Below are 144,179 nucleotides of genomic sequence, written 5' to 3'. Positions count from 1 at the left end.
AGTTTCATAGGGTCATCTGACCCCTTTTGTTGCCTTTTTCCATGAGATTTGTTTTTGTTTTTTGGTGATTTCGTTGGTTGGGTGTTGTTGAAAGTAGTTTGTGTCGATGCCGTGTTTTCTGTGCTTGGTAATGGCGGGTATTAGAGATTGGTGTTGAATCGGGTAGATCTGTCTGTGTTTGAGCGTCCGTCGTTGTTTTAGGATAGTTCTTCACTACAGTGGAGAAGGATGGGCCAGGATGGGCTTTTTTGGCCTATACAACTTTTATGGCTTCTGGATAGGAAATGTCAGTTGTGTATTTTACCCTCTGAATTTCCTTCTCCTGTTTCCAGGTATCGCAATCCTTGGAATCGGCATGGTGCTTCTTTCTACAGCTGACACAATGCGGAGATGCACGACAATCAGATTCCTGATGAGAATGGTCTCCGCATCGGCCACATATTTGGCTTTTTGAGCAGCGGTCTTCGTGATGGCCGTATGTTTGACACTTATAGTATCGAAAGGGGTTTGGAATGTATATCTCAACCTTCACTTGCAATAAGTCAACTTTGACCACTTTGGGTACTGTTGGTTTGTTAAAGGTGATTACAGTGGTGTTGGTGTCCTGCAGGTTGTTATTACGTTTAATACGTATTCTACGTACTGCAGTGACACCTTCCGTTTTCATTCCTTCAATGATATATGTGTCGATGACTCCAGCCAAGTCGCGACAACAAATTAGGACTTTGGATGTATTGCGTGTAGTGTGAGCGAATGAGGTTACTGGAATATCGAAGAAAGTTTTCATTTTCTTGATATTTTCTGTCTGACCTCGTCGCTCTCATTCCACAAGAAGGCAACCCGATTTCATTTTTTTGGCGCTCTTTGGTGTACCGATCGATACTGTGATTGTTTTCTCGATCAAAAACGGAGAGAATGAGGCAAGCGGTTTTGTGGCATCTTTAGACTGTATGACCATGAAGCGTGGAAATGACTCCACACTACATGGTTCGTATCAGATTCAGATAAAGTTTTGGATCCTTTATTTTGATATTTTTTGGAAATATCCATGTTGGCTAAAATAAAATTTAGCACACGTGCTCCCCGACAACCAAGGAGCCCAACAAGGGGACATTTTGCAAGTGCCAGGGATACACATATGCCATACTCAGTTCCTAAAATTACCTTTGATTGACCCGTGAAGTCGCCAGTTTATAGGGTCGGTAAAATTACCTCCCGACCGACCCGTTAAGCCACCGCCTTCTAGGAAGTCTTCTAAGACTTGGGAGAGGGAAAGATAAAGGGATAGACTATAGGGACAACGTTGTTTTCAAGAGAGATACAAGGAGAAAGATAAAGAACGTGAGAGAGTAAATAAAGACCTCCAAGGGTTCGGCGTGACCAGCCGATTTGTCGGGACCGGGCCCATCCCGACAAAACGTCTAGCAGAAGTAGAGGCCAAAGTAGTGTATTGTATGAAAAGCCTCTGCTCAAGTACCAGGATCCTTTCCTCCCCCGACACGGGACGCAACCCACAGCAAACAGGTTGCCTCTACGTAGTCGTCTTTTACGACACGTAGCGAGGCACGTCGGACCAATTCTACAACCCCAGACCCGCAGAGGGAAAATATCACAGGAAAAGAATCTAAAATAGCAATAACCGCTCATGAATCAACGCTGTCTTCTGCAATCGAGATAAACTCTCCTGACTACGCCGTGGATATATATATCAATCTTCGATCAGAACAGTGTTAGGATGGCCTGAAATTCCACCACCGACACTACCAATACCACCTGAACCAAAAAAGTCTGATTGTACCACGGACAATAAATCATACCACGATGTTACCCCACGTTACGAACAGCATTTACTTGATATAGCAAGTGCAACGTTGGGTATTCAGCTTGTATCCGACATGTAGTATATTAGCGAGCAATTCAGGCAACAATTGCTTTCCATGATGATTTAGATGGCAACAAACAGCGATTTTTAACTGCATACTCGTTAACATAAGCTTCATTTCATTTCTGAACAACCAGTGCTGGCTGCACGTCATTTGTTTTTAAGTTACGTTGTCAGTGGCCATGTAAAGGAAGTGTATTACCATTCTATTGAAGAGAACAGCCCTGTCTGCTTCCTTTCTGCTAAGCTGACACCGCCTCAGAGAATGAAAGATAACCCACACCATCCTTGGGTGTGTCCACGAAAGAAAGAAGCTACAGTACATTGTGTACATTGCACTTGCATGGCTTGGTAATCAGTCGCTGCTTCATGCTTAGTAAATTATTGTTAAATTTGTATATAGGCATCTGGTGATCGAAATATTACATTCCAGACCATATTATACTTAAATTTCAAGTGGGAAAGAATAATTTAAAAGTATGATATTTGGAAACATAACATTGTTATTTTTAAATGCTCACATAAACTGCATATATAAGTAAATATTAATGTTTCTAATGCATTGATATCCCAGCACTTATTTGTTATGAAATCGTTTTATTTACAACATTTGGACAATGTGGGATTCAGAATTAATGATTAAATACACTAAAGTCCAACTAATTGAGCGTAATAATTAAAAAAAATTGAGAGAACTATTTAAATTAGAAAACATTTAACAATGCTTTCTTACTTGGAGGTAACATTAACATGTTAATAATTTTTGGATTACAAAATTGTCTGAAAGCATGGGTTTCTGTTGTAGGCTTGGAGAGGTATGCAGCAATGTGGCCGCTGTTCTTTTCAAGGTGGAAATTCGAGTTCGACTTGGCATGACACAAATATCATTCACTAGTCAAGCGTGCTAGTGGAACAACAGTTTTCGTGATCAGGTAATTAATATTGTTCAAGTGTTTCCAGCAAAATTCCAGCCAACAGAAATTTGTTTATTTAACAAAAAAAAAAAAATCGGATTACGGCAAAATACGTCTATATTCCATCCCAACCAATGAATCAGTTCATTTTGGTACAAATTACGAACAGCAAGGAATTGTATTGGGTACCTTTTTAACACTTTATATATATATATATATATATATATATATATATATATATATATATATATATATATATATATATATATATATATATATATATATATATATATATATATATATATATATATATATATATATATATATATATATATATATATATATATATATATATATATATATATATATATATACATATATATATACATATATATATGTATACATATATACATATATATATACATATATATATACATATATATATATATACATATATATACATACATATATATATACATATATGTATATATATATATATATATATATATATATATATATATATATATATATATATATATATATGTATATATATATACATATATATATATATTTATAAATATATTTATATATATATATATATACATATATATAGATATAGATATCTGTGCTGCTACTTTAAAAGAATGACAGTTGATGAGTCCCAAACTTTGTCTGGTTATAGGACGAAATACGTTGACTCCGTTATACCAAGTGTTATTAACCAGCTGACCTCAATAGAGACATTAAAACCACTCAAGGATGCATATCCAGATGCAACATTTGTATTCCTGTATCCCACCCCTAGATGGAGAACTGGACACATACTCTGTAGTTGGGACGAAGCAAGCATTTCCACCACTTTTAACTTCACTGACTGACGAGACATTTGCAGGCCTTCCAGCAGAGGATAAACGACTGCTATTTTACATGATTCGGATTAATTACTCATGTTCAGAAGTGCAAATATTAACTTTGGAAAATATGACAACATCACAATCAGTGTGTCCACTGTGGCATAGACAAAGGCAAGGTCGGATTACGGAAACAAAACCCACAACGTCCTAGTCAGAAGAGCTTGAAACTTTGCCAGACACCCTAATTCAAAATATAATGGGTTATTCTACATTTGACATTTGCAGAAAGCCGGCTGTACAATGAGGAATAAGTAATGAAGAAAAGGCAAGGAATTTGATCATCAGTACCACGAGTAGTCAACATATAGAGTTTGAGGCCCGATTGACATGGTTCTTGATTAGCGCAGAGAATTCATTTTTGGGTGTCTCAAGCGATGGCCGTACCAAATGTAAATGTTGAAAGAGGGTCATTGAAATTAAGTGCCCCTACAAACACATGGAGTCATCAGTGTCAGATGCGTGCACAAAGTGATAAAGAGTATTGCTTGACAGAGGACTTGACACTAAAAACAACATAGGCATTTCACACAAGTGCAACTCCAGATGAATATCCACGAAGTACAACATTGTGACTTTGTTGTGTTTACCAGCAAAGAACTTTATATCACTAAAGTATGACAATGCATTCAGCCAGAAGTTGGTGATGGCATGCAGACATTATGTTTTTTGGTGTCATTTGTTCCAAAATAAATTGTGACTGGGGGAACTTAAAAATGACATTATTCATGCCGCTGACTATGATAATGTGACCACATATTGCATATTTGATCAGCAGGCTATGGTTAAATGATACAATGTGACAACGATGACTGCGTATTCCAGTGGTTCCATTATGCATGTGTAAATGTGCGCCAAGCACCAAGGGGAAAATGGCATTGTCCCCGCTAGAAGGAAAGTTAGTTCTTAACATCTTCATATAGTGAATTGTACACGTGGCAGAGAGGGAGAGAAAATGAGAGCTGGTAACATGGATATAGCGTTTGTGCACAATATTAATAATAATAATAATAATAATAATAATAATAATAATAATAATAATAATGCTTTATGTAAAGAGGGTGAATCATTAGTCAAGGACTATTCTCCCTTGAGGCCCTCTTAACGGGAGTATAACAATGCACATTATATGAAGATAGCAATAATTACTCTTCATTTTAACATATTTAGTGTTAAAGTACTAAATTCCATTATATATTAGAAGCACATATATACTCATGATATCTCTTCTTAAATACTCTAATATTTGCAGCAGATTTTACATGTAGTGGAAGCTTATTCCACATAACTGTACCCGAGTATTGGAAGCTCTTTCTAAATTGTTATGTTCTTGGTTTTCTTGGTAGGTTTCCATGCGATATTGATTTCAACTGGTATTGTGTTGAAAAAGACCTGAATATGTCATGAAGATAAATTGGTGCATTTCCATGTAGACATTTATATAAAAGAACTGTCTTGTGAAAATCTATCCTGACATATATTGTGAACTATTTGCGTTCTGTAAAAAATACTTTTATGTGATGATAGTTGCATCTAACATTAAACGTGCTGCTCGTTTCTGAAGTTTATAAATCCTGCCAAGCTGAAATTTAGCAGAGTTTCCCCATACATTTGAACAATAATCCATTGTTGGAAGAATATATGACTTGTAGCATATATTTCGAGTTTCCATAGGTAAATATTTCTTGATTCTACTGAGTAGGGCAATTTTGGATGACAGTGTTTTACAAAGCTTATCAATATGGTCATTCCTTAATAAATTATTATCTACGGTCACATCTACAAGCTTTTCATGTTTGACATTTTCCAATGGATGATTATTTATTGCAAAATATAATTCTGGGTTCTCTGACTTGTGCAGTTTTTGTGATGTCCCCAAAACCATACATTTTGTTTTACCTTCATTAATTGCCATCATATTTTGTTGTGCCCAGTTTTGGGCTCTAATCAGGTCCGAGTATAATCTTATTTAGATAACTTCAGTATCAGAACTATAATGTTCAAAATTGTAATTGGAGAAAGAGAGTCCATGAAAAATGAAAAACCAATCGTGGGGATCAGTTATACAGTGTGCATTTAATACGAAACATGTCTGGTCCTCAAATTTCACAGGTCAGTAGTGAATCTCATCATTATTTTATTTTCAAAAGATTCATAGTACAGGTCATGATATGAACGTGATCTTGGAAATATATATTCTCTTGAAATACAAAATATCTTCTTTATTTATGTCAATATTCATGAAATCATGGCTTTAAAGTGATTGATACTTAATTAATCAGCTTGGGGCGTAGGTTACTTAATGATGCACAGATGGTCATGATATTATTTGAATGAGGTACAAGCCTCAAGCTAATTGTAGAACTTAATATTTAAAGTTTGTTTATTCTCTCAATTGCCCACTCAACATGGATGCGCACGCGTGCAATCCTTCTCCTTTTCTCAACCTCCCTAGCAAATATTTGAATCTTTCCTTTTGTAAATGCAGCCATGATCAAGTGAGTATTTCGGGATGCAACTTCTTCTGCTATTAGGAAACCTCTATCGGCCAGAACCTGATCATCACACTCAAGTAGACCCAGGAATCCAGACCACAAAGTGATCACTTAGCCTGAGGTCCTGCCACCAAATGTTATTTTTTTGTGTTGCTATTCAAACTATAATCAATACGACAGGCAAAAGTATTACTCTAAAAGCTAAGTATGTATTTTCTTATATTACATTAACTTGTTTTTATTATAAGTTATTCTTAAATATTACCTGCATGATTGTAACAGCTTTGTAAATTGTTATCACTGGGTGGAATCAAGTTCTCATTGTTGGTATTGCTCAAATCAAGAAGGGCTCTTGCAACAAATTATATTTTCTATGTGCCTCTAATGTGGTAATTTGCCAGACATTAAACTAACGTTTCATGAAAGCTAAATTTGCTGTTTGCACCTTTCAGCAACATATACACCCAATTGAAAAAGACATATATAAATTATGCACACCACCTTTACCACCCGTTTCACCAGTCACATATAATAAAATGGTTTGTAATCATAGGAATAACTTGTTTGTTGATCACTTTTAAGATGTTAGCAAATATTTTAGTAAAGCAGGATTTTGTGAAAATGTTTCCCGGAAAAGTGGTGTCTACTTTAACATGTGTCCCCACAAACTTGTCTTAAAATCTAGTACAAATAATAATTGTTCACTTAATTTATCATTCATGCAGATCGATATTGTGCAAGAAGAAGTGAGCATACCGATTTAAATTAAATTACTGGATTCATCGTTTAGATATTTTGTGTTGAAAATGGCCATAAGAATAAACATATACAATTGTGTATAATTAACTTGCCCGAATTGATATATTGTATACAGATATATCAATTAGAAATATAAAATTGTATGAACGGCTGACTTGTCTCTATATTATTATTGCAGATTAGCTTATTAGGTATTCAGATATCTCTAATACAGCTATATATATATATATATATATATATATATATATATATATATATATATATATATATATATATATATATATATATATATATATATATATTCTTATAATAGTGCATAGCATTTAAGGTCGTCATGTAAATAACCTAATTAGTTAAAAATCTGTAATCGTCCTCCGTTTGTTTAAAAATATTTGTGCATTTAGAAGCAAATACGAGATGCACCAATGTATTTTTAAAATATTTGTTCATCTTAATCACATGTAACCCATCCATTTCATACAGAATATTGTTTCTGTATCCTGCAATATATTACTAATTTGAAGCAGTATGCTTTCCACGTCTAAGCCAGATATGAATCAAGCGATGATGTGTTAAAGGATTACTAAATACATGATTAATGGAACCAGCATAGTGATTCTTTTATAACAGCAGGCATACTATGTAATATCGTATCGTCGGCTAGATGACTGGGATGCACACATGTGTTCTCAACAGCTACATGTCGCTTGAAAATGAAATAATATTTCACTCATATTACTGATATAGGCGGGACGTGCAATATACTGATACAAAGTTTAAGAAATAATTATTAGTTATTATTGGATCTATGATTCATTCGAGAAAAAAATTCGTAACAGGCAATTTAATATTAACAAAAGATCGTTTCTATACGGTGGTCAAGTAACACAACAAACAACAGTAATTTTAATGTTCCGTCTTTTGATGTTTTGATTTTGTTCATTTTCCTGCTTTTTAAATCACGGACCTACCATTTCCTTCCAGAAACATGTTTGCAATAATAATTTTGATTGGTCGAGTTGCAAATATATTAGTTTCAAAGTAAAGTTATGCTTTTCTCTGGAATCGTCTTAAGAGAGCCAATTGCCATTGTTGAAATAAAATATATGTATTTTGATAACATGTTTTAAGATAGAGGGTTTTGTGTTCATTCTATTCTGCATATAGCAAATACTCGTTCTTTACCTTTACCGTATGATATTTTGGCATCATTGCAATACAGCAAATAATTTCTGCATTCAGGAGCTCGTGATTTAAATTAAAATGTTTGCGATAAAACATAATCACATGTGTAACATTATCTAAGTTACTTAGCAACTATTGATGCGTAAGTATGTCAGATGAAACGCATGTTACTTTGATTGAAATGAAACAGCCCTGTGTGTAAAAGTATTTGTTTAATAATCGCTGAGTGATTTTCAAAAGTTTAGATAACCTGTAAATAGTTTAGAAATCTATTTATTTAGATCGGTTCCATGGCACTCCTGAAATTAAAACCTTAATGTCTTTGCGTTGTAGAGTTAGCCACCTTTAGTTTTTTTTACTAAGTTTGTCTTCACTACGTTTTGTTATGAAGACACACACACACACACACACACACACACACACACACACACTATGCTATAACTCGATAGCACTTAGCGCAAACTTTTTATTTTAAATAATAAACGAATGAACTAATTACACATGACGTTTTAGCCATTGTTGTAAATTTTGAAAATTAAATCTCACTTTTAAAGGCTTTATTTTTGTAAATAAAGCATCTGTCCTTCAATTTAACATTCCTTATTCAGCCTTATCCATTTATATACGTTAGGATAGAAGTAGCTTAAATGTGTTAAAATTACGAAGTAATCGTCTCCTACTGAAAGGAGATTGACATATAGGATGCAAGAATTTAATCAAATGTCACAGATTGGTCATTTCAAGATACATGCATGCATAACCACTTATACTCGTTAAAATTGTGCTAGCTTCTTCAAATATATTTTAAATCTGTTCTTATTTTGAACATATATGCTATTTTCATCCAACATTTTGTTTTGTTCATTTAAGGATTTGTTCTGGAATCATTAAGGAAAAAAAATAATTTACTGCTCACATGATCAAGTTACATAGTGCCCAGTTACCACTATTTCTCTGAGCTTAGTTCAAATGAAGCATATTATCTTTCACAACAGCCATCACTAAAATACAAAACAGGATTATCAGACACAAAGTGTTCGAGTGGTAAATATTTTCTATTTCTCCTACCAGAAATAGCAAAAATCAAATAAGGGATGATTTAAGCCACCACAGGGATTCCTAAAATGAATACGATAACACAGGGTTTTTCTCGGCATCGCTTAAATAATTGGGAAACAAACGTGCAGTCCCAAAAACATGAATACACAAATACGTGGAACATTTCATACATATAGATACAGTTTGTAAAACAATTATGTTACGTCTATGTCTATAATTCATTCGTAAAAATTATTACTAATAGATTCGTTACTTCTGATAATGCAGCATGATTTGATATTCTTACGAAGTAGCGCAAAATATATGCAGGGAGGTCAAGTAGCAAAAAAAACTAAAGAATAAAACAAAAACCTGTCCCCATCCAATAATGAGACAGAACAAACAAGCAGCAAACAAGAGACAAAAAACCCCCAACAATAAATGAGAATAGAAATTTTGTATCTTGCTATTGCTGTTGTTGTTGTTCAAATCTGGAACCTACTTAGTTTATTACTCATCAATAATTCTGGTACTGACATTTTAAACAATCAAGTCCCAGGTTTGTTTGGTTCAAAACGATTTTTCCACATTCGATCAAAATCTTTTTAAGATGACAGATAGCACACATTATAGCATACTTTAGTCGAAGTCGATATACAGAATCTTCGAATGATTTTCTATTTAGCATGTATGCGATTGATCACGAAATACTAGCCAATTTAGTCGCATGTTCAAACAGAATATAGAATGCACGAATACATAATATATATTTGCTGTTTTTTATGAGAAGCAATTGTTTTCTTTAAAATTATTTCTTATGCATATGACAAATGTTCATGTTTTACCTTTATTGTACTTGAATGTAACACAGAAACGGCAAAACATTATTGTATTCAAAAGTTCTTGTTTCACATTATACGTTGTTAGGTTGAAATATACATGATATTTAATGGTATTGAAGTTATGTAGCCGCCTTTGAAGATCACACCAGTTGTTGTAAACTACATTTGTCTATAATCTGGCATCCATCTGTCCTTCCCAACTCCTGTCATAAGTGGAAAAGAAACATAGTATTGTTTTAAGAAATAAAATAACATAAACATTTAATGCTCTAATAATTCACCATGCATATTTAATATACCTAGAGCACATTAGAATACCCCAAAATATTGCCGCTATAGGTCAAGCTGGATATAATAGAAAACAAACATCCCGAACCCCCAATATAACACAAAAAATCCCACGAACAAATAAGAACTTGATGACACATCCCTACATTTACAATGAGCTTAATTTGAAAAAGTTTAACATTACTCTATATCAGGGGTGAATACGGACGGATACGTTCACCGACGCCAACGTGATGGTTATGTAGATCTTCCAAGTCGGCCTCGACCACAGAGCTGTTTCTATCAGTACCAGCTAAACTGTTCATCTCTTAATATCTCTTAATAATTTCTATAAACATATTGATTCACCTGCTACTAATCAATAATATCACCCACCCACCACCACCAATCTATTTATCTATAGCAAATCAAAATCTGTATAAGAGTAGAACTTTCCATTATTCAAAAACGTTGATAATATAAACAAGAGGAAATCAGGCGCCTAAGTTTTTTGCTTGGATTATAAGAGTCATGATTCATATGGGTAAGATAAGAGTTTCTTCTTATCCATAAATAAAATAATGCCATGTAATGAAACTAATTCTTCCATGATATGACAAATGTGATTGGGCTTGGTTAGAAAATAAGGAATTTTCCATCTATAATTCGGCCTATCTTTGTACACCTGCTGAAGCTCCGGAAAGTTAGTATAAACAATTGATTGGCAAGGACATAATACATTTTTCACTGTTGCGTTGTGTATTGTTTGAGATTCTAAGAATTTTGCATTTTTTACACAAGGTATGTAATGAAGAGTACTGTTTTCAATGATTCCCAGTTTGTAGGATAAAGATATCTTACCGCAGGGTAAAATGAAATTAAAATAACTTGTTTGTAAAATAAAAAGTTTTGGTCTTTAGGAGAGGATGGATGTAGTTGGTCGATTTTTATGTTCATTTGTTAAGACAACTGGTTTACTGTAAATAACTAATTCGTCAAAATGTTTAACAATCCTACGCTATATTACATTAACTGTTATTTTCCTGCAACATGTATTTTTCTTTTTTAAGTGTAAACTAAATTACTAATTTTTATTGTCCTTGTTGTATTTTATCTTAGTTTTATCTTATTCACAGCTTTGAACAAACAGATTTGCAAGACAATCGATTCGTAAACATCGACTTCAGAGGTTTGTCACAACTAAGTTGTAACAAAACTGCGTCTTTATGTTCACATCTGTATTTATTTTCATTTTACTTAACTTTAAAAACATTAGGGGAGTGGTTATGATATCCACATGATAAGTTTGAACATTTTCAGGTAAAACTAAATTAAAAAGAAAAATGTAAATACATTACAATCATTTTACCTTCACTGCATCTGACCTGAAATATAATTTGAAAATGTATCTTATTTGAAAGTTTCCTTGCAAATGTCTCTTTCATATCTTTTATAAAATCAGCAAGAAAAAAAAAACGCTTTTTTGTATAATGTCCAAACACTCAAAAATAAATATTTCATACGCATTATCTATATTAGAAATGAAAAAAATATATACGTGTTTATGTATGCAGAGCAACCAGATGAAATATAGAAGTCTAAATAATTATTTATAATATCGATCTCTACGAACTAATTTTACACTAATAAAACGTACGATTATATTAGATACAATCCTGGATCTCAGTTATTACTTTGATATGACTATAAATTTATCATATTGAATAGGTCCATATAGTAAGTTCATCCATTGGAAACATAGCACAAGAATGGCTATGATGCAGAACACGAATCAGCATACCACAGTATAATACCCCAGTCTGGTGGGGTGACTGTCAATGAACTATAGCGTACCACAAATGTCTATGGTCCACGCAACTGGGTGTACTCTGACCAGATATATGGTTAGACTCATCATCACTCTGGTGTTTTAATGGCCTTTTCCTATACATCAATCCGTTTTCTGTAATTGTAACCAAGGCCGGCAATAAAAAGAAATACCAACTTAACATTGAAACAGTTTTCTGGTTGGCAAAACAAACCATATTATAATCATTCAAAAAGGTTTAAATTTTTACCTCGCTGCATTTATGTCATGTTCTCTTTCGAATAAAGAGGTCACTTAGAGCCCATATGGTTACCTATGTATATTGTACTATATATACAATTTCAAATCTCTGTAAATTGAATAGTTCTTATCGAATGGTCGCTAAATATTGACCATACACGCATAAATGGCCCGTTAATCACCATTAGGTTTTAAGGAGAAAACTCAGACCTCTGAGAAATATTTATGTGAATTAGGGGGTGGAGCATTCTCTGTTAATCTGAGAGGTCATTTATTAGGTGTACCTATATCCACTGTGTAATTATGCTATATATTTTGGGGTTGAAAACGAAAATAAAATTCTTTTTACTATAGTGAAATATTAGTTTTGGATAATCATGTTGTATAATAGCAAAGCCTAATGGAACGTAAATACGGATTGTCAGATGAACACATACGTTATTTTTCATTAACAAAACATCGAAAGACAAAAAAATCTACTATTGATTAAAAACGCTCAATTTTGAACACAGTCCATTCCCTTCCCTTCTGCATCATAGATAGAAAGCTTAACATTACAAAACATACAAGGGACAGTGAGACGATTTTATCAGTATCATAAGCTATGATGTAAGCAGTGGATGTGACATTGCATGTGCTTTGGATACTTGAGCAACTTCATCTGTATTTTATTATCCAAGATCTTGGTGTAAATGCGTAATTAGGTAACTATGCTTAGATTAATATCATGAAAATATTCTAAATTTTATTTAGAATATTAAACAATGGATACAGCAAATAAATGTCGACATATTCATAATCTTGTTTCAAAACTTTTAAAATCTAATGATTGAATCAGTTCTTTGCCATTGAAATGAGCTTCCTTTTTCTACTTTTATGTTACATTATTTTCGGTAGCAAACACATGTACAAGTATATAGACGTTTCTTTTTACCTACCGTGAAGAACACGAAAAAGTGAGGAGCAAGTAACCTAGAAGGCCCATGAGTTCAGATTGCGATATAATCGCTCAAGCGGCCTCGATCTTTATACTTTGAGAGATTAGGGTTAATCGTTTTTATGTTAATGCAGCTGAAGGCCGTAATCACCCATTTTGATGTTTTTCATTTATAGCCTTATCAAGGGTAAAATTACCTCATCAGCTACATTGAATCTATACATGGACTTGTGCACTGGCATCATCTTGCACTAGGGATGGGAAAACATAACGAATTATAGATCCTAGAATATTGATTGCCGCTTTGCATCAAAGAGTCCAAGATAAAACTGACTGAGGTAAGGTGGGTTTAATAGTCACACTAACAAATACATGACAAGTGACATTCTTGCCCAGATAAGATCAGCGATAGTTACTAACCCTTGTGGAGTTGCAGTTGATTTATATGCATTAACGTCAAGACTTATTCTTCGCACACTAAATGAACTCTAAAATAAATCTCAACTAGTGTTTGCTTTGCGGCTTTCTGGACTTGTATTTGCACTGACAAAAGTGATGAATACATTTTCCAAAAACATCTGCTGGTCGACGTATATTTGTTAAGGACCTAGTTTCAGTTTTTATTTTCGTAAATGAAATGCTCAGGAAGCTTCATTTCCAATAAGTGAGATAAGAATTAGCAATAGATCACAATTACTAAACCATATGCGTGCATTTTTGACTGCAAGAGATAAATACACTCTCTATAGCGTAATATTTTGATAGATGCTAATTTAAAAGCCTGATCTTTTAAAATACGAAAGCTCTCAATCGGCGTCCGTTTACAATATTACATAATTTCACAGTAAGTCATTTAAATAGTATTTCCATACCTTAGGTAGATATAATTTACAATATTCTCGATCTTTAGTATGCAATAAATAGCCAATTTATGATATTTAAACACATGAGGACATTTCCAGTGCATACATACATTTGTGCTAACCGTATTCATTACGTGTCAGCAATAATAAATTTGACTGGATGATTATTTTCACCTGATTTGTTTTTGTTCAGTTGCTTTTTCTTTCTGTGTAGAGAGTGGATCATTAAACATCGAATTTAGCTTGATTTAGATATCATGTAGATAATGATTTGCTAAATTTCAAAGAACAGTTCTTTATTGCAATTATTGCGGCATATAAACATTCATGCGTTGTGAGAAGATATGTTGTTTTTTTGTTATGCATATTTGATTTAATTTATGTCTGATTTAATTTAATTGTTTGTAAGTTTTAACATCTTTTCATTTTAAATTTCATTATATGTCAAAGTAATGTAATTTTATTTACTAGGAATATGATATTTTCCAGAAATTATTTTACCCTGACTGTTCAGTCGTAAACACCGAATTTGGTATCTTATGCTGACCTATTTCGTGGCATTTATTGAGGGTCAAGTAAACAACTTCTTTTTATAATTCATGTTTAATGTGTGAATGATCGAGGTTGTACTGGACTACGTGGCATTAGACTTCTAAACCATTATAGAACGTAATCACGTGACCCTCATCCAGGAATCTGTTTTGCATTTCAAGTTACTGTACAACCTTTGTGTATAGAGAAACTAGGCAGTTGTACTTCTAAACACTGAGACGTAAAGATGTTCCTTTTATTGTGACAGTTTGGAGTTGTATTTTAGGTTTTATTAGAATAATTTGGATTCTAAAAGATTAATTCTTTTTCCTGGAAATATTTGAATGCACATACAGAATTCTTGGCACAACGTTTGCTTTTAATGTCTTTGGAAACAATTAGAAATAAGCTCCGGTAGCCCATGATGATCAATTTAAACTTGCAAACTAACATGAAACTGTTTCTACGTTCCGTTTCAAAATACGACAGTCACTGATAAAATAAAAAAGCCGTGTTGAAACATTGTGTAAGAATCTTGGCTGATATATATTAATAAGGGACCTTTCTAGAAGCTTTTGAGTTTACTTTTTCACCGAAAATATTGGGATTGGTCCACACGTTTTGGAAATGAATGATGTTCCTTTTACAACTTTTGTTCTTAATTTTGTGGCACGAGTCACACATACACACTCGGTAGCCATTAAAACATGGCTGCACCAGGTGGATGAGTGACGTTTGCGTATTAATGAAGCAATATCATCTGATACTCTGCATCGCATATAATTTCTGCCCTTATAAAAGTGGTCGCACAAGAAGAATGAAAAGAAAGAAGTGCTAGCTTTACCTTAAGCATTCAATGCATATTTACTTTTAAATACATAGGGTCGCAATAAGGGGTAGGTAATAAAAGGTTTCCTTTAGGCTCAAAATTTCAAACATTTTCAAAAACCTCAGCTGGTCTGATATTACGATGGCAAAAATTACCAACATTAGAAAAACTAAAAATTGGAGTTTTTAAAACCATTATTTGATGCAAAGTCATATAAACATGCTCATGACGTAATATTTGGCTATACAATAGCTATTTTGTGCTAAGATTTGAGCTAGTTAAAAATAATAATGTGGTTCGCATGCGACAACCAAACTTATATTTATACAGAATATTAAGGAAAGCGAGATAAACAATTTCCTAAAATATTGATTTGATTTTTGTATGTGGATCATGGAAAAAATGCAAGAAAAAAGAAGTCTGGCAGCGGTATTTGGTACTTTGCATCTCTACAACGGTCAAATATTAACTATATATAAACAGATGTTTCTGCTATAATGAATACATACAATATTTTGTGATATACCACAATGAATATATGTCCACCGTAACATGTATACATATGCTATAGTAACATTCTGAATATTGGGATGAGTATTAAATGGTGAAGACACGCATGAAGAAAAACGATTTTAAGGAATCTAAGTGGTGCAGAAATAAAGTACATGATTGTTTCCAACCACCACGCTATACTAAATCGGCATTGTCAGTTTGAGCCTCATATATATATATATATATATATATATATATATATATATATATATATATATATATATATATATATATATATATAGATATATATATATATATATATATATATATATATATATATATATATATATATATATATATATATATATATATATATATATATATATATATATACATACATACATACATACATATATATATATATATATATATATATATATATATATATATATATATATATATATATATATATATATATATATATATATATATATATATATATATATATATATATATATATAACTTTCATTTCACCTACAGTGATTTTAGTCTGTTCGTCTTGGGCTATTTTATTATTTAGATCTTTCTTTCTTGTGTTATCTCTCTAAATATTTGAATTAGCTGAAAACTAACCTTGAAAGATATTTGTTTCTAAATACTACTATTTCAACTGATTTCTTATACATTTCATTATTTAGCTCATCTAGCTCATTATTTTTTTATCATTCCACTGTTTCTTGAAGCTGATTAGTACAAATGTTTTGCTCGAGACCGATCGCGCGCGCGTGTGAGAGAGAGAGAGAGAGAGAGAAAGAGAGAAAGAGAAACAGTAAGATTATCCATATCAAAAATGTAGAAGTAGCCTTTTTGGGTCTATCTTTAGCATCTTCAGTTGCTGGATTTTGAATGTTATGTCTTGAAATGTGCTTGTGGATTATCAAAATCGTTCATTATTTTTTCAAATAAAATTAGAAACGTTTAGTTCGATTGAGGGCCTCAACACCAGTAAAAAGTCTCCTTGTCCTTGAGTAAACAGCCAATTTCAAACGCCTCGATGTCCCCGAATTTTGTGTGCGTAAGTGTGTGTGTATGTGCGCTCAGCCCGGTACATGTACACGTGAATTTATATATTTTCTTCTTATGCATAAACTCGATGCACATGTAAAATAATTAGGTCATGTTTCAGTCAAGATAATTTGCTAATTACCGCTTAATTGTGCATTCTAACATTAATATAAACGTGGTGTACGTCTTTTTGAGGGTTATTTCTAGGTTTACATACTAAAAGAAGTAGAGAACAATAATACTTGGTTTTTCATTTCATCAATTTTGGAGACCCATTTGATATATAATAAGAAACCGTTGCCTGTTCTCACATCGGTTTGAGAATAATTGTATCAAAACTCATATCCTCGATCGGTGAAGTAATACAATCTTGCTATATAAGTTGAAGACGTTCGTCACACTTCGTTAGTTTACAGTTATTGTTGTCTCTCCCTCTCATATAAAATTTATAGACCGCTCCGGTGGCTTAGCGGTTAGAGCATCCGCCTCGGATGATCGAGGTCAGCATTAAGAGGTTAGTGTTAGGACTGGTCGGCCTGGTGTCAGGATAATGTGACTGGGTGGGACATCATGCTACATGTCTGCGGCATGATGCCCAAGTGCTAGACATCACTGTAAAGTGTCACATTGCAGATATCGTAGCGATATGACTGACAAAATGTTAAAGCTTCGTTTAAAATCTAAATCACACCCACACACATATAGAATTTATTGAAATATATCAAATATTTGGATCAAATCATTGTCATGAGGAATACTTTGTTCGAATTATTATTTGTATATACTAAGCTTTTACCCCCGAACGATGCATGCACAAAACATATTTCGTGCTGACATCTTGTGCGTTTTTAATTCATCTCAATATACACTATCAACATTTGACTTACATTAATGTACAAATTGTATGTACTGCAAAAAAAAAAAAAAAAAAAAAACATGATCAAGAAATATGCAAATGGCCTTTTCTGGAGCGATTAGGGTAAGATTTTTACAGCAAGTCAGCAATAAACATATACATGCACGAAACGTTTTAAGTAAAAGCAAAAGTAGGTGACAGAGACAATCGCCCTAAACTTTCGGAAATATACACATCATTTACACATTCTTTCAAAGTACACCTGAAGTTTAAAAGCCATATCATTGAATTGTATGCACATTGCGTGCAAATGCACATGTCAGGATATATCTATGTTGACAATAAAATATAAGTACCACCACAGAGAAGAAAAACTCAGGCTTTGAACAGTTAATTTCATCTAGGATAAACGGTCCTTAATAAAAATAGAATACATATTTAAAGAAGAGAGAGGGGCACATTATGCCTTTATAAGTTTCATCTGGATCTGATTATGGGTCGAAAGTGACTTTTACAATACCTGTCCCTTTACAATGTTATAAACTGCATCTCCAGCAACTTTGTTTTGTGGAACAGTCGAACATATTTCAAATGCTTATTGATGTAACTAGAAGACGCAATATCAAACGATGCATGGTTCAACCATGATTTATAATAGCTGCTGACATAGAGTCGAAATTGATTTGTGTCTGTTTGTACGTTGAAACTGCAAACATGGAGGGATTAGGCGCAGTTCAAGGATTTTGTAGCAGGTTAATATGATAACATTGAACAACAATAAGTAATTCAATTTTGAGGCTTTTGAACAAGATATATCAAAGATTTATATACCACCTTGCAAAAAGATGATTGCAAATATTGCATACATATATTCTGGTCCATTATTCTTGAAACGTTTTAAGCAAAGCTAAAGCTCAGTCTCAAAGTTCAGAATACGTAGAAGTATTATAAACTTTACATGAAGGTAGACTCGAGGAATTTTCAAGGATCTTCTAAACTTTGTTTTCTCTGTTGCGTTTCTTGCTTACCAAGTTTAAAAAATGAAGGGACTAGTCTTCTTTGCTTTTTTCAGAAAAAACGAAACAAATTCAAACCAAAATAATAATAATAATAATAATAATAATAATAATAATAATAGTAATGTTATTACTACCACTAATAATAATAATAAACACTCCATACAACTCCCAAACCATTATGATGTATGTTTAATGTAGGGCATTACAAATTGGATTAGTTGGATCAATATAATAAAATGAAACAAGTACTAGTATCTGAATTATTTGTTGTTTTATCAACCCATGTTCTCATACCTGCCAGGTGACAAAGTAATGCAACGGTTCAAGAAAAATAGATAGTTGACTAAAGAAATGAATTATGTAATTTATATCACTTGAGAGATATCTTTGTACAGTAAGGATCTGATTTTAATCTTTCCTTTGCATGTAGTACTGGTTTCCAGGAAGCAGGTCCGTTTGAGGTCTGATTATAACTAAATATGTCTAAACCTTCATTCTCGCTTGAAAGTTGCAAACTATGACCTATATCCAGCCTAACACATATTTCATGGTAACCACGCTACTAAAATATTCTTAATTGATTTGCGTAGCCTGTGAACTTGTCCAGTAAAAAATTACTTTCATTTTTGACACCGTGACTACACATTTAAAACTAAACCGTTGCAAGATGAGGTACTAAAAAGAACATATCATTTTGTTTTATTTCCACCCATCGTTTGTTCTTTCGTTTGTTCGTGAGAGAGAGATTTATCGGGGAAAAAGACCAATCAGTGGACATAAAGAACTTTGCTTCTATGATTAGAGGGGCGTAACATGCACTTAAAGTTATGTTTTGTAATAGATATCGTAGTTTCTTTCAGTAATGGTGTAGAGTTTAAATTATGATATTTATTAACAATGCATATTTAATGCATGCAGATAACCGAAATGCAAATTATGACAGATCTGCTGGTTCTAATTTTGTGCCAAAGAAATATATCCCCTATAAGGTACAGGGATTCATGCCAAGTAAAGGATTACCGTTGTATTAAAGATACTTTTAGCGGCACGTTTAACACGTTATTGGCTATACCACTGCGCGATAAAATGGGAGTAAAATGTATTTCCCAAATATTCACCGAGGCAGACGACCCACATTTGGCATATTTCATAGATTTTAAAAATATCGGTTTCTTTCTGCACAAAATATAATTAAGGTACCTAATTAGTCCATTTGTTTCCCGTAAAGTTAAAATAGTTGTAACTGGAAATAGAACTGGTTGAATAAAATGTCCTTAAATGTATTTTGTCTTTGGCTTTGCTATGTGGGTAATACCAATCTGTATTTAAAGATGCACGTGTGGAAACATTCACAAGGGAAGAGTCAAGCATATGTTGCCTAATTTTTCTTCCTGAAGCACTGTCTCATAACTTAACAGAATATAACACGTTCAATTCCAAAAGCTGAGCTTTGTGCACAAGGAAAATACAATACTGGTTGGAATATAATAAAATGCGGTAGTAGCTGCAGTTCTATTTACAAACTCGTAGTTGAGGCTAAGGTACCAACAGTGCGACAATATCAAAATGGTAAAAATACTAATTCCGTAAAATAGTCCGAACCATTAGTTTTAGGTATCCACACAACGATGATATTTTGAATACAAAGTTGCTAATCAGACATATGCAGTCTGCTACAATGTCTTCGCGGAGCATGCCTATCAAATTTGGATTATGAAATTGCTAAATGTATTATCTGTTGCGTAATTTATAACACCATTTCATGTTGAAAGGCTATATTTTGGTATGAAATAGAAATTTATAATCATACTACGTGTTGAAGAGTTTGGTTTGTACCTTAAAACACAAATAGACAAAAAGTTATGAAATTTAACAAGACAATTTTTTAAAAATGAAAATGGTGGAAACCCATCCGCTGTTCAATAAAGGTCTTTTGCTGACAATACTGCATCAGGCAAAGTATATATTAAGGATGCTCAGCCCCTTTGATCAAACATGAATGCATAAATTCCAAAACTTGCATAATATCTATAAAGAGTGTCTTTGTTCTTAACACGTTACGAGTACACATATTGCAATCCAGTAGCAAGGAAATCATTCATGAAAATCGCTCGATTTATGTGAATGCGCAGTCTTGAAAACATTTCTTCAGAGTAGTCTCTTTGAGTTAGTTTTCTGATTTAGGTAGCAATTTCTTGAATATTACACAAAATAGATTTCAAGAATCTCGAAAACTCCATATATTTATGTTCTGTGTCTAAACTATTTCTTCACTCTTACATCTTTATATTTATTATGTGGAATAACTTTAAATGTGTTCAAGTTTCTGAAATATTTTCTTTCTTATTACTGGATGCATTTGCTCTTTATTTCATTAAGAAAAAGATTCAGATACACAATACAAACCTTTTTTAATTAAACTCTTTTTCAGGTACTTTTGTAAACAAAATATTAAGCTTGTTAACATTAATCATTGCAAACGATTATATTTTATTTCAATGCGTCAAGATGTACCTAAATTGTGAAACCTTTTTAGTTGTTCGCGAAAGTAAGAGGACAGAAAAAAGATGGCACCAAAAGTGAGGTGTGTAAGCACACTTACATATTTTCATGTTAATGAGAAGTTCTCCAAGCAAACGCTTGTGATGGATAATCAATGTGTACGTTACCTTTCGAACATTTATGTTGGTAACAATTCAGTGAATTGTATCAGTAATCCCAATGTTGCGAATATATACATGAATGTTTCTTTAAAGTCTTAGCTAAGCCACATGTCTTCCTGATGTATCTGTTGTTCTATTCTTTGGATGAAAAATAATACAAGAACTAATACAAAATCCTTTTCCGTTCCTTGATGGCATTTCTGTGTACATTATCAATCCATGGCTCACACACACACACACACACACACACACACACACACACACACACACACACACACACATACACACACGAATCCATGAATAAACCAGTCATGTAACTATCATTTCATTGAAGTAGTATCACATAATTCTGTTACGACAGATGGTCATAAACATAGTAACATATAAAAAAAGACCTAATAAAACCAACAGGTTTCGGAAAACTTAAAAAATACTTTAATTAATTAGTTATAAAAGGAAAGGTTAGGATTAATTTACAGTATTATGATTTAAATCCAAAAGAATCATAAAGCTAAAGTCCAAACGAATGTTCCAACTAAATTCCGGATCCTCTAATATGCTGATCTGCCAATAATCCAGATGTATCTAAATCGCATTGTCGAAAATTCCTTTGAATAAATACACAATAGTCTCAGAATAATATTTTTTGTTTGATGAGTACATTGTAATTCGAATGAATAGGCCAAAAACGTTTAGTCTCTAATGATATTTCAATAGAACATTAAACACAAACCGATGCTAAAATAGAACATAGGAAATAAAAATGAAGTAATTGTCAAGCACTATTACGTATCTACACCCTTATAGTAATAAACGTAATTTGTTTCCTACTCTCTACGTGACGGTTCACACTATTCCACATCGTTAGAGAACCACCCTGACCTACCCATCCAATGGGATATGATTTAATTATTTTGAGAACCAGCCTAACCCTACTAGCCATACTCCAAACTTGTTTTCAGGTTAAATATATAGGCTGAATTTCACTTGTAAACACCTGTTTATAGCTCAATATCTAGAAATTAGAATCTACACCAGTGGACAAAAATTTAGTTACGTAATATCTTGTTTATACGGTCATGAACCAACGATCACAAACACTATATATATATATATATATATATATATATATATATATATATATATATATATATATATATATATATATATATATATATATATATATATATAGATAGATATATATATATATATATATATATATATATATATATATATATATATATATATATATATATATATATATATATATATATATATATATATATATATATATATATATATATATATATATTCAACAATGCACAGAACAGCTACATATTTGGACGACTTAACAAGACAAGGAATCATTGTCATTGTCTGATACATAATTGCTACGAATGACTGTGCATGGGTATTTACACAAAGATTTGCTCGTTTTACTATATACCTCCTTCAGCACGTTCCACTGGGTTCCTTTCCAAAATGTTTTGAGTTTTGTGTCGAGACAGTGACCAAACAACGTTAACGAGTGGTTAGTGCCTAAACCTAAAATATCATTTTGACGTGTGTGACCAGGATGATGATTGATAACCATATGTTAGTGTCATTTGTTTAAAATTAATGAGTACTATAAATAAAATGACTGACAATGAATGCAACATATCAAAATCAAAATCAAGTAATGTAGTAGCAGCCATTTTGAGTCTTCCAATAGTAGGCAATTCAAAATTACACGAGTAGTTTATACACATTTGACATAACATTGTACAAATTCATATATTTAAAACCTGTATTATTTTGCTAGTAATGTTTCAAGTTTTAATATTTTGTCTTCGTTTCATTAAAAATGTTTCGATAAACTGCATTCTCATTTTATTTAATTTAATTGGCAAAGTTCTCAAAAATGCGCTCTGGCTAAGAAAGTAGTTAAGCTAAGCTAAGCTAAAGTAGAATATATTTAATTCATTGAGTGACATCGTTGTTCACTATCTCTGTAAGAAGTTTAGAGTATTACAAACTCTAAATGTTTGGATACTCTGTAATACTGAAAACATTGTTTTTGCAAATAGGATGTAAATATCTTTCATCCAAAAACGACTAGTACGTTAGATGTAGGATTACAATTTGATTCTTTCAAAAACATTCTTATGACAATTATACATATATTTATGTGGATATAACAAAATGCAATTGAGAAAGTAAGAGCAGAGAAAACTGTTGCATGAGAGTGTGACAATTTGCCTGCTATATCAAAATTAACTCTTAATAACATATCTATATATGTAGTACTACTAGGTCTAAATTAAATGTTATTCTATCCAATCAGATTACAAATGTCATGCTAACGTGATATTTTCTTTGTAAAAACTCTATCAACAAACATATTACAGCACCACCCACAAGTAACGCCCTTGTTGATAATACTGTTTTTGTTATGATACCAACATGTAAAATTATATGTATCTATTACTTCATTATAAGGCAATCTCATTATACGGTGGTACACTCTGAAGATAAATTATCCGGTGTTATACCAAAGTAGTACGATAAATATATATCAATTTATAAAATATTGTTAAAATAGTGTTGAACAGAATAAAATGTACCATATGTTATATTTACTTATATACTCTTTATTCAAATTGATCATATAGCCGCTGTTAGAAAAATTATATGAAAACTAAAAATGGACTCCGTGTAGAAAAATTATATTGGACAATTAGAATAAAATGATGTCAAGAGTTCATATGAAGAGAATACACATTTCATGATATTGCTGAAAATCATTCTGTAGTCATGATTAGAGACATCCAATATTTCATAGTAGCACACTTATATCTGGCGTCACTAAAGAAGATTAAGATTACCTGCAATGTAATGAAGGAATATAAAAGTGGAGATAATGTGGTAAGAGAGAAAAAAGTCAAGGGAAACTGGAAAAGATGATCTTATAGAATAAATAATAATGATGAGGCATATAACGTTAAGGAGAGTACATTGTTGGTTCATCAGGAGAAAACTTACCACAATAAATGTCTAGACAAGTTGCTATCCCAATAGGCAAGAGGGTCACATAAGGAAGTTAGAAATGCTGAGTAAAAGAGAATCATTTTCGCAACAGCAAATCCATGCTTATCACAACAATGTCTGCAATAGTATTGAATGGCTCCTCAAACACGGAAATATCGATGAAGTGCAAACAAAAGGTAAAGTTATAAAAGTAAAATGACTTTCACAAAAGAAGATAAATCTTTCCAAATAAATGTAACAAATAAGTACAGGATAAATTATAAAACATGAAGATGTTAAAATTCTGTAAACTGTACATTAAAACAACAAATAAATGTAAGGCATGTCAAATCCGCAAAGCGTGATTACAATGTTTTATGTAAATCGCATGTCATTGAAACGTCCAAGATCTTTCCGGGTCTTTTGTCTTCATACAGTTACGTCAAGCATTACGGTAAAATATAAACCTAAAAGTATTTGGTCTCCCCTACAACAAAGATAAGACAATCATCAGCCATCAGAACTGAGCTTAGGGTCATCATGAATGCAATATAATTGGCATATATTCAATTTGAACCCGATTTCTTCTGCCAAGTTTCGAATTATTTCTATTTAAGTTTATCTGTATTTAAGGTTGTATAGTATGACCTATACCAGATGAAATGATCGGCATCATATTAAAAGCAGTCAGTCCCTGAATTAAGGCATTTCACAGTGCTTTTTTCTGATGTTGTATAGTGTGACGTAATATATTGCCCTGAGGTAGAGTCATATCCTGTGTATAGTTTATAGAAAGGATGATACCAACTTAACTCGAATTATCTGTCTTTCCAAAATGAGAGATAAAGACAGCCAGAATAGGCATATTAGATCTTGGATGAATAGCTCTTCATTATGCTGTTTTTACCTATAGTGGTATAAACTTTCTCCGAGTCCAAAAGACATCAACTGTGCGTTCTTTCTTTAAGAAAGCTTCTCTTATACGGATTTGTTCGTTCGACTTTTTGAAATCTTTAATACAGCTTCTTTTAGTTTTGCCAGTGATTTGTTTCACAATATTCTACATAAATTAAATAGAGGACTGAGAGCTTAACCTACAGACATAGTATGTTCAATGTTTTTCCCCTTCTATTGCTAATGACATGACAATGTTTAGCTCGGAAGATACGGTATGAATTCAGATTGACACCTGCAAGGAATGGTATTGACATGTTGAAAGACCTTGTTACGTTTTCTGATGATATTTGCATGGATCATCAAAACTTGTTTTTGCACACGTTGAGGCATCTCTGAAGATTTTGGGTATATTATTCTAAGCAGCTCCTTGAATTATCTTCAGAATTATAGGTTTAAATCTCCTAGGTTTTCAAACTATCAGTTGTAGGATTTGATGCTCAGAGGGAATGAAACGTTTCGCAAACTGCCTTTTTGAAATTCCTTCTGATGCATTGAGGTTTGGAACTATTACTTCTTATATATATTGGAAAGTGACAAATACCACATAAGTAGTCACACAAACCAACAGGAGTTACGTAAAAATATATGCATTGCATCTGGTTGAATGTAAATAGGATGCTCAGGCAGGACACAGGTGGGTATACAACTTGAAACGTAAAAGGCAACGATTGTGCTTTTAAAATAAAGTCTGATACCTTCACCCTCTCTCAGTGGTATGTTTATAGCCCCAAAGTTTGTATTGGCCATTACAGTTGCTGAGTATAGTCAACCGTATTGGTAACTGATGAGTAAGATGATCAAGATCTGAATGACTGATTAGAGCTCTAAAAGGGAGAGACACCGAAAAAAATATGAGTTCCATCTACAGACATACGATTGACAAGAGCTAGTAAAATGATATTTTGATTAATTTGCCTGTAAGCAGCTCTGTTATTTATGTTGATGTCCTAAACGTATGCCGAGAGTGGTAAATATTTCAAGATTAACTGGATTATTAACATTAACATAGAACTCTTAAAGACAGATAGCTATTGGTTCACACTCCTTAAATAGTATAATAATGTAAACGTCGACAATTCTTTGATGTAATAGTGTCACAGTCATTTATGAAAGTCGTGCAAGTAAGGACTTCCAGAAGCATTCCCTGTTGCTGTCATTGGGGCTCTCCAGTGGCCACTCTCTCTAGAGTCCCAAAGATCTTGCAAAGACATTAATATGATCACCAGCGCTTTTGTGACATAATAGTATATTATTCAATCCTCTCTATATTTCTTCTGGTGCCAGCTGTCTGCAGCTCTTTATGGGAGCCGGATTAAACGAGTTGCTCGTGATTCGAGCTCTGGCTCTTTTTTGATAGAATATATCTTTGACCGCTGGGGCCATCTTTATTAGCTGCTCTCTCCGTGTGATGGATTTAGGTGGCGTGCTACTTTGTGATTATTTGGTTCTTACTTGCTACACATTTACACGTATTATTGAATAGCACTGGTCAACAGTGAAATCATTACTGACTTGAAAAGGCCCTAATCTGTAGTATTATGGTGTGCCGAACACGAATATAACCGTGAAAAATTTGTATTGGCTCTCGTTTTGAAGATATTCATATACCTCATTTTCTATGTTTCACTGTGTAAATTTCTCCAGTAGGACTGCAGCAACATCCGGAATAATGATGTAACATTGCATAATACCATCATGCTCACATCATCCACAGTTGATTGCATCATTTTCTGATGCAATGCAATACTAATGCCATGCGGCTGCTGAAGTAAGTTGACGTCAGCAGTGTACTATACATGTGTAGGCCTATTATACTAATGCCAGGCGGCTGCTGAAGCTGACGTAAGCAGTGTACTATATAAAGCCCAATCAGATAGGTTCAGCATTTAAAATATTTTAGACGTTGTGCGAGACAGTTCAAGCTACTGTTACATAAAACTTATTATTTTATCCATTTACGTACAATAAAGAACAGTAATGCCTCGAAAGTGTGTTAATACCGCGGACAATTTTTGCTATTTTTGTGGGGAAGTGACATTTGCCAACCAGAAGAAAAATATCAATTCTCAAGTGAAGAAGGCATATCATCTTTACTTCGGATGCAAGGTTGGTGACCAAGACAAGCCTTGGGCTCCGCATATATGCTGTGCTACATGTACAACACAGCTTTCACAGTGGTTGAATTGCAAAAGGTCATCAATGCCGTTTGCAGTCCCAATGGTGTGGAGAGAGCCAAGCAACCACCTAAATGACTGTTACTTCTGCTTGGTTCCTCCTCTTTCCGGCGGAATAACGAAGCGAAAGAAGTCGAGAATAGTCTACCCAAACATTCCGTCTGCATTGAGACCAGTTCCACATGGTGAGGGACTTCCTATTCCAGAACCTCCAGCAGAATATTCTCTTGATTCATCTGACGAAGACAAAGGTGAGTCGACCTGTTCTTCTCCTGGTCCATCAGCATGCAGTGATCCAGATTTTCACTGTGGTGCATCATCAACCCCACACAGAATAACACAGGAAGAACTAAATGACCTGATTCGTGATTTGGACTTATCAAAGAACAAGGCAGAATTGCTAGGATCAAGACTCCAACAATGGAATCTTCTAGAAGAAGATGTCACAATTACTGCATATCGAAAGCGCCACCAGCAATTGGAGCCTTTCTTCAGAAAGGAAAGTAATCTGATATTCTGTTCCGATATTGAGGGCCTCATGAATGCTTTAAAAATCACTCATGACCCACAAGAATGGAGACTATTTGTGGACTCTTCGAAACTGAGTCTCAAGGCTGTGCTTTTGCACAATGGAAACATTCTTCCATCTATTCCAGTAGCGTATGCTGTCCACATGAAAGAGACATACGATAACTTAAGGCAGCTACTGAATTCCATTGAGTATAACAAGTACAGCTGGCACCTCTGTGGTGATTTGAAGGTAGTTGCCCTTTTAATGGGACTGCAGCAAGGATATACAAAATACATGTGTTTCTTATGCGAGTGGGATAGCCGAGCAAGGGAAATGCACTACATGAGGAAGGAATGGACTCACAGGCAGAATGTAGCCATTGGAGAGAAGAATATCCAACACCCAGCTCTGGTTGAGGCTCAGAAAATCTTGCTACCACCCCTTCACATCAAACTAGGTTTGATGAAGAACTTCGTGAAAGCCATTGACGGGACTTTGCCAGCATTCCGATACCTGCATGAAAAATTCCCTCGACTCAGCGAAGCAAAGATTAAAGAGGGAGTTTTTGTGGGTCCTCAGATTCGAGAGCTTTTCAAAGATGACCGGTTCAACAACTTGCTGGAAGGTGACGCGAAACAAGCATGGAATGCTTTTCGCCTAGTTTCTACAAACTATCTCGGAAATGTTAGGGCAGAAAACTATAAGGAACTAGTAGAAGACATGTTGATGAAGTATAAGAAACTTGGCTGCAATATGTCTCTAAAGATTCACTTCCTTCATTCCCATTTGGATTTCTTTCCTAGCAACTGTGGTATTGTTAGTGATGAACACGGCGAACGTTTTCATCAAGATATCGCAACAATGGAACAAAGATACCAGGGAAAATGGTCCACTACAATGCTGGCTGACTACTGCTGGACACTCCTCAGAGATGCTCCCGAACAGCTGTACAAGAGACAGGCGAAGAAATCTAAGATGTAGTCAATGACTTGATTTTTTATAGGTAGGCTATTACAGTTGACCTTTTACTATTGGAATGCATTTCGTTATGTAAACATTAATTTCTTGCAGATTACAAAAAACCTAGAGCCAATTTTGCAATTTGACTGTCATATTCGTGTTCAGCACATAAAAATTGATAAGAATTGACTAATTTTATTTCAGTAACATGACTTTTGTAAAAATTTGTTGTCCAGTGTAGTCTATTGGATTTCAACGTGCCATATCATATCTATCTGGTCACAGACATTATTTGTGGATGGTTGCGTCTCCTCTCTACCGGCGCATGTGCAGATTTCTGGTTTGTGCTAAAAAGATTCTGTCTCTTCCAGAAATTTCATGGCCTCAGGAAAACCGATGCAGTTTCTTGTTTCATGTATTTTCTCTTCAAGTTTCCTCTCAAGGCTGTCTCTATATTACACAAAATATTTGGTCTAGCAATTAGCAAAAGATTAGTAATTAAAGGAATGATCAAACACCCAGCTTGGCTCGATGTAGGGAATATAGCCAAGAAATATTGTTAGTGGAAGTGGGAATCATTTTGTCTTTAGGGGATATTGATTCGCTTCACTTGTAGAATGTTATCAGAGCTGTTAGTTCTTTTCTAAAACCTCATTATCGTCTAATTATTCTGTAGACTTTCGAAGATTAAAAAGTCGAATAGAAACAATACAGTTAAAATTCTCATCAAATAACTCCGAAAGTTATAATCAAACGTTTCCACTTTTGGAGCTATTGGACGCTTTTAACAAAGCCTACGATACATTTATTTTCTGGGCCTGTCGAAACACATTTTAATTTTTGAAACACTAACAGGGCCATCCCTAATCTCTCTCGTGGACATTTTCGATCATTTATGGATCACTGGTAATGTAACAACATTTGAAAAGAAGCAACTGGAATACCCTCTTTCTAAACCAGGTTACGGTAGCAAAGATCCTACCAACTACCGTCCCATTGCCGCGATGAGCTGTGTGTGTAAAACAATGGAATGAATTAATAATTCTCGGCTTGCATAGCAGTTAGAGACTAATAATTTAATATCTCCTTTCCAAAGTGGGTTTCCATATGGTCTAAGTACCATTGATCATCTGGTTAGATGGGAAATGTTTATTCGTGATTCTTTTACCAAAAAGGAACATTTAATTGATGTTTATATTCGATTAGAAAAGGTCCATGATACAGCATGGAAGTACGGCATAATGAATGACCTGCCCAGTCTGGGTCTAAAGGGCAGTCTGCCATTTTTATATTGAACTTTGTTTAAAACAGAGAATTCAGGCTACGATAAAGAACAAGCGATGGGTGTGTCCAATGGCAATATTTGATCTGTAACGCTTTTCAAAATTGACAGCATTGTCAAGTGTTTGGCTCCTGGTATAGTTTGCTACATATATGTTGACGATTTACTAGTGTGCTATTGATCAATAGCGTGTGCATATAACTGAAAGACAACTGCAACTAAATATCAACAAAATTCAAAATTTTGCCAATCTCAACGGTTTCAAATTCTCAAAATCTAAAATATTATGAATGCATTCCTGTCAGGTACTAAAACATCATGATGAACCTAGACTCACGCTATACGGAACACCTAAACAAGTTGTTCAGGAAACAAAGTTTGTAGGTAATGTTCTCGACAGACAACTCTCTTATTCCAAATAAGAGCTTGAAAGCTAAATTCTTTAAATATCTAGATTTTCTTACAGTATTTGAAAACTGACTGGGGTGCTGATCAAAAAGACTGGACAAACTATTATTTCTACGAGTTAAAGAACGCAATTTGAAAACGGGGCAACAATGGACATACAAGGTCTAGAATGATAAATCAAGGCGTCTAACGCAGGTCATACAAGGTCTAGAATGATAAATCAAGGCGTCTAACGCGTCCGGAGGCTCGTAGACATCCACCGCTGTCGCTCCCTGCTGTTGTAGATGATTGGGGAACGACCGGTGGTAGATCTTTGTTGATTGTCAGCGCCATTGTTTACAGTCGGTGCTGGAACACGAGCGAGAAACAATATCCGCGGTAGTTACATGTCTCTCAACGAAAACTTTCATCGAGACTACTGCGATATTGTGACCGAGGATCATGTAGATTGATTGTAATAAATCCATGTGGCCACCATGTGCAAAGAAATGTTTAAAATCTAACCACATCATATCGTCGGAACAGCAAGTCTTATGAATATTTCGCAGCGTGTGTGTATCAACACCACTGAAGACAACCAAAAGATTGCAGTTATCTCTGATTACTTTAGGAATCTGAGTGCATAGTTGTGTGACAAAGATCGCGTCGGTGTTGTTATGTCTAGCTCGTGAAAATATCCGTACGAGATTCTTAATTCAACATCTTTATGGGACATTATTGATGTCGGTGATAAAGACAATAACATCATCGCCGTTCTCCTCCAGTGACTTTGCACTTTCATTGAATTCCTTAAGAACGCTATAGCATCGCTGATCATCCACGGATGGTGCCACCAGATAAAGTTTTTCCCAACGGAGCCATCTAATTATTGGGTTAAGTAACTACTGGATTTTACCAGACCCAGACGGACCCATAATAAAGTTTGGTAATGCAGGATAGTGCTTTACTGCTTCTTGCTCTCGTGTTGCAGAAAAGTCAAGAACATTCATATTAGTACAAAAACAATAAGATGTTTGAATTTATATTGTGTCTGGTGCAAAGGTTTCAGTGATACAGGCGAATTAGCAACAAGGACGACACAGAATCATCGGCTTGCTCTTACAGGCAAGTGCGTGAAGTGTGGTACACAAAAATAAAAATTTGTGTCGCCGTCGCAATATGCGTGTGGTAATAATATCGTTCCTGCACTCGATAAATTAAGTATTCTGGTGAGAACCATCTTCCGGGAATTAATTATTGTGGTCTTGGAACTCGACTTGATATCCGACTTGACGAAAACAAAATCATCCCAAACCATGAGATCATCCAATAAATGCGATTGACAAAGCATGCCATATTCATGAGATCGCGTATAAAACTCGAGTTCAACACAAAAACGTCATATCGTGGCCGTCAAGTTGATTAACACGCGGAGGTCTGTAAAAACAAATCTCTCAGAGACTGACTCGCCAATAGGTGTCACGCGTGCTGTTGCCGCATCTTGGTTATCCCGACAGGCAATATGGCCAATTATATCTACCACCGCTTAAAATGATTTAGTACCGTCTGTTTGATGTCAGCTCGCCCAATGATGTTCACCAGGCAGCTATCTTGTTCTTGCCCCATGATACTATTATAACTGGCAGACGTCGTTCACGTAGATACAAATACGCGTTGAAACTTGTCGACGTTGCGGAAGATACAAATAAGAGGAGCCGCTATCAACTAAAACAGCAACTGAAGTTGCAGCTACATTTGAACGAATTTATCAACGTGGATCCGGGACTTGTGGCGGCAAGCGATGGCCACAGTTGTTACAGCTTGATCCTGGCAAAGACGTTTTGGTGCAGTAACATCGCTGATGTCACAATGCAGTGTGAAAATAAGATGAGGACACACAGCGTTACATCGTGATTAGACAATCGCTGAACGATTTAATCAAACACTTGCTGAGTGAACGTTTGATTATCAGTATGCTTAGGAACTTTCAACGGACACGAAATCTCGTGAATGTGTTGCAAGACTACCTCACGTGATAGCCTAGCAAAACAACGAAGTTACTCGTGAAATTTCTAAGAAACCCATCAATGCAATCTCAAAGACACACTCACCATTTAAACAACGTGACTCTTCCTCAACGGTACTCGGTAACGTGACTGTCAGATATCTTTAAGAACACTGTGTGCTTGAAGATCGTAAAAAAGAGCAACTGATCCTATTTGGAGTGTAACCACACATCAAATTTCCAATGTGGTAAGATCTACTGGCAGCCCTGCAATCTACAGACTAGATTCAACGGCCCCTCAGCGTGGATTTGTCCGTGAACAATACAAGTAACTCTTGAAGATACACAATTACCACCAGCATGGATTCGCTAGCAAATCAAAGCACCAGCTCGCCGGAGTTAATTCCTGTGAAGGGTTGTTGTTGAACTCAACATCAAGATCAAACTAGCGTTATGTTTTTGTCAATTCTCTGATGACAAGATAATGTTTGTCACAGTGTAAAACGCTACATCGCTGTTTATCTGCGTCAGCCATCTTGCAGTTATCTATGATAACCCTCCGTAGTTGAGACATTTTTGTAACCCTCAATACTGCTAAGTATACTAAATTTGACTATTCGATGCGATCATCGACTATCAAGATAATAGTATCTGAGATTGTTAGTCACTGTGACTAATTAATGGTTATAGCACATCCCAGAGTCCATGGTGATTTGCAATCACTCGATGGCTCCGCTAGCGTTTTCTCAGCAGCATTCACAAGGACAACAACGATATCATTAAGAACAAGCTTTTGTTTCTCGTTGGACCCGGCAACCTCAACATCAACATTCTGTCTACGGGTATCTGCTGGGCCGTAACACAAATGGACTGGCAGATCTGGAAAGTGAGAATAATTTGTGTTGAAGTGAATCACGAACTATTTTTCTTGATGCTACTATGAAATCGTTAGGGCGCCTTGAATTCCTGAAAGCATTAATCGTAGTCTCTGGAACTATAGCGCACATTATCCCTCATTGAGCCTTATCAGGTTGTAGTCATATTAACACCTTTAACTCTCTTAGCGATTCATCAGCGGCCCTGTGACCGTATAACATTTCTTCGAAATAATCTACGGGTTCTTTAAACCAATCTGTGGTGATTTTCCGACAAAGGGTGGCGGATGTCTATGATCACCGTACATGATAATCGCCGTGGTTAACCAGAAAACGGGTCTCGCCGATAACCAATCAAGAAACATTCTTAAGCAGTTCTTGGGTACCGTGCATATATCATCCCAGACGACGATTTAAGACTAAATTTCTCACCCGTTCTCGGTGGTGTTCAAGCATCACCGCCTCATCGAAAGAAACTGTGATAAATGAGACTTAACAACTCGCTACTTTATCTGCTTGGCGACACACTGAGTTGGGGTTAGCACTACAATGCCTGAAGCCCTAATCAATGTTAAAGCGAGTGTAGTTTTACAAGAACCACACGGGCCATTAAGATAAACCATTTTATGTCACGATACTGGATTATACATCAATTGTGCCCCCGATAGCTTCGAGAATTGTCTATTTTTATTATAACCGCTAACAGGTTTACAATCCGCGGACTCATAATAATCAAGTATCATCTCATTTTTTATTCGCCAGTGCCCCCATGGAGCTTTACCTGTACTCCTCATAAGTTTATCTAGAAGCGTTACCTTTGACCCGCTGAGTTAAAATGAATCCGTGGTGAATCTAACAGCATCCATAGGAAATCGGTTGATTATCAATAAAAGGTTTATCGAAACATAAGCGATCATCGAAGATCTTAAATGAATAAATTGCGGCGAATCACCATCATGGTAGCTGATGATAGTATTGTAACAAGATACCCGGGTGGGATTTTCGGATTCACAACAGAACACTTTTGACGATGATATAAATACAATGTTTAGTAATGAATGACTTAAATGAGCAATTAATTATGAATATGTGCGTGTATATATCATCCAAATATTGTATTTAATTAACTTAAGAACGTACAAACTTAATGATGAAAATCAAAATAATAATTTAGCAAATGCAACGAAAATGGGTGAATGGTTCACAGCGATTTTACAATGAAACGATGGATCTAGTTTGCTCATGTAGCAAACAATGTAACATTTTACTCATGTAGTAAAATAAATTCACTCAGGTAGTGAAATTATGGTGATAAAAAAGGGACAGATTTTCAACATTATCTTTACATTCCCGAAAGATACACTGGGTTTTACGAACCCCAAAATTAGCCCATGGCTAACAAATTACATGTAAGGAGATACACTCTGTCATCAGTACACTTTGTTTCAGTTCCACGGCTGCTACAGTTAATTCCTGTAGTTGGCTTTACAGCTTGCACCACGTTGACCCCGATCACTGACAACATTGAACGCTCGGGTCACTCTGGTCACTCTAGACACCCTAGATACTCTGGACACTCCTGACATTAGACCCTCCGGACACTCTGGACAATAGACACTCCGGACACCCCGGACATTAGACACTACGGACACCCGGACGTTAGACACTCCGGACACACCAAACGTTAGACGCTCCGGACACCTCGGACATTAGACACTCAGGACACGGTTGCAAAGACAACGCTCAATTTTGCATTGGCGATCTTTGCTTTGTTCAAGTAGAAGAGCGGCTGATGGTCCGTTTGTAAGGTAAAATCCATCCCGAAAAGGTACGTATGGAATTTTTTCTATACCCCATGCTAAGGCTAGGCAGTCCTTCTCAATCGCGGAGTAGTTTTACTCCCTATGGAGCAATTTCCTACTTGCATAAGCAGTGGGCAATTTCATCCCCTCTTGTTCCTGTAGCAAAACAGCCCCAAGACCCGTATCAGTCCTCAGCACAAATGTTTTGTTCACTTTTGGCAACTTTAAGCTTGGTGCACTTACCAATTTCTGTTTTAAAGCGTTAAATGCTTTTTCCTGGCATACACCCCAGGGAACTTTATTCGGTTGCCCTTTCCTAATCATGTCTGTTAGTGGGCTGGCGATAGCCGCAACATTGGGGACACATTTCCTGTAAAACCCAATCAAACCTAGGAAAGATCTTACCTGTTTTTTTAGTTTCTGGTCTAGGTACATACCTGATTGCTCCTATTTTATCTGAGTGAGGTTTCAACTGTTCCAGTCCACATACGAGATGTCCTAAACATTCTAGGCTAAAATACCCTATACTACATTTGGTGGGCTTAGCTGTAAGATTTGCAGTGTGAAGTCTATCGAACAGATCCCGTACTACCCATGTATGTGAATAAACAAAGATATTATCTACGAAACTGCCGACGTTGTCCATACCGTTGAACAGTTTGCGCATGAGACGAACGCACGACGCACCGGTGTTGACTAAACCGAAAGGCATAACTTTAAATTGATAAAGACCTTTGATAGTCGCGAATGCCGCTAAATCGCGGACATTAGCAGCGAGTGGTATCTGCCAATATCCCTTGGTACGGTCTAATTTGGAAATGTATTTATGACCTGCCAACTTTGAAAATAAACTTTCCATGTCTTGCTAACATTTTCCCCTACTTCTGTGTTGATTGTCTCCCGCGCATTAAAGGGTATTTGATATCCTTTAATCCTGATCGGCTCAGAGGTATTCAACTTGATCTCGTATTGTATCAATCCACGTCAGGGTATTGGGACAAAACCTCAAAGATCTGTGTACGCTGACCCATGGATACATACGGGCATACATTGATCTGGTCAATACCTTCTTTCCCTACATCAATGGGGTATTCAAGGGACATTTCTGTACTGGAGACGAATTCTGATTCATCACACGACCTATCCTCTATCACCACTACGCATACTATATTTCAAGACTCCTTTATCCATTGTTTCTCTAGGACTTTATACGTAGAGTTTAAGCATATTAGACCTACCTTCTGTCACAGAATAAGGCAAGAAATAACTTGGTTTTGCCTTAGAACGATTTGACTACTTTTCGTTGTACATGCGTACAACGTTACCTAGGGTGAATAATTGTTTTTCTAGGTAAGCGACTGTACTCGCATGTATCTCGTCGAAAATTACTTGCGACGAGAGACATTAATAACACGATATGCACTGGTATTTTCCCCTGACTATTACTCACTCTCTTGTGGATTTAAGGTAGATTCCATTTCTAAACGACACACTGGTCGTTTTGGATCTTGTTAAGGAGTAAATGTTCTCCATTGAGTTCTCCAACCATATTGGTAAGTGTTAAATTTATATTATATGATATATGAAGCTTATTCATGTTTGAATGTCGTATCTTATAATGATGCATTTACTACTACGCTGATTTGAAACGTTGTGAACTTTGAATTACTAGTTGCTATTAGAGTTTTATTTATTAGCATATATCTAAAGATTTTTCAGAACCATATATTATGACCAGTTTGGTTTTACTGCAGCTCTTCAGGACTGTTTAGGTCTGACGGTAGCTGTGTATGGCTGACTGTAGCTGTTTAGTGCTGCGTGCTGTCTATATGTATGTGTATACGTGTGGTGGAGCCATGAATGTAGACGTAGCCAATACAAGGGTGCTGTTATGTTGTCTGTACGTATGTATATACGTATGACTGTACATGTGGTAGATCCGTGAAGGGTGTAAGCATCCGATAAAAGTGTGGGCCAACCCAAGGACTCGGTGAAACTGTATGGTTCATCAGTTTATGAATCATACGACTATACAAGTGTGAAGAGGCATATGTTTGTTCCAACTGATGTTTCAATTAAGTACATTTTCGCATGAGATTATTTTGAATCTTATTTCTATTATAGAAAATCATGTGTTATCTCGCTTACATTGCATAATCAAGGAGATTATGTGAATCTCAATTACAATGCGAAATATTATTTAAAACATATTTGAATTCCTTTAGATCATTTGAATCTTAATCCATACGTGAGATTTTGTGAATCACTCCTACACTGCATAACATATTTAAAACTATTTGGAGTCCATGAGGTAATTTGAATCTCACTTTCCATACGTAAGATTACATGAATCATATTTTCGTTTTTCAACTTGTGAATGTTTGTGTAGAGTGATTGAATCAATCAATGTTGAGAGCGTGATAGATTCATTTATAACATATGTAGAGACGCATAACGTTTTTGCTCATTCTGAAATTCTTCGCGGGAGATATCAGTAACGGCTTCCGGTACTTTTAATTTACGTAAAGGTTTGTTATCTTCCTTTACCTGAGTCAAGCTTGCACTGTTTGGATGATCAGGAATCGGAAGTCTGACATGGTCGGGAGTCTCGATCCTTGTACATTGCCAATCGTAAGTTCATATATCGGGTTGTCTATGCACAACGCTTCCACGGTTCCGGTCAAGAAAGGTGTTTCGATATCTATCATTGCGACAGGAACATGGTGAATTGTTGGGTCTAGTAGCATACAAGGCGATTTGAACCCAATCAATTGATCTTCGCGGACTAGGCTCCGTTTCACGAATACAGTAGTGCACCCTGTGTCCTGTAAAACAGTTAATTCTTGTCCGTTGACAGTGCCAATTGCCGTTGGTACCCGTCCCTCGGGGTAAATACACATGCCGATTGATTGGATCGCATCGCGACCGATTTCTGCACGCACCACTGGTTCGTACACCGCTTCCCGTTTATCTTGTTGGGAAACATCGTTTTCTATCTACCGACTGTCTGCCTTCAATGGCTACCGCAACCCTCTTGAATAGTCCCTTCTGCTTAGGACAATTGGGGAGGTATGACCCCACTCCTTGCAAATGAAACATTGCTTGTCCTTATGCCATACTTGGTTATCGCTGCCAGGTTTTCCAGGTTCCCTGGGTTTCTTGTCCTTGACCTGATTCCCAATTTTGTTGTCTCGCCTGATGACGTTATATGAACCTTCCCGACCTTCAGTGAATAAATCCGCCTGTGTGACCAAGTCATATATATGCATGAAGGACTTTCCACTCAAGAACAAATACAGCTCCTTGCCACACATTGTCAATAGTTGGTATCGAAGCAAGAAATTGATAAGACCCTCAAATGTCTTAACGACTATACCACATTCCACCCATCGCTGCAAGTAATTGCAAGTCCTACTGACAAACTGGGTGAATGTCTCGCCTCTCTCGGGTTTGCTATACTTAAACTTCTTGCGAAACCCTTGCTCGGTTAGCTCGTATTTCTTCAGAAGTGCATCTTTCAATGCAAGATAATTCAGCAGATCGGCCACTGATAAATGCTAATACACGTCTAATGCTTTACTTTTCAGCAACGCACTAAGATGAAGCGACCAATCTTCTTTCTTCCACTTTGTACCGTGCGGTAGTTTTCAAACATGTTTATATAAATATCAATGTTGTCTTTATCGTCTTCAAATGGGGGCAATTACAGAACTACCATTTTAACACCATGTTCCCCCTCCTGTTCTGTTTGCAGTAGCTAAGAATTTCTTTGATACTCCCTCGGCCTACTTCTATCTTCCATCTCCAAAGTTTCTGACCTTACTTGTTGTTCCCTTTCTAACTTCCGATCTTCTTCTTCTTTAAGCAGTTCTATCTTCTCCCTCTCTGCTTGTTTTTCTAACTCTATCTTCTCCCTCTCTGCTTCCCTTTCCCATTCTATCTGTTCCTTTTCGACCTGTTTGTTTTTTAATTCTATCAACTCCTTTTTGGCTTCCCTTTCTATCTCTAAAAGACTTCCCCTCATAGCCGAATTGTTAGAAAAACATGAAACATATACCCAAAAAAAGTAATGTTATGTGTCTACTGAATCTTACAGTCTTGTCAAACGCGTTTGAAACACACAAAAGAGCATACAAATATAATGAGCAATATTAGTGTTCCGTTAAATCCAAAATCATCCCACTTCCGACACCATTTATAACAAGATAACAGGGTAGGATTTTAAGATTCACAAAAGAACACTTTTGACGATGCAATAAATACAATGTTTAATAATGGATGACTTAAAATGAGCAATTAATTATGAATTAATTATGAATGTGTGCCTGTATATATCATCCAAATATTGGATTTAATTAACTTAATAACGCACAAACTTAAAAAATACAAATAAATTAATTTAGCAAATACAAAGAAAATGGGTGAATGGTGGATATAGTTTACTCAGGTCGTAAACAATGTAAAATTGTACTCATTTAGTAAAATAAATTCACTCAGGTAGTGAAATTATGGTGATAAAAAGGGACAGATATACAACATTTTTTTTACAGTCCCGAAAGTTACATTGGGATACGAACCCCAAAATTAGCCCACGGCTAACACATCACATGTAAAGAGATACACTCCGTCATCGGTACACTTTGTTTCAGCTCCAAAGCTGCTACAGTTAATTACTATGGCTGGTTTTACAGCTTGCATCACGTTGATCCCGATCACTGACAACTTTGAACGCTCGGGTCACTCTGGTCACTCTAGACACCCTAGATACTCTAGACATTCCAGACATTAGACCCTCCGGACCCTCCGGACAATTGACACTCCGGACACCTCGGACATTAGACACTCCGGACACCCCGGACATTAGAGACTCTGGACACCCTGGACATGAGACACTCCGGACATCCCGGACATGAGACACTCCGGACATTAGACAGCTCTACAACTGAAGATGTGCAAGTCCTTGAAGCAGACTGCTGACTGACAAGTTTCCCGTATTGTAAAGAATTATACGTACGGCGTTGTATTTACATGTCTTTCTAGATCACGTACAAAATGGTATATTCCTAGTGAACACAATCATGTCATTATTTCGAAATACGACACAATATACATAAATCACCCTCGGGTATCGTTGTACACAAAAAAGAAACCCGAGTACATGTATTCAATAAACAAAATAATTTTAATTCCGTGACACGTATCAAACTTAACCCCATCTGGTATATGTCTAAGTTTTCTATCCACAAATACACCTTTCTTTGTCGTATCGGCAATTATAATGTCGAGTTCTGCGTTATCGATGATCAATATTGTACAACCGCGTTTATTACCCGATGAGGCTCCATGTGTACATTTTTACCAATGATTTTTCAACCGATATCTTTGGCAAATGATACATCTCCGCCGTCATTGGCTTCTGGTTCTGGAATCCAAACTTAATTTTGACGTCTATACGAAATTATTGCTTCATTGATTGTCAGGGATAACAATAAATTGGCATCGCACATATATCTCAGTAGCACTATTGGAGCCCAACCACTTTAATTCTTCGCTCAGTAGTCCATGAGATTTAACTCTTGATTTGATTCGTTAAAATGACAACCAAACCAAACAACGATGACGGGATGAATAGCCTCGGCAAATTCTAATGATTCAACCACGGCAACTCGAGTCATCAAGTGTGTTGGATGCCCAAATTTCTCAAAATTGTTCCTGCATTCACTCATTCCATATTACTGACATGACGTCGCGGTAATCAATATTATTATTCCAGACACTGCCGTGTCCATATTCAATATATGAGCACATAATATCTTCAAGAAATTCTCGAAGTGTTCATCGCCATGATTTTTTTTGCCGGCAAAGGTGAGCAACGACAGATGAGATAGTCAAGCAATTATTCAGGAAATGTTTTACTAGATCTGTATCGGTGGTGTATTTTACTGCAACCTTGTTCATTTGATCATGAAGAGATTCAGTACGATAGAGTTCACCAGACGGTAGAACGAATTGATCAGATGAACGATTGTTGTTGGATTGCATGCAACTAGATTGTTTGCAGTCTGAATGTTCACAGTCCGCATTCTCAAACAACCACACCGACACAGGGTGGCGCTTACTAATATTAGTGTGTTACGTGTTTAGGCTCGAATAAACAGTAACACATAAAGATTGAAAACAATAGGCTTTAGAAAATATAATAAATAATTTGTTTCCCTGCAAAAATACTTTAAAAATGAATAAATATGACAACTTAGGGTTTCCAGAATCAAATCCTAAAATAATCCACGAATAATCCACGAATAAAATTTTTGAAGTCCTAATACTGAAATGTTGTAATCATTCCAAGTTCAACTCCCGATGAAGAATCCAAGATAGATTGCGAATGACGTATGATGTCGCTTGTACTGTGTTGACGTCTACAGTTTCTTGTAGAGACATAATAAACAATCCTCCGTTCTTGGAAATCCAAATAAAATTTTCAAGAAAAGTCCTTGTTCAAGAGTTCTGTATAAATACAATAATACTTCCAGAGAAACGAATTAATTTTGTACAGTACAAGTAATCAGAAGAAGAATTACAATATAACTAAAAAACTCCAAAATTTCAATAGCTCAATACTCGTCACAACAGAAGAAAACAACTTGACATCAAGTGTTTAAAAGCCCGGAATCTTAGTTCTCTCTCTCTCTCTAAACATCACTATTAATACTAAGTATTTCGCAATTGCGGAAATGCCTAATTGCGAAATAGAGGATGACGTGATCACGTTTGCATGTAAAAATTACATCACATTGACATGTAAAGAAAATAAAGACTCCAAAACCCAAAAACTATCAGACCAAAGGAACACAAAATTTAAATCAAATATAAATTAAATCAAATATTTGTAACAATACAGGCACTCAAGAATATCACCCTAGTAATATCAAACCTGTTTTGCTCGTGGAAATATTGTTATACTCGGCTAGCACCCAAGACCGCTATCGATCGGTCCGTTACATTTAACGGATAAATCACGTAGACGTCTGCGGTCACAGGGTACGCACGCTCATAGTAAGGTTTGTAAATAGCTGTGAGCATCCCCGGTCAAGAATTTCTATCTAACACGACAACATTCTGGCTGTGTTGTGATTCCCGAACAGGGTCACTTTTATCTCGAATGATCCAAGTTATGTCGGTGTCGCCACCGAAGTTAATGACAGGGACAACGTCACTGACTGCAACGATAAATCTTATTCTGACAAAAGTATCTTTGTCCGACCGCTAGATAATCGATGATTTTCGCCACTCGTTGGTCGCTCATCGTAGCATCAATGAAACTATCCTTTTGCTTAATTTTGATCGTTGATAACACATATGCGGCATCATCACCCCTAAACTCGTTCTTAGCCTTGCGGATATGACTGAATATTCGATTCAGTACTCGCAGATAAGATCAGGTGCTTCGTTAATTTGTCGAGATCGAACTTGGAGTTCAAAGGCTTGATCGCAGATAATCTTGCAAACTTCTCCATTATATAATTAAAGCAAATATATACTTTAATTGAACGTCAACCTAGATTAGTATACAATGACGTCACGAGCAAACAACAGATGCCATTTACTGATGATTGGGTCAGCAACCCGGTTTTCAAAACCGTTCTTCTATAGTTTATGTGGCCTTCATCAGCAAAGTGTTTAGCGTGTTAGTTTAGGACCAAACAATGGTGTGAAATATGGGGTTGCGGTATGAGGACAAGGAGAATTGTGTGTATCGTGAAATGGCAGGAAATACATAGTGCTGAAACGGTATTATGATAAAAAAAATTGGTGACTATGGATCTGCTAGTTAGAGCCTATCTCAGTAGATTTGATAAGTTGGAATCGTGAGCATTTTGTTCAAGATATTATAAAACTATAACTTAGACAAATGATATATACTATATAAATGGTTCAAGGAAATGACGTCGACGAATTCAGAAGGCATCCAGTCATTAAAAATTACGAATGTTGGGATTCGGAACTGCCGACTTCGAAGACAAGTTGGCTTTTTTATCAATACGGGTTATCTCAGTTTCCAAGCTGGGGAAAAAAGTATCTCTCTCATAGATTTGATACTGAGTGTTTTAATGGCTTGATCAGCGACGGTTGCCTCGTCAGTCACCTTGACGGTAATACATGTAATAATTCTTTACGTACTCTTGAGTCAAAATTGTAAGAAACGTGAAGAAACAATAAAGATGTATGGCCGGTTGGATCTGTAAATCCACAGACAGGTGAAGAGCGAGTATTTCAATCTTTTTGGTGTCGCAGAGGTCATAATTAATTCAGCGCGATCGCGGAATAATCAGCGAATAAAATTTCAATATCTCATCGCTACGGATGGACAATAAGCAATGTTAGCCAAGTGTGTAGTCATTATCACACATCGAAAGGTGTATTTGACTGCAATCAAAGGGAAACAACTCTGTTGTGACTAAACAGAACGAGACAATAAACGCAACTCTGCGCTTCTTCGATAAGCTCCGCCCCCACAGTGCTAGTTTTGTAACGTGTGACGGCGTAGATTTTGTGTTTAGTATCTTATATTGTAAATTTTAGGGCAGGAAACTGTCAAGTTGAGCCTGATTTCGTGTGGGTGTGTCCTTATAAGTTTCAACAAACCAGCATCAAAGAGGGTTAGACCGATTACAGTCTACGTTCTAAACTAGTATGATGCATTTGCTATGGGTGATCTACAAGGAAGTGATATTCATTTGTGGGGTTCTTTTAGGGAAAATCAAAACAATTGCACAGCTTTATGTGTCATCGGGTTTTAAATAATGTTTAGAAACAAAATAAAAATGACTAGTAATTACTGTTAAATTTCATATCGTCGCTCATAGAAGCAGTGTCATTGCTAAAAAAACGGCATCTCATTGATACAGTAGGAGCTGTTTATATAAAATAACCGTAGCGATTATGAAAAAACCATATAAAAATGACAGCTCATAGATACAGTAGGCGCTGTTTTAATAAAAGAACAATAGCGTTGTAAAGATGAGGGTCATGAAAAAAACCCAGTAGCATTGTAAACATATAACTCAGAAAGAACAGTAGTCACTGTTAAAAAAATGGCATCTCATCGACACAAGAGGCGCTGTTTATATAAAAGAACAGTAGCGCTGTCAAGATGAGAGTCATGAAATATTAGTGATTCCGTAGATAGAGGGCTGCCGTCATAAAATAAAAGTGGCACTGCAAAGATGAGAGTCATGAAAAAAACTGTTCGTAGACAAGGGAATGCCGCCATAAAAGAATAGTGACACTGTAAGAATGAGAGTCATGAAAGAACGTAGACTGAAGGCCAAAAACGGTCCGACGCTAGCGTTCCAACAGTCCAACGTTCCATCATTTAAATAAATAATTTTCGTATAATGAATTGCTAAAATATTCATGTGATTTTTTCTGCGATTGAGCGATTACATAAAGGGGGTATACAACTTACTGCCCAATTCAATGCTGAAAAAAAACCACATATGATTTTTAAACATTAGAAGAACGAAAATCCAACTAAGATACACACTTCCATCCGAGTACAGGTGCATCAAACTACTCCAGGGAGCAATGCGACAATCGCTATCGACTGTCAATGATACACACATTCAGTCATTTGTTCTACTTGCAACGACGATAGAAAAGAAATTAGATTGGAGTTGTCGGGCGAATATGAAACAAAGAAGAGTGTGGGAATGTGTGCAACACAGTTAAAGAAGTTTATAGTGGACCGTGAACTTTCTGATCATACTAGTGAATCTGTGTCTGCTTTAGATAGCTAGCGATCCAGAGTGAAATGTTCCATCGTGACATGGTATGCTCAGAATGTTAGCGTTGAACCGTTGTTTCTGGTCTACTGTCTGCGTTCTTAGAGTAAAAGTATAAAATCGTGGACAGTAAAAAATTAAGCATTCTTTTTGCTAATGGATCCGGTCCGCATTGGCGGTTGGGACACTAATAAAAGTATTTTGATTTTACTTTGTGAAACGCTGTATGGTTGACCGTTGGGACCATAAGGTCGAATCGTCAGCCATTTACGTTGGCCGTTTACGGTCTATGCTCTGTCTCGTACATATAAACGTATCGTTAATTGTTCATCGCTTGTGTCAAGTAAATGCCCATTTTGATTTGTCAGTCTGAAATATATCCGTGACAACAGCAGATTATGACATCGTAAATAGCCAGGATGAATAGGCACTGATATAATCAAGTGACCAGGGGAAACCTAAGAGGTAAACTAAAGAATGTATCGGGGTTGCGTCTGCTTGGATTTTCTAAGGTCAGCGACATAACTTCCATCTACGGCATCACACACGAGGTAAACGGATACATTCGATGTGATATTGACTATACCTAGAGATATATGTTGTTCTGATTCATGAACGCCATTGTAGTGCTTGAGAATCACCGGCTTTGGAAAATGCTCGCCGATGATATCATTGACGGCTTTTTCCAATTTTTCTATGTTAAATCGCGCTGGCTTATATGTCTGTAATTGATCTCTGGTGATCTTAAATGATTAGGAAATAATCCCGGTTTCCCCGAACACATTATCGTAAAGTGCTGTTGTTATAATACCCTGGCGCACATACTCGAAATCAGTTCTAACCTTGTTGAGATGTTGTATTGTCGCGATGATCTGGCCTCGTAGATAATCGTTGGGGTACTCATTTACGTAGCTGGAAAACAACTGTCGCAGGTGGTCACTAACTCGCTGATGTTGCTATGTGATATCATCGAAAAAGGGTTTAATATCAGTGTCATCGATCACATGGTCATTATGTCCCCATTGAATGAAAGCTAAAGTGTATTGCTTCCCCAAACATGAATTCCGAAAGAATCAATAAAATACACTTAATACTAAGAGGACGTTTTGTGTTGCATAACTTATTTTTTCGCGATAAATAGATTTAGAAACTCTCTTCGATCCCTGATGAAACTGGATCTCTGAGGATGTTGTGGTACAGATGCTGTTGGCGCGCTACCAACGGCCATTCAAGCACGGTTCTATTCGATGAGTTATAGATATCTACGGCGTAATCTGGTGTTGAAATATCTATCAAAATCAAAAGTCTATTGAAATAAAAAAGCGCTATAATAGTGCTGCAGATGGCGTTGGCTCGTGTACGATTATAGCGATGTTTGATTCACAGTCCGAAAGCCGACCACGGCCGGTCGGGCGATCCGTCGGTTTTATTCTTGTACGCAAATACCAATGAGCTGCTGCCGGCAGACCCCCAAACGATTTTGATGTAATATTCGGCCAACGGTTATAGTCTCGCAGTTGTACAAGCGCGATGTCAAGAGACCGTTGAAATCGATCTATTGAATCTTATTTGTGCCTTTATCGTGTAGCGAGGATAATGTAAAATTCAGGTTCTGTTGGCATCGCTGAAAACAAGTGGTTACTGACGGAGTTGTATTAATTCAAACAGTTTCCTGGTGAGTTGTTGTTGGTCAGTAATTAGTACTTACTCCGATTGTAATGGAACGCTTGCGTTCTGAATGTTAACGCTAGGAGTGTTAACACTCTGAGGGCTGGTGCTTGGACTGTTTACAGTAGGATTACACGCATCATGATGAATCTTGTTCATTTCCGCGAATTCACACTCGAATATCATTGCATCGTTGAGCCCCGTTGATACTAGCGATGATGAGCACCGTTGTGTATGTAGTTTCTCAGTCGCGCATGCCGATATTTTTGTTGTCACGATATTAAGAATAGCAGCGGAGTTGGCGGGTACAGCAGCGCCAACTCCTATCACTGGCCATATCACATATGTCGCCGTTAATGTGCCGAATAACGTCATTATATTAGCGACTACCGCCGATGACGCGTATACAACTTTGATAATTGTGATGCGTTTGTGGTTATTTTCTGCTTTGTCGTATGCTTTTCGATGATATTTTGCAGCGATGCGTGCCACGAACTCACTTGTTGGAATCTGTATGCATTTACGAGTTCCCGAAAATTCACAGAATCTGCTGATTCCAGTCCAGGGTATTCACTAGATAATGAGTATCCCACTAGTGGTTTTACTGCTCATTATGTGAAACATTAATACACTAAGTAATTAATTGAGGAGTTATGGCGACAAATTCAAGACACCAACAATACGTCGTTTTTCGGGATCTAATATGAATATTTCCTCGATATTTTGATTTAACGCCACTGACACTGTTCCAAAAAATCGATCAATGGAATGACGCCACGGATATGTGATACATATCCTTAATCGCAAAAGACTAAACACTGAGAGCCTGTACACACCGGTGACCTCAGCAGTATGTTTGATAGTGTTATTTTGTTTCGACCACGTTGCTGACCCGGATGCTATTGTGTTTACAACGTTGATGAACAGGGTCATCTTTGATACACCCGCTTCAGTTCTTCTGACACCATCAGCAACGTCACGTATTCTACTTGTTATATCTGCAACAGTTTTGTTGATAGCGGCAAATTGGGTGATGATATGGTTAATTTCGACGAGCCTTATACAGACAACCATAGTACTTCCAACGAAATCATCGGTAACTTTATCGAGCTTCTGAAAGTTTTTGTGAAGATTTGTAAACATACTTACACGAACATCATACTCAGCTCTCAATGTAGCTAATTTATCACTAACTGCGGTGTCGCCGCCGTCTACGTATTTCTTCGTTGCAGCATCATCGTCAGACGTTGGTTCTCTGAAGAGAACGAATTTATTTTATTTATATTAAGTTCGCTGATCGTTGGATCACCGGTTTACTGACCTCATTGCGGAAACCGTTTCTGATCATCGCGATATATACGCTTGAGTCTCTGATTCTACCGCCATCAGTAAATAATGGGATATTATCGGTGACCTCACCGATAACTCGTTGGACAATATCAACCTACATAATACCGCTTGTCTTTAACCGTCCATGCTGATCCCGAAAAACAACGGCATCCTTATGAACCTCAGCGAACTTCATACGATCAGCGAGCTCATGTTTAGTTGCATATGCTGACAAATCAACGTCACCAGTTTTTTAAACTCTATCGCTAGCGCGAGATCTTCTGTAAATATCAGATTTTATAAACTTATAACCTGTTTTAAACGACGACTAGTGTACCGTTCACTAGTGAACGGATGCACGACTTTATGCGGTGGTGGGCCACCAGTGGTCCATGACTTTGATATAGCATCTAGAATCGCTAGCGATTCACGACTGCATATAGGTGAATATGTTAATGTCTATGTTGGCAATGTTGAATACCAGAGTTGAACGCAAGCAGATCCGTATATATATTCGAGAAATTCCTTCGGTGGTGCCAATCCATATGAATCGAAATAAACAACACCACGTGGATCAACAGAATATACAACCCAGTGAGTACCTGGACCGGAATTTCCATCGAGATTTATGATACCAGTCTCAATACGATTTGTTTAGTTTGGTAATTGATCTTGCATGAAAACCCCTCTAAAGATTTTGATCTTTAATCGACAAGCGGCATCAAGCAAATCACAATTACACATTGCCATCTAAGCTAGGTTAGCGGAACATTCATTGTAGTCTCAGGCCTTGACCGAACCAAGAGGATGGAGTCCCTTTTAGTCGTAGACCTAAGCCGCGAGCGGATCTTTCCCGCTTTCTGTATTTGGACCTTGTATTGAGGTTGCTTTCAGCGATATCGTTGTTCCATAAGTCTTCTCTGATGCAGAATGCAGCTTTTTAGTCCAATCGGCGTGACACTGATGTGATGATCTGACATTAAAATATGGATGATTCAATTACTAATCATGTGCAATAAGAAATTTTCAACTGGTGAATCAATGAATCTCATTCGTCCACCAACGCCTTTGAGCACCATTGTTTTGTCGGACAGTATAACAGTGATTGCTCTGTAACCATCAGCGGTCTGTCGTGCAACACGAGATAGAAAATGTATATCGATGACTTACTGTCTGAACAAATCCAAGTGACCCGATGAGAAACAAAAGATCGGATATAATCTTGTGAAGTTACGCAGAGATATCTGCAAACCTGAATCAACATTCTGATCATACTCCATACATTTCATTGAACAATAATACGCACATGCAACATGATTGTTTTCAAAATCCAGTAACTATTCTTCGGATGGTACTTGATGTACGCTTATCCTCAGAAACTTCACTAACCTCGAGCGAGTCAAACACCATTGGGTTTCACTCCAGTGAATTTACTCGGGCGATATCTTGAAATACTATGTTGTGATGCTATCTGTGATGTTAATAGTCCAATAACGGGACTACGGACACTATCTGTGGTCATCGCAAGCCACAACAGCGTTGACTTTGCTTAACGAACAATAAAAGAAAACAGCTGTGGTTCTTTAGTCAGCGATGGTGGCATCCACAACGAAAACTTTGTTACTATTACTTTGCCAGCATTAACGGTACTGGGGCACCAGATTGCATAGTTGTCGGCGGCGTTTCGAACAAGTACAACTGTGTGTTTAGCACCAAATATAACTTTTCTCACGTTACGGCAGAATCCAAATATATGTGATAGCAGAATTGCGCATAAAATGTCTTCATCTCCGCTTAACAACGATCGGCATGCTGTGAATACTTGGTTGAAATTTTTATTCATCGATGTAATTCAGTTTCAGCGGCATTCATTGTTATATTATTGCTCTCCAGGTGATCAGTGGTATCCTTCGTAAACATCATTGACGGCGCAGCGGACCGTGAATACTCATAGTTTTTTCAGGCTGACCCAATATTTGATGTGGCAACGAAAACGTTTTCGAGACACGATTCAATATTTGTTCCGTCAATTATGTATGCGGCACTGTTAAAAAACAACAGTATACCATTATTTAGAAATTCAGCTCCATCTAAAAGTCCATAAGCTGTATGCTTTCAAATGTCAACCTGCAATCTCGGTGAAGGCCTCGGCGGGCAGGAAATATCTACTTGCATGCTATACTTGCAGCTCGATTCGTTCACGTGCGTCAGGTACACACACATCATGAGAGTAGTATTGATAATCATGCACTGATTCATCATTGAGGCCGGGTGCGTCCATGTCAAATGCGGAATCAGATACACGCTTGAACATGATATTTATATTCGCCGTTTTTTAAAAAGACGTCAGCGATTCATTAGCGAATTAAGACAACTCCTTCCTACCAGAATTGCTGTAATATTTTTTCTTTTCTGCCGGCTTGTTGCTTTGTCAGAGGCATGCCAGCTAATTCATTCAACCGCTCATTTGCAGGCCGATTTATTAGTTTACTAATACCTGCTGGCATATCTTCGGTGCTGTTTAATTTTACCGGCAGGATACTAGCATTTGGTGGTTGGACAGTTGGCTGTCATCGTATTAATCCTGTGAGTATTTGTTTGATTCCTGAGAATGCTTTCTCAGCAACATCACCAACAGTGCCAATAACCTTGTCACGAACAATGTCGATGGCTTTCATTACTTGCTGCTTTGCCATCGGAATCGCTTTTGGAACTATCGTTCTAAATATACTGTAAACAACATCACCAAATCCATCTCCGTTGATAACTTTATAATCGGGCAATCGTTAATTTACTACCCTAACGTATTAAGGTCTACGTTGAGCACTGTGTATGATCATTTATTTTCTCATTATTGATTTAATTGCGAACTTGACCACGACGATTAGTCGCCGTAGTAATCATCTGTAATTTTATCAACAAGTGCTCGATAAACACTGATATCCATTATGCCACCAGTGAATAATCGCTGAAGGATTGTAGCTGCTTCATTGGTGATTTCTGGCTAATTATTGCCGGCTCGTCGCCGACCAATCAGAATTTCTAGTCTATCAACGTCGGCAAGGACATTACTGGGACAAAGTTGATGTAGAATTTCAGGTATTTGTTTTTTGTGAAGGTGAGATAACCCACGATTTGCAAGACTAATTCCAGTTGTTTCTTCTTCCTTTACATGAGGTGGTCTCAGTTCTAATTTTAAGGCGATATGATATCTTCAGGTAATGTCGCTTTTTTAACTTCTTCAATCTGTTTATTAAAATCTTTAAAGTCACTCTTGTGTCCACCGGTGATTCTAATTATATCACAGGCCTTTCAAAATACAAAAGAAACATAATTTTGTCAGAAACACCGGCGGTGTTTAGATCTAATAATTTATCACGATTTGAATATTTAAATTCTGCAGCCACTACATATTGCTCTTGAAGTAGTGTACAACCTTCTTCGGTAAATCTGGCTGGTGGGTTTGCTTTTAATTTTATTTATAGTACTTCTTGTATTTCTTCTTGTAATTGTGTTTGAGCAGCAGCTATTTTAGCTGGATGTGTTTGCAGAATCCTTTTAGTAGCCTTGGCTCTTTCTACTACTTTCCCAGTTCTTCGGCTTACTCTAACGTGGGAAGAAGACATTTATTAGTCTACGTGACCGGTTTAAGCAGCTCAGCTGTACTTTCTGTAAATCCCTCTCTGGCGTCCTGACGCTGTTGCAGTTGCTGTTTAACAGAATTATGGACGGGGAGATATATATCTAAATAGACTCTAGTCGTTGTCCATCTACTTCAGCTGTGCGAGATTCCATGGTCAGCGCAGAAAAACCCATTATTATTACAACGACGATTTAGTTACAGAACTACTTCTATAATTTTGCTAAAGGTTTAGCACCCGGTTGTAAACAGCGGTGCAGACAATCAACGACGATCTACTACCGGTCGTTCTCCTATCAGCTACAGTATCAGAAAGGAACACTGGTGTGTGTGTGTGTGTGTGTGTGTGTGTGTGTGTGTGTGTGTGTGTGTGTGTGTGCTGTCTACGAGCCTCCGAACGCGTTAGAGGCCTCTCTTTACTATTCTAGACCTTGTATTTCCATTTCGTCTGTCCTGCTGCTTAAAAGGAAAAATGGTATATGTGATGGCTTAGCAAGAGTAGTCTCCTTCCAACTCTGGGATCATTGTAAAATTATATCCGAAGTTGAGTTAACGCTTCCGTTCATCTTTGGTTTGTCTCTTTTAGGTACCTACCAAAACCTTTTTTCTGCTTCTAGAACGAGGTATATCACACAACGAGGTGTACTCAAGCTTTATTTCTGTTTTTGTTTTAATTTTTCTCTCTCTATTCCCTATCATACGAATAGTTTACACTCTATGGGGATTAGCAGGAAGGGGTCAAAAACGCTTTGAGCTGAAGACAAAAAATCATGCTATCTGTCGGACTTCTGTGGCGTGTAATTCAGGTCATACAAGAGAAAGTTGCGCACGATTCCAGGAAAATGAGTGGGACAGATAACACGATCCAGGACGGAGTGCCATCATCATTGCTTTTGATACCGTCTTAGTAAGCAAGATTGTACTTCCATAATCTTTTAAGGTAGAAAGTGAAACGGTTTATGCCAAATATATTTAGGATCATTTCTAAACGTAAGACAGAGATACGTCCTTGCATATCATATTTATGTGATTACAAAATGAACGAAACATTGTCTAAGTCATTAACGTTTATTAAATATAGAATAATCTGCACCACAAATGTTGAAAAAACCAATAATAATTTTAAAAGACAGTTGATTTTGCCACTATTCGTGATGATCAGAAAGATGATGAAAATGAACGATCTCTGTAAGTACGACACAATGTTAAATTTCTTTTAAAAGATATATTCTATTCACACTTAAACGTGCTCGGCTCACATACTGCAATACAAACTAAATTTTTAATCTAAGATAATGTATCAACAAATGAGATATTATCTGGAGACAAAGAGAAAAAAATTAGTTAAAGAAATATTGAGTATGTACAGCTTGTGGAAATTGAATAGCCGCTTTCCAAATGTTAATATAGATAATTTTATGTTCATGGCTGCCTCTTAATTTTTCATATAATGTATTAGACGGTTGATTGAAACGCGAAAAATGAGTACATCTCTATCTCACGCGTCTGTTTAAAAACGAGTTTTTAATTCCATGATATTTGGATGAAGAACGTATTTTAAGCTGAAGCATAATTAACATCAGCCACTTGCTAACATGTGAGAATCTTAAAACGTAAAACACTCCTTCCTAGGATGATACATGGGAGATAAAAAGAAACAGTATTGTCTCAGGAAGGACAACTACTTTGATGTTTGGGCAAACTTAACAGTGTAAACGACATTACACAACAAAGTTAAGCAAACAAATAATCTGAATTATATAAACTCTATTCTAAACAACCTTGATCATGAACCTGAAACTAAACTAACGTTTAATAACAATATGTATACATGTAACTAACAATGCGGTTCTGTTAATATTCTGTAAATAACTCCCATGGGTTCATTCAAGTTTATCTCTGTTAGTTTCTAATATAAAACTGGTTGTTTGGAAGTATTGAAATACAACAACGTACGAAGTAAAGATATATTTTAAAATGTCTTATTTGTATAATATTGACCCATTCATTTCAATATTAACATTTTCTAGGACATCGGAAAAACTTTTGAAACTAAGTTATTGGAATTGTACACAATTAAAAATGATCTAATATACTGTAAGAATATTTTTGCATATTATCATTTTTTGCCACTGGACCCATGCAATGCATTTTATGATGCCCAGATGATTTAGTTCTTTTTTCAACACAAAAAAAACTAAAAGGTAATCAGATCTAAGCAGTATCATATGTATTATAACATTTTCTGGAGGGAAATTACAACTAAACTTTAGGTTCTCAAATATCATCGGCCATCATCAAAGGATTAACTTTTATTGCTGCATATCTCTATAAAGTTCCCCCACAAACCCATCGAAGGAAAACAAACAGGAAATATTAAGAGAGAAAATTTTACTTTCTTGTGTATCACAATTGTTTTCGTCTAAGGCTCACGTTGGCACTCACGGTGAACGAATCCCTTATCAGCACAGTTGTAAGACTATACAGGGTATGTTACAAGCACCTAAAACGATGGTTGTGTGTTCCTCTATCGTGTACTAGTGTTGGTCTTTACGGCAGATTATGCAAGCTATCACTACCCTTAACATCGTTGATTAAGGAATACAAGGCTAGTCTCCGGATACCGTTGAGAGATTCAAAAATTCAGATGAAACGAAGAGAGGCAAGCGAGAGAAGTCTAAATGGGTGTCCAAGCAATGTGAACAAGAGTGTACCTATCAGAAAGAAAACCGACATGGACAGACATTTGGCAATACGGACCACTACGAATTCAGTTTCTGTATCGGTCTATGTACTATCTGCTTCCATTGCTAGCAAATCTATACTGGTGGAAGCTGGCTACTTCTACTACACCCCAACAAATTACATCGTTACTACAGGTTGCCATTGTCCAGTGGCGAAAGAGATGGAGATGTCTTGAGAGAGATGGCAGATTTGTTGGAGAGAGAACGACCAAAACTCTGGTACCCAATGAGGTCAAATCCCCGGTTCTTCCATCTTGTCAAAGAGAGACGAAATAAACCTTCAACAACAAACAAAGTTGGAATACTCTAAGATGCAGAGTTATGAGAGATGAGAGCAAAACACTCATAATCCAGAACTTTATGCAGACATCACTTCGTCCAGACATAGTGGTGGGGTCTGGAACTGCAAAGTGGATTCTTGTGGTGGATGTGACCATCCCAGGAGAAGAACAATCGCAAACGGCATAAGAACGGAAATGGGAGAATTACCAGGAACTGTTAGAGATTAGTATAGCAAAAAGGTGGAATACTTAGCTTTTCTCTTTGGATGTAGAATGCAAGGGTGTTCCTGCGCAGTCAGCTTAGTAGAAAAAGAAAAAGAGCATGAAACATCAGTGAATACACTGAGGAAGGCATCAGAAAGTGAGTCCAGTTGGATGTGGCTTCGAAGTGAAGAGAAGTACTGGAAGCCAGCACAAACTCCGCCATCTGAAAGGCGTACTTAATTAAGGGGCAAAACACCCGGGTAAGGATCAAAACACGGCTGCTAACGTCTGTTTATCTGCTGTTTAGCTGTTCATCAAGACGTTTACTGCTAAATATCGAGTTGCTTGTGTTTGTCGTTGTCTTAAAGTTTTAAAAAGTCGCCAGTTTTAATAAATTCTTTTGCAGTTTTATTATGGTTATATTTTGAACGCATAATGCGAATTGTATGACATGTATATATAAATAAAGCCAGCTGAAGACTCATATGTTATACTGAAACGAGTCTCTCTGAAGCATTTAGCTTACGCATACCATTGTAATAAGCAAAAGCTGGTTCCTATTTATGCTTGCAAAAAACAATGCATTTCTACACCAGCCTATTACTTATTGAGAGATGTCGGAAAAAGGAAGTCCTAACTCGTCCCTAAAAATATTGCACCTTTTGAAATATGTTACTTCATGAATGCACGCTTCATCAATCTATATTTTATTTGTGTTTTCATTCTAATAGTTATATAGCAAGTCACACTATATTACAGCAAAACAGGTTTTCAAGTGGAGATTGCTAACAATCTGTATTCTGTCCGTCAACATGAAATACAAGAGTGTACAAAGCTATACTCAGCTTTAAAATTCATAAGATCTAACATCCAAATTCTTTTCCATAGAAAGCATTCATATCTGTTCTCAGCAATGTGCCCTGTTTTCTGTTATTAAGCATCAGTATAGGAAAGGTATCAGCAGATGGGGTGAACAGAGGGATATGGCAGCAGAGCGAGAATTTTCCGTGAAACAAAATACACACCATTCATTTTGTATGACAGGCCCTTGTAAGAATACTTGTTACTAAACCCCGTTACTCAATGCTGATGAATCGAGGAAATTATGTTATGATTGAATGAAGTGTTATTTTATGTAACGCCAATTACCCAATCCGGGCATAAATTGGGGTACCCTTCAAACTTGTTCAGTTTAGTTTATTGTCAAACTTCAAACTTAGCCAATTTATGCGAGTGCCTTCAAGGGGTACCCTTCAATGAGTCTTTATTTATTTCTGGCTAGATTTATTTCTTGGATTTTAAACGTATCTTTCGCTATATTTATTCTTGGCTTTTCTAATGCATATGTGTCTATATTTATTTCTGGCTATTTTTGCGCTCTTTCCCCTTACTGTCTATTTTTGCCATGAAGGGAGGGGGAAAGTGTTTTCCCTTTATGGTCACATGGATATCCTTACCTCGCTGTGAATTTCTAGATACGAAAAGGAAACACTAGAAATATCGAAGGTTGTCCAGGAATTTTTCCGCCGACGGCTCTACAAGATATGTAATGATCACTGAAAATATTTTACACACCAACCCCTAGGCGAGACCCGCGGGGTGCAAAATCGTTGCTCGGCGTGGTGGAAGGTTGCGCAAATTATCAGTGATCACGACATTTTCCTGTTGACTTTCGAGAGCTTGCTGCGTGGCCCCATTTATAATAAAATTATTGCAACCCGCTGCCAAATATGCCCAGCGTGGGGTTCAAGAGTCATTGACAAGCCAGTAGAAAACATGTAAATGTTTTCCAAACATGTAATTATATCATTCATGATATTATAATGTCATACATCACCTCAATGTTACTCTGACACCCGATCAGATTCAAATGCTGCAATCGCCATCAAAGAAGAATTCAGGAGCAAAAATATCTCTGAAATCCGTAGCGTTGCATGGCCAAAATAAATTATCGCTGACAGAATGTCAGCGTAAGCAATAAAAATAGGCCTAGAAATAAAAAATACTGGCCTGAAACTTAATTGTTTCGCGAATGCGAACAGCGACACAATAAAGACTGATGGTATATTTCCACTTTTAGCGGAGATACCCGCTCGGATGGCCGCTGCATCTCCAGCTTTTTCAAAAGCAGCTGGACGTGGTGCCGGTGGAACATCTGCCAGTATGGCACTGAAAAAGCAACAGGACAAGGATTCAAGACCTTAAAAAGGGGCGGGGTTTAAGATTAAAGCTCCCTGTTTCAAAGATGTTTTAATGCGTGATCAGTTACTGGAGAAACCAAGCCGTGCTGAGACTGATATCATTAATCTCGATGGCCGTTCTGGTCCAGATACTCATTGGGTTGCATACGCGGTCGATGCACGCGGTGTTGTTGACTTTGATTCGTACGGACTGGCACCACCGAGAGAACTTTTGAAACATTGTGGTACTGCCGCTCCAATCTGGTATTCAACATTCAAACACAGACAATAACAGATCCACCAATATGTGGTCCAGAAGTACTTGTTGTACTTAACGCCGTGTCAAGGTCATCAGCGTCGCCCCATAAAGTCGTGCATGAATATACCTGCGAGTTTCCTGTGCGACCAGCGATAACATCGTGGTATTTACCGGCGACGGAAAACTCAAAGACTCAAGCGTATCATCCATGATGATTAACAATGAGGTCCGCAGAAATATTTATAGAACCGGCGATACAATGACTGGGCCACTCAGCGAGGGCGGAAACATAATCGCTAATTTGAGAGAATCATCATCAGACAATGACGCTGCAACGAAGAAATACGTGGACAACAACGGCATCGCGATAAGGACCTCGTTAATAACAATCACCGATTTACTGGCTATATTCAGACGTGAATATATCACTCATGTAGCCGCGTTTGATAAATTTCGCATTTGATAAATTTCGCAAAAGAACGTCGAAAAAATAAAAAATATTCAAGATCGTGTTTTCCATACGACTCCGTTCATCAACACGGTACGCACAGTAGCAACTGGATCAGTAACATGGTCACAACAAAATAGCTCCATCAAACATATCTCTAACGTCACCGGGATGTACAGGCTCTCCGCATTTAACGCTGCACAATTTAGGATATTTAGCACAATTTCATGGATTCATTCCACCGATAGATTTTCCGGAACCGTGTCAGTCGTGTTAAATCAAAATGCCGAGGTAACATATACTGGAAGCAGCAGATAAAGATTTCCCCGCAATGACTTTTTGGTGGTGTCTGGAATTCTTCGCGCAAACACCTCAATTGGTAACTTAGTATATAACATAATGAATCCCACGCAGTCCTTTCGGTATAGTCAAGAGTGTGCGTGGAAGGTATCGCTAGAAGAAATCATCGACGAGCATATGATACAGCAAAATAAAAATATCGCAGACGAATCTTCGTCATCGACAATGATGTATACGCGATGTCCTCGCTGGTCGGTTGAACAACGACGTCGATCGGCACGATATCAGCGACGCATGTGATACCTCAGTTGTTGGAATCGATGTTGGTGTTGTTGTCGACGTTGCTGGTATGCTCAATATCATTGCAAAAAAAATAAATATCTACATGTACCGGTAAAACATTAAATGAGCACACAGAAGAAAAAAAAGTCGTACGCAACGACGTATGTGTGTATAAAATTCCCTTGTTTTGTTTTTTCCATTATCAATAAGCACTTGTCCCTAAACACAAAAATTAGTGTTTGTGTATGTGTTTTTGGAAGCACTCGTTCGTTTGTGTGTGTGAGCATTTTGTTTGTGTGTGTGCGAACGTTTGTATGTGTTTGTGTGTTTCTTTTTTTCCTTAACAAAAATGTCCTTGTCCCTGCTCAATGTGTTTGTTTTGTGTCAACGTGAAGTAGTTTATCTGAAACCACTACCTCATTTACTGAGTTGATTGTAGGTAATGGTGTGTTCTGCAGATAAAGTATTTCATTTTCCACAATGTATTGATAGCAAATAACGTGGATGTCGTTAGTATGAAAGTGTTGTTTTGTACAAAAATATATTTTAGATTAGCACTCTCGTCACTATGGATTGTTTGGTAGGTGATCCTATATATACAGTTATATGTCCCGTCCCGCCAGGCGTTATAGATTGTTTCCTGCTGTCACTGCACCACCCGATTTAGGTCAGGTTCTTGCAACATTGTTGTCAGTGTCCAGTATCGTAACGTGATCCTTCCTATTGTCCCTATAAAAGCCCAATATTTTTTTTGTCCCTATACAGGCCCAATATTTCCATGTTAAATTTCCACTATCCCCAAAGTTGCCCACGACGTTTGTGACTGGGATTTCCATTGTCCCCAAAGCGCCACATGCTACTATTTATAGTATCGCAGCTTTTCAATTTGACCATACTCAACCCTGCCTTCAAAAACGTTGTGGTTTAAGAGCTAGATATTTCCGGTTTTGGATATTGTAATCTGGCAAATATTTACAAGAAGAGGATCATTTTCTGCACAAGGTAAGTCTTCGAGTGTAATGTTATGATAACATTGGTTATGATGATAAGAAATTAATATTTTGACAGAATTAGTTAAATCATTTTCCTGTCAAAATGTTGAGCATACTGTTTCAAATGGCTTTCAATTCTTCTCTATGAACCAAAATCTATTTTTATTTCACATCCGTAAAGTATGTAGATCTTTCAAGACTGTTATTATTAGCCATATAGAATTCAAAAAGGTGTAGTATTTTATGTCGTATTACACGCTTTGAATAGGTTAAAAAGAACCTATTTCAGTCTTGATTGAGGTATTATAATATTATACATATTTTATTCCAATTTGTTATTTTTAATAATATCCTAATATGGGACGGTATGCACAGATGAAGTATCCAGCTAGGAAGGTATCGGCTTGTTCTGACTCTAATACGTTTTTTAAAATACATATTACATTTGATCCTAAGAGTTTCAAATGAACGAAAGTTAGATCCATATCATAGCATCACTTATTAAATTTACACCTTTAATATACCAAATTTGTAAAACAGTTTTATCTGCCAACACAATGTTTTCGCTTTCCTAGATAGGTACATTTAAACATTATACTAAAGAATCAATTTGCTTTTGTAAGCATTAATCCAACAGATAAAACACATTTCTCTAAACAATTTTAACAGGATGATCTGGGTTGGAGTTATATTTACAATGAAGACACGACAAAATTCCGTGAATGAGATGTTTGTTTATAATGCGGTTAAAAAATGACTAAATCTGACTCCAAACTCTTGAGCATAAAATCAAATGATGGAGTTAAGAAAATGATGATGCACTGAGCTAAACAAGTGCTAAAAGAAAATGATATTGTTTCTAACTGGAACGAGTCATAACATGTAAAGATAACAAGTAATTAACAATAGAGATTATAATCAAATAAGATTCATTGTTGTGGATCAATCACAATGGATGGTCAATAATTAGAAATTAACAAAAAACGAACAGCGTATCAAACTATGAATTTCGACAACAAAATGAGATATAACTACTCACCAAGGGTGAATAAAGTATGGAATATATATATATATATATATATATATATATATATATATATATATATATATATATATATATATATATATGTGTGTGTGTGTGTGTGTGTGTGTGTGTGTGTGTGTGTGTATGTGTGTGTGTGTTACAGCGCAACCAGAGCAACCGTCATGACGGCGACAATTCATTTTCACTGGGAAGTTATTACATTTTGTTGACAGCAGCATTAAGGTTACAAAATTTATGTCACCCTAATATTTGAAATCATAGTGTACATTGCCTTGTGGACTGATTCCCAATGCGTCACATGCTACTATTCATCATATTGCTGCTTTTAAATTTGACCTTACTCAACTCTGTATTCAAGAACGTTGAAGTGTTAAAGCTAGATATTTTTGTCTTTAGATATTGTAATATAGCAAATAATTAAACCAACTGGATCATTTTCTGCACAAGGTAAGTCTTCGAGTGTAATGTTATGATAACGAATTAATATTTTGTTAACATTAATTAAATCTTCCAAATTCTCATTTTCCTGTCAAAATGTTGAACATACTATTAAAAAATGGCTTTCATTTATTCTCTATGAACCAAAATCTGTTTTGTTTTCCCACATCCCTAAATTATATATTACTTTCTTTGGAATTTGTGTGGCAGGTTAAATTAGTGGGCAGTGTTTCTAATGTGTATGTTGATTCAGTTTATGGTGGGATCCATTGAGCAAGACCAGTTCTGTTATAAGGAACAATTCTACTCAATATAGACCACTTCTTTTAGTATTTTTTAAACTCTTATTCTTAGCCATGTAGAATTCAGAAAGGTAGTAATATTTTATGTTGTATTACACGCTCTGAATTGGTTGCAAAGAACCTATTTCAGTCTTGATTTAGGTTTTAGAATATTATACATAGTTCACTTCAATTTGTTCTTTTTAATAATATCCTAATATGGGACGGTATGCACAGATGAAGTAGGAAGGCATCGGTTTGTTCTGACTCTAATATGTTTTTTATAAATACCGTTCTATAGATCCATACAGTGTAATTGACGAACCTTTCAATATTACATTTAATCCTAAGAGTTTCAAATTAACGAAAGTTAAATCCATATTGCATCTACCACCAAGTGCATCAAACTAAGAAGTTCGATACAGTTAATAAATATTTTAAGCAAATATATCCTAAACGCGTGGTACGCGTACCAACTATGTACACGAAAGGGTTTCAAGGGGTACTTGACACAATATAAATTACTAAAATTTCGCGCTAAACTTTTAACACTACGGCACTAGGAGAAGGGGTACGACGATAATGTACAAAAAGATGTGTGTGAATTTTATAAGTTTGAGACACACTATTTTAAGGTTATATATTTAATTGATCTAAAATAGAAATGCACACTTTTTTATAACATTTCTCTCAGATCAAATTCAGTGTCATATAGGAATACACACAGCTTTTCGAAACGAAGTAGAAGGCACCGACCTGTACCTAATAATAGCCAGTGTTCTCTTGAAGTTCGATTTTGTACAGAATACTTAAACTAAACAAGCTTAGTAAATAATTAAAAAATGAAACATGACCTAACATAAGAGTATATAAACTGTTTATATATCTATTAGTTAATATCTTATACATTTTGTTAATCTTTAGCACATATGATATATTTGTTTTATTTCCTTCTTAACTTCCATAATTGCCCGTTTATCTCTTTCCGTAAAATGTGTATCCGTTTACATCTATGACGTTAGAGAGTATGAAGGACATTTTCCAGAAAATGCTGGTCATGGTTCATGGTAAGTATCGCTATAAATCTTTTTAAGAGTGATTGCCCGTCCTAGAAGGGGATTCATAAAAGACAGTTTAAACATAAAATCAAAAGAGAAAAAAGAGGGATGCTCGAGTTTTAAAGACAGTTTGAAGGTAAAATTTAAAAATGGAGTGAAAAAAGTAAGATCTCTTGTTTGGCAAGCTGGACGGGGACACAAAGAAAGAAAGACAAATGTCAGTGGGGGTGATCGTTGACGCTCGTACAAATCATTTGAAATTATATGCAATGCTTAGTCCTTCTTCGTTGTTTCAATAGCCAACATCCGTCCTGTAGTACGGCATGCAACTATATGTCACGCAATAAGCACAGGACACGAAACCTAAACCCATTTAATGTACTTCGTTATAATAAGTAGTATATCCTTTCAGTTATCATGCGCAAATCAGGAGCTAAGTTTGAAAACAAAATGAGTCGTTCTAACTATAACTTAAGAGAATAACCAGTACAAGGAAGTTCACTTACATTATGTTACAATGACACAGCCACACAAAGTAATGAAGAAAAAAATACATGCATTAAAAATCATATATTCATAGTACACACTACCCGGATGCATTGATATTTTACATTTCATTCAGTATTTGTTTGCATTTATTTTGCAATCCTTGATATGAAATTGCCAGCACCATAACTAGTTGTATCTCCATCTGCAAGTTAAGTTAGTAATCAATCTGTATTTCATCAGTGTATTTAGATGGTGCTCCATAGGTTAATATGCTAAATGTTTGTATCATCTGAGTGTGCAAAGTAACTTACGGGCAGTGGTTCGGCAAAACGTATCAAAATCATGCTTAATCTAGCACAGCCAACATCTTCTCAAATTGCAAATTCACTGTAACATTTGCTGAAATTATTAAAATTGTAATTGTTTATATATTCACAATTCATTGATGAATTTTAGGTCAGCAAAGAGCACATTTTTGTATAAAATGATACAAAATTGTTGGATAATTGTTCTGATTGGACATTCTATAAATTAATCTTCATAGTATTGTGTTATTATAACTAAAAACGGAGCTGTCTGAGAATTTCATGTGTAAGCCCGTTATATATCGGTAATGACTCATTACTTAAACCAGCATGCTAATCTTTGAGTGATTTTCAAGAAGGATCTTGATAGATTATTAGGCTAAATTTTAAACAATAAATGGTCAGAGCCAACATGGTTTGAGAGTTGTTCGGTTGTAAGAAATTGGAGAATAAAAACTCCCTAGCAATCCAAATATGCCAATGTCTCAATCTAGAATCCTGTAAAGATGAAACTTGAACGCACATTTCTACTAACCTGTGGTCGACGAAATGCAAAGGATAGCCAGGCACACGTAATGTATAAGAGATATTTCATTAGACATCGATCCTGAGGCATATTTAGCTTGCCTGACAACACATGCATTCGGCAAATTCAGTTCTAAAGAAACATATATATTCCCGATAATGCTATGATCTCTTTTATTCGTTGTACATATATATCTGCTTTTCTGTACTTTTTTTAATATAAAACCTCACCCTTTTATTTAACACTGCATGTACCCTTTTATACCTCAACCAGTAATAATTGCTCTTTAAACACTTAGAGGCTGACTAAATGTACTTAAATCCTTTTGGTAATCTACGGCGTGCGCAAATTATCTGAAATAAAATCTGCGTTTTGCTACTAAAACTTGTTAGGATGAAGCATGCGGTGTGCACATCGTATGTGTTAAACAATTGTTAACATCAGGATCCACCTCTTACATTGTAGAACTAATACAATACCGGATAGTTAGCAACAACCATAATAGAAAATGTGAAATATATAGGGCATAAAGAGTACTATGTGCGTGTATCTGATACTTTTATAATAGTAACATACATTTCAAAGATGAAGATTATATACATATGAAGCACAGACCCTTTGACTCCTTGCTCGGGCAGCAGACTTCAAAAGGTTTTGTCTTCGTTGAATGACCCACATTTTTTACAAATACAATAATTGCAAAATGGGCGGAAGAGATAATATAGAAAACATTATTGAATCACTCTGTAAATAAAAACCTCACTCTTCTTCAGTAAACGAGAAATAACAGACCTATATTTTAAAAAAAAAAAAAAAAAAGAAAATACGCATTGATATGAACATGACGCAATTTTTGAATTACCTTCACTGTATTTTACCGGATTGGTGAGCTGCAAAAGATATAGGTGCGCTATTTGGACTCTTGAGAAGCATATATCTTTAAAATATTTTTTATTTATGTATTTCTATGGGAAAATTAGATAAAGACATAAACCAATTTTCAACGAAACTTAAGCGAAATTAGGCCTTGAACATAAAGTACTTTTTAAACCCTAAACATATATAATCCCCCTCAACTATCAAAGCAATATTTTAGGACATTTGGGGCTTACTAAATGGAAATAGATTTCATTATTGCTTTACAGGCTATTAGGATATTTTGCTAATAAAATACTTCGGACTGAAAAGGAAGAGAAGATAATTCGATTGCGAAACGTTAGATCACCGTCATTTTTACGACCCAATACACGCTTTGACCCACTATTCATTTCTTACAATGGAACTCTGAGCGCTGCTTGAGGGTCAGTTTTATATATATATATATATATATATATATATATATATATATATATATATATATATATATATATATATATATATATATATATATATGTATGTATATATATATACATATATATATATATATATATATATATATATATATATATATATATATATATATATATATATATATATATATATATATATATATATATATATATATATATGCATATATATAATGAACCCACGAAAACAATTTAGCAGTGAGATGAATATACACACCGCGATAATTAACTTCAATATTTGATAACATATAATCGGGGACCAGATGCTACATAAGATGTGTGTTCTGTCGTACCTGTCGAAGGACTCGCAAGTCAAGCGAAAGATTGTCTTAGCTGCCTATATATATATATATATATATATATATATATATATATATATATATATATATTACCGCAGCGATTTAAAGGATTGGTATAAAGCAATTTGATATACCAATACTCTTGGTATATCAAATTATGATCCGCTCATAGAGAATTAATACGCATATATAAACATTGTTTCGATAGTAGGATATTTTTCATCATTAGGTTAATGCTTCTATTCTCTCTAGATCAGTGATCTAGATCTATCTCGATCTTTTAATGCTTTGCTTGTTTCTTTCTCGTTTTTCTAAAACTAAAACCGAACATAAGGTTCTAAAACATATTAATTAATATTAAAATATCCGTTGATTTTGCAAGTGGGTTTATTTGTAAATGATATAAATCAAATATATCGATAGTATGCATGCGGTATCTTTCATATCGCCTCGTTTACTTTTAAATAAAAAAATAAGACTCGTGGTACATCAATTATAAGCGTATATATATATATATATATATATATATATATATATATATATATATATATATATATATACTCTCTGATTTTGCAGGAATTTTAGTCTTACCAGACTCGAGGCGTATTACACTATTACATACGTTGCGGTAAGATATATCTTTCGCAATTGCATTTTTAAATTAGATAGAAAACAAAGAGTTGATCACAGTTAATAATTACACACATTTTAACATTCTGTTAGATTTCATTCGCCGTGCTCAAGACTTCAAGTATAAATGGTACTTAAAACTTAACGGTTAGGATAGTGCCGCACTGCTTAAGTTTTTTGTTCCTGATTGTATGTCATCTTTCTTATGATCTGACCTGATTTAAACGTTATATATCGCTCTTTAACAGAGGACAATAAGCAGTTTCTACACCATATTAAGGACATTCTTACAACATACGACTTGCTCAGATTAGTGATAATTTTTGAGCTGTTGCCCACAAGATGCGTTTAAAGTATTTTTCTAGACATTGTTTTATTTATTTAAGCGTAAGTATTTACCTCGTTTGCTGTTGGAAAAAAATTTAAAGCAAGTAAAATACAAATTCATCGTTAACGTTCACGTTCTGTATTATTCTGATTGAATCCTGGAGACCTGTCAAGACAAAAGGAGCACTGTTTTATGTATCGTCTTATGTTACAATACGTGGAAGTTAATTCAAGAAAATACAAGGAAACAAATACATTTGTTTCAAGTTTAATGACTGTTTCAAGAGTTCTGTGTCATCACTGTATGCAAAACTTGAGAACATATTTTATTTGAATGATCTAACATATTACGTTGATGCTTTATTGAAAGACCGAATACTGTGCCTATGGATATATGTGACTGGAGTCAAATTGTTGACAATATGATGGTAGTTTGTTTTGATGGCTACAGATGAGTACTGAATCATTGTACTTAACGAGTAAACATTTACATTTTGCATGGCATAATTACTTGCAGATTAAAATTAACCATGTACAAGAAGCTTTGAATACACCTTTAAATACGAAATATTGAAGCATGTACAAGGAGTAAAATTGAATCTCTTTTTAAAAGCCAAGTTTGATATGAGCAGTATATGATTAGACATAGGCCAAGGCGACAACGAAGAAAATAATTACCCAAGGAAGATAGGTACCTAAATGTCTGCAAGGTCTTGGATACTAAACAATCTCTCTCTCTCTCTCTCTCTCTCCTTGAAACATTTTATGTTCATTGAACCTATTCAAGATTTATTTTTGTACTGCCCTAATTAAATACTACTGCCTAATATATTCATTTCGAATAAAACCCATCTGCTTACTTACAAGGATTTCGCAAGTTTCTACCTTACCGGTATCCTTTATAATGTTTAAATACTTTTTTTGTCGAATCCTTTCGCGTTTTCTTATTTTTTAATAATCGTATTATTATTATTATTATTATTATTATTATTATTATTGATTCTTGTTGTTAAATGGCTGTAAGGTTAAGCGAAAAAATGATTCCTAAAATAATTAAAAAGTTTCTTACACAAGTCGAAGGTAAATCGCAGTATAATGGGTTCTACGATAATTTGTAACAAAACAAATAAAGATCGTATTGATCATTTATATTTGAATTGCATTATACACTCGCTATCTTTAAAAGAAAGTCAGGGAAGAAAGTCACAAGACAAAAAATGAAACAAATGTGACGTAACTGTTTTACAAATGTTTATATTTCGTTCTTGTGTAACTGCATAAAAAATGTGGTAAAGACATGACAAACAATATTATATAAATACTTTGAATGTTGCATGATTAAATGGGAGGCACTACTATAAACAACCCTTGGTGGGTTCAGTCCAGAATTTTATATTAGGATCTAAAATGTGTACTTTTTACGTTCTAAATAATTCAAATCATGATCTACTACTACAACTACTACTACTACTTCTACTACTACTACTACTAATAATAATAATAATAATAATATTAATATTAAAAATAATATTAAGAATAATATTAATAATACTAATATTATTAATAATTAATGATTCAACAAATATAACATAAAAAGACCTAACAGAAGCGTATATAAACTGTAGATTTATCTATGAGTTAATATCTGATACATTTTAGTAAACTTTAGCACATAGGATACATTTGATTTCTTTCGTTCGTAACTTCAATAATTGCCCGTTCATCTGTTCTCTTCTTTGTTAAGCGGGATGGGACACACAGAAAGAAAGACAAATGTCGGTGTGGGTATATATATATATATATATATATATATATATATATATATATATATATATATATATATATATATAAGATAAAATGTTATTTATGCAATAAAAATCTCTTGCTATCGTGTATTTTATTGATGTGATCGTTGACATGTACGAATTGCTTTAGGAATTCGGTGCAAGGAGACATCTTGTTTTGTTATCTCATTAACCAGCATCCGGTTTTAATATTAATCTACACTCGAGTTTCAGTACTTTGATTCACGACACCGCCCCAACAGGAAACAAAACTGAAGCCCTCATAATGTGTTTCGATCGGATAAGCAGCTAATCCGTAAAGGTCATGTGCAAATGGGAGGTATCTCAACAAAATTTGTCTTTCTAATAGCATAAGGATTGGATGAAACAAATTCTTATAACTTAAGAGATAATACAGTACAAGAATGTTCACTAACACTATGATACAATGACACACGTAAACGAAGTAAACGAAATAAATACATACATTAAAAATCATATATTGAAAGTACACACTACCTTGATGCATTGATATTTTACATTTCATTCAGTATTTGTTTGCATTCATTTTACTATCGTTGATATAAAATTGCCAGCACCATAAGTAGCTTTATCTCCATGTACATGTTAAATTACTAATGAATCTGTATTTCATCAATGTATTTAGATGGTGCTCCATAGGTTAATATGTTAACTTCTTGCAAAATAACGTACGGTCAGTTGTTCGGCAAAACGTATCAAAATCATGCTTGATCTAGCAATGAAGCCAACATCTTCTTAAATCGCGAATTCACTGTAACTTTTGTTGCAATTATTAAAATTTTAATTGCATAAAAATGTACAATTCATTGATGAATTTTAGGTCAGTAAAGAGCACATTTTTGTATACAATGATTCAAAATTGTTGGATAACCGGTGCGATCGGACATTCTATAAATAAATCGTCATAGTATTTTGTTATCATAATTAAAAACGAATCTCTCTGAAAATTTTATGTGTAAGCCCGTTATATATCGATCAAAATCCATTACTTAAACCAGCATGCTAATCTCTGAGTGATTTTAAACCGTTTTAAGAAGGAGCATGACATAATTTGGTTAAATTTTAAACAAACAATTGTCAGAGCCAACATGATTTAAAGCTGTTAGGTTGTGATAAATTCAAGGATCAAAACTCTCTAGAAAGATGAAACTTGAACGCACATCCACTAACCTGTGGTCGACGAAATGCAAAGGACAGCTAGGCACACGTAATGTATAAGAGAGACATTTCATTAGAAATCAATTCTGGCGCATATTTAGTTTGCCTGACAACACATGCATTCGGAAAATTTAGTTATATATATATATATATATATATATATATATATATATATATATATATATATATATATATATATATATCCAATAATACTCTGATCTCTTTGACTCTTTGTGTATATATGCCTGCTTGTCTTTATAGAACCTCATCGTTTTAGTTGATACTGCATGTTTACTTAAATGACGTAACTTGATACGTGCAAAACTTTTAGAATTTACATGTGTCTATTGGGAAGATTGTATTGCTAAGATGTGTTACTGTTTCCATAATTTGAAAGGGGTTATAGTGAAGAAATTATACTAACGTATGCAATACAATCAGATGTAATAATATTAAAAATTGTCAAATCTATTTACAAATGTTGAATATGAGTGCACTTTATTTGTTAAACGTATCGCTTTACCCAATCTCGTCGAGCATTTAGCGTTTTTTTTCTTCTGCACTTTAGAGGATCGCACATGCCACGTGACAATGCTAAATGCTGCTCTAAAGACTGCTTAAGTTGTTACAACTTCCTTTGAAATTCTGTACCATGCATATGCTTGAATATATACATGCCTGTGAGTGATACGGGACAAATAATGAATAGAACAGGATAATTCTATAATACATATGCTTCAAATCGATCATTCTCCATGTCGAAATGTAGTATATAGCATTTAAAATATTAGTAATTTTTTTATAAAAAAGATCTTTACGTTTATTACGTAAAGTCTCATATGCTGCATCTTGTATGAATAACCAATCATTTAAATTAATGACGTTTATGATTTATCATATTTTCCCTTTTATACCTCAACCAGTAATGACTGCTCTTTAAACACTTAGAGAATGGCTAAATGTACTGAAAACTTTTTGGTAATCTAGGGCGTGTGCAAATTATCGGAAATGAAATCTGCGTTTTGCTACTAAAACGTGTTAGGATGAAGCATGGGGTTTGCACATTGTATGTGTTACACAGGTGTTAACATGAAGATCCACCTCTTACATTGTATAACTAATACAATACCGGATAGTTAGCCACGACCATAAAAGAAAATGTGAAATATATAGGGCATAACGAGCACTATGTGCATGTATCTTTTATAATACTAATACACATTTTAAAGATTAAGATTATATACATATGGACCACAGACCCTTTGGCTCCTTGCTCGGGCAGAAGACTTCAGAAGGTGTTGTCTTCGTTGAATGACCCACATTTTTTACAAATACAATAATTGCAAAATGGGCGGAAGAGATAATAGAGAAAACCTTATTGAACCACTCTGTAAATGTAAATCTCACTCTACTTCAGTAAACGAGAAATAACAGATGTATATTTAATTTAAAACGAAATCACGAAAATACTCATTGGTATGAACTTGACGCCATTTTGGAGCTACCGTCACTGTACTTTACCGGATAGGTGAGCTGCTAAAGATATATGTGCGATATTTGGACTCTTGAGAAGCATATATCTTTAAAATATTTTTTATTTATGATTATTCATACGGAGTAATGGCCAATTAAAATAATATCAATGCATTTCTATGGGTAGATTAGAGAAAGACATAAACCTAAAACTTAAGCGAAATTAGGCTTTGAACATAATGTACTTTCTTTTTAACCGTATCCAGATATGACCCAACTCAAATATAAAAGCAATATTTTAGGACATTTGGGGCTCACTAATTGGAAATAGCTCTCATCGTTGCTTTACAGGCTATTAGGATAGTTTGTTAACAAATTACTTCGGACTGAAAAGGAAGAGAAGATAAATCGTTCGTGAAACATCAGGTCGCCGTCATTTTTCGACCCAATACACGCTTTGACCCAATATACGTTTCTCACAATGGAACTCTGAGCACTGTTTGCGGGTCGGTTTATATATATATATATATATATATATATATATATATATATATATATATATATATATTAGTGCTCGTTTGATCTCTATTCCATTTTCAACAAACACGTGTCACTAAACAATATTCATTGTAGCCAGTAGTACAAGACTGTATAGTATTTGTTTACATGCTATACGTACTCATCACATATGCTGCCAGGACGCGCAAATGCGAGAATAGCGCATACTTTGTACGAATTCGCGCACTTGAGGAGCATTGATGCACGAAAACTCCAGCAAATTAGTTTTAAAGTCGCGCATGTAAAACAGTAGTCTGTGCAGTATACAATTTTTATTTAAAGTGTTTATCGCGACATAAGTCATATATAGGTATGGTAGCGCTTGTCGGGACATCTTTTTCTTTTTGGGCAGGTAATTGTTTACACATCTGGGTTCTTTGGCTTGAGATGAAAGGTTGCTAAATTAAATATATTTCTCACGTCGGGCCCTGGAAGAAACATTTTATCCTAATTTGAACCTTGGACGTTTTACAAATAGGTGTTTAAAACACAGGCTACCTATAACACCAATTTCAATTTCTTTCGGCAGATGATGGTTCATGATTGGGCCAATGACAATATTTCAAAGGTATGAACCATATCAGATTACCTGAGCTGAGAAAGTGCTAAAAAATATATCAGTGAATGAATTTGACCAAAAATTATGACTGGAGGACTGTGCATTACAACCAATAAGAATATTTTATCAACTTGTATGGTGCGTTATCAAAGTTGGAGAGCCCTTATGTTGCTTAATGGCTGAATTTCGTTTTGTTATATGTCTGTTGTTCTTGTTTGGTTTTGTAACAACTCCGTCTTACACAGCAGGAGACAATAAGGGTTTCTTCTTGAAAAGTAGATACTAGCTCGTGGACACCATAACCGAGACGACCTGCCTGTTACTACAAGACTGTGACAAGAAAATTGCGGTTGGCAAAATAGCTAGATTTCTCGGTGAGAAAAAAGACCCATGTTGCTGAGTCTACCAATGGGACGAGGCTCCATAGGGAAATGAAAATTTATCAACGTGTGAAAAGGACTATATAGAATAAGAGTCATTTTCTGCCCCCTTTCTAAATATCTTTGCATATTGTATAAGTATGAGGTGGCTTGATTTAATATCTAACATAAAGTTTTGTGTTTACTTCGTTGTTGTATTAAAAAATATTAAAGAAGATATACAAATTTTTTCATCCTTTGCAATGTATTTGTCATTATTATTATCTCTTCATAAACTATTCACGAAACAAAAAAAATGACATTTTTTATTTTGATTCATTTTCTGGTATAACGCTGCATTGAAATGAGGTTTGAGCCTGTTATAAAACGACCAGAAATAAACCCGAGTAACGTATGGTGCATGAATCACCATGCAGCTGTGTTTACTGCCATTGTAAAACCAAGTCATCGATAACATCATAAATTGTGTGCTCTTGGAACATTGTCTAGTATTGATGGCCGGTATGATTTATTACGAGACCTAGAGGCTTCTGAAGTCCCTTATTCGCCTAAAATATTGGTGTTCTTCCTCTTCGTTGAAATTAAAGATGCTCTTTTGCAATAGCTTTCCTTACTTTTGTGGCAACACACATACACACACACACCCCTAAGTCTTTGAACAAGTCAACACAGGGTTGAGTCATGTGGATTTATTTTGTTTTCCTTGTCTAAAGGTAACCTACACCTGTCTAGTTTTAAAGCCGGTATGTTGCAAATACATATTTATCGATTTTCGCACAATAAAAATGAAAAGCGAAAGAACCAATGACTTTACCTTAAATATTGTTTGCATATTTAATTGTGAATACCTATGGTCACAATAATGTATGTTATAAATTGCATCTCAAAAAACTCTGCTTTGTAGAACAGTCGAATATTCCACACATTAATCTATAGAACTGTAATATAACATAGTGCACCCTACATGGCTTAACCGTGATCTAGTTTCAGATATAACATGTAAATGAATTCTTTGCTTTGTACTTGTATTTTAAGCAAAAATCAAACCCAGCCTCAAATTCAGAAGCATTTGATATATTATAACTTCGACTAAAATTAAATTAGATTAATAGAATTTTTCGGAACTTATAAACTTGTATTCCTTTATTAGCCTGCTACATTTCGAGCACTATAAATTCACACAAATTTTGTATTTGAGAACCGAAATACATAATCTATATCACTTTAGAGATAAAACACACACATTAAGGATCCAATTGTAATCTTTCAATTGCAAGTAGTGTTGGTTTGTAGGAGGAAGGTCAACTTGAGGTCTTATTACAACCAAACAAGTCTGAAACTCATTTCTAATGTGCAGAGTCCACAACAATTACTGATATCATTCCCACGCTCATTTCATGGTGTCGACCCTATTGTGTAAACTTGTCAGACTTAGTTTCAGGACCTGTGACTGTTAGAGCGATGACTTCTTTGGTCATCGAAGGTGTACATTTTTTGCTAGACAATGACTTAGCTGGTGATAAGTTTGTAGTTATTCCACTTGTAACTGACAAGTCTTGTTTGGATCAAAGCGTAGATCATATTGAGAATGAAATCCCTGATTAATACCATGCTTGTGCAGTTACTAGAGCTATGGCAAAAAGAGTCTTGTGAATGAAAATGATTAGAAAATTATTCCTTTGTCTGACACATTGATTGAACAGGCATTGGTGAGGTTACTTTTGCTCCGATACTGATCAATGAACACTGTAATCCTCTTTTACCACTCGTTGTTTGATTTCTAATCAGGATGAGAAACGATCCTGAGATTTCCTGTTTGTTTCAGAGAAATATTAGCGAAGCTGATTTCTCAGATGTATCAAATTGATATTTTCTGAAAAATGACGTCGTGATAAGAAAATGAAGACCACCTAGCAGGTTTAACTCTTTTTGAGCCCGTTTTTGAACATATTGTTCATGGACCATTGGAGTGTTTCAAAAATAAACCTTTATCAACAAATTCCGAGATCAATCTTCTATATTATGTCTCTGATTGTAAAGTAGCAAGAAATAATCTTCAGTCTAATTACTCACAAATGGAATTAAGGCAGGACAAAACTACAAAAGAAAGAACGTTTCAGCGTGGTGATAAGATTCTGTCTCTCTAGCCAGTACTTCAGAATCCTCTGCAGACTAATTATTACGGTCCATATGAAGTGAAAAAGAAAGTGACTCAGTTATATCATCAGTACTCCTGTAGACGGTAACAGAAACAACTGACATATAAGTACGATTAAGTGGTATGTTGATAGAGATAGCACTATATATCATTCAGCTAGTTTTGTTGTACCTATCCCACACTGTAATGATCTAAATAATGACGTGCAGCCGCATATTTTAATGATTCGGTTCAATTAGTCTTCGAAATTCAAAAAGTTTAAAGAATCTGGACCTTCACATCTACGGCCACAGGAAAAGAATGAATTATAGCAGCAAATATGTGAACAAACAAAACCTACCATGATGGTGAAATTGTGGATTATACACTTGTAAACCTATATGCTTGCACGATGAATCCTCCCAGGCAGGTTTGTTTTAAAAGGGAAATTTAATATTTCTTGGAGAAAGATTTTATTGAACCAAGCAAACATAGCTAGAGTTCTCCGTGTATTATTGTGCTTAAATCAGATAGTACATTCCATATATACAATGACTATAATAAGGTGAACAGAGTCACCAAAGCAGGCCCATTTCCAATACCAAGGATTGTTGACAATATTGATAAAATTGGAAATGCAAAATAGGTCACCAGGTTCCAACTGTTTAAAGTATTCTGGCAGATTTCATTTAAGGATAGAGCACAAGAAATTCAGGCCTTTGAAACTCCAGATGGACTCTATCAATATAAAATGATGCCATTTGATATGAAAATTATCTTTCAACAATCCAGCGCTCAGTGAGCATTGTAACATCGGGTATATGTTCTATTTTGAGAGTTTATGAATAGATTGCCCATGATCTAAAATACATATGGTCATAAAAACATGTTTACGTCTGCGGTCATTTTCCATCGGATAGGTCGGTCAGATGGGTTCTTACAAGAATGAAACTATTTCCCATTGGGTGAGTTAGGTCAGTGGGTTTCTTGTATGATGTGAGATATTCTCGAAATGTCACGTATCACGTAACTAGTAGGAGCAAAATGTATTTCCCATCTTACACCTGTATATAAGCACCGGTAGGTTGACAATTATAGCATTCTTGACCACACCTTATGCCCCGAGTTCTGTAAATAGTCAAGAATAAAAGCTGCTAATATATTTTATCTGTATTTATTTAATATCTAATATTAATACAAACAAGATGGACTCAGCTGGTTTATCTTTGTAACCAGATTTATCCTCTGTGACTTCAAATTCATTCATACGTTGCATATGTATTAAAAAGACGTATAAATATGAAATTTGTACTACATAACCAAATGGTATGTCTGTGCTAATGAATTAAGTACATATTTCTAACAAACGTTTCGTTTTATTTTCTTTAAAATTATTTCAAAATTATAGTCTCTAGTACATGTTGAAAATGATTTGCCTGTTCATAGTAGATCTGTGTACCTGTCTATCGTAACAAATATAGATGCATTTTAGTATGGAATTCACAATGGGAAGAAACTTAGATTTGTCTTCAAAATCATTCCTGTTCTTTAACTTGAACATAACACAGACTGAAACTATGTTCAAGGATTTTTGTATGCCTAGAGTGGAGTATCAAATGGATATAATAGTGTCCATCTCTACATCCATAAAAGTCCGTTTTCTTAGCACAATAAACATAGGTCCATGTCATTTTGAAGCATATTAATTTATGCATGCAATCGGATTAGACTTTGATGGTATTAAAGAAACATTCTTACTTTTAACATGTGGTAACTTTAAGACTCCCACCCCAATTACATTTAGATTTGGTAACGTCCATTTGGTTGAAAGCATGAAATTAATCAACTGTCAGAACATGACTGATACGATTAAATGTGTCTAAATGGTTAACATGCAAGGGGCGGGGGCTCTATAGGGTCAAAAATGGCACTTGGGAGTCATGCGAACAATCGTATGTTAAATTTGTCCATAGGATTAATATGCGGTTGGCACTTGGCAGTGAAAAGTGTGTATAGGCTCAAAACTGTAAAAGTGTTATAAGTGGCTGAGATACAGGGACGTGAACCTTAATATGTGAAACAATATGTAAGTATGGGAAATCCTATGTTCACGGGAATGGGTTTATATGGTCAAAATAGTTTATGCGGTAAAGAGTGTTTATAGGGTCAAAAAGTGTATAAGGTCAAAAGTGTCAAATAGAACGGCAATGGGTGATTTGACAATGACATACAACAGTAACAAATACATATAGCAATTACAGAGTAGAATCTATCTTTTCTAGAGATTTAATTAGCCCTGTTGTGACTAAAAGGAATGCTAAAATTAAGAAATTGTCACAGAATTTAACAGAGAAAGAAAATAAATCTCGGAACATTAAATTTAATTGTTCTACACTAAAGTAGCACAGAAATTACGAAAATGTCCCGGACTCTAGCGACGACTGAGAAAGCCGGAACAGTAATATTCAAGTCCCCGAGACTAGAAGTAGCACTAAAATTCCGAAATCGTACCGGACCTTTCTGGAGACTGAATATTATCTGGATTTTTGTTTAAGAGAATGTTCCAGACTAAAAATAGCACGGAAAATCTGAAACTAGACAGGACTTTAATCTGCACTGAAAGATTTATGCACTTATTTTAATTAGTCAAAATTAAAAGTTATACTAAAATTATTAAAATATTACCGGACTCTAGTGGATATTGATAACATCTGAAACTTTGATATTCGAATTGCTTATACTAACAAGTTTCGGCCCTTATATAATGACTAAGTAGCTGACATATCTGTGCATAGCTTGATGAATCACACGGGTTGAGTTAAATTGTACATATCTTCCTTCCCTGTGATTGATGGAAGGATTAGTCTATAACCTGCCACCATGTTAGTGTACTATACATTGCTTTCCTTTTGCAATTGTAGGGGCAGTCATCACGTGACTATCGTCGATTACAGAACACAAATATATATATATATATATATATATATATATATATATATATATATATATATATATATATATATATATATATATATATATATATATATATGTGTGTGTGTGTGTGTGTGTGTGTGTGTGTGTGTGTGTATGTGTGTGTGTGTGTGTGAGTTGCACATAAAAAAGAGATGAACATCATTTACTTTTCAAAATGGAAAAATAATTGTAGTCAGACAGTTGAGATAGGGTTTTACATTCTATTTTATGCATACATATACTATGTATAAAATATGCTATCTACGGCATATATATTTTTGTATAATTTTGACTGCGTATTATGTCTTAAACTATGTAAAAAAAAAGAAGCAAAACCAACAAGTTTAGCAAAAACTGCACAAAAATCATTTCCCTAGAATGCACAGTACAAATTCAAAAATACGTTTAGTGTTGTGAATTAAATCCTAAATAATCCTAAATATTCCATCACAACTCCAAATTATAGAATGTTCCAAATGAATTCAGATAATCTTGAAAGTCTGATATAACAAGATGTAATCGAAAATGTCTTTAAATGAGTTTTCAATAATCCCAAAGTAGTGTTTTAATCCAAACAGTCAACGAATACTTTGTAATTCCAATAAATAATTCAATAAATAATTCATCTCAAATTACATCTAAACACAATTATAATTGATTCCACAGACTGATCAGAAAACAAAGTATACTGATTGTTGACAAAATCATATATATATATATATATATATATATATATATATATATATATATATATATATATATATATATATATATATATATATATATATATATATATATATATATATATATATTAATTTCATTTGACACAAGACACAATATAATTTGATAGATTTCACTTTGTGCCTATACATGATTTAGACCAAGTTTTGATTTGTGCTTTAAACAGTGTTGCAGGTAATATTTATCACTGTACCCAAACGTGTGATGGGTGGGGTAAGGAGTATATATAGCAACAGCAATGTCCTTCTGTATGTCGCTCCGTCCGAAGACAAAATGACTTGAGCAACATGACTTTAGTTTGCTGTGATTTTCTCCTCAAATTTTACGTACGTCTCGCCTATGCGTAGAGGCAGGATCGTTTTGATTGCGGGTGAGGGGCTCCTTGCAAAACAAATGTTGTTGTTGTTGTTGTGGGGTTTAACGCCATTTTTCAGCACACGATAGGCTATACATGGCGGCCAGTATTAATGGTGGAGGAAGAACCCGGGAAAACCCCGGAAAGAACCACCGACCCACGAGAAGGTACTGGCAAGCTTTCTCACATACCTACATTGGCTGAATCCGAGACTCGAACCGGCGCAGACAGAGGTGAGATGGCAGTGATCCGTAACGGAGAGCGCTTTAGACCACTCGGCGACTCGGGGCCCCGAAAACAATTGTTAAAAGGTGTCCTGAAAAACATAACTTATGCTGCTCGAGTACCTTTGACGCGAGAGAACTGTACACTTTCATGTCAAGTTAACTTGCCTATACTCACAATTTCTGGTTTGAAATGGCTTTACAACTGGATGCTGTAATTGTCAGTTATCGACGTTACTTTTGCGTGGGTTTGGGGGCATCATTCTGGGACTATGCAAATCAACTCTGAATGTAAAGGAAAACCTTGTGTGCGTTCTTTAATCATTACACCTCAATATATATATATATATATATATATATATATATATATATATATATATATATATATATATATATATATACAACATAATAGCAGATCTTGAAAACAATAAGCGATATGTCTTTTGACCACGGTAAAGGTTACTCTCTACATTCTCGTTATTTCTGAAATGAACAACAGTTCTCTAATAACAAAAAGCAACACAGACATTCCGATAGCAATCCATCCCTAATAACAGTTGTCAAATACAGAACGAGATAGGCCGTCAGCTGTATATTATATATTTTTGAGCATGTAAATATTTTTACCTTTGTGAGCTATTATTGTGCCTTCCTTGCACTTTTGAAAAAATGCTATTTTCAAGTAAACTTATTTGTGCAAAATAAGCCATTTTTACCCCTTTTGCTACATGACAAAATGGTTTAGCAAGAATTAATGTCTTATTTGCGCTTATGCGATAGTGGAAGGATATTTAGCAATACTTCTTCCAAAATGTCGCATTCTTGGTGGATTTGTGTTTCCCGATCAGTGTGGTTACATTTTCATATAAACCTATCATAATTTCTTAAATTAAAGCTGGTACAGAAAAATGTATTACAGGCTGTATATTCTAACCATAAGCCAGTTGTATCTGTTTTATCGAAAATGTAATGTATAACAATAATTTTTCTTTAGAGTGTTGACATCAATGTTAAATCTAAGAAAAGAACACTAGCCTGATTACTAGAAAGAAACAACGCCTTTAGCAGTTAAAAATATTCATCAGGTCAGAATTTCAGGGATTAATGGCAATAAAAACATAAGCCGGCTTTCTATAAATGATAATGTCTCAGGTGTAATTGGCCTTCTGCCTAGTTCTTCAAAATCTAAATCAAAAGCTCGGTGAATACATTCATCTGGCCATCCATATAAACGCAGAAAATTCACAACTGACATCAAACTCACTCTGTATCTTGCCAGTTCTCTCTCCACCTGTAAAGATAAGCTGCAAAAATTACTCATGCTTCTGGTTAGATCTTGTAAAGCTAATTGTCACTATTTTTCTTTATTCTTGTGTGTTTTCACACACATACTATTTTATTATTCCTTGTCGAAAATTCGTCTATATATGAAATCTACTAATTGTATTTCCATTTGCAACAACTACTTCGATTTTTATCTGTTTCAAAACTACTTTTCGTTGTTTCCTCAAAATATGTGAAACGTTTTACCAAAGAAAACCCACCCCAACAAGAACAATTAAGCAGTGAGATGGATACGTACCCCGTGATAAATAACTTCAATATTTGGTGACATATAATCGGGGACCAGACGCTCCATAAGATGTGTGTCCTGACGTATCTGTCGAAGGACTCTCAAGTCAAGCGAAGGATTGTCTTCGTTGCCTATTATTTCACGCAGAAGGAATTCCACTCTTCTGTCAACATATCCTTGACAAGTATCGCAGTTCTAAAATAAGGAAGAAATATCGTAATAATGTTATATATATATATATATATATATATATATATATATATATATATATATATATATATATATATATATATATATATATATATATATATATATATATATATATATATAATATCAGCGATTTAAAGGATTGGTATAAAGCAATTTGATATACCAATACTCTTGGTATATCAAATTATGATCCGCTCATAGAGAATTAATACGCATATATAAACATTGTTTCGATAGTAGGATATTTTTCAACATTAGGTTAATGCTTCTATTCTCTCTAGATCAGTGATCTAGATCAATCTCACTCTTTTAATGCTTTGCTTGTTTCTTTCTCGTTTTTCTAAAACTAAAACCGAGAATAAGGTTCTAAAACATATTATTTAATATTAGGATATCCCTTGGTATTGCAAGTAGGTTTATTTGTAAGAGATGTAAATCAAATATATCGATAGTATGTACACGGTATCTTTTAGATCGCCTCGTTTACTTTTACTGAACAAATAAAACTCGTGGTATATCAATTATAAGCGTATATATATATATATATATATATATATATATATATATATATATATATATATATATATATATATATATATATATACTCTGATTTTGCAGGATTTTTAGTCTTACCAGACTCGAGGCGTATTACACTATTACATACGTTGCGGTAAGATATATCTTTCGCAATTGCATTTTTAATTGAGATAGAAAACAAAGAGTTGAACAAAGTTTATAATTACACACATTTTAACATCCTGTTAGATTTCATTCGCCGTGCTCAAGATTTTAAGTATAAATGGTGCCTAAAATTTAACGGTTAGCATAGTGCTTAAATTTTTTCCAGATTGTAGGTCATCTTTCCTTATGATCTGACCTGATTTAAACGTTATATATCGCACTTTAACAGAGGACAATAAGCAGTTTCTACACCATATTAAGGACATTCTCACAACATACGACTTACTCAGATTAATGATATTTTTAGAGCTGTTGCTCACAAGATGGGTTCAAAGTATTTTTCTAGACATTGCTTTATTTATTTAAACGTAAGTATGCACCTCGTTTGCTGTTGAAAGGAGCTATGATATAAATTTAAAGGAAGTAAAACACAAATATACCGTTAACTTATACGTTCTGTATTATTCTGATTGAATCCTGGAGACTTGTCAAGGCAAAAGAAGGACTGTTTCATGTATCGTCTTTTGTTATAATACGTACAAGTTATTACAAGAAAATACAAGCAGACAAATACGTTTGTTTCAAGTTTAATGATTGTTTCAAGAGTTCCGTGTCATCACTGTATGCAAAACTTGAGAACATATTTGATTTGAATGATCTAACATATTCTGTTGATGCTTTATTGAAAGATCGAATACTGTGCCTATGGATATATGTGACTGGAGTCAAATTGTTGACAATATGATGGTAGTTTGTTTTGATGGCTACAGATGAGTACTGAATCATTGTACTTAACGAGTAAACATTTACATTTTGCATGGCATAATCACTTGCAGATTAAAATTAACCATGTACAAGAAGCTTTGAATACACCTTTAAATACGAAATATTGAAGCATGTACAAGGAGTAAAATTGAATCTCTTTTTAAAAGCCAAGTTTGATATGAGCAGTATATGATTAGACATAGGCCAGGGGGACAACGAAGAAAATAATTACCCAAGGCAGATAGGTACCTAAATGTCTGCAAGGTCTTGAATACTAAACAATCTCTCTCTCTCTCTCTCTCTCTCTCTCTCTCCTTGAAACATTTTATGTTCATTGTACCTATTCAAGATTTATTTTTGTACTGCCCTAATTAAATACTACTTCCTAATATATTCATTTCGAATAAAACCCATCTGCTTACTTACAAGGATTTCGCAAGTTGTTATCTTACCTGTGTCCTTTATAACGTTCAAATACTTTTTCTGTCAAATCCTTTCGTTTTTTCATATTTTTAATAATCATATTATTATTATTATTATTATTATTATTATTATTGATGTTGTTGTTGTTGTTGTTTCTTGTTGATCAATATGGCTGTAAGGTTAAGCGAAAAAATTATACCGAAAATATTTAAAATGTCTCTCACACAAGTCAAAAGTAAATCGCAGTATAATGGGTTCTACAATAATTTGTAAAAAAGCAAATAAAGATTGTATTGATCATTTATATTTGAATTGCATTATACACTCGCTATCTTTAAAAGAAAGCCAGGGACGAAAGTCACAAAGAAAAAAATGAAACAAATATCACATAACTGTTTTACAAAAGTTTATATTTCTTTGCTTGTGTAACTATATAAAAAATGTGGTAAATATATGACAAACAATATTATATAAATACTTTGAATGTTGCATGATTAAATGGGAGGCAATATTATAAAAAAACCTTAGTGGGTTCAGTCCAGAATTTTAGATTATGATCTAAAGTATGTACTTGTTACGTTCTAAATAATTCAAATCATGATCTACTGCTACCACTACTACTACTACTACTACTACTACTACTACTACTGGTACTACTAATTATTATTATTATTATTATTATTATTATTATCATTATTACGATGAAACTGATCATTCTTCCCCAAATACATCAACGGTATTGTGTACAGAGTAGGGAAAAGAAAGATCATAGTTCGTATGAGCCAAGTTCTCAGTGAAACATGCAATTTTGTTGGATTCGTTTTGGATGTATTTGTATGTGAAATATAACTTTTATATTTTTCTTGCTGAATGGATTTGAGTGTCCCTAGTCGACATCGTCAGTTCAGACTACTTTTGCCACGTATATGATTTCTTGTTCACATTGTCAGCGGTTTCCGTTAAGACAATGCAGTTAAGGGTGTGTTCAGGAGATAAGACTAGTTTTGCAATCTGGCTGCTTTTCAATTTGTGTTACAAAGTCTGAACTGTTAACATGTTTCATTTGATTACGTATTTCTATCCATCTAAAATTCTGGGTGACACTTATAACGTTATTCTGCACATGACCACAAATATCATCTTTTCTGTTGCTTTTCTAAAACAAATGTTTTAGAATGGTCACTATTCAGTTTTGCATATGTCATTGTGGTAGTCAATGTGCCAGTATGCATTATGTGTTGTACAAGAATGTTTTGCCCATTGCTCTCACAATATTCGGATATGCCGCTGGGTATAATGTCTTCGTGGCCTTAGGTTCAGTCTGATATTTACGTAGCACAGTGCAATGTATGGAGGATCATAATATAAAACTAAGTGTTTCACTTTCTTTCTTTTTTTTCAAAGGGTGATACTGCATCAACCAATGTCACCAAGGTAACCGTTAAAGAGTCTATTTTTAATGCAAAATAATATTCATACTCAATTGTTTGAATTACATTCAACCTCTCAGCAAACAAATTCCATCATCTTTTCGGATTTTCAACCATGATCAAAACGTTGCAAAATATTATATTTGACAGCCCATCAATATCCTAGTTAATACAGAAATTTGATTAGCGCATACAATTTCAGAAATATATCCCACTGTGTTGACTGCCGATTTCTAAAAATTACAAAGATAGTTAGATTATGCTGAACAATGCAAAGGTATTATGCATCTAGCTTGCATTTGAATTCGTTCTCAATAAGCATATATATCAAGTCCTTTCATACAGACGTGAAGTTAATTCCTGTGTTATTTTAAACCTTTCCACTTTTCTGTTACTTTTGATCGCATTCGACACATTGTGCATCAACGACTACGTTATATATATATATATATATATATATATATATATATATATATATATATATATATATATATATATATATATACACATACCTAAAACCACAAAAGCACAGTTACGTCGAAGCTGAAATACAAAACTAATCACCTCCTTTTCATCTGCATTGATTGGTTTCTGATCCAGGCATATTTCAAGCTGCTTCCTGTGTAACTAAACGTCCGAATAAATAATAAAGATTAATAATTTCAATTTAAAGAAAGTTTTTCGGCCATTATTCCCCACAGCAAACAAGCAAGCGAACACATAATAGAAGGCAAAATATACGAAAACAATTTGACTGATACGAAATATGCGTGAAATTGATTGAATAACCGTTAACCTATCCCTATGCTCAAAGGGAGATAACCTGTATGTGCGATGTATAACGCTTAATTACTGATTTAACTCCCTGGTACAATGAGCTCGAAAATCAATTTAGATACCCGAACTGTTTTGCATTTGCAGTGTGTGATCACAAAAGTCAGTTGAAGCCACCACCATCCGGTAAAGGTCTAACACATGATCTGACAGACAAAAGCTCTGAGTAGACAAAGTAAGCGATCCTCACAAAGGTAGCGAGTTTTGTGTAAAAAAAATTTAATCTTTCGCGAGTAATGCCATATATGAAATAGCTGTGATGTGCTTCAGTTGCAAAATAGGAGATGTACAAGTCAAAGGTCTACACGAACATAATGTAATTAACACCAAATTCATGATAATTTGATTTAACGATGTTTTCCAAGCATCTAATTGATTTAGACATATCCAGGTATTTCATATTTTTCCTTGCTTCACTAATGCTATTTTAATGTGGTACGATTGGTCCATCCATAAACATGTACGCACATGTACGCACGTACGTGTGTAATGTCATTTCGCTACACCGATTAAAATACTGACACTGCACACTGTACATGGAACATAGGTGGATTATGGTAATATGATTTGAAATGGTACCAACAGCTTTGGAAATTTTAGCTCTGGAGGAATATACATAAGTTTCAAATAGCTCCTGACTTGGATGTTTAGTCCGTTCTTTGAAATTAATTCAAACAACAAAGAGATGTCGAGTTCGGACAGCCGCAGAAGGGGATAAAAATAATTTTCATGTTTGTTTATGATGCAGTTCTAGGATAGGTCAGATCCATTTTATGTTCAAAGCAGTCATGTCTTTGATACTTTTAATGATGACATATATTGATGTTGTTATGTATATTTGATTTAATTATATGATTTAATATTTGTAAGTTTTAAAATCTTTTTATTTTATTTAAATTTCATTCTATGTCAAAATAATGTTTGCTAGGAACTCATACTTTTTCCAGCAAATAGTTTGACCTTGACTGTTCATTTTAATAAACACCAAATGTTGACCTAGATTTTGACCATAATTCAAAATTAGTAGCAGCCACGTAAATAAGTTCTATTTTTATATTAAAATGATTGGTTGTTGTCGAGGTCAGGATGGGGCTACGTGGTTTAAGATGTAAATAATTTTTTTAATTTTCTTTCTTAAAGTAAAATGATTTGTTTTCGTCAGGGTCATGTTAGGTATGCGTGATATAAACACAACTAGGGGGCTTTCGAAACTGCGTTTTAGAATACGATATTACCTTTGTTATTAGAGAAATAATGTCATTTGGGCTCTTACACGGGAAAGTGTTGTGTCGTTTGGAGTTATTTCAAATTATTTGGATTCAAAAGGATTAGTTCTTTTTTTCCTGGAGATATACGTGTGCTCATACAAAATTCTCGATCAAAGACAGTTCTTATAAAAATTTATTCGGATTTACAAAACTGGAGTGATATTTCTTGTTTTTTACAAGGAACTGTAGACACTACAGGTTACATCATACGTGATCGTCTTTCATCTTGGTTTCTTCGTCGGGACACGAACTTAAAACCATCAGAACATTTTATTAGTTAGGACTTCTAAAATTTTCTTCGTGGATTATTCTTGGATTATTTTTGGATTTGATTCTTAAAACCGTACGTTCATATTTTTTCATTTTTACAGAATTTTCCAAGGAAATAAATTATTATATTTTTCAACGCTTGTTGTTTTCACTCTTTCTTGTGTTACTGTTTATTCGAGCCAAAACTCGTAAAATAATATAAATGAAAATATAAATAAAAATAATAAAATATGATCAAGTATAGTATGTAATGCATACAAGTTAGAAAACATAAATATTATTTGATCTTTTACAATAGCTGATGGGCAATGAAAATAATTAAATTACCTCGAGGTAGCTGGGCTGTGAACCATAAGCTTAAAATACGTTTTCTAAAGAGTGTTCATGTAGCAGTTCGGTTTGTTTATAATGCCCACATATCTCTATCTTTAACGTGGGAAAGTATAATACTTTTTTCCTGCATAAGGGGTTTCAGTTCACCACCCTCCAACCGAATGCAGCCCCCACCCCCACCCCACCCTCGTCATTCCAATGGTTTAGAAATAAATAGACATCATACATAGCTGGGTATTTATAGGAAATGTGCATTTAAATTAATTTCATTTGTTCACATGTGTATTTCGACTTTTGGAGATACTAATCTTTTAAACTGATCAGATTGTTTCCATGAATTCGCAACATCTGTACGCCCATGGTGTGAATATATGTGATTTCTGCAAGAATAATTCTTTCGCAATAGACTAATACATCCACTGCCCTAAAAATATATTTGTTTCTGCATTGAGATGCACCCTAATTACAAGACTTCGTCATGCACATATTCTATTACATTATTTTTTTTTCGCCCAAACCAGAGAGAAACAATTACCATGTGTGTATATATTCAGAGAAACAATGAATTTGCACAATGTTAAAATCTCCGTTATTAAAAGCATTGGTAAAAAACCGTGTTAAAGTCTCTTTTTCGGCTGTTCATAAATGTGTCATTAACGATTAATAGCGAAAACTGGAATAATATTTAATTTCCCCTATTTCAGATCTGATTCATTTTATTTTGCAGTAAAGACTAAACGTCTGGCTATTGAATATATATATATATATATATATATATATATATATATATATATATATATATATATATATATATATATATATATATATATATATATATAGACCCTTTCGGTAACATAGTTATCTCCCTATTGTATTAAGTATGTACTACATCCGGTTGGTAATTAAGCCGCTGGACAAGGAGTTTACTGCGATCGTCACTTATGAATCCGTCTTTGCTAAGTGTTTCGTATTTAATGATGTTAATATATATATATATATATATATATATATATATATATATATATATATATATATATATATATATATATATATATATATATATATATTTTATATATATATACACACACACACACACTCACACACACAAGACACACGACTGCTTTACTATATGCAAAAACTTCGGTCTCGTCACTATTTAGAAAATAATTGCAAGACCGGCACCGGAGAACCATCACAACACATAATTTATCACAAATCCTATACCTTACAGCATTTTTTGTGTTCTTTTTCGTACGTAAATACACAGAGAAGATAAATTTAAAAAAACACGATAATACAAATTCAGATATGTAAATTGGTCACAAACTCTATAAAACATGATTAAAACAATATGGGACATACATATAACATAGAATACATTAGATTGATCGTTGATCAAGATCACTAAAATTTAGGGACTTTTGTAGAAACCAGCTGCAAGACCTACCGTCTGAAGAGGGAAGTATATGTCATAAAGAAATAAACCAGGGACCGTTGTGAGTACGACACATAAACGTAAAAGAATAAAATGCAAATAGCAAAGAGCAACTCCTGAACAAAATAACAAATGCTTTTTTTCTTTCAAATTATGTTTGATTTGTTACAACAACAAAAAAGTACATTATTGGGGATGCATTAACACATAAAAGCCTTTACAAGTTTTGGATGGCTGGTGGGTGGGGGCACTTCAAAGGCCGATAGCTTAACATAGCTAAAGAACGTAGAAGTGCCCAAAAATAAAACAGTACACATTTCACTGTTTCTAAAAGAACTTTGATAAACGGTCTAGCTGTTGTGGAACGTAATCAGTGGATTATAGTTCGGTAGGACTAAAATGCGTAACGGAAAATGGAACTCAATGGAAATAAAATAAGCAATGGAAATTATTCTTGTTTCTTTTTATTTTTGTATTGAAAAAGGTTTTAATCATCAGATGCATACATATCTGTTTAAATAGCTCAACAGAAAATATAATTCATTTCAAAACTGACGATCATAATTGTATGAAACTTGCCCTTTTGAGAAAGCATGCATTCGTCGAATGCAAATGGAAACTATTACATTGTTCAGTGCCGAATATTTTGTTAGTATAACAAACGCAGTAGAAGTTATTTATTTTATGTGTATGTGATTTGTTTTTATAAGGAAGGTTAACAGAAGGATTTCATCATCATATGCATATTTTAAGCGTTTTGCTAATATAGAACATAATCACGGATGAAGGTCAATAATTGACCTACTTAAATAAAATGCAATTTTCAACAATCAGTTTCAATGTAATTGTTTTTTATATGTTTGTGTTGTTATTGTTGTTGATTTGCCAAGGAATTGTGTGTTCACTATTTTATTATTCCCAAATTATCTTCTTCTACATTAAAAAAAAATCTATTACAAGTATCTGCACAGGTTATAGACATACTCTTTCATATATGATTGTATTCATTTTGCCTTACACTTATCCATTAATTGCTTTATCGCGCATCTATTTAGGGCGTTTACTCGGAAAGTCTGCCCATGGCGAGAAATATAATTTCATTTACTTCGTTCTGTTTTGCAATCAGTGAATGTCGACCAACTGCAATACCTACAGGAAATGCTTCTAGCGCAACCTCCATTCACTAAAAAGTTCGGAAAGAAAGGGCAGATGATGATGTTACCGAAAAGGGATAAAGTATATAATATGAGAGGAAAATTAAAAAATAATCACTAGCCTATTAAAATAAATCAAAATGAAACTACGGACAACGAAAATAAACTTCAAGGTTCATTGTTGTGCTATTTCTAAGTAAGGGTCCTATACAACATATGTATGAAATTAAAATTATCTTTCACAAGCCTATTTAATTAGTGGCATTCGATCCAAACTTTGAAATTAAGGTTATGGACTAATTTTATGATCAAACCGGTATGAAGATCAAACATCAAAAATGCATATATTTGTTGTTTTTAACAATGGAGATTTTCGAAGCAGTTAAAATATCGAGAGGAAAAGTTGAAACTACATTAGCATGCCAATCTGTGGGGCTTTGATTTACTCCCAAACACATTTTGACTAAGTAAAACTAATTTTTGAAATCACCAGCATAAAAAGCATTAATTATAATTTTCAAGACTCAAGGAAAACTTAAAAATATTTCAGTTTCAGACTCTTTAAATTTTTTCGACACTATGGTCACTCTTATTTTATGCTATGGGTAAAATTGTTGGGATATGAATATTCAAGCCGAGTCGAAAAGGTCTGCCTCATATTTTGTACCAATTAGTTAACATTACAAGCATAGTACGATTTTATATATTCTATCGATGTGAATATGAACGACATGTCTTTCTGTTTAATACTTAAAATTGTATTAGACACCATATAAATCTGGTCAGACTTAACAATTACCGAAACTATGCAAAATTATCAGCTGCTACTGAAACTTGGTGAAATTGCTTCATTTAACTTGGTATCTAAAGTCAAAGATTGATTAAAATACATGTGGATCTCACAAGACGCGGGTGATGAAAATTTTGATATTGTGTCCTTTAAACAATATTTCAATGATGTGTTTTAAAATAAAAGATCACAGTCGTATCAAATTGTACGAAAGAATATTCTTAAGAAATATTAGATCTCAGCTAAATGTTGAATCTTTTTTAAAATTAGTCGCTTGTTGAGTTTACAAATACGACTGCATGCTCTATATGTCATGCTTATAATTTAATGATTGAAGAAGGAGCACACAACAAAGTACTAGCAAATGTTCTCATCTGTACCGTATGTTATTCCTTACAAGGAGAACACTGATATAGTGTGTCCAACATATTCGGAGATAAGATGAAAATGTGTCCGATGAATTGGGCAATAAAGAATAAAAAATTATATTCATTTCTGCAGATTTAATACATCAGTATAATTGAAATATTATCTGAGTTTCTTTATAATGAGCAAAGTTTCAGAAATTAACTAATCAGACACATTCCGACTGTAATGTTAATTTTAATGTGTTGTTGCGAAATATTGTTTTTTTTATGTATGTCTATCTGCCTATTTCTCTTTCTACCCCCTCTCCTTATAAACAAAATATTTCAGGCAGAATGTAACAGAGTACTAATTAGTAGAAATTGCGGGAGCTTACCCTAGAGTTCACAGAAAATGAACTTCTGTGACTTTCTGTCTTAATTTTGCAAAGGTGTCCTGAAGTATGTGAAAAATTATCTGGTGATTTGCATTCCCAATAAAATACCCAAGGATATTTCTCTGTATAAATATAACTTTTCCACCATTGCAAACTTAATAACTTAAAAATATTTCCCTAACCTTATGTTCTAGAAAAAAGAAGAAAAAATCTCTGTATAAACAGCTCATACTATAGATGATAGATATTCTGATTGGATCGGTCTACAAAATAAGTTTTGAACATATCGTTACTTACATGTGAAAAATAGCAAAATGTTCATTGTGTCGGATACATATCGTGATATATCTTTTTGATAATAACGGGACGCAAGTATTATATTTTCATTATAATCGTCACACGATTCCAGCTTGAGTTGCTTCCTTTAATTTACGAGTTATGCATAGAAAAAAAAAGCAGGATAAAACTGACCACCTTATTATTGTTCTCCAATGAAATAATGGCAGTTGGGACCATCTGCTTGCGGTAGATTTATCAGGACACTTGTTTTAATATTTGCAATAGATATATGTGAATACGTGAAATAATTCGCGTTCACGTCTACTCTAAATAGTTTGTATAGTGCTAAATGCCATAAAGGCATATTATATATATATATATATATATATATATATATATATATATATATATATATATATATATATATATATATATATATATATAATTTTATTGTGGTAGCATTTAGAAAAGAGTAAAAACAGTAATATTCATGTCGCAGTTATAGCACGCTATCATGAAAATACATTTTAAGTCTTTTTTATTAAAAACATAAACTGCCAATGCAGATTTCATTTGATAACTATGGTAATCATTTTGTTCGTTTGTAAATAACTTCGGCCTGATATACACTAAACAATGTCCTATTCAAACTCTACCAATTTCTTAAAATATTCTCCTAAAGTGAGTTTAAGTCAAAGTTGCGATAAAAGTTAAACAACTCACGGAGAAGACATATCATGGAGTATATTACCGGGAATTAAAGACACTGACGCAGTTAACGTATGAAGCAAAATGGATATTTTATATCTAGCATATTTACGTACAACACTGGGTCACTGAATTTGATATATATTTATCAAAATATATTTGTGAAGTATTGTGTTCGGTGTATAATATGTTACCCGTTCTTTAAAAGTATGAATACAATTTAGGTATTTTCGTTCATTTTGGTTATTGGCATACAATTATGAAAGTATATAATACACCTTTCAATCTTACTCAGCGTCATTTTGGTCTTAACAAGAACATTATCATAAACCTGGCTGTAGATTTTGTTATTAGGAAACGGTATTTTTCAATTGTACCACCGATTTATATCTTACACTTTTGTTCACCGAATAATTAGCCGAAGTTTCGATAAAAGGATGCAACAATATCACAAAAAAGAACGGGTGCAATTTAATTTATTATGGCTAAAAAATAATGATCTTTTTCATCGATATGTGGGAAAATATTATATATTGAGACTAATATTGTATACTGTTCGTTTTAAAATATCTCAATGTATGCACTTGTCTTGACCTCTTTTTGAAGCCAAGCGATGACGCGATACGCTTGCTATCTAACCTATTTACATCAATGTTATGCACTTTGAGATGATATCCATTGTCTCACCTATCAGGATTAAATAACAATATTATCCGTCTCTGATCATATATAGATAAATACTTACCTTGATACAGTGCAGAATATGAGTCGATTAAATTGTATTCTATCCAGTCATTTTAATCATATCTCTTTATCTGTATATTTTGATCTTCAAAGGATCTTTTCTGTTCAAGGCACAGATTCAATAAAACTACCGAGGCGTACTCAAGATGAGGAGCGTCATTCCATCATCGTATCGGGAGATCTAATTCCAGTGTCGTTCCAATCGGATGTGTATTCGGCTCACGTGAATCATTTTTATGCATTTGTCGAATTGTGCTTATTTACGCTCCTTTTCGTCAAGGATATTTTTGAAACCCTTACAACAGAACCAAGAGAAGCCGAATAATTTGGCTTCCACAGCAAGTTTACATACTAAATATGGACAGAAACTATATTGAGCTTTTTTCCAACCACAGTTAGAGTGATTATTACCTGAATGTGATTTTGTACATCTTTGACATTGGTCACAATGAAAAAAGAATAAATCGATGTATATACTAAACAACGAACTATTTAAATAGTTATGCTGGATTGATTTACAATGTTTATCATAAGAAGCATCGTTCTTATCACGAAGCAACATTAGAACTGACCACATGAGAGCTGTGATATATACTACGATGGGATGGGATTATTCATAGACGGATCTGTCCAATGGCACAGATGATTCCAGGAAAAATCGGAAATCTTATCGATCATGGGTAAATGTATCTACTGGTTGTGCTCCAATATACTAAACCATTTTCTTTAATTGTCGTTTCCTTATATATATATATATATATATATATATATATATATATATATATATATATATATATATATATATATCGTTTCCTTATTCATGAATCGCGTATGAATAATATGTGTATTGTTCGTATAGATTATGCAGCAAAGTATTCATAAACACACACGAGTTGTTTCCCTTTTACCAACAGGACATACAGTCGTTGCACAGTGTGCATCAATGCTGGTTTAAAAGACTCCTGATACGTTTACATTCGCAGAGACAGACTCTGGAAATGAAAGTGGAATAATAAGGAAGCAAATATTACGATAATTCACTTATATCATACTCACGTTTTCTTCCCCCAAATTTACAGTACGCAAAAAGAAATCTTTTCGCATTGAATTTAAGAATCATATTTACATACGTTTTGTAACAATATAACGAGCATTTCGACTATTTGTGAATAACAGGCGAATATTTTCTTTGGTTGTATATTGTATTGAGAAATATTAGGTTTTAGCAGATTTTCTGTAATTTTAAATCAGCACTGGTTTCTTTCTCTCTCTTTCCCTCTCTATTTACTTACCGACATTGTAGAAATTGTAAGGACTATTCGATCAAAAATGGTCTGAAATATAAATAAAGTTTTAGGTAGATATGTAAATAGAGAAGCAAATTAAATTCACAATATTACCGGATGCACATATCGGCAAATAGTCATAATTTTTTCCATACCCCTATACAAATAAATTCTAAAAGAGCACGATCAACTACATAATTCGTGCCAAAACATACACATTTGTGATGTAAGAGTTAATTATATATATATATATATATATATATATATATATATATATATATATATATATATATATATATATATCGTCTAGTTAGGGATACTATGCAACTGAATCATACTTCAGAAGAAAACCAACTAAAGACGTATTGAAGAAAAGATGGGAAATATGACATCATCACTCAAAATACCAGTACAACACCAATATGACAAAATAAGGTCAAATTGAACTTATTTCTACTGTGGTGACTTTCATTACGTTTGGCAGTATTATATCTAACTCTCAGCGAGTGGCAGTTAATTTGGTGCATGGATGCACCTTGATGAGTACAACACAATCCTTCCGAGTTAAGATCGTTATCACCTATACATTATATTATATACTTTTATATGTCATGACCTTTACTGTACATTTTATACTTTGGTGCAGGTTTGCATTTTTGTCAGATTTTGAGGTATTGATGGCTGTAATATTAAGTACACATGTGGATAAAAATCGACAACCACAACACAAACCTTGCTAAATTTGGTCACCTATGGAACAATTTAGATGGATCTTTTGTCTAGATAATTTTCCTACACATCGTAATGCGATGTTTTCATTGGATAGATATATTTCGCTGCATAGGATCTTATGTATGATACATTTTGCAAATTGTCAGACACTTATGTCATATGCACCGTCGTCAAATTATGATTATCTAATATCAGGTTTGTTACATTAATTTATGGTGCGAAAGTAACGTTCGATAGTCACGGTTAAGTAAGTCTTCAGGGAAAATGTACAGGGTTATAGATGGCTTTTAAGATGTGATAATGTCTTGATGATGTCTCGTCTCTAATCTTCTATTTTAAGCATGGTTTTGCATATGTATTATTCTTGTGTTGTATGCATTTTGTTTTTGTATAGTTCTTAGCCTACATCGTGCATTAGGTTGTAGCAGTTTTCACCTAATTGCATGGCTATGATATTCTATTGCCGTGTATATATTTCAGCTATATGTAAACTTGTTTTTATAATAACAGAATCATCGAAAAAGAACTGTTTCACAATTGACAGGAGATTGAGTAAGAAACAAATCTAAAAGATCAAAAGTCCCAACAATACAACCAGGTTTCGCAGTCAATACGCGGGCATGCTTCGTTATTTTTTTTCGTAAAATAATGCAGCATTTGTAATGATTAAGCAGCATGAACCAATGATAAGTTTAGCTACAGATATTTGAAGCAATTACATGCCAATAACAATGGTCATTTTATTAAAAAATATTAGAATTTGTTCTTTTAATGAATTTTATTTCTAATTATGTCAACATTATTGTTATTGCAGTTATCTATTTTTGTCTAGCAAATGTGATACTGTACTCACGTTTGTTTAAACTTTGTAGAATCATCCGAACCCAACTTAGCGCATAAAGCTAATTTAACCGATGATAGAAAGATATCTATTTTAAAATTTGAATATAAAGTAATTTTCTAAATTTGTATACATTAAAATGATATCAACCGTTTCAACCATATTGTTAGTGCAGGGAAATGAGCTTAAGAAACAAAATTAATTTAGATATGGATAGATAATTAAATGAAATATGTTTTTATGACTTTTGCTGAAGCATAGCTTGTTTTTCGAGATTTTTAATTAAGAAGGAAATAGTATTTAGGCAGCAACTAATTGAATCTGCCATTAGATGGGCTGGGGGATGTGATGAGGTTAGGTTTACATTCTACTCCGACAAGAAAATTTTGTTCTCTAAGCGTATTGGAGAAACAATGTGGTAATTTCGTTGCCAGACTGTCTAATTTCTTTATTTAATCCTCTTTCTCCTCATATTGCAGTGGTCCTTGTCTGACTGTTAGTCTGTCATCTTGGTAGTTCACTCTGGTGGTACAATGTTTATTGGTTAAATGTTTCTTTGTGTATCCCTTGTTACTACTATTTGTTGTATTAATTTGTGGTATTAATTAGTGCTAAAACTCCATTTAATCTTCTTTGCCCTTGCTCGAATCAAGTCTTCCCAAACTTTATTATGTAACATTTCAGGAAAGAAAATTCGATAATCATTTCAACTGTATTCTCTATTCTATTTAACGTGCATCAGCCTCTAAAATCAAATTCATTAACCTTAAACACCAATAGAACACCAAACACGCCATGCAAAAGACCATTTCTGAAACGTTTGATATTGACGATAACTATGCGGAGATGCACTACATCATAGCTTAAAATCAGCTGAAACGCAAATAATTATAAACATACCCTTCTTAGAAGAATTCTGTTTAACCTTTCCTTCCACGTCAATTATTCAACCAGAAACAAATATATTCAGAAGCGTTACATGCTGAAACAACGGTTAAGTTCTCACGGGACCGCCATTTATATCAACTTGCGATTTGCACTTAGTCAACACTTTAGTAGAAATCAACACAAGGTCAAACACTTTATGGCCATTACAGACATAACACTTGTAGGTTGATATAGTTCATTGATAAAACAGTTATAATATTATATCAGTTTCGATGATATTTGCAAGGCTTTCAACCATTTGAAAGTTTAGAAACTATCGTTTACCTGAATTTCAGAACATTTATTTACACCATGTGCTATCAGAAGAGCTCCTATTGGTTGTTATTTTTAGCTACGTAGCACTAAAAGTCAGTCAAACCACCACCAGGTGATTATGCACAATCGGCAATTGCATTCATTCTTAAGTCTCATTAAGTTCGTCTGACCTTAAAACCCCATGAAACGTCCAAAGTGAAGTCATAGATGTTTAAAATTTACCGTACTCTCATGTCCTCTGAGTCTATCAGTTTAAATAAGTTAAGTTGGAATATGACACCCACAACAACTGAGAATTTAACATTGTTACAAGTCTGTGAAAGAAATATATTAAGAGTAACATAATAATGTTGTAAATGTTCAAACATACCGGTGTGAAAATGAATTATGAAGGCAAGTTTCGCTTCCTAACTGATCTGGGGGTATCTAAAGAGAGGCTACCAAAGGAAGAAGAAACTCGCTGTCAAACTCGTAAATATACATTGCAAAAAAATCGACTTGATCCTGATGAGATTATAACTTGTAGAAACTTATCTATATGTGATTATCTCTGATTATCTATGTTCATACTCGCAAAAATATGACCCGTAGCAATGGTGCTTTATTTACGTTTGGTGTCTTAAATCAGCAGATATCTTGCTTTTTATAAATGTTTTTATTTATTTCCCTTTAGTATAAATACAAGATATTCTTTCCTTTCTATATTGTTTCTCATACGTCACATATATTAGCAAGGGTAAAATAAATGTAACTGAGTTAAATTAAAAAACATAATTGAACTGATTTTTTTACATTTTGCAGTAAGAGTTGACAGCTTACTCAACACTTGATAATAAGTGACCGAGAATAAAATTGTGCATATGTGTCTATTCAAAAGATAATTCAGAATGTATTGTCATACCATGGTGTAGAGGGAGTTTAATAACATTGTAATGCACTAACGTATTTACACAAGAACATCTAAACCATAGCAACATAACAAGAAATAATAATAATACACACGTACCTATTGTATACATGTAAATGTACATACACATATTTATAACATAACAGCTCCGTTGAAATACATAGGATAGTAATTCCTTATAATTAAAAGAATAAAACGTGGTTCCTTCTCCACTAACTTCTTATGAGAGAAATACAATATTATAACGTAGCTATATTTATAAAAGGGATTCTTCCAAGATAGATCCTATTTTTAGCAAGAAGAAATCAAACCCTAATGTACAAGCTGAACATTGTGAATATCACGATCAACATAGCTCAGGGCAAGCAGAACAAGCGATTAATTCAGCAAGACTCTCGCTAGCGGAAATCAAGAGTGATTGCGGTCATCTACAACAAACTGTTTCGCTCAGAGAAGAGATTATATCTCTGAAGGCAACCCAAATCACATTGGTGACTATGAATGGCCTTAATGCATGCTGATGTAAACAATAAGGTACAGGCACAATCACGTGTTGATGAAAGAAAATGAAGCTCTCCACACCATCACCGAGCAACTTAGAGTTAAGCTGACGAAATCTTTGAGTAAACTCATGTCTTATGCGGATGTCGTTCGCACGCATAGTCCAGCTGTAAGTAACCTAACATGTAGTGCCAGTGGATGTGGTGATCAATGCTCTCCATCAATTGCTGCTCAGAACAAGATTTATGTGTTAAACTGTTCATCTCCCGTCTTGAATGACTCTAACAAAACTGGTTGCGATACACACTACTGCCTATCAAGTGAATCTCAGAACAGAACTACAATGTCCAACTGTTTGTCTCCCGTGTCGGTTGAGGTTGACGACTCTATCCCAGGTACAATGGCAGTAGAGTCAAAACCCGGCGTAACGGCCCAACCAGCTTTGGAAAAGAGGGGGGTCAGTGCTTTGCAAACTCTGTTTTCAAAAAGTTTGGATATAATTTCACAGACATTCGATAGAAGACATATCGCCCCCTTCGATGGAAATATCCCACAGATTTATAAAGCCAATGTTCGTCCTGATGTGACAAATGTTGTACGCACACCCATTCGGAATCAAAATAAACTGTTAACCCACATCGAACGGCTTTCTGAACAGGGGACTTCGACTTCGACCAGGATAGAGAACGTTATGCATCTGATGGCTAGCAACAGTAATGTGAAAGGTATTGACTTGAAAACCCCTCCTAGCAAGATACCTACCGTAATTGGGGGTCAGGTAGAAAGACCTAGATCATTTGGTAAATCAGGTTTAGAAATCGGCTCAAAGAGTATTGTTGGACATGAGGATGTTGATGACAATAATGAGAATGTTGTATTTGAAGGCGTAGCAAGACGTAGAACAAGGTGCTTTTATGTGGGTAGCATTGGCGTCAAATCTACTGCTGAAGGCCTCGGTAAATTCTTGAAAGAATACGATATAGATCCATTATCCATAAAGTTTATCCACAGTAGACGTAATTGTCTATCGGCCAAGCTGACTGTGTATAATTCAGACTGCAACACTGTTGAAAATGATGTAACATGGCCAAAAGGTGTTTATGTTAGAAGGTTGTATGGGAATCAGTCCTGGCGAGACAGGTTTAGCAATCGCGATCAGGAGGCAAATGGAGGTGCAGAATGCGATATTCCGTGACTAGGGTGACAGTCAATTGTTCATAAATGTGCCATTATGTTCTGTAGTACGTTAATGTGTTTTGTCATCTTGGTCATTTTAGTCCTGTTTTCACAATGCATAAGTAATAATATGCCTATGTTGCAAGTTAATATGAATCTTAATATACTGACCTGGAATGTTAGAGGAATTATGTCCTCTGCTCTTAGCTTTAGTGCAATGCTGGATAAATATAATGTTGACGTAGCTTGCATAACTGAACATAAACTATTACAGCACATACTTCCATTTTGCGATACTATTCGTTCTGATTATAAATGCACTGCTAAGGCAGAGGATATTTCCTCTAATAGCACGTTAATAATATGTGGTAAAGGAGGAGCTGCAATATTCTGCAAAACGTCTCTCATGAGATCTCTTAACTTTATAGATGATATTAATAGTGACAGATTTGTTGGCATATAATTCAAATTTCCCGATATGCAAAATGTATATATTTTTGTGTATATATGCCGACCCTATTGTATGGCATATATTGTTACAAAGTGCAAATTGAGTTGATTCAAAATCTCTATGATCAGTACTCACAACTGGGGGACGTGTATTTTACTGGTGATTTCAATGCATTAGCTAAACCAGACACTTTCAGAGATTACAAAGATAGAGTATTTCATGAGTTCTTGCGATATAATAATCTAGTGAGTGCTGGACATTTAATAATATGCACTGGTTCCCGTTATACGTTCACCCCAGCAAGAACGATGATTGATCATTTTGTACTGTCGGATCAATGCATAGGTAGATTACGGAGTGTGCACATTGTTTCAGATCACGAAGAGCACGTGATATCTGACCACCTCCCTATCCTTACTTCCCTTCGTACAGTGACCCGTGGGAGAGACTTCAGTCAGTCTATGAAGAGAAACAACATAACCTGGAATAAATTAAACGTTGATATTTTGAAAAACTATCAATCTGAGCTGGACCTTCGCCTGAAAACTTTCGATCTAGATACTATTTCGGACAATGTTGATAGCTTTTACCGGCGCATTGTTAATGCAATACAGCAGTCAAGCGACATCGGGCTTCCAAAGTCTAAATTCAATTATCATGCCAAACCATATTGGTCAAATGAACTCAAAGAAGCACATAAACTTCAAAGACAAGCTAGGTATACTTGGATAAATGAGGGAAGACCGAGGGGTAGTCAATTTAATTCTTACAGAGAATATAAAGATAAGAAGAGAGACTTTAGAAACGTTCAAAAACTGGCTGTGGAAAAATATATGGGGGAGGTGTATGAAGAAATTTAAAAAGCACATGAATGCGATGTAAGACACTTTTGGAAAATGATCAAAGTTAAGAGAGGGAATAATATAAATTTTTGTCAGGAACTATCAACTGATGGAGTTTGTGTCCGTGATGATGATTCCATCGCAAATGGATTTGCCAGATACAATGAGGACATTCACACGCCGAATTTTAACAATAGTTTTCACGGAAACCTTTATGAATTTATAGAGAGAGAATTAAATCGGGGTCTACAGGATGGAGTAAGCCATATCGAGGCCTTACAGACCAGTATCAGTTTAAACGAAGGAACATAAATTAAAAGTCTAAAGAAATCAAAGGCATCGGCCCATGATCAAATTTGCAATGAACATTTGATCTATGGTAGCGACTACCTGATCGAGTGTATGACAATTTTATTTACTCGGATGATTGATCAATCTTACATACCTGTAAATTGCAAAAAAGGGTTAGTAATACCACTGTACAAAGGTAACAGAAAATCAAAGAATTCCCTCGAAAGTTACAGGCCTGTTACTTTACTGCCTGTTATCTACAAAACCTTTGAGAAAATTATTCATGAACGTTTGGTAACTTGGCTCAAAGATACTAATTCTAGTATACCCAGTTCACAACAACATGGTTACCAAAAGGGTTTAGGCTGCACAACAGCAGTTTTGTGCTGTTGCAATCAGTATAATATAATGTAAACATGGGTTCACGGGTTTTTGCAGCTTTTCTTGATACAAAAAAGGCATTTGATACCGTGTGGCACAAAGGACTGCTTTTTAAATTATTCACGTTGGGAATTACGGGTAAATCCCTTTTGATATTTTCTAACATGTATACAAATTTACAGAGTAAAGTTCTTGTAAATGGACAATTTTCAGATTGGTTCTCAATTGGCCAAGGAGTGAGACAAAGGGGTGTTTTGTCAACATTGATGTACACAATATTTATAAATGCCTTGCTGCTACAGTTAGAAAATACTGGATTTGGAGCAAAGGTTAGATCCTTAGCTGTGGGAAATCCAACCCTAGCTGATGATGTTTCACTTTTGGCTATGCATCCTAGCAATCTACAAAAGCTGTTAGATATAGCATACAACTACAGTAATAAGTGGCGATTCGAACTTAGTGTCACAAAGTCATACATTATCATTTTCCGTCCCCAATACAAGAATTATATCAGTATGAAATGGTATCTTGGCCCGTCATATTTGCCGGTTACAGATTCGGCAACACACCTGGGTCAACAGATTAACTCAAAGCTGACGTCGCATGACGCAATACTCGATGCATGGAAGAAAGGGAAAAAATCTTTTCACGGTCTCTTTGGCATTGGCATTAAACCGAATGGTTTAAATCCTTTGGTTGCTGCAAATGTAATTAAAAAGGTAATTTTCCCTTCAATGTTTTATGAAGTGAATTATGGTGTAACATTTCAAAAAGTGACCTCGCTTTATTGGATAAAACTCTGAGGTATTTTGCCAAACATTTACAAGGTTTTCCAATACATGCAAGATCAGACGTTGCCCTGGGAATGCTAGGATGGACATCAGCGCAGTCCGAAATTGATAGAAGAAAATTTATGTTTTTACACAGATTGTGTTTGAAGCCTAACATTGTACATTCTAAACGTGTGTTTAACGTTGCGTTATTTCACTTCATTTTGAGCGGATGCATGTCAAACTAAGGGTTAATTTAAAATTTATATTATACCTCAAAGAAGTTTGACTTGCTCAGGTATCTAACTGATTACTTGCATCATTCTGAAATTCCAGACAAACATAATTGGAAAGAAACTGTGTGGTCAAAAATTGTTGGTCTTGAAAATAGCCTCTGGAGAGTTCGTATGTCTAATCAAGCAGATTTTGATAGATTCTCTTCGATACACGAATACTTACGACCTGCCTCAGTGTGGCAGTCGGCTAAAACCAGACAACACACTAAGGTATTTACATATGTAGCTAAACTATGGGCTGCTGTTCCACAACCACAGCGTGATATGTGTATTAGATGTGGGAATGTTTGTGCAGATTTGATACTTTATTTTTGTGTTAATTGTCCTTATATGTCGAATTTTATAAATACTTTCTGGGATTTCTTTACTGATAAATTTCACCTGAGCCTGGACATTACGTTGTTTAATGCAGAAAATGAGCTGCAACTACAATATCTTTTAGGTAAAAGGTTACCATCAGGAGTAATAGAAAAAGAAAACTCCAAGCTATTCGTCCTGTATGCAGCATACTTTGTCATGCAGTGTGCAGCTATCTTCTGTAAATAAGGTACTGAAACTTGCATTTTATGCAGTATATATATATATATATATATATATATATATATATATATATATATATATATATATATATATATATATATATATAAAATTTAAAAATATTTATTGATTGTATTCAGATGATTTATTCTTATATCATGTAATCTTCCATGGAAGGAAATAAGGCTGTTGATGATGACCTTAATTACATTTGGCAGTATTATATCTAACTCTCAGCGAGTGGCAGTCAATTTGGTGAATGGATGCACCTTGATGAGTGCAACACAATCCTTCCGAGTTAAGATTGTTATGGCCTATGCATTATATTATATACTTTTATATTTTATGACCAATACCGCATATTTTATACTTTGGCGTAGGTTTGCATTTGGGTCAGATTTTGAGGTATTGATGGCTGTAATGTTAAGTAAACATGTGGATAAGAATCGACAACCACAACACAAACCTTGCTAAATTTGGTCACCTATGGAACAATTTAGATGGTTCTTTTGTCTAGATAATTTTCCTACGCATCGTAATGTGATGTTTTCATTGGTAAGGTAGATTTAGCTACATAGGATCTTATGTCTGATACATTTTGCAAATTGTCAGACACTTATGTCATATGCACCGTCGTCAAATTATGATTATCAAATATCAGGTTTGTTACATTAATTTATGGTGCGAAAGTAAAGTTCGATAGCCATTGTTAAGTAAGTCTTCAGAGAAAATGTGCAGGGTTATAGCTGGCTTTTAACATGTGATAATTTCTTGATGATGTCTCGTCTCTAATCTTCTATTTTAAGCATGGTTTGCATAGGCATTATCCTTGTGTTGTAGCATTTTGTTTTCGTCTAGTTCTTAGCCTATATCGTGCATTAAGTTGTAGCAGTTTTCACCTTATTTCATGGCCATGATATGCTCTTGCCGTGTATATATTTCAACTATATATAAACTTGTTTTTGTAATAACAGAATCATCGAAAAAGAACTGTTTCACAATTGACAGGGGATTGAGTAAGAAACAAATCTAAAAGATCAAAAGTCCCAACAATACGACCAAGTTTCACCGTCTACACGCGGGCATGCTTCGTTATTATTATTTTTTTTTGTTGTAAAATAATGCAGCATTTGTAATGATTAAGCAAACATGAACCAATGATAAGTTTAGCTACAGATATTTGAAGCAATTACATGACTATAACAATGGTCATTTTATTAAAAAATATCAGAACTTGTACTTTTATGAATTTTTTTTCTAATTACGTCAACATAATTGTTATTGCAGTTATCTATCTTTGTCTAGCAAATGTGATACTGTACTCATCTTTTTTTTAATTTGTAGAACCCAACGTAGGACGTAAAGCTAATTTAGCCTTTGATAGAAAGATATTTATTTTAAAATTTGAATATAAAGTAATTTTCTAAATTTGTATATACTAAAATGATATCAACCGTTTCAACCTTATTGTTAGTGCAGGGAAATGAGCTTAAGAAACAAAATTAATTTAGATATGGATAGATAATTGAATGAAATACGCTTTTATGATTTTTACTGAAGCAAAGCTTGTTTTTCGAGATTTTTAATTAAGAAGGAAATAATATTTAGCCAGCAACTAATTGAATCTGCCATTAGATGGGCTGGGGGATTTGATCAGGTTAGGTTTAGGTTCTACTCCGACAAGAAAATTTTGTTCTCTAAGCGTATTGGAGAAACAATGTGGTAATTTCGTTGCCAGACTGTCTAATTTCTTTATTTAATCCTCTTCCTCCTCATATTGCGGTGGTCCTTGTCTGACTATTAGCCTGTCATCTTGGTAGTTCAGTCTGGTGGTACAATGTTTATTGGTTAAATGTTTCTTTGTGTGTCCCCTGTTACTGCTATTTGGTGTATGAATTTGTGGTATTAATTTGTATTAAAACTCCATTTAATCTTCTTTGCCCTTGCTCGGCTCAAGTCTTCCTAAACTTTATTATGTAACATTTCAGGACAGAAAATTCGATAATCCTTTCAACAGTATTCTCTATTCTATTTAACGTGCATCAGCCTCTAAAATTAAATTCATTAACCTTAAACACCAATAGAACACTAAACACGCCATGCAAAGGACCATTTCTGAAACGTTTGATATTGACGATAACTATGTGGAGATACACTACATCATAGCTTAAAATCAGCTGAAACGCAAATAATTATAAGCATACCCTTCTGAGAAGAATTCTGTTTAACCTTTCCTTCCACGTCAATTATTCAACCAGAAAAAAATATATTCAGAAGCGTTACATGCTGAAACAACGGTTAAGTTCTCACGGGACCGCCATTTATATCAACATGCGATTTGCACTTAGTCAACACTTTAGTAGAAATCAACACAAGGTCAAACACTTTACGGCCATTACAGACATAACACTTGTAGATTGATATAGTTCATTGAAAAATAGTTATAATATTATATCAGTTTCGATGATATTTGCAAGGCTTTCAACCGTTTGAAAGTTTAGAAACCATCGTTTACCTGAATTTCAGAACAATTATTTACACCATGTGCTATCAGAAGAGCTCCTATTGGTTGTTATTTTTAGCTACGTAGCACTAAAAGTCAGTCAAACGACCACCAGGTGATTATGCACAATCGGCAATTGCATTCATTCTTAAGTCTCATTAAGTTCGTCTGACCTTAAAACCCCATGAAACGTCCAAAGTGAAGTCATAGATGTTTAAAATTTACCGTACTCTCATGTGCTCTGAGTCTATCAGTTTAAATAAGTTAAATTGAAATGTGACACCCACAACAACTGAAAGTTTAATATTCTTACACGTCTGAGAAAGAAATATATTAAGAGTTACATAATAATGTTGTAAATGTTCAAACATACCGGTGTGAAAATGAATTATGAAGGCAAGTTTCGCTTCCTAACTGATCTGGGGGTATCTAAAGAGAGGCTACCAAAGGAAGAAGAAACTCGCTGTCAAACTCGTAAATATACATTGCAAAAAAATCGACTTGATCCTGATGAGATTATAACTTGTAGAAACTTATCTATATGTGATTATCTCTGATTATCTATGTTCATACTCGCAAAAATATGACCCGTAGCAATGGTACTTTATTTACGTTTGGTGTCTTAAATCAGAAGATATATTTTGTTTATAAGTATTGTATTTATTTCCCTTTGATCTAAATACAAGATATTCTTTCCTTTCTATATTGTTGCTCATACGTCACATATATTAGCAAGGGTAGAATAAATGTAACTGAGTTAAATTAAAATCATAATTGAGCTGATTTTCTTACATTTTTCAGTAAGAGTTTACAGCTTACTCAACCTTTGATGATAAGGACCGAGAATAAAATTGTGCATATGTGTCTTCTCAAAAGATAATTCAGAATATATTTTCATACCATGGTGTAGAGGGAGATTACTAACATTGTAATACACTAACGTATTTACACAAGAACATCTAAACCATAGCAACATAACAAGAAATAATAACAATACATACGTACATAATGTATACATGTAAATGTACATACACATATTTATAACATATTCATTAAATAGAGAGCAAGTATATTTAGCTTATTAATGAGCTAACGAGTCTTGTAAGACAAAAGAATGGCTGCGGGTATGGTCAAATATATAAGAAAAGTGGCACATGTGCGTTCTGTGTATGCTGCTATTACTAGTGCATCTGTTTGTACTTTGTGCAAAATTATATATTTTATATTTATTTCAATGGATGGATCATTTCCTATACAACCCTCCCACATGACTACATACAAAGCTCTAAATGTATACATTTCTCCTTTCCTCAGCGAAAAATTACATGTTAAATTCAATTCATTGAAAATATCTCTGACGATCATCCCATGCTCGGCAGTAAACATTCCTCCACATTTACATAATCCCTTACTATAGCTCCGTTGAAATATATAGGATAGTAATTCCTTATGATTAAAAGAATAAAATGTGGTTCCCTCTCCACTAGCTTCTTATAAGAGAAATACAATATTATAACGTAAAAGGGGTCTCAATTCTGCATGTAAGTACCTACTATTAATAATAATTAGAAATGTATCATACTTGTTTGCTACAACACACATTCTCCATTTAAAGAAGAGCTTAAAAAACGTATAATCGTACATGTTTTAGGCCTGGACAATAAGGTGAGATTTTATATGCAAGGTCCGTTTTTCAGCCATAAACATTTATAGCTAAACTATTCCCATTAACATTATTATTTACTTACTTATTTCCACTGCAAAAATGTTGCGAACACAAAGGTATCCACTTGATATGTTTAAGAAACAAGCGAATCCTGAAAGTGATGAAGAGACATTCAAAAACTATAATAATGTCCCTGTCCAGCACAATAATTAACATTTACTTTTTTTCTGAAGATCTGTTCAGTTCTTATGGTGAGTGTATTAAAAAAAAATGTATGTCTGAAAAAATGGAGAAGTACAACGTGTTTCATGTTCTTGTTAATAACCCTGGAGAACGAGACTATTTGTTGTGTTTGTGAGTTTTAAATCCTGTCCTCATAGAATTAAAATCTTCAAATGAATATACACACTGTTAAGCAGGTCTCAGAAACAGTTTTTGCAAGATTGAAAAATGAATATATTTAAGCAAACTACATGTAGTAATGCTCTAGTTAGGTATTAAAAGGAGTAAACATATCATGTCGTGCATGATACACATATATTCCAGCTCTGTGCATATAAGAAACCAAAAAATGTTATTTTTCTATTATGTTGCATCTATAATGAAGTAGAATAATCTTACTGCCAACTAACTGTGAAATTGTACAAATTTTTATTAATACCGGTTCAGGTGTTAAAGTGTAACTAAATGAAAGTAGAAGCAGCATTTTTCTTATATAGTTAATAACGAACATTGAACAGGTCAAGAAAATGGAGCTGAGATTGAAGACAAGCTAATCAAATTTGCTTACAATACAAGGTTTCTGTGTCATAATCTTGTTTTCACTGAGTACTGAAGAGTACCAATATCGTGTTTTTCTTTTTGTACGTCTCAATTCTAATATAAAAATCAATTAAATCAGTCATATTGGTAAAAGCACCAGTTTGAAGAACATCCACATATTTTACCCTATTCAAGAGCACAAGAGACTACATTTCAGCAAATGTCTTTTTATTGTACTTTCTTGTTACAAACTAGGAAATCGAACCTCATTCCTTCTTGAAGTGAGCTTTCCTCTTCTTAACATTTTTCATTATAGCTTTTCTTGCTATTCCTGTCACTTTATAAGCCTCTAACATTGCAATCAGAGCACATTTGTGAATCGAACCTGACAAGAATCCTTGGTTACATTGTATTTTAATAATTTGATGTATTTCCCTGTAAGCTTAACAGGGTCTCTCACATACGTATATTAATGTTCCAACATGACCTTTCCGTTTGTTCACTTACATCTGATCTCTCCCAATTAATTACACAGTGGTTATTACCTCCCTTTCTTGCTGCTAATATTAGCATCACTGGAACAATTATACAATGTCAGGAGCGTTTTATATGGGTCAGGGTCTAGTTAAATCTGCAGCATATTATTTATCTTAATGTCCAGTGACCTATCATTGCTTAGTATGCTTTAGAAAACCTTTTTTTTTCTTCAGAATATAGAAGATTCATCAATAACAACTAAAAGCGTGTCTGACGTTCATTCAGTGTTTGTAACTATAAGATTCATTCTTAGCATTTAGTTAATATTGTCAAAAGCATTCATAGTTCACAATATGCACAATGTAATATTTTCACCTCACATTAGTCGTTGTTATTCTAAAAAGAGTAATAGCATTTTTAATTTTGTGTACAAAATCTATTTATTCATAAAACGTTACAAGATAATGTCTCATCATATATACTAAGCTTTTGACAGAAATTATTTTGATCAAAATGCTTAAGAAAAAAGTCTTCGTATTTATTGTTGCAGTCAACCACACTTTTATTATTGTCGTTTTCATTGTATGCATGTGATTAAGTATTATGGATTAGTCTCATCCTATTAACTACCTTAGTCAATGATAGGGGCGGTAACAGCATTTTGGACCTCCAAGCTATAATTGTCCGCCTGAGGTCAAAGTAACCTAGTTTGGACTTAACCTACTACAGATGAGGTGGTAATGGGGACTATAATGTATTTTGTTGAATTTGCTGTCGCGTTTTGTACTCCTATTCTGATGAAAGCTGTTCCTGTTTCATTACGCACAGAAACATTACATAACATGCCGTCAGAAGTTTTCCAAGTTATTTAAATTCCACAGGAGGAGAAACACTTTAAAGAAATCGCATGTGAAGCATAGCAAATGTCAACAATGGAGCTGTCTTGTAAATAATGATGGATATTGCATTTTGCAGACCATATTTCGGGTAAACGAATTAAAGCCTTAGTACACCAGCTTGCTTTCTACTGCCATGACCAGACCGTAAAGTTTACAAATACCACAACCTTGTCACAATAACAAATGCAACAATGTATCACATCAGTAAAATACACAAAGAATATGTCAGACATCATATTTATGCTAAATATACCAACTGTGGTATATATGAAACTTTTGTGTTAAAGCCATATACATGCTTAGTACGTATTGATGGTTTGCGATTCGTAAACGTTAAATTTGTATAGTCTCCTGTTACGCTTCAGTTTTCAGTTACAATATTTTGTTTGTCTTGAAAACTCGATTTCTTTAATGTATGGTATCGACAGTTCTTGTCATAGAGTGTTACTTGTCGGATAGGTTGATCATTCTAGCCTAAACACATACTGACTACACAATCATAAACAATGTGACCTATCTTTACGACTGAAAAAGCATGTTCTGAAGTGACATATATCAGCGAAATTCCTGATCCACACTGTATTCTGTCGAGCCAAAGTGAACATATATATAGGAAGATGCTTTCAATATGGCAGATGTTGCGTGTGGTATAGACCATTGATGTATCGGATCAGTTATTTTTTGAAAACCAGGGAACAAGTCTAATGGTGAGGGAAGAAACAGAGAACTAAAGCCTTCGCGATGCACCAGTTTGCTAAAATATGGGATACATCTGTTTCAAAACTAAATTTTCACAAGCTTTAATATATTTATAATAGTTGACAACATTACATGTGCTTTATTTTGGTATTCTGCATTTAAATTCATACCAACAAATTATCATATAAACTCTTGGTACAGAGTTTTATTATGCGGATGCTGACCAGGGTTCCAACTGTTGAATATAACGAGGCTGCAGTACACGTTCATTTCAAGACTGAACAGAAAAACCTATTCTAATTATCTAGTCCTATCTGTCTATTATTTCAGCCCCCAAGCCTAAACTTGTTGAATTGTGAAAGCCTTCAATACTCAACAACGTATACGTTAATACGATGCAGTATAGGATATGCTGCTATTGAACCCTATGATTTGTATTATAATGTAAATGTACACTCGGTTGTAAATGGTGAGCGTAGCAGTTGGGCCTTAGCAGTGTGTTAAAAAATGGAACTGGAGAGAATGTCGACTCAAGCAAATCTTAACATTTCCTTAATACACTTGTCCCTTTCTATGAAAATGATTTTTGCCATTATGCTTAAACGGAGAAGGGCCATACTCACAATGTCAAACGGAAAATGGTCACGCTCACAATGTCAACGCTCGTAATAAACGAACAAGGCGCAATACCGGAAAATGTTCTAACAACGATGTTAGATTGTTAGAGCTGAGTAACGACATAACGTATACTGAATTGTAAGAAAGTATACGTCTATGAGGGTTGAAGGAATAAACAATCTCAATAATTTGTGACCTGTAGGCTGAAACAATAAAGGAATGGAGTACAAAATCATGAATGAATACAGTGAGCTCTGTATGCCAGTCTAAAGCGCATGTTAGGTTGATGTCGTAATAAATTACTGAAAAGCTCAACGGAAAGTGACTTTGTTGTCCGCTCCCTATAAGGATAGGGTAGGGTGTGCGACTTTGGCAATCACGCACATCTCAGCATACACACTTGATCTTTGGTAGATGTGATTCTAATCAATGTAAATGGATCATTTATGGAGAGATTGAGTTAAAAAAAGGTATTGTAAAAAGCATAGAATTACGGAGACCAAGTACAGTTGTGCAAGATCTATTTAGAGCCATGACAATTCTGGCTATGGGAATTTTAAAATGAGATTGGTTGATGGCAACAGTTCGTATGGTAAAGGACGCAGATTTTCATGATGATTAAAAAGAATTGTACACCTGACTTAATCTCTAGATTGGATAAGAACAATCAACCACTTAGTGTTAGTAAATTATTTCATGAGAGAATAGGTGTGAACTTTGACTATTTAGTTTTGTAACACCATTATATCAATAGAGGGAGAGAGGGATGATGGGAGGGAGAGTGATCACTGTTAATAGCAGGGACTATGTACAAAAATGCCACAAGCCCAGATGTTTATTAGTATGTCTCTTATACATGATAACTGTTTAATTATCTTGTCCAATTTATCCGAGTTTCTTTATGATATTTTACATAAAAATCTTCCTAATGATATTTCTCATTGAGTCGGACTAAAGGTGCCCTGTTATGTGTGTATGCGTTCGTTGTCCTGTAACATATTTATCAATAATTGGTCTTTGTCTTGTTTTTGGTTGAATAGCCTTAACTGAGTTTGCTGATATGGGGCACCCAGAAGATCGGGCATAATTTCGCTATAGACACCACATGGTCATCGTTGCTATAATGTACCACGCTATGACGTTTTAAGAAATTTGCAGCGAGTTTGTGGCAGGTGCCATTAAATTATTAAGGAAAGTGCTCGTCATATCAACCTAATAAAGCTTTACATATGCCAATTAGCTACAGCTTTTGGCATCAGTCGCCAGATTTGGCTCCCATGTCAGTTTAGAGTTTCAATTTTAACAGACCTTCCTTTGATAATGATTTTTATCATCAATATTCATTTGGACACTTATATTTGCACCATGCCAAAGCCAAGAACTTTCTAGTGAAATTTATAGAATTCTTAAGGAAAGTGCTCGTCATACCAGCCTTATGAAGCTCTTCAGATACCCAGTAACTCTTGATATCTGGATCAATCGCCAGATTTTAGGTCCATGTCAGATTACTGATTCAGGTGTTTTAAGACCCTCCTTTAACCATGGTTATTTTTCACCAATATTCCTTTGTCTGGTATATTTGTACTATAGGCACAGTCATAAAAGTTTTTGAAAGATGTTTATTGTCACCACATTAATCATCTTATTTTCGTGCGTTACATTCGTTTCTAATTTAATGAAACCGCACTATGTTGCAGGGTGGAATGGCGTTTAGCCGAAATCTGAATATATGGCGTTACTGTACATGCCATCATACTAAATACCAATGCTGCCTTCTGCCTTGCCTTGCAACAAATTTATTCGTTTATTTTGTGTCAGATCTTCTCCATATATTTTTTGTTTGCAGACTATGGCTAGTGTTGCAGAATTTGATGCCTTATGCATGATTTATTTGATTTTGTGGGAACATAAGCAATCGTATTGGTTTAGGATAACTTTTCTATTAAATATTGGTGAAAGGACAAGCTGAACGTACCTGTTTGTCCGAAACTTATTGTTAACATCTAAAAAACGCAGGTTATGATTTTAGAAAAGGTAATACTTTCCCTAGGAATATGAAATTCGGTTATTGTAAAGAAAAATTAGAAATTGTAAATATGTTTACTTATCTTGCGCGTTTATGACGTCTGGTGGTTCCATTACTGACACACAGAGAGCATTGGCAAGGCAAGACAACAAAGGCGATATCTTTACTTGAAAATATACCTTTGGAAATTTACATCCGTAAAAGGTAGACATCCCATGAATCATTTGATTGAATCATTATTTAAATATTAAATAATTGTTGTCAAGTCTGGGTACTAATTCCTGCAAAATGTATTGAAGAGTGCAAATTACATTGTTGCACAAAGATATTAGGGGTGAAGATGATAACACAATGATTTAATTTCTGGGGTATTGTGACGTGCTACAATGATAGTAAATAGATATTATTACATTGTGAACTACTAGTGCAAGGTATTGGAGGCAAATGATCACACACGAATATACACACACACACACATACATACATACATACATACATACATACACACACACACACACACACATATATATATATATATATATATATATATATATATATATATATATATATATATATATATATATACCAAATTCATTTTGAAAGCTTGATAGGATCTACCCAATAAAGTGAATTGGGAATATTTAGTTAAAGGTGGTTTTAAGATTCTTTGAAGTTATTAATAATGAAGGGGTCTTAACAAAGACATTTTTTTAAAGGTTATATATATTAAGGCTATCGGACAATTTGATCCAAAGTTGGATGGATCGTCTTAAGAACAGTATTCGAGTATTATTGTATGAAACAATTGTAAATTTTGGAGCAAAATGTCACCTTGATAGGATGTATATCTTTGAAATATCAAAACGCAATGGCTAAATTTAGAATATCTGCTCAGATATTCGATGTGGAGGCTGGTTAATGGGTAAAATGGTATAAGCCAACTCATGATAGACTTTGTTCTATCTGTAACCTCCTTAGAGACGAATATCATTAAATCATAGAATGCGTATGTTATATAGATCTGAGCCAAATATATAGAGTAATATTTCAGCAAACGACCAAATAGGTTTAAATTTATAGAACGTATTAGTATTCTTAATACAAGAGTTTCGAATAATTTTGCCACTTGCATTTAGAAAGGTTTCAATTTTAGAAATACCGTCGTATATTTAGATATCTTGTAACATTTTGACTAATTACTACTTGAATCTGAATATGAATTTTAAATTTATTCTCCATTTTATTACCTATAATATAAGATATATATCTTGTTATCTATACTATTGTAGATATCTCTTTCTCTCTACGGAGATAATTTGTAATCTAACCTGCTTTGGTCATTTGCATTGATCTGGAATCCATACGTGATTTAGCTGCTTACTAGATTTATTTGTATATCATATATTATAGATGATGTTATCTTCTTGTGTAGTAGTGTATTATCGGTCAATCAATTCGATTAAATGAAAAATGTATCCTCACAGTCGATTGAGGTATTGGAATGAATAAAGACTATCTCTCTTGATCATTGCAGTTTTTCCGCCGTGACTATTGGGTTGTGCCTCCTGATACGAAGAAACCATACAATTGTAGATACATATTTTGCGTTGCGCCCTTTATCGTCCTGCATGATCACATTTCTCCTCAGTTTCCAACTTCCATTCTAGACTCCTATGTTATGTTATATGTTTTGTCTGTTATTCTGTGACATTATTTCATTTCTCTTGATCTATAACAGCCTGAGAATATTCTTTACACCATACCTGACATGAAAACAACGAAAGTATTAATCGTTTTGTCTCATACAATGTTATATGGACCATATTTTATTTTGCAATACTGCTTTCTAAATGTATTAGATTCATTTTTACAACCCTCAGTGTCAAGATAGTAGGTTTAATGAATTTGTTATCTCCCCTAGTTCATTATCTGGGACTGAGCTAATAAATCGTAACTTTGACATCAACATGATATTTTATTTATTATGTTACAGTTACGAACTATGCGGAGAGACCTATCTGTCAGAATAAAATATTACATTTGACCATATTTTCTATGTTACATTTTTCAATTAAATTTTACCTGTTAATCTTTCTTAAATTATTTTCTTACCCCTTGACTTATGTAGTCAAAAGTAGAAAACCAAATTGATTGTCAGTACGTTTGATTTTGTTGTATTGAATAATGATGAATATTGACCTCTTTTGATTGGAGACACCAGCATGCAGCCATGCGAATACATCTTGTTATTGCACCGAAGCTTACTTTCTCTCAGTATTAGGGTCTAAACTGGGTCTTTACCTGACATGATTGGTGTTTACCTCTAAATGTGTTGTATATAGTTTCTGCTACACCCCCTCTATACGTTTCTCTCTTGCTACACGCTTGTTATGAGGGATCATTTTGATTTGAAGTGAAACTTTCTCTGATTAAGAAAACCTTTATTCTTTTTTCTCTTTACTTTCCTTGAGTTTCAAAATGTGAATTTGGTATCTGCTTAGGACTGTTAAAATATATTCAACATTTGAATAATATGTATTTGCATCAGTGGAAATGAGTATCAGTTTATAGTTAGGCAAGAGGAGCAATATCTCCCCTATCAATACCCCCTTTTTGACAAGTAAGGACAATACAATGAACTTCTTAAGCGTCGTAAACACTTATTAGTATATCATTCAAGGAAACAAAATCTCAAACGATGATTTAGGTTTCAAAATATTATCATTCGACTCTTGTTGATAACTTCCTTATTCTCCATATTCAAACAAAGTACAATGCAGAAAGAACAGTGATACAATAGAGAAATAGTGTTGTGTAGTAGTAGTCTAAACCTAGCCACATAGTAGGAAAAACTACTACTACTACTACTGCTACTAATACTAATGATGCAATTACTACTACTGCTACTGTTATTGCAACTACTACTACTGCTACAACAGCTGTTACTATTACTAATATTAATAAGTACAACAAAGTAGCACTAGTATTAGTAGTAGAAGAGGTTGAATTCGTATTAAATTGATTGAATTCAAATTACAACCATTTATCTGCATTCATCCATCATTCCATCAATCCTTCCTTTCATTCATCAGTCCACCCATCCATACACATAAATTATATACATGTAAAGGCACATCTAAATAATTTTAATGTATTCATTAAATATAGATCAGGCGTATTTATCCAGAACTTATTCTAGAACTAACGAGCTTTAGAAGATATGTGGATGGGTAAAGGTATGAGTAATTACTTTGTTGTAGTAAAACAACCGAGTTCATTGGCATTTGTGCTTTGCGATTATTATTGGTGCATTTGTTTAATGCAATATTCTTGGTGGAAAATTATATATTTTTATATTTATTTAAATACATGGGTCATTTGCTATTCATTCCTCTTGCGTGACTACATACAAATATTGTTGGTATATATGTTTCTCCTCCACTCATTAAACATATAAAATAAAATGCATTTCTTTCTTAAAAGTATCTGTAACGAAATTACCTCGCATTTACATAATTGCTAAAGCCTCCCCACCCCTTGAAACATGTCCAAAGCATATCAGTCTCTTATGATTCAAGCAAAGCATGATGCTCCCCTCTACATTATCTACTTATGAGATACATATAATATTACCATCCAACAGGAGTCTCCAATATGCATTCCTTTCTTCATAATAAGATCCATTATAAATTGAATCACACATCTTGGCAACATAACCACTTCAGTTTCTATAGAAAATTTAAAACTTATATCCAGTAGATTCTTTGAAAGATATCTGTCTTGAAATTGTTATAAGGGTGTCATGCACATGTAACATCGTTCAAGAAGTCTTTACAAGGTAGAGTTCCATTAGAAAATACAGTTGTTCCGTAATCGCAACGACCTTAAATTTCAATGTATATGTTCAATTATGGAAAATAGAATGCATCTTTAGTGACTTTATACGCAAGATGTTTTTAACCACCAAACTGTATAGCTAAACTATTCCCATGAACTTTGCATTTCCAAACTAATTACCTACACTGCACGAGTTCGGTTGAAAACACAAAGCGTCTATCTGTGATATATGTTTTACAGATAAGTCAGTTCAAAAAGAATCAAGAGACACTCAATGATGATAATATTGCCTTAGTCCTACATAATAAAAAATGGTTACTATATTTGCTGTAGTTCCGGCCAATTTTTAAGATGAGTGTTATCAAAATATGAATATTTGAAGAGAGGTAAAATAAAATGTGCCTGGTTTTCTTGCTGCCAACTCTGAGAACATGAATATTGGTTGTATTTGTTCATTGCAAATCACATTCTCTTACAATTCAAAAAACCTCTAATTAAAGCATTTTTAATCAGGTCTTTGAATGAGTTTATTGAAAATTTCAAATTGAAAATATTTAAGCGAATTATATGTACTAATTAGGTGTTTATAGCTTTGGAAAAAAAAATCATGTCGTACATGACATGTCTACATCCATGTACTGTGTATGTAAGAAACGAATGAAGATGTTTTTTTCTCATCATACGGTAGAAATCACGAAAATATAATACCCTTTTAGCAGCCAATTAACTGTGAAACTTTACAGATTTGGTTAGTACAGATTAAAGTGAGAAAGCGTTTCTAACTAAAAGTAGAAGCAAACTTACCCTTATATAGTTAATCATTAACGTTGAACAGCTCAGGAAAAGCAACTTAGATTTAGGACAAACAAATCAAATTTGCGAAAATACATTTTCCTATGACATAATATTGTGTTGACTGATTACTGAAAAAGTAGCAATGTCACTTGTTTTTCTCTTCCAGTTTCCAATTTCTGAGCTATAGGATTAAGATTAGACCAGTCATATTGGTGCGAGAACCAGAATGAACCACATACAGATATTCAACCTGATTCAAGCACAAGAGAGAATGTGTTTCATCAAAGCCTGTATTTTAAGGTACTTTCTTATAGGAAACAAGGGGGTTAAACAACATTCCTTCTTGCGCTGAGCTTTCCTCCTCTTAAAGATTTTTTTTGTGTGTAGCTTTTCTAGCTATTTCCTATCATTTTGTAAACCTACTCAGTTGCTGAATTCATTTGTGAGTTATTTCGAGTCTACAAATAATGTTTTGGTTAAATAATATGGAATATTTTGCTATTTCGGGCTGAGAAAGGCCAATGTCCCAGGCGAATTACCAATATACTTGTCTGATGCGACAGTAGTATAGATCAATGTTCCAAGAAGGCCTTATATTTTATAAATTAACTTTGTTCCCTGCCAGTTAATTGGAAAGTTGTTGTTACCTATCCGATCTTTGCTGCTAATATCAGCATTACTAAGTCAATATTAAACAACTTTACACGAAATGTTATGTTGTCATACATTGTACAAAGCAATTTAAATCAACAGCAGCAAAACAACTTCCAAAAAATCATACATAGACATATTATTCTCATTGGAGAATATCACCAATGGAACAATCTATCAAGTAGGGGCGGATAATGCATCTTGTGGATCATGTTTTGGGGATAAAATTTAAACTTACGTACACTGACTTGTTTTCGGCCATCATGATCCTACCGTAAAGTTTACATAAAAAATTAAAATATCACCCCTACCACAAAATAAAAAGCATCAATGTTACACATCTATTTGTTGAACACGAAAGTTAATAATCATTAAAATAAGCGGAAAATATGAGCGAGATCACGGTAATGCTACACGTATAAACAGAAATAAATATTATAATAGGTTTTATGCCATATACATGCTTATTAGTTGCCGATGGTTTGGCATTCCTGTACAATGAATTTGCATTTAGTTCCTGTTACATTTCTATTATAATTTTGTTATTTTCTCTCTACTGAATACTCTTTTTTCACAATATTTGGTATCGAGATTTCTTATTATAAAATGACAGTTTTCAAATATACTGATCATTCTATCATCTAGATTGCTCTAAACAAAGTCAGGGGTGGCTTTTATTTAATGACTGAAAACAAATGTGCTGCAAAGTGAAATATATCAGCAAAATAAGGACCAGACCTGATATGAAAATTATGAATGTATTGCTCTCTTTGTCGAGTAAAAGCTTACATTAACCATATTTTAGGTTGCAACGTTGCTTTCTAATTATTATTTTTTTTACAATTCTCTGTGTCAATATCTTAATTTCATTGAATTGGTTATCTCCCCTGGACCATTGGTTGGGAATGTGCTAACGCAAGTAATGCGATAAAACTTAATTTAAACACTAAGATGGTACAAATTATGCGAAGTGACCTACCTTTTAGAACAAAACTAATATATGTGCCTATATTTTCCTCTGCATGTTTCACTGAAGTTTTACCGGTTAATCGTTGTTATAATTCTTCATTACATTATCATGCCCGATGCATAATGCATTATAAATTAGGAAACTGAATTGATTGACAAAGTTTTGTTTGTGTTTTTATTGCATTGAAGAATGAGATTTGTATCGACTTCTTTTGTACGGAGGCACCGGCAAGCAAATTGACTAATATATTTTTTTCCACCGAAGCGTTCTTTCTCTCAGTATTAGAGTATGATCCTGATGTCTTTGAAAAAATTGTTCTTTCCCTCTTAAAGTCTTTTTTAAAGTATTTTTACATCCTACACTACTATTGCTATGAAGAGTATTTCCTGATTTAAAGCGAAACTTTCTCCGGTTAAAATAACCTTTGTCTTTATTCTTTACTCTTGTCATTTTCGACGCATTATTGTAACTAGTCTATACATTGAATACGAAACTGTTAATTACATTATTTTATAATATGTTGATGCATCAGTGGAAGCAGGTGTTAGTATACAGTCTGGCTCACATTTGGCCTCAAGATCCAGACCTCTCCTATCACCAACATTTCACGTGACAAGCAATGAATAATAATATGATCTTGTTAAGAGTCATATACACTTCTAAATGTATGACTGAGGAAAACAAAATCTCTAATTATGGACGATTCAGGCACCAAACATATGATCTATGTAACCCTACGACTCATGCTGATAACCTCCATTATCTCCATACTCTAACTATGGACAGCGGCAGAAAAGTAATACAGCAAAGTACTAGAGTTGCTGTATAGAGAGAATCAGACGTGTAAATATCAATATTTAGACAAAGGTTAATGGAGAAGTTTCCACAGTATTCATTTTGAAAACGGCCAATTAATATAACAAAGCATTTTATAAGGGAGAAGAAAATCTAACATTTATTTACATATTTTACTAAATTTGGCTGATTTTTCTTTTTTTTTTACATAGAACAGAAATTAATATAACGATAGCCAGAATGTCAGAAAAGCAGGGTTCATAATTCATGTAAATGGCATGATAAATCATTAACGGTATCATACATAACGTAATGCGTGCATGATTTTGTTGAAATCAAACAAAACCTTTGAAAAGTTATGCTGCAGTAACCAAGGTATAAAGGATAGACAATCAGTGGATATAACTGTTCTAAAATATATTATTAAAGTTGTATTAGTCCACTAAGTTTAAAATGATTAAAATAATGTTTGAGGTTGTGTCCTACTAATTCTGTCAAATTAGTTAGGGTATATTGTAATAACTAAGTATGAAGTATTTTCAAATAAGATTGTAACTCATTTGAATTTAACGATGTCAAATGAAAAGTTGTACACTGTTATCCTTATTTATATAGAAGTGAACATCCGATTCCTTTATTTGTAGGTGTTCCTACAAACAGACGGCGACCAGTTCAGCCCCCATAATGTGCCAAGATTATTACTGCTGTGTTTCGACTGCACAAGAGAACACTGGATGAGAAGTTACCTATGAAATATAACAGCGATGATAATGAATGGAAGGATAATGGAGATATGTTCGATACCCTTGTCTTTGAATAGTGGAACTATTATCATGCAGTTGCTAGTAGGACGATTATAAACACATATTGTTAATCGGGACCAGCTTGTATCGTAGCATTGCTATGAAAATACGTTGTTTATATAGTGATAAAGTTTGTATCAAAACATATACTGGTTGTCATGTTTTATGAAGTAGTGGCAAAAATGTGCTAATAATGATCATTTGAAAATAAAACATTCTATGTTCTAAGTAAAATTATATTTATTTGATTAGGCCTTAATGTACAGTATTTCAATTTAATAACTGGAGACAAAGAGAAGATCGAAGGTATATCTTCTCTGAAATTTTCAGTTTATCTCATTTTTTTAACAATTGCTCATCCTCAGTCCCAATTAGTCTTGCACGACAAGTAAACGTGTGGGCAATTTATTTGTACTTCACGTCGATGCACTTGAAGTGCCATGAGACAAACGCACAATATCGGAGAATTTACTCCTATATTATATTATGTTATGAAAATATTACTATTTGCTATGTTATATATATATATATATATATATATATATATATATATATATATATATATATATATATATATATATATATTGTCTTCTTGCGCATGTAGAAGACGGGTGCAAGTTATTGCCAGAAAAAAGTGAATGAAAACACAGGGTTCTGTATTATTAACTTGTTTGATGAGATTGTAAAATTAGATGTGCATACACACAGCCTACTCTTTCCGACATCAATAGAATCGAGAAGAAGATAAGAGAGTGAAAAGACAGAATGCCCTAGGTCAGTCGTGCAAATATTATAAAGTCAAAGTATATGGGTACATAATTAAAACAAAGACAAGCGTTGTGTTTGATGCTAGCCACTTTCGTGACTTTGTATTAAACATAAATGATATTAGTGAACCAAACATTTGCTATGTCTTTACAGCATAACCTAACAATTTGGACAAAGTCTATAGAGTAAACGTGCTAAGATATTGAACAATAAGATATAGCGTATAATACAGAAACGTTTTGAGGCTGCAACCGCCGTTAACATGATTGTTATATACTGAGCAGACTCAACCTAAGCTATGTATTTACATCTGAGGATGCAACCGCCTAAAAACCAAACAAATGAAGAGAAGAAAAAATGGACAAACAACAATAAAGAAACATATCCTTAACAACAACATAGCAAACACCAATTATATACAGGTAGGTATGATGGGGTGGAGGTGGGACAAATTTCTACCATAAAAGAAAATACGTCAGTACCCAAGAAGGATATTGGCTAAACTGACGCCTAAGTCCCTAGCATAGAGAATCCCTCGGCGCACAGCCAGTGCAAAAGCATTGCGATTGGCTGGGCAGAACACGTAATTAAAAACTTTAAATATATTGGCCCTTGACAGTGCGTCTCACGACACATCTGGCCGAAAGCTTTACTCAGTCACACCTCCCATAAATGCCCTTACACAAGCGTAAATCGTTTTATGTGATTTGGTCTTGCACGTGTAGAAGAGGGGTGCAAGTTATTGTCAGAAGGAAAGTGAATGATAACAAAGGGTTTTGTATTATTAACTTGTTTGATGAGATTGTAAAATTGTATCTGCATACACCAGCCTACTCTTTCCGACATCGATAGAATCGAGAGGAATATAAGAGAGTGAATAGACATACTTCCTTAGGTCAGTCGTGCAAATATTATAACGTCAAATTATATGGGTACATAATTAAAACAAACACAAACGTTGTGACTTTGCATTGAACATAAATGATATTAGTGAACCAAATATTGCTATGTATTTACAGCATTACCGAACTACCTGAACACAGTCTATAGAGTAAACGTGTTAAGTAATTGAACAATGAGAAATAGCGTATAAGACAGAAATGTTTTGACGCTGCAACCGCCATTAACAAAAACACAGTAAATAGAGTTTGTTGCATTTCTGGCAGCCACAAAAAGATGGGTGGAGCAAAAAACAAAAATGTCCAGCATCAAAGAAAAGAAAATATCAATATTGATCAAAATTAAACCGATGAATTGTAATGTACCGGGACAGAAGAGTACCCTCATACGTCCCGGTAATTTGGATATATCCAACATGTATTGAGGATTGGGAAGAAACTTTAAAACAGAATGCGCATTTGGTTTCCGGAGCTGTTAGAGTACCCTCATACGCTCCTGACGGTCGCAAAGGCAGGTAGACACAGATTAGTCCAGGTCGAGTGAATATCTCAAAAAAGCACGGTCGATGCCCGGGGTCTAAGTCTGTGCAACCCACGGGACATGAAAAAGTAGCAAACAAGGCAGAATGGCGATCTTAGAAAAAGTGATTGAAGTGTTACAAAGCTGGTACCCTTTTGGCTGACCTTATGTATTTCTTAAATGCATATGATCTCCAGCGGTAACAGTACCGTATTTGGTTGTCACTGAAACCTTGTCTGGCCGCCTCAATGGCGGACCAATTCTTAAACTATGGGACTTGGGTTAGAATTAAAGCCACAAAAGCAAAGCGTTCTTCTAAGTTCTTTACTAAATTCTACTCTGGAAACTCGATGCCCATTTTGTTTCATAAAAGTGGTCCTGGAGTAATACCCATGAGGGTTAGGTATGCTTGTCAGTGAGTTATCGGACATGTCGTAGGATTTTGTTGGGCTGCAACATGCAATATATATAGTTAACCCAATCCGTGTTTGAAGTGTCGATAAGTAATTGTACGACGCTTGTGGGAAAACTGACCTCAGATAATAGTATCAAATTATCATTCTGATGTGCAGTGATTTGCACTGTAATCTCTCCTATTCTTAGAAAGGCATTGAGATCCAATGTAAACAAGGCCAAATACATGATACGCCTGAAATGGTCTGAAATGGTATGCATCATATAAACTGAAAGCTTATGCAGCGCAACTTTGTTAATTGGCAAACAAACATCATGGGATTTACTTTTGTGAATGATTTGAATGAATTTTTGAATAAGGAAAGATGAAGAAAGGTCTGCTAAGCCGTTAAGTTTATGCACATATCCAACTGCAGAAACAAAAGTGGATATCGAAGATGCCGCATATTTCTTGTTGATTAAATACGCTATGAAAAAAGGCCAAATTGGTTGTTGAAACTGGGAGAGAGAACTTGGTCAAAGTGTCTCATGTGAACTCTTTATATAGCGTCCAAACCCGCTTATATATGGTTTGTGTAGCTGGTTGTAGGATGTTTTAAAGCAAATGGTCAAGCGTACTCTCTAACTGGGCAAGGTCGGAAGAAGCGGTATGCGACGAGGCTGTGAGTCCACATAGGGAGCCGTGGCATGGAAACTCGAAACCTGTTTGCGAGAAAGGGCATTAGCGAGTCTGTTATGTATACCTGGTATATGTTTTGCCCTGCACAAGATATTTAATTTAGGGAAATAGAGTACAAATTTACGAGTTCCAACGTGTCGGAAGTCAGCCAAATGTCATTGTAAGAATAAAGATCTACCGCTAAAACTGGGTAATTTTTTGCCAGGCCTTTAAATCTTCTTTTGCCTCTTGTTAGTCTAATGTGGTGATGCGGTTTTGAGATGGAAATTGTCGAGTTGATGATTTGCCTAAGAAAAGCTTGTCCCGGCAAAACTACTGCACAAGCAAAGTTAAGACTATACGATGGATTGGGAGTAATTTTATTTCAAACCATATATAAATGTATGAGTTAATTACATTTTTCCTGTTTGTCCGTGGGAATCCAATTCGTATCCGAGGTACGGCATGGTTGCTGCCGGGGCAAATGTTTTACCCGCAGCCATAGGAACGCCGATGTCGGCACAAACAGGCAGGAAGGGATCGAGTCTATGCTAGCATTTGACACAAGTTGCATCTAGTATATAAAAAATCGTCCAACATATGTGTCATGTGTGTCATTGATAACTTTGTGTTCGCTATCCATTGAAGAGAATTGCTAAAGGTCTCAATTCATTGGTAAGCATTTGTCAAAATAGTACATGTTCCGCCACCAAAAGCCAAAACAATGTTATTGCAAGCGACAAACAGGAAGAATGCGGAAAGCATTTGAAATGTCTGTTTTTGCCATAAAAAACACCACCTAGCTGTTTTAAATCTGTGATGGCATTATAAATGCCTTCCTAATGTACTGCTGATTGTTGAGTTGAAATTCCATCGTTAATCGAATCGCCCGGTGGGGAGGAAAGGTAATGAATTAGTCTGAAAGACCCGGACATTTTATTTTCGACTACACCAAGGGGCGAAATGTGTAAACTGGGAATTGGTTTTGTACGGAAAGGCCTTGCAAAGCGACCCGCTGCCTAGTCCTTCTGTATCTTTTCTTCAGTAACTTGGGCATTGGTTTGAGCTGATTTCAGATTATTATATACATGTGTTTGCAACGGCCCCTTAAACCGACATCGAAATCCTTTTGAAAACCTAAAAGCAGGTATTCCTTTGTGGCAGGATCGAAATCGTGGAGCCAATATTGCAAGAGGTCAATTCGGACCAAGGTAGGCAAAGGATCAGCATTATTTCCCGACAGGTTTCCTCTTGTTCGGGATAGTTGTTCGAGGTTGTACGGTTCATTGGAAACGAAAACGCTGGTTGTTAGGTCGCTGCGGTTGCTGGCTGTATTGTGAAAGTACCTTAAAAGGGTGAGAAATCGGTTTGGGACAGCGAATGAATGAGTTTTCCCCTAAACAATTGAAGCACTTGTGCTGAAAATTGCATGAAAATGCCGATAAACATCGACCCCTTTTGTGGTAACTAAAACAAACTCCCTTTTGATATTTTATGTTTGTAATTTGTGAGTTTTTCTTTTCTGTGTAGTTGTTATGACCCGACTCTAGCACAGTCTTCGTGTAGAGGTTTAAATGCGTGGTACCCCATTTAGCTTCCCCCTTTGCAACCAACTGTCGAAAGTTTTCATCATAAGACCTCCAATCAGCGCGTCTCTCCTCAAGTTTAAGGGCAGTTTCAAATGTGATGTGGAAGAGAGGTTCAAACTAGGGGATATTTTTCAAATGTGACACTAGTGAACCTGTTCCATGCGAGAATCCACTGTCTTATTGCGAGTTGGACCTTCCTACTGTTTGGGATATTACTAAGTTCAGGACCAGTACTGTAACTGAAATTTGAAACCCGCATCCTGCCAGTTATTCAGGAGAGTAGAAAAATCAATTAACTAGCCCGCCCCTATGTTTGCCTTAACTTGATCAGGGATTAGACTGGATGGTGTGACCGACAAGCTTACAAAAGGTGATTTCGAAAACCTCCCGAGGCAGAAACAATTTGGACAACGTTACCTGTATCCACATATGTACCTGTAAGTGAAGCTTGTGGTTTCCACAATGGCGCGGGAGAGTATGGATGATGACGGTGTGTTGTCTGTCGCTACAGAAGGTCCAAGTTGCATCCCAGTTTGTGGACTATTTTCGTGGACGGTGTGAACATAGCTATCAGCTGATCAAATTTGTTATCGATCTTCTGTGTCATTTCGGTGGTGAGCCTGTCGGAGACCTCTTGTGTTATAACATTAAGAAGATGGGGGTCCTTCCAAGCTATTCGTAGGATGTTCAAGGTTGATGGTTGGCGGCCGTTGGTGTTGACAATGGTGCCTTCTTTCTGGGCCTCTTCACCACCTCTTGTATTGTGGACCTTGATGGTCTGTTTCTCTTCACTGCCAGTTGCGACGCCGCCGCAGCTTTCTTTGTAGGGGGCATTATGTAAGGAATGCCACAAAAAGCTAATAATTAAATATATTTCAGTATTTTAATAAGTAACAATCGTTGCAAATACATAACCCTTATTGTAATATTTTGAACATCAATGTTCACTGTAGTGAGATGAGGCACGAACTTGGTAGTAGTAAGAAATGAAAAAAGTAACAAAATTTGATCATTATGGAAATTATGGGTCATTGTTTTGAGGTGCAGAACAAGCACCATGAAATCACAAACAACCATACTAAGAATAATTAAGGAAGTAAACATTACTTCTTTAATTTTTTAATGTGGTATAATAGGTGAGTTGAAGAGCGCCCTTGGATGTGAGTTTACCATTTCTTTGTGTCTTAGATGAAGTAGCTGGGCCCTGATACGTAAAAGAACTTTGTCCGTAATAATTCGTTTCAGCAGTGTGAGAACATGAGTGTCGGAAGAGGAGCGTAAGAAACTATATGGTATACATATGGGTGAGGTTAGTTAGCCTGTCAACGAAATGTAGCAGAGTGAACATATTTTGTGTTTGATTCTGGGAGCCGGTAAAGGTTGCAGAGCATGGGGAGGTATGCTTAGTTTTTCGTACTGCATGGGTGATCGGAGCAGCTGTGTTTTGAACGTTTTGAAATTTCTGTAATAGACACTGAGACAAACAAGACAGTTGATTACAATGGTCCAGTCTTGAAAGTGCTAAGAAGCACATAAGTGTTTTTTGGCATCAGCTTTATTATTATTTGACTATTGTTACATGTTCTCGTTCAATTTAATAAGCTATGAGATCCCTACAAAGTCGATATGCAGTTGCTTGCTGATTACGGCATTGGACTTAATTGCAACCAGAAGGTCTCATAATCAATTCCCACACTCTTATCAGCCCATATTCTCATTAGTAATTGTTGCTCTTGCTTATAATCTAATACATATGAGACCTTGATGATAGAAGCTTATACAGCACGTCTGATGAAAAATTCCGTTTTGAAATATGATTTCAATTGTGTTCTGACACCCAGCCAATCAGAGGCAAGAGCATCGCACTAATTAGCGTACGTGTCACACTTGATCGTTACCGTCATATATCTTGATGATACAAGATCACATGGCAAGTATGATAAGAATTTGATCAGAGGTATTTTTTCTTTACTTGGCATGATTATACCATAGATATAAAATCCTTGGAATAACTGTTGTGTCAGGGCAAGGTTTGTGGATGCATATGCTTGCGTTTATTATATATCAGAAAAACATCTAGGTTTCGCCACCTTTGATTTAAAGAGAAGGGAACAAATGAAACAAGATAAGTCATCTTTGTGGTTCGTGAACTTTTATGTGATAGATGCCTCCTAGTGAGGCAGCTTGCTTGGAATGTCATTGATCTTTACATTAAACTCAGATGAGGACATACACTTTCCACTTGAAGATTACACCAAGTAAAATGTGATTTGAAATCAGTTAATCAAGAGATTCTAGTCTGAGAAAACAATTTCAAAAACCAATTTGACTAAAATGACTCTTTATAAACATGCTCATTTTCAAACTCAAGAAGGCAGACTAGAAACCGATGAAAGGGGCAGATGGGTCTGATGATGCACATTGCTGGTTCTTTCTATCTGAACCTGGTGATCAAATGCAGTATTGAGTAAAATATTGCAATATTATCGCATTGTATTGAATTAAAAAAGAAAAGAGATAGTTGCTCTTTTGGTGAACATTAAAACATTAAACAAAGTGACAATGATAGGTAACACATAAAATCCAAATCACGTACTCACTCCACTCCATTCATCTCTCTTTCAGGTGTGAATTTACTTTTAAAAGCCTCGAAAGTGTAAATGAAATACTGTTTTATAAGACATTTTATAAGCACACTCCTCTATTTCTTCATTAGCCCCATCCACCTACCCACCACAAGCACAATATTTAACAAGTGTCCCCTGAATTGTCAGCCTCACAATAAGCCCTAATAGTGACAATAGTCACAATATAACATTGGTGACATCAATGTTGAAATAGGTCTCTTTATCCCTTTTCCGTGAGGTGTGAAATACGTTGACAGATGTAACGCCATTTGCCATTCGCAATGCCATTTTAAAACAGCAATACTCACCTTCCAATGAATTATGAGTCGTATCCAAGCTTTCCTCTCTAAATTGAGCCCCGGATGGCCGAGTGGTCTAACGCGTTCGCTTACCGATTACTGTCATCTCACCTCCATCCGCGTGAGTTCGAGTCTCTTGCTCGACCAATGTGGGTATGTAAGAAAGCTGCCAGCAGCTTCCCGTGGGTCCATGGTTCTTACCGGAGTTTTTCCAGGTTCTTCCTTCACCAGTTATATTGGCCGCCATGTATAGCCTATCGTGTGCTGAAAAATGGGGTTAGACCCTCAGACATCAGCAATTAAAACGCTCTTCAGACAATATTAACTAGGTCGATCGAGCTGATAATTACTTTACACTACATACCATACATATTTCCAACTGTACATGTTGTCATTCGAAAAATGTTGCCAGTCGCAAAGGTATGGACATGAATATCAATCACAAATGTGAAATTTGTGCTACTGAAGGAAACAGGGCAGCTTAATGGGCCTGGTGAGCTGTACGGGTGCCATGTGGACCCTTACAATGTTGCAATGGTGAAAAGGAAATGTCAGTATATATATATAATAAAGATAATTTCTTGATTAAAAAAAATCTGATAAATTTCTACATTTTAAAATTGGTGGCCGAGTAGACTAAAGCGCTCTTCCTCAACCACTTATATTGTCTGTCTTTCGGGAGAAATGGCGCTAAATCTATAAAAGAAAAAATTCTTAAAAACATAAAAATATTAGCCATTAAAATATATTTTCCAATTTTAGCTGCAATTAGCAGGTAGTTTTAAAGTCCACTTGATGGAGAAGGCCTGAGCCCTGAACTTTTGATCAATCATTTTCACACGTACATCTTTACCATAAAAATAAATTGTCCGGCTCACACCTAACGAAATGTCTAACATTGTACAATTTGTGCATGCCCAGCTGTGTAAATCTAAATAATTATGGCATACACCGGAGCTCTTGCGACGTCCAAATGTGTGCCTTCATTTCGGTATAGGGTCTATGTATTTCATTACGAACTGTACTTATGCATGTTGTGGGCCTTGGAGTAGCTTCCTCTTCTGAATGCTGCAAAAATCTCTGTGTTTCCCAATCACAGATGAAACCATAAATCAAGTCGGAGATCCATTGGTATTTTCTTATTTTAATTCAGTCAATAAAAAAAAATATCGTTAGGTTACGTAATTAGTTCTTGTGATAGTATGGTGAATGTGTCACACTCATAAAAGAGGAACAAAAGCAAATACAAAAACAAATTACATCCGTATCGATACAATTAGTGGCTAAAATCGTTGAACTAAATGGATTAAATTCTAATGTTTGTTTCTTTGGGTGCACGAGTATTGCATTTGTATACGTCGGTAATTCCATTGGCAAGTTTAATTGGCAAGTCACATTCACACTGCTCTTTTTACTTAAACAGCGATACCTTACCAAGTCAGTGTGATCATGGGACAAATTAAAAGTTGTGTGGTTGTGTGTGTGTGTGTGCGTGCGTGTGTTTGTGTGTGTGTGTGTGTGTGTGTGTGTGTGTGATTTGGACTTTTAACGTAGCGTTAACAATGTTTTAGTCATATCGCAACGATGTCTGCAGTGTGGCCGTTTATAGTGATGTCTAGCACTAGGATATCATGCCGCAGATATGTAACATGATGTCCCACCCACTCATATTATCTTTCTGACACCAGGCCGACCAGTTCTAACAGTAACCTCTTAATGCTCAGTACCTAACGAGGCAGCTGTTAGTACCATTTTTATATGTTTTTGGTATGACTCTGCCAGGGTTCGATCCCACGACCTTCCATAACCGAGGCGGACGCTCTAACCACTAGGCCAGTGGAGCGCTCTAATTAATACATGTTCTACGAGTACTTCCAGATAAAAGTAATCAATAAAATCAGATCTGAAACAGTACTTTGCCCCACTCAAATGTCACGTGTTTCAGTTTGAACAGGGGCCCCGAGTGGCCGAGTGGTCAAAGCGCTCTCCGTTACGGATCACTGCCATCTCACCTCTGTCTGCGTGGGTTCGAGTCTAGGATTCGGACAATGTGGGTATGTGAGAAAGCTTGCCAGTAGCTTCTCGTGGGTCGGTGGTTCTTCCCGGTGTTTTCCCGGGTTCTTCCTTCACCATTAATACTGGCCGCCATGTATAGCCTATCGTGTGCTGAAAATGGCGTTAAACCCCACAACATCAACATCAGTTTGAACAAAATACAGTTGATAGTTTTCGATTCAATCAAACAATAGATCCTCAAAATTTGGATGAACATACAGATGGAATACCAGCGCGCATATTAATAATTTATCCAGTGTCTTTCAAGAACTTCAAAAAGAAAATGCCGCATTTTGTCGGTGGTTCAAATTTAATTTCAGGCAATTTAAATACCTTCGTTTGCACAGGCCCGACGCTTGACTCTCTTAGGTCTACTACGGCTTTAGATGGGCCCAGGCCATCGGATTTTCTTTGAGCTTTGAAAGTACCACAGTTTGCGCGGACAGAAAGGAATTGAATAATTCTCCAGAAGATTACGATAATGTCGGGTAAATACTTGCATAGATCGAAGGGCTACGTATATCTATATTTTTGCAACTCCTGGTACACGATTGTATCCAATTTGTTGTAATTTTATTCATGGCCTTAAGTTGTAAAGATTATCGTTAGTTATATTTTTCAAGGTAACTAGGGTCTGTTAAGAGCGAAAAATTACATAGGATCTATAAATAGATGCTTACGTATTTGTTGACAATTACTAATAGTAATCTTAATAAGACTTAATGATGGCTTTGGGTTAATTTCAAAATTCGCTGTTCATTATATTCTGTGCGTTAAATATTATAACATGCTGCATTTTAAGCGTTATATATAGTTCAGGGTTGTAGCTTTACGGCTAGAAAAAAAGGATAAAGCTGCACAACATTTTCACTGCTGTTCCGTACCGTTTACTGGACTTATATCTGAAGAGGCGGTTGGTATCTTGCACATCGTACATAATATTGATATTCCGACTTTTACTTTTACCTGCGTTTGTGTCTGCGTCACAACTATGTACCTTACGGTGTACATTAGGATACTTCATCTACTAAAATTAGTACTTCTTAAACATCTCCCTCGCCGTTGGCAACTCTCGTTGTCCGCATTACAAAAGTCTGCACTGACGGAACAAGGTCTGGTTTGAAATTTATAAGGTTAAAATAGATTAAATAATACCAAGCTTGACAGAACTGTGCCAGGTAAACGCTCGTGCAGGCCATAGTGTGGTACTATTCACGATGTAACAGAGGCAGAGGCAAACTGCAACTGTAAAGAAAGCTTATTCTACGAAATATTATTGTTGTTTCACACTCACTTTTTGAGATGGCGCGCCGACTGGTCCCCCTCCCCTCCCATTCCGATCCGCCTCTTAGACCTAGAGCTATTGCAAAACTGTTAACAGTAGAAAAAGTAACATATTCTTCATAATGAAAGGCTAGTTGCAACACGAATATATAGTCTCTTAACTTCTGGTTGTTGGGCAAGGGGCACTTACGACAAATTATTGAAGCCAAGTGCCTGTCCCTGTGCTTTATATTTTGTATGAAAACAGCAACATTACTTGCACTTTATTGTAGCCGTCATTGTTCAATACCATGTGTTTCTAAAGGTTTGTTAACTAATAATTCTCATCCAGTTTTATATATAAAACTTTCACTTCATTTCGACTCAAAGTAGGTCTCCGCGAGACAATACAAAACATGAACTAACGCACATACCATATTTGCATTTTGGCACAGAAAAAAATAAGGTATTCAGAAGAGGTTTAAACTAAAGAAAACAACAAATGTATGACTGGAAAGAGACTTAATATCAATGAATGAGGCGAACATATCGAAAGCATGCTGTTATCACCGTAGCGGAAGACTGATTCGCGTGACTTTGTAAACAATGTCAAAAGTGACATGAGATCGGGGTGTCATAGTGCGCCATCTGTAGCGGGGAAAACGTTTTCACTTCTACCTTTACTATTTGATTTTACTGTAATTTCCGTTGCAAGAAACAATTCTGAATGAACATTATAGTGGAAGGTAGCAAAAGGAAATAATAATAATAGCCCTTGTTGATAAACTCTTAATAGTCTCGTACATGTGCTTTGAAATTAGACCAAGTCTGCTTTTACTTATGTATTTTGATGCTTCCGTTCCTTGGTTTGAATTTAAGTGGATAAACTGGGTATTTAAGGATCGTACGCAATAACCTTTTATGTTATTTTATGTACATTTAATAGACGTTTCGCATATTTTATCCTTTAAATTGAATATTTTCTTTTATTTGGAAGGTTGGTTTTGTTTTCTACAGCTGTATCAACTTTGTAAATTTGCAATTTTACAACGTAACTTTTACTTGTCGCAATAAAACCATGAATGTGCTGAGCAGCAGTAATCCATTTGCATACATATAACTATGTTATTAATATTTACCATAAAATATTAGAACCAACGGTAATTACTAACGAAAGGTCTTGCTGAAGTAATAGAAAATGTCATGGGTTGATAAAAGAAAATCAGTGTAATATATTATTGTTTGACAATCGTCAAAGTTTCATTTGCAGGAATCGTGAGTTTCAGGTGCATTCGGAGATTATATATATATATATATATATATATATATATATATATATATATATATATATATATATATATATATAAAGTTCAACTGCAATATTTATGATTTTCATTAATATTTAGACTATTTGATGAAACGGTTATGATGCCCATAAAAATATTAAGAGCAATTTATGAACAAATATCAAGCATATGTAATTCCATAAATGGTCACAAGCAACTTATTGTTTTATGAGCTAGCAAACCAGTCGATCTGTATTCGTATGTTTAAACAATGAGGGTCGCTGATTGACTGATAAAACTTACAGTAATAGTTCGCAAAACGCGTACGTCTGTGTAAATTGTACTCTATAGTAGGCTGGAACCTTAAACTTGTTTGATTTTATCATTGTCAAAACACACAAACTACTGGATGTTAACATCGAGATGTCACAGGACTTCAAGTTTATAATGCAAAAGTATACGAGACGTTTTCTCAAGAACGAGGCACGCAGCACATGATTTTCATTGATTTAAAAGTTTCCCGATAGATAGATCGTTCGTATGACGTAAGTGTGGTTTGCATATCTTACCACGATAGTTAAGTAATATGACCAATTCCTGGCAAGTCATTTATAACTTGTAAAGACGCACAAACAAGCAACATATTGTTCATCTATTTTCTCAAATATTTAATTGATTTTAATACGGCTGGATCTCTGTTCGCCCCGGATGCAGTGACACAAATGGTCGAGGATACAGTTCACAAAATATTTAACATGAAGTTTCATTAGTGCTGAAAGTAACCGCCTGGTCTTTTAGATTTGATGCAAATAGAAGTCTGTTGAGAGCGAGAAAGTGCCTCCAAGATTTACTTCCCTTTTATATGACAACCGCTCTAAACATATTCCCTTCATATACTAATTTGCCAGACATGACCCTTTAATGGCAGAAAGGCAAATTCTACCGACTTTAGGCAACTCCATTCGACGGCATTGATTAATATCTGAGAAACGCAATTTTTTGAATATTTTATATCGACGAAGAACATATTTTGTGATCCCGGATTACCCCCCTTTGTCAAGGTCCTGATACAATATGCGTCATTTAGATTGGGAAATACACGAAAAAAATGCATAAGATAATAAATATACTTCATTTTATGTAACTAAAGAGGTTTTAAAGGGAAACTTTCATTCGTTTTTAGAAAACCTTATCAGTTTATTATTATTATAGCGTTTACACAATCTGAAATGAATTATTCGATACCTTCAAAATTGTAATAGCGAGACAACAACTATATTTTTCCCCGCAGTTTTCAAGGGAAATTTATGTTGATTATCAACAAGTAAATGCAAGTTAAATTATATTTCCGGTCATAGGCAACTAATTATTTTATAAGCTACGAAGCAAGCTTATGTGTGGTGGTGTATTAAATGCTGCATTTCGAAAAATGAACATCGCTGATTGGCTGAAAATAATTACCGTGCAAAAATATGGTGGTATTTTGGTAGAAGCCTTGTTGGGGTAATTTGCACACAATAATGGGCTTGTACAATAAACCATTTTCATTTTATCACTGTCGAAGGACATTTACTTGTAAACGGGGAGATCTCACCGGGTTCAATTTTTATAGTGACACCTACGAGAGCTTTTTTATGCAATAACAAAATCATTCATAGCATGTAGGCATATCATTTAACGCAAAGGAAGGCGTTTCAGGTAGTTATTCGAATAGGAGCGATCTTAAGCATGTTTCGTAGAATAATAAATCACATCAGTCAGCAATGACTGAACTATTCCGAACAGTATGAGCCATTTTGAATTGGTTTATGTTCAATTCTTTATGTCGATAAATGAACGAAACAAATAATCGCTTTTTTAGGTCCTTAATAATGACGCTGTGAAGGATATGGTCATAGGTGTTCTTGGCGTTGTCGAGCAGACTCTGTGCCTCTTGTTTCAGATTAAGGAGAATGGAGAGCAGGCTGCTCCTGGACATACCTTTAAAGTATACAAGAGAAAACAATTAGTTGCGCGTTGCGTGTGTGCTTGCGCGCACGCGCACGCGCGTGTGTATGTGTGTTAGCACCTTCACTACACTTCAGTTATGGTATGCACTATATTTGCATTGCAGTGGTTGTAATACCCGTCTGCAGAATAAACAGCTGCTAGATTGGATTTCAACTATTTGTTACTGAGATATCTCGTGCTGATTAGATCACCGTGTAAACAACGATTAATACTGATATCCAATGTTACCTAGAATGAACTACTGATTTTCAATACGTATCGATTTCATTCTATTCTCTCTCTCTCTCTCTCTCTCTGCAAACATGTACAGTCAAACTTGTCCTGACGGTCTCCTTTACTCAGTGGTCACCTATTCACAACGACCATTCAAGTTTATGCCTCCGCCCCGCCTCCGCCTCCCCTCCCCCCCCCAAAAAAAAAAAAAACAAAACAAATCCAGGCATATTTGCTGCATCCATATCTTGAAAATGTTACGGTCAACGGCCTTCCGCGGTCAGAGGACAGGTGTTTCCTAACCGAAACATTATGTTATCCCTGCCTTTAGAGGTCACTAGCGCGTATCTAAAGTGACCGCTCAGTCTATGCAAAGAAAAATTTTGCTTCATGAGGTAGGCATGGTTTATGAAAGGAAACTCATGTAAATCTATGTGCATACATCTTATCCTGCTTGCATTCCGTACTAACGTCACTTTTGTAGTGTAAGTCAAAGGTGTCACTATGTCAAATGCGAACGAGAGGCAGCTTTTAATCATTAAGGTAGAGGGTCGAAGCAATTCGTTGATGGATGGTGGGAAAAGTAGCTCTGTTATCGCAGCAGAAATGGAGCTCAGCTTTTGACAGTATGACAGATATAGCTTCATATCGTCATGTATATGCTTGGGAATTAAAGCTGTCTTGGAGGAAATATATTTCTCTTTGAGAAGCGATATGATTTACATCCTTTTTCATTAGGGTCAGGGGTCATTCGTTATTTATATATTGTATGTAAAAGAAGGCAATGTGTGATTCGTTGGTCACAAATAGGCATTTACGTTTTTTGTTTGATTTTTTTTTCATCACAGGCTTCACAAATACGCCGACTCTCTCTATATCTCAGCGAGCTGAGCAACTGGATAATTCGGATATTATTTTTGAAGCGTAAAATGTGTAAGTTGGTCGAGGAAAGGTTCAGTCTTCTGGAAGCTGTACTTCAGTAGTGAAAATAGTATTTTGTCATAGTGTACGAAGCAGACTAATGTCGGTGATTATTTTATGTCGGTGATGATTTAATTTATAGAATGGGTTAATGGGAGCAGAATACAGTATTCTTGTGTGGAACATAAATTTGGTAGAGAACATTATACACGCGTATCTTTTTTAGTTTGGTGAAATTTACACATGAACTAATCTTGATTAATAACGTAATACTAATAATAATAACACTAATGATACCGATAACAATATTCATTGGAGAGAAATAATAAAACAATTTTTAGAAGGGGAACAAGAGTATAAAGCGAACCTGTGTATAAAATCCACATTTTTCTTTTTCGTGGACAACCGCTTCTGATAGGTTTGACATGTTCATTTTCTAAACATTATTTATAAAGGTATGGAAATCTAATGCTGGAATACATATTCTATAACGTTTGACATTTTATTAGACAGCTATTATTTTCGTTCATGTTTCATTCACACTGTGCAAGTTGTCCTATTCCTACAGAGGAAGAAAACTTTCCATCTAATTAATATGTGGTATTTACTATACATGTTGTATCTTAAGTAGTAAAGATGTGATGCAACGGTACATCAGAAAAAAAACACTGCCGATATAGTGCGATTAAAGGTCACGTTCTAAGTGAGTTATTATCAGAAAGAATGAAAGATAAACGTTGGAATATCAGCCCTTCTAAATTAAGGTCAATGCAAGTTAAAAAGTAAAGACGACAAACAGCTCAACTCCCAGTAGGCTTGCACATAATTCCCTTTGCAACCCATATTAATGTTCAATTGTTTATAACTAAAACTTTGCAGCACTGTCATATCATCAAGGGTGTATGCGTGTGTGTGTTTTACTTTGCGTTAAGTTTTTCAGTTATATCGCTACAATATCTGCAGTGTGGCAGTTTATAATGGTTTCCAGCATTGGGGCATCATGCCGCAGATATGTAGCATCTTGTCCTACCCAGTCACATTATCCTGACACCAGGCCAGCCAGTCCTAACATTAACTTCTTAATGCTCAGCGCCTAACGAGGCTGACACTAGTACCATTTTTATAAGTCTTTGATAAAGCAAGACCCGGATTCGAACCCGCGACGTTCCGCATCCGAGGCGGACGCTCTAACGACTTAGGCAACCGGAGGTAACATATAGCGTATGACAAGTATACCATTCTGAATGCCAATTTATAGGTCAATACTGCGCTGTTTTTCTTCTTGTGCTGAATTATAAAACAGCATGGAAAGAAAAGGAAAGAAATGGACACAAGAAAATGCATATACTTACTCCAATAGCTTGCGGGATGAAGGTTAAGACTTGAGTCTAAAATATAGTTAAAGAAAAATAATTCACTCTAAATCATTTATTCACTCCATTCGAAGTATTCCAAAGATATGATATTTGGTAGAAAAGTCACAAAGTATTCCAAATTCCACTAATGTTTCTTTTATCTGCACTTACTGAAGATCGAATAGTATAAGATTACTAATACGCGTGCGTTACTAATAATGATAAGATGAATGTAATTCCATATTAATTTACAACGTCATTTACAAATGAATGGAACGTTGACTTTCCGTAAATATACTTGACGTTCTGACATATGTGACGAGCCTTTCTCGTTCAGTCAGTTTCTGAAGAAGAAAAACTCCCCAGTGGCGCATTATATTATAATGGTATCAAATCCCATTTTTCATATAACTATTTACGTTTGGATCCTTTCAGTAATATTCATCCGGGCTAATATGGGGATCGATAATAGATGGCGATCTACTATCAGGGGCAATTAGTGTAGAGTGTTAACGTAATTGAACATTATCCGTCCTGGCCCAACCGGGTCGTCTTTGTGGTATAACATACCGGTCGGAGTCGGAGTCAGAACTCGAAAATTCAGACCTCGACTCCAAAGGAGTAACTTTGGTACACCCAGTTTCTTCTGAATCTGTTTCATGGGGACTGGATCACAAGGAAGGTAGTCAAAGGGCAAACGCATATTACGATGCAATGTGCGCGTGGATTTCGAACCCTCGACCCTCCTTACCTTGTACACGGGTATGTCTAAATTAGGGATTGATATCACCAGATATACATTCTTGGACCACTTGTCTGCTAATTTCTGTTTCCCTTTCAGTCCAACGTTGCGCACTAACAGTCGGTCCCCTACTTCAAGTTTGGACTCTCGGACCTTTTTATCGTACTGGGCATTGTTCTTAGCATGGCTCTTGCTCGACTCCCTCGCCACGGCCGTGTAAGCAAATAGGAGGTGGTCTTTAAGCTTTTCCGCGTACGTGTGAGGCTCTGCAGCAGCCTCGCCACTGTCTGGTGTATTGCCTATATATGTGTCGACAGAAAGCCTGGGGTGCCACCTAAACATAAGAAAATGGGGCGAGAATCCGGTGGAATCATTCTTAGTAGCATTATATGCATGGACAATTCGAGCAATGTAAGATTTCCAATCTTGATTTTGCTCTTCCTCCAGTGTCCCTTGCATTTTGAAGAGCGTTCCGTTGAAGAGTTGGCAGGCACCAATCCCCTGTGGATGAAACGGGGAGGAGCGAAACTTCTGTATGTTAGCTAATTTGCATAGCTGTTTTATAACTCTACCCTCAAATTTACGTCCTTGATCGCTGTGAAGCCTTTCCGGGAAAATGTAATATGAAAGAAGTTCCCATGAAGGGCTTTAGCGGTAGTCTGAGCCATCTGGTTACGGCAAGGAACGGCCTGAGCATACCTGGTGAAATAATCAGTTATCATCAAGACATTCTGAAACCCTCACTTAGATCGCTCAAGAGGAAATAAGTCTATGCAGACAAGTTCCATTGGGCGGGTGGTGTGAATTGGGGTTAATTTGCCATTGCCCTATCCGGAGTCTTTCTGCGTATGCATCGTTCGCAAGACTTCACCTTGCGATTCGCGTCCTTCTCCATACTCGGCAAATAAAACCTTTGCCTAGCTAACCAGAGTGTCTTCTCCTTGCATTGATGACCCATATCGTTGTGGATACCTTTCAAGGCTAGGCTCCTGTATGACTCTGGGATCACGAGCTGTCTGATCGACTGGCCATTAAGAGAAGTGGTCCTGAAGATAATGTCGTTTTCAACTACAAGGCGGTTCCATTCACGGAGAATTTATGCACAGACGCATTTTCTCTCCAGAAATCCTCTTTCCTAGGCCGAAAACCCTTACTCTTGTGGTCAATAATTCTCGCTACAGTCTTATCAGTCAACTATTCCCTGTCCCACTTGATGTTATTATAATGTTTAGACGGAAGCACCTCCTCATCGGCCGAATGAGGAGCTGGATCATCTGAAATACTCCCAGTCAAGGGTACAGAGACAGTGGCTGCATGGTAAATGGCTTCCACCACGTCTGGGAACATTTGTGGTCAACGCGAGAGACCGTCGTCGTCAGCGTTATTTTTGCCAGCTCTATACCTGATGAAACAATTGTAGTTTGCTAGAGCCGCAGTCCATCTATGCCCTGTAGCCAGTTTTGCCGTCGAAAGGACGTATGTAATGGGTTGCTGTCCGTGACCACCTCGAAGGAAGAACCTAAGAGATAGTCGTGGAATTTATCCGTCACGGTCCATTTTCTACGCCAAAACTTAGAGCTTGTGAGCTGGATAGCGTCGTTCACTTGGTCTCAATCTACGACTCGCGTAGGCAATTACTCTTTTCACACCCTCTTTCTCTTGATATAGGACCGCACCTAAACCAGAGCCACTAGCAACCGTATGCACGATGAATGGTTTAGTATAGTCGGCAAATGCTAAGATGGGGGTAGAGGTCAACTTGTCTATAGAGCTGAAAAGGCGGTTTCTTGGTCAGTGCCCCAAGTCCAAAGAGTTTGTTTTTGGACTTATTCTTTCCAGACGCCTTGGTCGTGTCATGGCCCTCTAATAAAGCGTTTAATGGTTGTGCTATCCGCGAGGATCTCTCGACAAAGCGAGATAGTATGCTGCGAACCCTAAAAACTGACATAGCGCCTTAATGTTTTTAGGTTTTGGCCAAATCATAATCGCAGAGGTCTTCTCCGTCAGTCTTTATACCTTCCTCAGTTATAACATGACCAAGATAAACGACTGAGGACACGAACAACTCGCATTTAGAGGGCTTCAGCTTAAGACCGTGCTGATGTAAGCATGCAAACGCTGCCTCTAAACGTTCCATGTGCTCGTCGAACGTCCTGAAGAATATGAGAATATCATCTAGGAAGATGGTGCACTCTTTGAGGTGCATTTCTCCATAAGACGCTGAAGATTAGCCCCAGCGTTGCAAAGAACAAAACCCACGCGGTTCGCCTCATAAAAGCCGAGCGGACCCACCGAGAAGGCTCTATATTGCTTGTGTTCTTCTTCCATCTCAACTTCCCAATAGCCGGACCTAAGGTCCAGCTTGGAGACGAACATGGCCCCTTGCAAGACATCGACAATATCATCAAACCGTGGAAGCATATAAGCATCTTTCCGGGTCTCTGCTTGAGGGTCCTGTAGTCTATACAGAAACGTAGGCCGTTATCAGGTTTCCGGACTAACACAACATTGGAGGAGTAAGGACAGTCAGATTCCCTGATTGCACCAGCATCTAACATTTCCCGAATATGCTGACGCACTTCCTCATACATCCCCGGGGGTAAACTCCTGTATGGCTGTCTGAACGGTCTATCGTCATCAAGCACCATCTTATGTCTGATGAGATCAGTCTTTCCCAAATATGTGGGGCCCCTTGAAAATATGCAATCCCATTTGCCCAATACTTGCATGAGTCCATCCAGTTGCTCTGGGGTCAGATTTTCAATACCGATCTTAACCTTCAAATCTTCCAGGAGGAGAATGTCCACTGTCTTTGGACATGTCGGGGGTGAAATCAAAAGCTAAGTTGTCAAAAACTTTGACTTCACTTATATGACATATTCGATTTGGATCTTATTGGCACACATTTGGCGGACATATTGCAAAGTCAAACCTGAACCTTGGAATATGACCCCTTTTGATCAACTCTGATCACCCTTGGACAGACCGTAACCTGTTTAGAGTTTCCCAATTTCTCTGTAACCGCTTCTGCTATATGAGCATCAACATTGCAGGCAATGCCGTTGATAGTAATGGTTTCATACGGCGCAACGTTAACGGTATGCATATTGGTAGATCTTACTGTAAATGACTTGCACTCAATGCTATCAATAGCAATTTTCCATGTGTCTGGAATTCTATTTGTAGTAGGATTATGAATCATGTAATTCCTACACAAACCAACGACATTTGTTCCAATAACGACAGGATAGGTACGGTTGGACTCTGTATCTGGTACAACTAAAATGGGGACACTGAGTTCAAAATCAGATAAAAACGGTATTAACATCGGATACTCAATGTATCCCAGATAACTCGTAGAAGAGCTGTCTGCAATTATCACATTGAGACCCAGCTATTCAACAGAGTGAAGCACCGGCTTATCACCAAGCGACAGATAAAAACGGTATTAACATCGGATACTCAATGTATCCCAGATAACTCATAGAAGAGCTGTCTGCAATAATCACATTGATACCCAGCGATTCAACAGAGTGAAGCACCGGCTTATCACCAAGCGACAAATAAAAACTATTTGATACGGTAGTCATCATGGACCCACCATCAATAAGGACATTAACTGGAACGTTGTTTAGATAAACAATACTAGTGTTGGAAGAGCCAACCAAGCGCTGAAATAGCGCTTTCTGGCCTTTAGGATGGTTACCGGCCCCCCTATGGCCATCTACAGAGGTGGTTACTTTTTTAGCAGCTGCAGTTCTCTACGATAGTTACGCCCTCGGCTGCTGTTATCTCGGTTACAATTTCCCCGATTTCCTTGGTAGTTGTCGTGGCCTCTATTGCTATAGTGGCATCAGTTGTTATCGCCTTCGTTTTGGGCCTGTCTGTTATCCCACCCTTTGTTAATTCCAGTTAGTCCTCTGAGGAGTAGCGTCTGTTCATGCAGCTGTTTATCAAGAGAGTTGATTTGAAATTCTAATCTCTCCTCTGTTTGTTGGATCCTTAAGTCGAAATTTCTCTCCACCTTGCATCTCTCGTGGCCGCTTTCTACTATGGGTTGATAGTGTACTTTCGGGGAAGGATTGGGCCAGCGTCCTTCGGCACGTTCAGCTGCTTGTCGACCATCTTAATTTCTCGTAATAGCTCGTCACAGTTAGTGATGGAGTCGAACTTATGGCGAGTGTGGCTCTTGAGGAGTTCACTCCTCAGTGAAGACCAAAACTTCTGTCTGAGGAAGTGTCTCCAGCCTGCAACCAAAATATAGTCACCGATTCCCCTTCTCTTTGGAAAGACCTGAAAACTCTTGCATAATCATGCCTTGAGTTGACATATCTCCAAAGGCAGTATCTGGGCGCTTCAGTATGTCTTCCATGGATGCTTTCTCGCCTAATGCTATAACGGTGTGTCTCGCCTTGCCCTGTAAAGATGATCTGATAGCCTGAGTCATGATCGTTGGGGGATATTCAGGTATAAAACATTTTACCTCGAATCTCCATTCGTAATATGTAACGTCACCTTTCTGTGTTGGGTCATCCCCCGAAAAGAGAGGGATCTTGGGTACTACGGCGGAAATGGTTGGGGTGGGAGTAGCGTTGGCTGCGGGAGAAGTACCCTGGGGACCACCAAATAGTGCTGAAGCACCTACTTGAACCTGGGACTTGATGTCCTCACTCGGTATACCAAACCGCATGAGCGAGTCCCTCCCAATTCCTGCAATTGGAGTGCTTTGCGAGAAAGGGGTAGACGGGGGGTATATCAGATTTGGCCGGGGTTACAATGGGTTTAAGTAGGGCCCCCGCATACATTACCACATACCCACTGGCATTCAATGCCTGTATCATTTCCTTATCTGTCATGGGGTTCTTACTTGTAGCCATCATGAAGACAGCCCTAAAAAATCGCGTGGATATCTAAGCACTGCAAACAAATCGGACGACAGCGTTCGGTTGTATAACCACGATTCAGGAAAAAATCAAGCTATTTACCAAAGTAAAAAAAAGGCAATAAAGGCCTATGTCTTTTTTAAAGTTGATATCAATATCACTTCAAAATTGCTTTATGTATAGAAGTATGCTGGCAGTTCTAAGTAGCTCCCTAGAAACCATCTGGCACGCCTACAAATATCAAGTGCAAGCTTGTACAAATATTAAACACATAATGGTGTATACATATATAACCCAAAACAAACATGTAAAAAGTACAAAGACCTAGCTTTCTACCCCTCTCACCCCGGCGTTGAAGCGCTGTAAAAAAATGTTTGAGTGAGCTTTAAAGCATAGTGGCATGTTAGATAAGGAGGTCTGTCTTTTGTCAAATCCACAACACCTCACGCAGTGATTAATAAAACCATCTTATATGTGGTAGTCAGATAATCTAATTATAATTCACACCAGCCTGTACATTTCGCAATAAACTAAACTATCTACTCTCTATCATTAATGTACCCAGAAAGTGAACATATGCATAATCATGGTAATTGCTACAAATGTCATTGGAATGCCCGTTGAATTAACGCAGAATTATATTTGGGTAACAAGCCGGTCCTTGCATTTGCAAAAGATTATGCCTTCGTCTGTTACAGCCAATATGTCAATAGGCCGAACTCATAACAATGACCTTAACCTCGATTTGACACAGTGATTTCTATGTCGCATCTAACAAGTGGGTGGAACCGTGTTGCTACCACGTGTTTAACTAAACGAATATACTGTTTGTGCAATGTTAGCGATAAGCGCAATTATCGAGTTAGAACGACATAACTATGATGTGCAAACGACAAATTATATTGAATAAGCCAACATAAATTGATGGAAAACAACACTTACATCATATCCAAATCCAAGAGTCCCTCCTTTCAAAATTATAACACTAATTTAACAAATAACACATAACACAAAATATGCATTACTCCGCGTCCTATATATACACAGTTAAATGTCCATCAGCTGTGAAGATAATCGTCTCGACTTTCCGTGACGTCATCATGCTGTCATCAGCTTTCGGTTTTCATCTCCCGAGAAACACTACGAACGTCGAAAGTATGTACATAAGTTTCCTGTTTTGGCCCAGAAAAGAACACTAAATCACTTGGAAGCGCGCGTTAGCGTCCTCCAGTGTGCTGCCACTTTCCAATGCGGACTCCTTTTCGGGATCCCTTGGTAGCGACCCTTCGGTCTGGTTTACCTGTCAAAAACGGTCTTCTCTCCATCCCATGTCCCATGGTGGGCGACAGATGTGAGCTCTCTATTATTTCATGTTGAAATGATAACACTTGCTTGTCGATTGTTGGATGTATTACGAGTTAATATCGTACGAAATAAACCAGACTCGAAAGGTATAATTTTTCCAAATTGTATTCAGTCCCTGGTCTTTCACTTGCGTGAAAGAC

At 35.2% G+C, this 144,179-nt stretch overlaps 2 long non-coding RNA genes across 19 annotated transcripts; one reads left to right on the top strand and one right to left on the bottom strand.

Moving 5' to 3' along the window:
• The first annotated feature begins 59,575 nt into the window (after positions 1 to 59,575).
• LOC149774962 (uncharacterized) lies at positions 59,576 to 120,406 on the top strand. 18 transcript variants are annotated; one of them, XR_016416666.1, is made up of 8 exons: positions 59,576 to 59,700; positions 81,220 to 81,271; positions 83,875 to 83,904; positions 84,822 to 84,909; positions 92,568 to 93,137; positions 113,856 to 113,910; positions 117,120 to 117,253; positions 120,014 to 120,406. It is a non-coding gene; the product is annotated as an uncharacterized LOC149774962 (long non-coding RNA). The 18 variants fall into 18 exon arrangements; XR_016416672.1 differs by lacking the exon at positions 59,576 to 59,700 and adding an exon at positions 61,168 to 61,182; XR_016416667.1 differs by lacking the exon at positions 83,875 to 83,904.
• On the bottom strand, positions 73,063 to 76,412 carry LOC149774963 (uncharacterized). The gene is made up of 2 exons (XR_016416681.1): positions 76,284 to 76,412; positions 73,063 to 75,653 (listed from the first exon to the last, which is right to left on the bottom strand). It is a non-coding gene; the product is annotated as an uncharacterized LOC149774963 (long non-coding RNA).
• Positions 120,407 to 144,179: the final 23,773 nt, after the last annotated feature.

This window comes from Sinohyriopsis cumingii, unplaced genomic scaffold (assembly GCF_028554795.1).
Source record: "Sinohyriopsis cumingii isolate HCF-2022 unplaced genomic scaffold, ASM2855479v2 utg000066l, whole genome shotgun sequence".
Classification (NCBI taxonomy): domain Eukaryota; kingdom Metazoa; phylum Mollusca; class Bivalvia; order Unionida; family Unionidae; genus Sinohyriopsis; species Sinohyriopsis cumingii.
This window is presented reverse-complemented; position numbering and strand designations above follow the sequence as displayed.